Source organism: Manihot esculenta, chromosome 18 (assembly GCF_001659605.2).
Source record: "Manihot esculenta cultivar AM560-2 chromosome 18, M.esculenta_v8, whole genome shotgun sequence".
Taxonomy (NCBI): Eukaryota; Viridiplantae; Streptophyta; class Magnoliopsida; order Malpighiales; family Euphorbiaceae; genus Manihot; species Manihot esculenta.
The window spans coordinates 874,760-980,425 of record NC_035178.2 but is presented as its reverse complement, the minus strand read 5'-3'; the positions used below and the strand labels follow the sequence as shown (position 1 = coordinate 980,425).

The window sequence follows — 105,666 nt, the reverse complement described above, 5'->3', positions numbered from 1 at the left end:
TTCATGCTTAAAACATAAAATACATTAAAACATTTCATAAAAACATGGTTTTACCCTACTAGAGGCTTCCGACATCCGAGATTCCACCGGACGGTAGGAATTCCGATACCGGAGTCTAGCCGGGTATTACATAAGTTGCACGAATGTGCTAGGTGCATTCATCAAACCAAACGGCATAACCAGCCACTTGTACAAGCCTTCCTTAGTTTTGAAGGTTGTCTTCCATTCATCTCACTCCTTAATCTAAATTTGATGGTAACCACTTTTAAGGTCGATCTTAGAGAAGACTTTAGACCCCTGATAACTGATCCAACATGTCATCCAACCGAGAAATAGAAAATCGATACTGAACCGTAATTTGGTTGATGGCTCTGCTATCCACGCACATTCTCCAAGTTCCATCTTTCTTTGGAACTAATAAGATAGGGACTCTACAGGGGCTAATGCTCTTCTGAATATGCCCCTTCTTCAATAACTCTTCAACCTGTTCTCGGAGAATTTCACTCTCCTTTGGACTCATCTTGTAATGAGGTAGATTCGGTAATTTTGATCTAGGAATGAGATCAATCCAATGTTGAATATTCCATAAAGGTGGAAGCTTTGAGGGTTCCTCCACTACCATAGGAAACTCATTCAACAGCTCTTTAGCGAGTGGTGGTAAATATGGTGCATCCTCCACTACACCTTTTGCTCTCACCAATAAAGCCAGTGTGTGTAATACCCGGCTAGACTTCGGTATCAGAATTCCTACCGTCCGGTGGAAATCTCGGATGTCGGAAACTTCTAGAAGGGTAAAACCATGAAAATGTTTTAATGTATTTTATGGTTTTAAGCAAGAAAGGAATTTGAGTTTTGAATGAAAAGACCAAGGAGGCATTTCCAGGTTCGGTCGCCGAACTTCAAGTTCGGCCGCCGAACATTGGATAGTTTAGAGGGGCAAGTTAGGCTTCCGAAAGTTTCAAAGGTTCGGCCACCGAACCTCATGTTCGGCCACCGAACTTGCATGAGTTTTTGGAGGCACTTTAGGCTGCCGAAAGGTGGTCTGCCAGCCCCTATAAAGGACTCCATGGCCGAATCGGGCGAGTTTTCTCCCCATTTTCGGCCACGGTGAGTCCATGCTCTCCCATGGTTGATCTTTGACGTTTTTCCTCCAACCTTTCATGTTTTAACAAGCTTTATGTTGATTTGAAGATATTTGAACAAAAAGAGCGAGTTTTGGAAGCTTGGAGGCCAAAGAGTTGAGATCTCTCCCATCTCCAAGTTGGATCGTCTCTCCTCTCGTTCTTCAAGAGGTAAGAGTAGATCCATAGTTCCTTTAATGTTTTAAGTAAGTTTTATGAAGTTTCTTGGGGTAGAAATGCATGTGTAGGTTTATGTGGAGTTTATGGGTTTACTGTGCGTTTATGAACAATGTATATTGGATATGCATGTTTGATGTGTTGTAGATGAGGTTTAGGATAGTTTGAAGCCCCTAGGAGCTTGTATGCTTGAGTATGCATGTTGTAGAATGGGAAAATGCTTGATTGAATGTGTTAGGAGGCTTTCATGCATGGAAAGGCTGAGTTTCTGCCCTTTGGGAAGAACTCAGGTTCGGCAGCCGAAGGTTCTTTCGGCCGCCGAACCTGCCTGTGGTAGCATGTATCGGCTGCCGAACCCTGCCCCCGAAAGTGGATTTTCGGCTCTGAAAGGGACTTTCGGCTCTGAAAGGGACTTTCGGCTCTGAAAGGGACTTTCGGCTCTGAAAGGGACTTTCGGCTCTGAAAGGGACTTTCGGCCGCCGAAGGTGCCGCCGAACATGCATGAGTTTCGTCTCTGGAGGGAACCTTCGGCCGCTGAAAGTGCCGCCGAAGGTGCATGACTTTCGACTCTGGAGGGACTTTCGGCCGCCGAACCTGCCGCCGAAAGTGCCCTGTTCAACCCTCCTTTGCATAATTTATGTGATTGTTTTATGGTATTTTAGGGGGTTTTTGGAGAGTATTTTAGAGTCATGTTCATGAATGTTTGGTCCCTCATTTGAGTCCACCTGTGTAAGTTCGGACCCGAGGAACCGAGGACCCCAGCAGTGAGTCAGTCGCTTCAGAGTCATTAGAGCTTCAGCCAGAAGTGAATGGAATAACCCTTATGTTTTAAAGTAAATAATGAATATTTCAGCATGATTCACGCATCATGGATACCATGTGATATGTTAGGGTGTTTGCATTAGAATTCACGAATATGTTGCATTGCATAATATGTTGTTGATGTGGATGGATATTGGATGATCCATAGCCCTCAATCTATAATGTGATGATATGATATGTACGGTACGGAATGAAAGACCAGTGGGACCCATTCTACGTTCGCTGGCACCATGTAAGAGAAAGTCCAGGAAGACCCATTCTACGTCCCTAGCATCTTGGAATGTTATGTTATGTTATGTAAGAGAAAGACCAGGACCCATTCTACGTTCTGGCACTAATGGAAATGTAGAGGGCTATTGGTGACAAGTTCATCCTTTATGTGATATGTTTGTGATGTGATGCATTTCATGGAAGCATGGACTTTAAATTTAATGTTTATCTATTCTACTCACTGGGCTTTATAGCTCACCCCTCTCCCTTAAACCCCAGGTTTGTAGGTACAGGGTAGACCAGGAGGTCAGCAGGAGTAGAGTCATGTTATGTAATAGCTAGATGTGGACATGAATATGATGTAATGTAAAAGTATAGTATAGAAATGAAATGTATGGATGCTTATGGAAGTTAGAGTTGTGCTTGACCATAGCATTGTGTTAATCCCTTTCTAGTACATGATCTCAAATGTTTAATAATGATTATGTATATGAGTTTGTGCATGCACAGGTTAAGAACGAATGAAAGAAAGAATGAATGAATGAAAGAATGAATGAAAGAACGAATGAAAGAACGAATGAATGAGAAAGTTTTAAATTTTGATGTAATTGTTGATCATGTATGGGATTAAACAGGTATACAGGATGTATGGTTGGCTTGCTACGGGTCCCGGCGGCCTTATGTCGATCTGGATCCTAGCGCCGGTAGCGGTCCGAATATCGGGTCGTTATAGTGTGCCTCTAAATTTCTAAACTGCGCCTGATAGCCTTTTGACTGTCGGTTGTCGAAGCCGATCAAAAATAACATTTTCAGTTATCAACAATATTACTACTGCAGATAGTGGTAAAGGATCGGATCCACAGGGAAATGAAAACTTACCTATTCTTTTTATCAAGACCAAGGAAATTAACTGAAAGCAAATAGACTGAAAGCAAAATAAAAATAAAGTGCAAGTAAAGTAAAAAGGGGGGGGGGTTTGAGATTGATTCAGTTAATCTAATGATGAAAGCAATAAAACAAGGCGAATAATAAAAATAAAAGGAAATCAATAATAAGAAAGCTCTAGTTGAAGAATTGGATCCACTTCAGTTGTCGGCATTGATCATTGAAACTTATGTTCTTTTGATTGATTCAATAGATTAGTTATGGAGATGGAAAACGCTTCTTACCACCATGTCTCTCCTTAAGCATAAACCAATTAGAGAACGTCCTCTAATTAATTACTAATCAACAAGTTGCCAAGGAACGTCCTTGGGCTTTAGGCATCAAAATAACTGTCAATTGCATTAAGAGATAGAGAGATCAAATTCTAGCTATCCAAATGCATGAGATGTTGCTAGATCATACAATTTCCTTAGTTTTTACACCAAGTGTTCTTATGTTTGAACAATCCAAGTAATTACGGACATAAAACTATTCAAACTAATAATATTATTACTTTGCAATCAAGAATCAAGTGGTCACATTGATCAAAATAACAAAGCAATAATGGAATCAAGCATGAAATTGTATGAATATTGAATAAACCAAAGACAAACAATGTATGTTCAGATCTCACAATTCATAAAACAACTTAAGTTTCAACCAATCTTCAACTAGAATAAAAGGTTTCAACCACTCATGGCTGAAACAAAAACCAAAAATAAAGAAAGGAAGAAGAAGATGAAGAGAAGAAATGCTTGGAGGCTTGGGGAGCGCCGGCCTTGTGTGGTCCGAAGAGAAGAAGTGCAAGAAGAGATTCGGCCGGCTGGTTTAGGAGAGTTTATATAGAATCAGATGCTGCCCTAGGTCTTACTTGCTGCCCAAGAGGTTGCTTGCTGCCCAAGTTGTGTCTGAAAAGGAAGGAGGCGTGCGGCAAGGCTTTCAGAAGGAAGGATGCGCGCGGCCAAGCTTTTAGAAGGAAGGAGGCGCGCGGCCAGGGTGTGCAGAAGGGAAGAGGTGCTGTCCAAACTTTCCTTTTTAGGTGGAGCCTTCTTTTGAATTTCAAATTTTGAATACTGAATGCATGAGAGGCAAGTGCATCTTCTTGAGATCTTGCTTCATGAATAGGAAGAACTGACTGCTGAAGTGTCTGCACATCTTTAAACAAGGAAAGAAAGATCTGCAATTTGAATTTCAAGTAATCTGCTGACTGCGCTTTCCTTATCTATTTTTGTTTTTGCACTTTTCTTATTTGAAAACGTTTCTTATTTGGCACTTTCCATATTTGGCAGTTTTAAGAGCATTTTCACCAGATTGTCTCTTTACACCTATTTTCTGCAAAATAAGATCAAAACCACAAAATTAGGCAGAAATGGTGTAAATTATCATCAATAAAGTCATGATAAATTGGTCTAAATTATGCTCTATCAAATACCCCCACACCTATTCTTTTGCTTATCCTCAAGCAAATAAACTTAGTCAAACAAGCTCTCTTTGCTACTTGATCCTTATTTCCACTTAAGCTCTTACTCTCAACCCCTATTTTGAATCATTGCAGTGAATAATATATGCATCAAGGTTACTCACCTTTTTTCCTTGTTTTCCTTTACTTACCATGGCTAGGATTTATTTTCATTAAGAGAGAGATTACACATGCACATATTATTTGTTCAATTAAGACTCTTTCTAGCTTTCATAGTGATTTGCCCTTACTTTGAAGTACTTATTCAGCTTTTTGCACTTTAATCTTGCTTGAAAAAGTCACCAACCTTTTGACGTGAAGGTATATATTGGTGATACCCACCCCCAGTTACTCAGTTGGTCACCTGTCCAAGTGGCTACTAGCTCTATTCATAGTCTTTCAACCATTGGAATAGTTTTCAATTTGTACTCTAGGCTTTTGCCGAATTCTTTTAATCAATGCATTGGGCAAATCAATACCAATTGCTAAAACAAGTCATATTAAGTTCATTCACACATCTTTCAATTCATTCTCTCTAATGAGTGTCATCAATATATTTTTCACCATGGCAAGCTCAAAGATTCAATTCAAAAGGCAATTCCCCAAACATGAATACAACTCTCTGCAATTGATTCAACTTAAGTTTAAAGAGTAATCACATCAATGGGGTCATGGAAAGAAAGCTCATCCAACATAGTCTATGAGTTCAAGTAAAGCAAACCAAGGAAAAAAGAAAAACTGTGGCTAAGTGTGTGTGTTATTGAAAGCAAAAATGAAAAAAATGAAAAAAAAAAAAATTTCAAGCTGTGGCTAGCTATTCTCATGCAAAACTGAAAGAAGAAAATGCAAGACTGAAAGACTGAAAGGAAAAATTCGCAAAATTGAAAGACTCAAAGGAAAAATTTGCAAAACAACTGAAAGAAAAATTGATTCAGAGATATGCACTTCCACACCTAATTCATACATTGTCCTCAATGTATAGGAAGAATTAAAAATGCAAAAGAAACTGAGTACTCTCCTGGGGTGGTGTGCATGGTGCGATCCACTAAGCAGAATGAGTGAGATGGTGTAGTGGAATTTCTTCCACTACTTGCACTGCGAATCCTTCATAGAAAGGTTTTAGGCGATGGCCATTTACCTTGAAGATTTTTCCTGTCTCTATACTGCGAATGTCTGCAGCTCCATGGGGATAGGCATGCTCCACAATGAATGGTCCAATCCACCTAGATCGTAGCTTTCCTAGAAACAATTTCAAACGAGAATCAAAGAGTAAGACTTTATCACCAACCTCAAATTGTTTCCTTGAAATCTGACTGTCATGGGAGGCTTTGATTTTGGCTTTGTAGTTCCAAGAAGTCTCATATGCATCTCGTCTTATCTCCTCTAGCTCTTGCAGTTGCAACTTGCGATGGTGTCCAGCTTCCTTAAGGTCCATGTTGCAATTCTTTACAGCCCAATATGCCTTATGTTCAAGTTCAACTGGAAGATGACAGGCTTTTCCATAGACCAATCTGTAAGGAGACATACCTATGGGAGTCTTGTAGGCTGTTCTGTATGCCCATAAGGCATCTTCCAAACGTGCACTTCAGTCCTTTCGGTTGGGAGACACTGTCTTTTCTAGTATGGCCTTGATTTCTCTGTTGGACACTTCAGCTTGCCCATTTGTTTGAGGGTGGTAGGCTGTGGATGTTCTATGAATTACATTGTGCTTTATGAAAAGGCTCTCCACTACCTTATTGCAAAAATGAGTCCCTCTATCGCCGATGATTGCCTTGGGTACTCCATATCTGGCAAAGATGTTGGTCTTCACAAAGTCTATTACTGCTTTTGCATCATCAGTCTTGGTTGCTCTAGCTTCCACCCATTTGGACACATAATCTACTGCAAGGATGCTGTAGTGTATCCAAGGGATGGTGGGGATGAAGTCTATGCCCCACACATCAAATACCTCACAGACCATGATGGGATTCTGTGGCATTTGATTTCTGTTGCTCAGATTTCCAGTCTATTGGCACCTAGCACATGATCTGCAAAACAAAAAGACATCTCGAAAAATAGTGGACCAAAACAGGCCACTTTCAAGTATTTTATGAGCTGTCTTTCTTGGACCAAAGTGTCCACCACAACTGTATGAATGGCAGAATGTAAGTACTGAGGCTATCTCTTGATCTGGAATGCATCTTCTTATTATTTGATCAGAACAATGTTTCCACAAATATGGTTCGTCCCAAACATAGTATTTTGCATCTTTCTTTATTTTGTCTCTTGTGTGTTTGGGCATGTCAGAGGGTAAGTTACCTGTGACTAAGTAGTTCACCATGTCAGCATACCATGGCTCATCAGTTTGGGCATGAAAGATCTATTCATAAAGGCCATTCTCAATTTCTTCAGATTCGGAAAGGTGCTGCAAGGGAGATTCTTGCTGCGCTTGGACTGTCTGCGGATTGAGCTGAGGAGGCGCGGCTGGTTCATGGACTTCCTGCGATTGGCTTTGCGCTCCCAGTTGAAGTGGCACACTCGGTGCCTCAGCTTCATGCGACTGGATCTGCGATCCAAGCTGAAGAGTGGCTTTCAGTTCCTGTTCTTCTTGCGTTTGGATGCAATTCAACTGTTGGATGCTGCAGACTGTTTCTTTCAGTTCTGGTTCTTTCTGATTCTCATTCCTGCAAAGGTCATGGTTTAGTGCATCATCTTGATTCATATCAAAAATTTTCTGGCTCAAACAATCAATGATATCAAGACCGTAAGCAGGAGACACATCATGGGGATATTTCATGGCATCATAAACATTAAATTTAATCACTTCCCCTTCAAATTCTATGGTGAGAGTACCATCATGCACATCTATCTTGGTTCTGGCTATGCTCAAGAAGGGATGTCCAAGTAGGATGTCTGAATAAGTGTTACAATTGTCTTCCTTTGTATCAATCACATAAAAGTCTGCTGGAAAGACAAGTTCATCTACTTGTACTAGAACATCTTCTAAAACTCCTTTTGAATATACCACAGATCTATCAGCCAATTGAATCACAACTTTGGTGTCTTTCAGTGCACCTGCATTCAAAGAATTGTAAATAGCAAGAAGCATAACGTTAATGGATGCACCTAGATCACACATGGCTTTCTTTATCCCAACATTTTCAATTTTGTAAGAAATAGCAAATATTCCTTTATCTTTGCATTTAGTTGGAAGTTCTCTTTTTATCACAGTAGTAACAATCTCACCTACACTTACTTTTTCTCTCTCAGCAAGCTTTCTTCTGTTGGTACATAGTTTTTTCAGAAATTTTGCGTATCTGGGAATCTGTTTCACAGCATCTAGCATAGGTATGTTGATTTTCACTTTCCTGAAGGTCTCAAGGATCTCCTTTTCTTCTTTTTCTTTTTGGTGTCTTTTCAAATCTTTTTGGAAAAGGAGGTGGAATTTGGAAACTTACCTATTGATCAGCCTTGTGCGTTGGAGAGGTTTCAGATGGGGGTCGTCCATTTGGCTTGGAGAGGTGGTGCGCAGGTTGTTCAGCTGAAACACCCGGTTCTTACGTAGATGACTCTCCTTCATCAGTCTTGGCCTCTTAGAGTTCCTTTCCACTTCTTAAAGTGATGGCACTTACATTCTGTCTGGGATTAGTTTCAGTTTGAGAAGGGAGCTTACCTTGGGATTCAATCTTGCTCATGGATGTGACCATCTGTCCCATCTGTTGTTGGAGAGTCTGTACAGAGTTTGCCAGTGTCTCCATTATCTTTTCAAGGTGCTGGATGGAATTTGGAGGTGCTGGTTGGGCTTGATTTCTTTGATAGTTCTAATAGTTCTGGTTGTTGTTAGCCCTTCTAGAGCTGAAATTGGGGTGGTCTCTCCAACCTGGATTGTAGGTGTTAGAATATGGATCATGTCTTACCTGACTGTTGTATCCTCCAATGGCATTCACTTGCTGGCTATCTTCTTGAAGAGTAGGACATTGATCAGTTGGGTGTCCTACATATGCACAAATCTCACATGGCCTAGGTGGCTGGGATGCTTGAGCCTGTTGAGCTTGTCCTATGGCAAAATTTTTCATAAAAGAGGTCAGTTCAGAAAGCTGAGAAGAAATAGTGGATGTACTTACCTCATTGACTCCTCTCTGCAGTTGCTTTTCTTCTCTATATTGCCTAGATGAGGCTGCAAGGGTGGAGATCAACTCTCTCATCTCCCTAGGCATTTTGTCTGCATTGGAACCTCCACAGGCTACATCAATGAATCTTCTTTCTGATGATAGCAAACCTCCATAGAAGAATTCTATGAGTGCCTTATCTGAAATATCATGTTGAGGACAACCTGTACACAATCTTTTAAACCTTTCTCAATAACCATACAAATCCTTGGATGGTTTCTGTCTAATGCTACTGATTTCTCTTCTTATGCCAATGGCTTTCGAAGTTGGGAAGTATTTGTTCAAAAAGGTTATTACCATATCATCCCAAGAAGTGATAGATCTAGGTGGTAAATAAAATAATCAATCCTTAGCATAATCATCAAGTGAAAAAGGAAAAGCTCTCAACTTAACATGATCTTCAGAAATACCTTCAGGTCTCATAGATGAACAGACAATGTTGAACTCTTTCAAGTGCTTGTGTGGATTTTCATTTTCTAAACCTCTAAATTTAGGAAGGAGATGAATCAAACTTGTTTTGAGTTCAAAGGGAACTATCAGAGGTGGATAGGTGATGCAAAGAGGTGCTTGATCACCTATAGGTGCTACCAACTCTCTCATGGTTCTTTCTCTTGGCATTGGGGCCCTCATGGCTGGATTTTCTTATATTATTCCATCATGGACAACATGTCCAGCATGGGCAGCAGGTTGTGCCACGTTTTCAGCCATCTCTGGAGTTGGATAGTGCGATTCAGTGGTTTCAGAAGGTTGTTCTGCGCAGGGGACTCCTTCAGGTGCGATTTCGGCTTCAGCTGTCTCCCAAAGCCGCGATGCTTGTTTACCTAGTCTCCTGATGGTGCGCTCAATTTCTGGATCGTAAGGCAGCGTCTCCTTGTATCCAGATCTAGTCATGAAAGAAAAATAAATCAGTTAAATTAACTCCCCAGCATTGGCGCCAATTTTTGACTGTCGGTTGTCGAAACCAGTAAAAAATATCCTTTTCAGTTATCAACAATATTACTATTGCAGATAGTGGTAAATGATCGAATCCACAGGGAAATGAAAACTTACCTATTCTTCTTATGAAGACCAAGAAAATTAACTGAAAGCAAATAGACTGAAAGCAAGATAAACAGAAAGCAAAATAAAAATAAAGTGCAAGTAAAGTAAAAAAGGGGGGGGTTTGAGATTGATTCAGTTAATCTAATGATGAAAGTAATAAAACAAGGGAATAATAAAAATAAAGGGAAATCAATAATAAGAAAACTTTAGTTGAAGAATTGGATCCACTTCAGTTATCGGGATTGATCATTGAAACTTATGTTATTTTGATTGATTCAATAGATTAGTTATGGAGATGGAAAACGTTTCTCACCACCATGTCTCTCCTTAATCATAAACCAATTAGGGAACGTCCTCTAATTAATTACTAATCAACAAGTTGCCAAGGAACGTCCTTAGGCTTTAGGCATCAAAACAACTGTCAATTGCATTAAGTGATAGAGAGATCCAATCCTAGCTACCCAAAAGCATGAGATGTTGCTAGATTATACAATTTTCTTAGTTTTTACATCAAGTGTTCTTATGTTTGAACAATCCAAGTAATTACGGACATAAAACTATTCAAACTAACAATATTATACCTTGCAATCAAGAATCAAGTGGCCACATTAATCAAAATAACAAAGCAATAATGGAATCAAGCATGAAATTGTATGAATATTGAATAAACCAAAGACAAACAATGTATGTTCAGATCTCACAATCCATAAAACAACTTAAGTTTCAACCAATCTTCAACTAGAATAAAAGGTTTCAGCCACTCATGGCTGAAACAAAAACCAAAAATAAAGAAAGGAAGAAGAAGATAAAGAGAAGAAGTGCTTGGAGGCTTGGGAAGCGCCGGCCTTGTGTGGTCCGAAGAGAAGAAGTGCAAGAAGAGATTCAACCGGCTGGTTTAGGAGAGTTTATATAGGATTAGATGCTGCCCAAGGTCTTACTTGCTGCCCAAGAGGCTGCTTGCTGCCCAAGTTGTGTCTGAAAAGGAAGGAGGCATGCGGCAAGGCTTTCAGAAGGAAGGATGCGCGCGGCCAGGCTTTTAGAAGGAAGAAGGCGCACGGCCAGGGTGTGCAGAAGGGAAGAGGTGATGTCCAAACTTTCTTTTTTAGGTGGAGCCTTCTTTTGAATTTCAAATTTTGAATACTGAATGCATGAGAGGCAAGTGCATCTTCTTGAGATCTTGCTTCATGAATAGGAAGAACTGACTGCTGAGGTGTCTGCACATCTTTAAACAAAGAAAGAAAGATCTGCAATTTGAATTTCAAGTAATCTGCTGACTGCGCTTTCCTTATCTGTTTTTGCTTCTGCACTTTCCTTATTTGAAAACTTTCCTTATTTGGCACTTTCCATATTTGGCAGTTTTAAGAGCATTTTCACCAGATTGTCTCTTTACACCTATTTTCTACAAAATAATATCAAAGCCACAAAATTAGGCATAAATGGTGTAAATTATCATCAATAAAGTCATGATAAATTAGTCTAAATTATGCTCTATCACCTTTGCACCCTGTAGAAACAACAACAATAGTTTTCTCTTCCACTTTAGAATGTTTTGCTGAACCAGAAGGCAAAATGGTAATCTTGTTCTGATTCCATATAAACATGTATGAATTCGCTTTCCCCTTATGCAATAAATCAATATCAAACTGCCAAGGTCGACCTAATAAAAATCCACAGCAATCCATATCCACAACATCGCAATTAATATATTCAGTGTAAGATTTACCGATCGAAATAGGCACGCTGCAGATTCTGTTGAATTCAATTGCGGGACCTTTCTTAATCCACCCAACCTTGTATGGCGATGGGTGATGCTGTGTAGGCAACTGCAGCTTATCCACCAATTGCTTAGCTACCAGATTCTCACAACTGCAACAATCGATAATTAGCATCAAATCGCTTCTCCCACTCCACACTTTGCCTGGAAAATCTTCCTCCTTTGCGTCTCATCCTCCTGTTTCGTCGAGCATAGGATTTTCTTCACCACATAGGTGACCTCTCCATCTTTAGAACCAGCAATTAGACCCATCATTGTCATCCTCTTTCTCCTCAGATTCAACCACCTGCTCAACCACATTAACTTGTCGGAGATCATTCTTAACTCCTTCGCGTTCTGGACAATTATTCGATCGATAACCAGGTTACCTGCAACGATAACTTATGTCTCCCGTTGGTTTCTGATAAGGATTGGTTTTGCCTCCTTTGTCTGTTGTAGTGGCTACTGCTTTTCCCTTACTGTCTCTCCTTTTTTCCACAGTATTATGAGGATTGTCAGAATTTACAACCCTAGAAGAATGTCCGCTGCAATTGCATCTATACTGCTGAGTTCCTATCAAACTAGAATTTATATAATTAAAACTCTAATTAGATTGATGTTGAGGCTGCCAATCAACACGTTCTTCCGCTCTTTTTGCCATCTCAATGGTATCTGCCAAAGTGAAAATCGCAGCTATTTCCATCATATAGCGAATTTCGTGATTCAGGCCTCTCTGATAATAAGCAACCTGTTGGGCTTCGTTCTCACAGTTTTCATACTTCGCCTGTAACCTCAAAAACTCCTCTATATATTCATCCACCCTTCAACTCCCTTGAAGACAATCATGATACCGGTTATACAAAACTTGAGCGTGATCACTAGGCAAGAATCGTTGTTCAATCATCTGCTTCATCAATAGCCAGTTTCGTATAGGTTTCAGCCTTTTGCGTAGCGTTCGTTTTGAACAAAATTCCACCATGCTGCTGCACCGCCTTTAAATTTATAAGCCACAATCGAAACCTTTCAATCCTCTTCCACGTTCATAATTTCAAAGAACTAATCAACCTCTGCAAACCAATCAAGGACAGATTCTACATCCAACGAATCAGAAAAGTTTTGAAAGTCTATTTTTATCTTGTAACCTTCGTGATAATCTTGTTAGGGATTTGCGGCCATAAGATTTGCAACCACAGGATTTGGAACTGGTTATGGGCATTCGGTTGCGGTGGGTTGGTTGTTACTCTATTGTAGGGCTAGTTGTCCAATCATCTCCCTCAATTCTGCCAAGGATGTCTTAATTGCAGCGAGTCGTACCTCTTAGTTGTCGACCATGGATAAACTTCGCTCTGATACCAATATGAAATTGGACTAATTAGACTCCGTCAAGAGTTTTAACCAATAACGTTTCATTAGGACAAAATTTAGAAATGAAAGGGTAGAAGCCAAAAACTTTTATTGAATTCTTGAAAATTAAAAAACGTGTCAAATAGTCAAGAAAATGGTTATTTATAATAACAAAAATCTTAATATGAAAAATTGTGAAAAAATTTTAAAAAATTTATAAAAATGCAAAATTGACCCCTTAAACGATAGAATTTTTGTCTCGAACTTTGTAACAAGCTTACGATTCTAGTCACACTTTTAAAAGTCGTGCATCTCGAAATTCCCTTTCCGAAAAGTTGTAGTGGGCTTTCAACGGACATCGACAGCAAAAATTAGACCCACTCCAAGTCTGCCATAAAATCTAAGATTAAAATGTATTAGACCTATCAGCGCACAAAAGCCCAATATATAAGCTCATTTATAGCCCAATAAAAGCTTTTCAGCCCATTTAGATGCCTAATTAGGGCTGTGCAATCGGTCGGTTCGGTTCCGAACCGAATCGAACCGAAAAAACCGAAAACCGATCCGAACCGAAAAAACCAAAAACCGATTTGTTAAAATTTTTAAAACCGAAAAAATCGATTATGAAAGTATAACCGAACCGAACCTAACCGATAAAAATCGATTCGGTTCGGTTCAAACCGAAATAACCAATCAATTTCATGAAAGCTCGAAATAACCTTAATTAAAAAAAAAAAAAAAAAAAAAAAAAAAAAAAAAAAGAAGAAGAAGAAGAGGCTGGAGTGGAAACTGAACCTACAGAATTCATCATTGCCGCCGAGACAAGCGAAGAGGCTGGAGTCCCACTGAACCCGACCCATGGCCTCACCTACAACGCTACCGTGATTCAATGGTAAGTTGGTAACCCATTAGCAGTCCACTCATATTCAGAGCGGCCCAATTTCAGCACTGCAGATTTCTGTTTTCCATAGGAGAAGATGCGGCAACTTTGGTGCCGGAAATCACTGTGGGTTTCTTGTTATGCTTTACGATGCTATTGTCCAAGAGAGGACTCGACTCCTTGTGATCGCAGCTGTCGCTGAGGTTGTTGGTGGTGATGTTGGCCATTTTGAGAAGAAAGAACGAGGATGAAGTTCACGCGTCGCTCGATGTTTCAATTTTCTAACCTCCACTCTACCTTAAGCTTTCTATAGAAATCTAACAATCATCAGCCTAGCCATCACCCAAAACACTTAACAAAGTAGTGAGCCACACATGATCGTCTATCTTCTCTTCTGGGACTAATGGTTACTGCCCGTTTTTTCTCCGCCTAATGCCTTTTTAATCCCACTCTCATTGCACATTTCTGCTTTTTGCTGATATACCCATTTGGCCCGCCGAAAAGCAAATGTATTCCTGGAAGATAAAGAAGCTCAAGAAAAGCTTGTCTTTATTTTGCTTAGAGGACAGATCTGTAACTTTGGAAACCATTATTTTGAAAGGATGAAGTTCAGCAAATCGACGAGAAAGAAGTTGACAGATCGACGGGAAAGAAATTAATGGGATTCGACGATTCGGATTTTACTTTCGACTGACTGTGAGTGAATAGGGGTTCGGGCTCGGAGGAGAAATCGGGAATGGGGACTGGAGAACGCCTGAATCAGGGTAGGAGAAGAGAAGGGCCGAAAGGGGGAGGGGGAGGGGGAGGGGGAGGGTTCGGCTTGGGTCTAACTAGTAAATTCGGTTATTTCGGTTTGATCGGTTATTTAACACGTTTGAACCGAACCGAACCGAACCGAACCGAACCGAAAACCGAATAATCTTAAATATATTAATCGAACCAAACCGAACATCTAGATTAACCGAACCGATAAACCGAAATCGACCGGTTCGGTTTTTCGGTTCAAACCGATTTATGCTCTCCCCTATGCCCAATGGACTGCTTTTGGGTCAAATGGGCCTTGGGCCCATCTTGAACGCCCAATGAAAAGGTTTTGGCCCTCACGTGCTCCATTTGAAAGGCTGAAGGACCGTTCAAGTATTGCTTACTAGACCGTATCGGCCCATCTTGAAAGCCCAATAAAAAAGTTTTTGGGCCGCCTGCTCCATTTGAAAGCCTGAAGGACCTCTTCATGGACTGTATACTGAGCAACCTCGGCCCATTTTGAAGCCCAATAAAAAGGTTTGGGCCTCACTTGCTCCATTTGAAAGCCCAAACGACTGCTTACTGGGACACATCGGCCCATTTTTAAAACCAAATAAAAGGTTTTTGGCCCTTACTTGCTCCATTTTGAAAGCCCAAAGGACTGCTTACTGACTCATTCGGCCCCATCTTGAAAGGTGTTGGCCCTCGCTTAGCCCACATGAGCCCAATACACTTGGTCAACCCTAAGTCCACTAAAGGGATTATGGGCCCCGTTCTGCCCACTTCCGAGCCCTATATAGTTCGTTTCTCGTTTCCATTAATTCTAGGGTCCAGTTGGCCCACTCAAATGCCTGATGGCACGGGGCTCATCCGCCCATTTTGCAGCCCAATAGTTTTTTCCCCTTAGAACGAGTTTCGGGCCGATTGTTTAATTTTAGGGTTTGATGGCCTAATCGAGAGGCTCTATTCGACCGTAATGGCCGTATCTAAAGAGTTTAAAGCTTCACTTGGCCCACTAGATGCTTCTTGGCCCGAATCGTCCCATTTAGCGGTTTTTGGTTTCTTTTTAGGCCGATAGAATATTGAGGGCGTAATTAGTGGCCTGAGCGGCCTTTGCATTATCTAGGCTGGAAGCTAGGGGTGAGCATTCGGTCGGTTCGGTTTTGAATCGAACCGAACCGAAAAAACCGAAAACCGAATTGTAGTATTTTACACAAACTGAACCGAACCGAATAAGAGGAATAACCGAATTGAATCAAACCGATTTAGTTCGGTTCGGTTTGATCGGTTCAATTGGTCGAACCGATTGAGAACAACCAAGTTGCTTACGGCGCGGAGAGCCGATGGACTGGAGAGCCACGACCGATGCCGACGATTGCGTGGAGGCCGCGAAAAGGCTCTTCTTGCATGCAACGCATCAGAAAGCGAAAAAAATGTCAACTACACAAAGAAGCAAGTACTGGGAGAGAGGATTTGGGTTAGAAGCTAGAGAAATTGAAAAAACCTTGGGAGAAAACTACAAATCCACCAGTGACAGAGACATGTCAACAACACAAAGAAGCAACGGGAGAGAGAATTTGGGTTAGAAGCTAGAGAAATTGAAAAAACCTTGGGAGAAAACTACAAATCCACCAATGACAGAGACTCTCTGAGCGCGACACTGAGATGAGGAGGAGTCGGCGTTGCTAACCAAGTCGCGACTCGCGCATCCGCAATGTAGTGAAGATTGATGATCCAAGTTAGCCGCGATGGTTAATCGATCGATGTCGGGAGGAGAGTGGAGAGAGAGACTAGAGATCGATGACCCGAGGCCGAGTTAGCCGCGATGGTTAATCAGTCGATGTCGGGAGGAGAGTGGAGGTCGGACGGTGGACAGTGGACCTGCTGGAAGTGGTGGAGCTCAATGCTCAGAGAAGAGGCACAGGCATGTGTGATGTGAGGCGACGAGGACTGGATAGCGTGAACTCTCAGCTTTTAGATTTAGGGCAAATATAAAGGTACACTTCAAAACGACGTAGTATAGGTGATTTCGGTTCGGTTCGGTCTAATCGAAATTTTTGAATTTAAAACCGAACCGAACCGAAATCACCGATTTTTTAGAAAATTAAACCCGAACCGAACCGAATTAAAAATAAAACCGAACTAAATTTTTAATTCGGTTCAGTTCGATCGGTTATTTCGGTTTAAACCGAATAGTGCTCACCCCTACTGGAAGCCATGTTTTCTCTGACCCGTGTTGTTTCATCCAGGTTGGGAGGGATAAAAAAAAAGAAAAGAAAAGAAAAAGAAGGCTACAGCTGCAAAACTATTCCTCTCTCCCCTCTCCCTCTGCTACATTTTGAATGGAAACCATATCTCCAATTCTCATTACACTAGCCCCACATTTTTGTTACAACAATTGGACAACTACAAGTACAAAAGAATAATTACAGAGTGAATTCTCAAGAACCTTTCCCTCCACGTTGCCTTTTCTCTTCCAGCGCAGAAGCCTCATTCAACATGTCAGCTGCATCCTTGTGCATGTTCAGCTTGGCAAGGGCCACAGCTTGCATGTAAAATGCGGTGGACCATTCAGGGTATACACATTGTGCTTGCATTGCATCTCGGAGCGCAGCATCTGGTTGATCGCATAGTAGATGGCATAGACTTCGCCGGGCATAAACAGTTGGAGAAATCATCGTTCCCACATCTATAAACTGCACCACCAGGGAATGATGTCCAGTCAATTAAAGCATGTTAATTACCACAAATTCCTGGTTTTTATCTCAGAATTGCAACTTCATTTTTCAGACCTAAGGCCTAAATCAGCCCTACAGCCAGCTTTATTACATATATCAGTGCATCTTCTTGCATAATGACATCCTAGCAAGAAAAATACTCACCTGGGAATAACATTCTATAGCTGTTTTAAAATCTTTGTCACGAAATGCTACATCTCCACGTTTTCTGGCTTCCAACATCTCTCTCATCTGTTGTGTCCACTCTTGGAAGGATAACTGCAAATCCATAAAGTTTTGAGCACAGCAAAAGAAATAGGCATCAAAAACAGTGAATTTATACAGTTCAATTACCTCATTAGTTCCTTCATCATCCTTGTAGTGCGTCATTACCAAGATCTGATGTATAGCTGTCAGATCCATCCGTGAACAAGCATCACCCATTGGAGAAAGAGGGTGTTTTGGAGTAGGTGGTCCTTCCTCGTGCTTTGGAATTCCAAGCATCACATAAGATGGAACCTGAAAAAGCAACGATTATGATCCAGAAGTTGAATCCACTGAAGGAAGACAAACGAACAATTTTATGTGATTAGTTTGAAAGTGGTCTATTATTGTCAATCAACATTTCCCAAGCAATTAGTCAAAAGCCCATCCTTTTTTGAACTTTAGACCTTTAACAGCACTACTTGGAAGACAAACATCCCAATATCATAAACAAAACTTAAAAATGCATGTTTTGGAAGAAAAGTAAATTGTCACCAATGTGAAACCCAACCATGCCTCAAGCAATTAAGTCTGGCTAATTACTTTATTATTGTTCACAGATGAAATCAGGTGTGCAATGATGCCATGCAGCGGTCCGAGAATTTTTAATTGTGCATCCAACTCATTTAACATCAAATTTGCACCATTAATCAGATTTTTGCTATAAGATAATCACTTGAGAAAAAAAGACAAAATACTCACATCAGGTTTATTTTGCAGTTGTGCAAGGGTAGCAACAAGATCCTTCGTATTTGGCCGCTCTCTAGGTTCATACTTTAAACATTCTGAAGCAAGATCAAAGACCATAGTTGCCTCTTCAGTTGAAAAGTTTCCCTCCAGATGTGAATCCATTAAGAGAAGGATATTCTTTCCCCGTATCATATCAAGAGCCTGCAAGAAAAATATAAAAATTGCTACAAAAATTGTTTTAAAAATATCATACTTCCAATCGACAACTATATCAGATTCAGCATATGTCTATGCCCAATAATATCCATTATGTGAGTATACAACTATTTCACTTAAAATAAGAAAAATTGGTCTTTATCAGAAACCACAATTTGCTGTAAATTTCCATTCTGCCATTCTCTGAAGCATTAAGAATCAGTCTTATAACATCAAAAAGCAAGGAGTAAAATGTAAATCAAGAACTAGGTAAGCTAGTTGAAAGTCCAGGTCGCTGGGATATAACAAGCATTAAATGAGATAACCTCTTATCATTCTAGTCAGCTATCATCAGAAAATCTTGTTGACATATCTGACAAGTACACTAGCAAGCCCCATTTAAATAAATCCCTACCTAGATCAGATAAACCAAAGTGGTCCAATGAAAAATAAAGCTATCAACCAGATATCATTTGATGCCATTCTGGATAGATATATGTGAAAAAGCAATGAACTAGGCTTAATGCTCAATTGACTCCTCTGACTTTAGCCCAAATATCAATTCCCCTTACATTTTAATTGTCATCAACCTGAAATTAGATAATTTATTCCTTATAAAAGCACGAGTCACAAGAAAAAAACCACTGTTACCTTGAGATTAAAATTAACACCAGTCTGAACACAAGTCAATTGAAGTACTAAAAGACAGCAAGACTATGATCCACAACACTCGAAAGCCAACCTCAGCTCTTACCAATCACAAGCATCTAAAAGCAGAAATAGGATCAGCAAAGAAAAACCTAAAAAAAAAATAAAATTTTCTTTACTGAAGAAAATCATGAGAAATAAGATCTGAAGTATGATTGCCAAGATCACTGGCATGTTAAGGATGCACGCTAATTTTGATTTTCTGAAAAATGTAAAAGAAGAGAAATTTTGCAAAAAATCAAAGATGGATGAAAAAAAAATCACGCGTTTAGCCATAGAAATTTAAACAAAAAAAGAAACAGAATCAAAATGAAATGAATAACAAAGTCAAAACACCATTCCGTGTTCCACTGAAAGAGCAGGTGATGGTTGGTTGAAAAAGATAAAAGCAAGCAAAACCAAAGAAAAAGGGGGGAAGGAAAAAAAAATATTGATATTTGAAAAATGGCGAATAATAAAAAAGGAAAAAAGAGGAAAAAGAACAAACACGAGATAATTTTTGGTACCCACAAATTTTGGGTGTAAATGGTTGGGGTTTTATCACAACTTATACCAGTTTTGGTACTTCTTGTGTGAACAAGGTTCCCTCTTTTTTTCATGGTAGATACATAAAATTGCAGGATTTTTCATGGGTGGAGTCTGAATTCTTGAAATTGTGAGCAAATAAAGATATAAATTTGGAAGAAATAGTTGATGCCAATTCTGACCTTGTTAAAGAAAAGATGGAAGAAAGAAACAAAGGGTAACTTTGTTAATTTAACAATCAACAAACTCATAAAAATTTGTGATTAATTTTTTGTGTAATAGACGCTCAAACACCGTTTCCAAATAGTGTCAAATGCCATATTTTGAACAATAAAAGAGTTTAATTGCGAAGGTTAAAGCACAAAGGGATTGATCTTTGAATTAAATTTAAAATGCTTAATATAGCGCTAGGACAACAAACTAAATAGAAGCATTAAGCCGACAAACTAAATACACAAACAATAGTTTGGCAGTTTTTACAAACCAATTTATAATTTAATGAACCAAATAAAAGAGACTATCTAATGAGGAATTAAGACACTAGCTTCTTTTAATGAGGAATTAAACATTCAAGTTAACCAAAACATAATCATATAGCAAATTTAATTCCATGGGAAGAATTCAACAACAATTGATTTCAAAGTTGACATTCATATTTGTGACTAAATATTAAAGAGATATTATGCAATTAAATTCTATCATTCAGGATGAATGAAAAAAGAATTAAAACAATTTAATTTTCAATATTACCCTTGCAAGCAAATGAAAGTCATTTTGGTCCTTGATAGTGGGCCCTGCATTTTTTTTTTCCTAATAATACAATTGAATTCTTGAGTAATCAATACACCTTTGGTCAAAATTTTAAATTTTATTGAAGACCTAATTTTCTAAAACATATAAATTAATTCTAAAAATGAAAAAGGCTACAAATATTAGGGAGGGAAATCATATGTCAAGGTACTATATAGGTAAACGCATATAAACATAGAAAGGAAATCACTGCACACATGCATGGAATGACTGATTTATGAATGTGTGGAAAAAGCTATTCTCGTGCAGAAAAGATAAAGTCAAAATTTTGAGTAAGGAGAGCCATCATATGAAATTTCTATTAGAGCTGCTCATAAGGGAAAAGTTCATCTGGTTGAACCACTACAAGTTATCTACAAGTTCACCTATCTTTTCACAGCTTATCACTGACCAGAGTTGGGGTTTGAAATACTTACATGACTAGGAGGGATGTGCTTGCCGCTAAGAAGATCCAAGAGGACAGTCCCAAAGCTGAAGATGACACTTTCAGGAGTGACTCTTCCTACAACAGAAGCATAATTTGGTATATAGCAAAAAATAAAAGTCAAAAAGCAGTCCATCAAACAAGCAAACAAGGAATATGTATTTCAATTAAAATGGGAACTTTTCTGAATGCAAATCAATTATGAAGTGTACATTTCAAGAAACAAAACCGATAAATGGTATACAACAAGATATTTTCACAGTATATAGCCAAGTATAAAAGACTATCTTAGCTCATAATTTCCATGCTTTATAATCTCATCAGATGCAACTTTAGCACAATATACCCTTACCATAGTTTTCGTCAACAACTTAAAATTCCAATATGAAAAAGGTGAATCTTTATCCAACAAAAAAAAATGCCTCAAATTCATGAATTCCATAATATTTGCATTTTTATTCATGATCACTGCATGAGCAAGAGAAAAGTTTGGAGTTGTCCATAGACACAGCACATAACCATTATCATGTTAAGTAGATTCCCATCTTAACAGGTAGTACTGGAATTCAGAAATGTGAATATTATTATGAACTTGCACGTTCACATGCTAAATTCAATGCTCAGACATTTTCCACAACTAGATCTCACGATTTATGTGAAAGCACTCCTTCCCAAAATAATGGTATATATTTTCTCGACTTGTCAAAATGACACAAAATACAAATGCTAGTTGTGGGCTAGCAGCATTTAAAGTAGGATGATTCTATCAAGTCGAAGTATATATAGCCACAGTGTTGACCCCACCAAGGGAAGGCCATTAAATGAAAGGAGACAAATATCTGCACGTCTATAGGATCAGTAACAAAATAAAAGAAATACCATTTCTTAGATATTCAGGGGGTGTATAAGCAAGATTTGTGCTGTAACTTTTTCCATCCCTACTATTTTTCATCAAGCCAAAACAAGAAAGCCGAGGATCTCCATTCTGTCAAAAACCATCCACTAAGTTACCACTTTGCTCTTATAAAAACTAGCAGATCCTCCCAATGACAATAGCTTAACAAAACCAGACATTTTCAGCTAATAAAGACCAGAATGAAAAACTTATATTACAGAATAATCAACTGTCCTATAGACTAAAATGAATCTTAGAGGTCAAGAAAAGGATAGAAGTTACAGTACCTCATCAAAAAGAACCCTATAAGCATTTAAATCGTGGTACACTGGACGACCTTCAGAACTACAATAATCTAATGCTTCAGCAATGTACAAAGCAACTCTTAATCGCAGGGCCCACTCAATGGTTTGATTCTCCCCTGTCAAGGAAGTTGCATGAAATTAATTTTGGAGACAAAATCTGATTGGAATCAAAATAGTAAACAAATTTGCTGACAACTTGGAAATAATTATTCAATTGAACACCAGAAATACAACAATACAGCAGACATCATTATATCCTTGAAGATTCTCCCTCATATGTCACGCTCAATTGCTTCTAAAATCTTAAACATTCTTTCTAAAATTCTTCTATTTGCCCCCTTAAGTAAGAAAGTTGAAGTAGCCAATAAGAATCTTCAACTCTAATTTAGGTAGAAATTTTAAATAAAAAAAAAAATCAGTACCTTGTAACATTAGTCAAGAAAAGCATAGAAATGATACGCAAATAGAAATTATAATTAAATTCCCTAGAACGTAAACGTACAGTGAAATAGATGTTTGGCAAGGGTATCATTGGGCATATATTCCGCCACCAGCAACCTCTCGTCCCCATCACAGCAATACCCAATCAAATTAGCTAGCCTCTGGTGTTTAAACTTCCCAACACCCAGTGCCTCATCCTTGAAGAAATTATTCCGCAAAAGGAGAACATTAAAAATAAAATATATACATACAGGAAAAAAAAAACCCTAAAATTTGATTAAAAATGAAAACCAAAGAAAAAAAGTTTCAAAAAATTGTAATTACAGCGAATTGTTTAGGATCGGGCCAGGCAAGTTTCGCGAATTTCTTAACAGCGATCCAAGTGCGAGTGTCCTGGTTCTGTAGGCGGCCTTTATAGACGACATTGGGAGCCTTTTCACCGCTTTCCGAAACTATGAACTCTGGGCTGAAGTTATTGGTGGCAGCTTTTAGGTCAGCAAGGGAAAACTCGGTGAAACCACGAAAACCTTCGGAAGCGGCGGAGGCAGCGTCGGTACCGTTGGACGGGTTAGAAGCGTGGTGATTCTGCGCCTGATGAAGGGAGTTGTTGTTAGAGGCTTTCTCCTGGGAGACGGATACTCGCAAGAAGGAAGATTGGCAACAACCCATAACTCGTACCGAGTTACGTGAGTCGCCGGCTCCCACCACTGAACACCGTCTCAGGGAGAAACCATAAGGGAGGGGATAGAGAGAAGGAGAAAAGAAAGAGAAAGCGCTTTTAAATTATTATGGTTGGTTTTATTAATCTAGTGTTTCCACACTGACTTAGCGCCCGTGTGGGTGTTATAGGAGAGAGGATATAGGTAGAGAGAGAAAAGAGAGGTCGACTAAGAGAAAAGCAGAGTTGCTGCAGCTTTCTTTTTCCTTCGTTTGCGCGTTTTCAACTTTCCTTTCTCTCTCTCTCTTTTTTCCTTTCCATCTCTTTCTCTCCGTTTCTTTCCTTCCTTTTATTTTTCTCCTATTGAGTTGTCCTTGATGAAGGATTGAAGGGTACTTCATCAACTCACTCAGCATCTTTCTTCCCACTTCTGGGATTATTTTCCCCTTTTTTTAATTTAAATATCTACCCTGATCGTTTCTCTACCACTCTCTCGGTACGCTATCATCTTTTGTATACATTTAAAAATAATAATACAGTAAAAAATATTTTTAACTAATCGAATTTAGCGTTTAATACACTATATAACTGCATTTTTAAGTTAATTTCGTCAAAAATATTGTTCCAAGAGGTGACAATAAGAATGGGTTTTTTTGAAATATAAAAGCAACCAACTTTTTATCAAAAATAATATTTTAGAAACAATTTCTATGCACCCACCTACTCCATGTACTGAAAATTGACGTGTCACCTGTCTCATCAGCATCAGTGAGCTACCGGAAATCATACAAATCACCTGAAAAAAAATCAGCAAAAAGAAATAGAAATCATGTAGTTATTACTAAAAACAAAAAGAGAATATAATATAAATAATTGCTGGATTGGATGGAAACATGGGATGCCCCCAAGGAGCAATAGCGTTGCGTAAGCGCAAATATGATGGTCGTGTAATTGTAATAAAGTGTTAAAAAAGGCCAAGCGACTTACTCCACGTGTGTGAAGTGTTTTGCCGCAGAAAATGTTTCTCTCATCGCTACGCGCAGTGGGTTAAGGGTTTTTGTCTTTTCTTTCTGACTTTCGTTTCGCGATTGGGCTTTTCGCTTTAATGTCAGGGCTCTTCTCCAACAAGCCAAGAGCAATTTTTAAAGGGCAATTAAATTATTTAATCATTTGTGTTCCTACTTATAGTCTAATTTTTTGTTATGAATCTTATAGAACTCTTACATATGACCTTCCCATGAAATTATTGGCCTTGTGCCGGGTCTTTATGGGCCTAGTCGAATTATTTTGGGCATGGATATTGGAAGCAGATGAATGGAGGCAGGAGATTTTCAAGAGTATATTTGAGATAAAGGGCAACGATTTGAACAGTGAGCATTTCTTCAATCCCTTTGATAGCGACCCATTGGTCCAAGGTCAATGAAGCTTAAAATGTGTCCAATAATTTCTTGAGCTAAGCTTGGCAAGTCATAGAGTATTAACAAGTATCTCCTCTTTTTTCATCTTTCTCTATCACAAAGCTAATTAAGTAATTAATTTTGAGTTCACATGAATTGGAGAAATTTTATAATCTGATGTGGACGACATGCAGTTAAAATGAACTTTATATGTTCTTTTGTATTAAAAATTGAAATAACAATGAGAAATCATTCATTTTATACAATCCAATGAGAAAAGCTGAAAATTTCATGGAGTTTGAGAATGATATATCCTGACCTAGAAAAATACGAGCAGTTGACAAATATGCAAAGTATCGAAATATTAAAAAGAAATTGGAATGAAATATATCCCAGTGATCGTGCGCTTGCTTTTAACTTGCAATTCATTTCACGAAACCATAAAACACTTCAAAAAGTAGATTATACGAATTTGAACCAATCGTTTCATTTCTTCTCTCCCAATAACCTTGGCAACTCTAAAATCGCTCCTGATTACCAGGATGTTTCTGCTTCATATTATTATTGTAATGACCCGAAATCGGACCGCTACCGGCGCTAGAATTCAGATCGACTTAAGGTCGCCGGGACCCGTAGCAAGCATAGCATACAACCTGTCATACCTGATAAATCTCATACATGATCATACATTTACATAAAAACTTTAAACTTTTACATCTACCAAGCTTGACCTGTGCATGCACTAAACTGAATACATAAAAACTCTCATACTAGAGCTCTCATCAAATGCTCTAGTTGGGTCAACATTACATTAATCAAGCTTGGTTTACATTTCTCAACACATTAATAAAAACATTGTATAAAGACCATGTATCAAAAGGGATTAACCATAAACTCTAGGGTCAAGCACAATACTAATCCTCAATACAATTCTGTATGATACCTTACATTATATTACATTATTTTTTTTCATGTCCACAACTAACTATTACATACATCAATTTTTACTCTTGCTGACTTCCTGATCTATTCCAAACCTGCAAACCTAGGGGTTAAGGGAAAGGGGTGAGCTACTAGAGGCCAGTGAGCAGAATAGTAAAACAATATATTAAAACACATGCTTTCATGGAATGCATCACATCACAAACAACTCACATCAAGGATGGACTTGTCACCAATAGCCCTCTACATAATCCAACAGTGCCAGGGCGTAGAATGGACATCTGGTCTTTTCCTTAACATAACATAATATTCCAATGTGCCAGGGGCGTAGAATGGGCCTCGACCTTGTCTTTCTCTTACTCTATGCCAGGGGCGTAGAATGGGTCTCGACCTGGACTTCTGTACCATACCATATCATATCATATCAAGGACTAATGGATCATCCAATAACCATCCACATTAACAGTAATTAATGCAATGCATCATATTCATGAATTCTAATGCAAACATCCTAGTATATAACATGGCATTCATGATGCATGAACATACTCAAAATTTATTTACTTTGAAATATAAAGATCCATTCTACTCACCTCAGGCTGACTCTGAAGCAGCTATCTCACTGCTGGGGTCCTCGATTCCTCGGGTCCGAACCTACACAGGTGGACTCAAATGAGGGACCAAACAAACTCTAACATGACTCTAAACATTTCCCCAAAAACTCCCTAAAACATTATAAAACAATCATAGAAAACATGCAAAGGAAGGCTGAACAGGGCACTTTCAGCGGCAGGTTCGGCGGGCGAAAGTCCCTCTAGAGCCGAAAGTTATGCACCTTCGGCGGCCGAAAGTGCTTCCAGAGCCGAAAGTCCAAACTTTCGGGGGCAGGATTCGGCAGCCAGAACTGCCTCCCCAGGCAGGTTCGACAGCCGAATCTGAGTTCTTCCAGAATGGGAGAATTCAAGCCTCTCATGCACATTTTGCCTCCCAAACCATGTAAACATGCATAAACACATTCTTAAGCATTTAGAGGCATAAAACTAGCCTATACCTCAACCACATCAACACATAGCATATAATAAACATACATTTCATCATTTAACTCACATAAACCCTAACCTTTAACAACTACTCTAATCAAGTATAAAACCCCCTTAAAACCTCTCAAAACTTACACAAAACATAAAAGGAGGTAAGGATCTACTCTTACCTCTTGAAGATCGAGAGGAGAGGCGATCCAAACTTGGAGTTGTGGGGGAAATGGGCTCCGGGGTCTCCAAGTTTCCAAACTTCGATTTTTGCTCAAAAATCTTCAAAACCAAGTTAAAACTCATCAAAAACATGAATGATTTGAAGGAAAGCATCAAAACTAACCATGGAAGGGCATTGACTCACCTTTGCCCGAAAATGGAGAAGAAAACTCGGCCATTTTCGGACATGGGGCCTTTTATAGGTGGCTGGCCAGACCACCTTCGGGGGCCAAAGGTGCTCCCTAAACTCCACCATGTTCGGCAGCCGAACATGAGGTTCGGCGGCCGAACCTGACTTTCCTTCCTTGGTGCTTTTCTTTCAAAAACTCAATTTCTTTCTTACTTAAAAACATAAAAACATATAAAACATTTATAAAAAACATGATTTTACCCTTCTAGAGGGTTCCGACATCCGAGATTCCGCCGGAAGGCAGGGATTCCAATGCCGGAGTCTAGCAGGGTATTACAATTACAGATAGTAAACTTACAAAAGAGATGGGGACTACTAATGAACAAAAAAACTCAGCCTCCCATTGCTGCATTAGCTAATAATTGTTTCAGGAATTTCTTCTAGGAAATTCCTTGTTAATTAATCAAGTTAATATGAGTACCCAAATGTACAGTGTTTAAGGATCTTCTGGTTTCCCTCCTCGAGTGAGGCTGCATTCTTCAACCCGCACATGAAGTTCCTGGTAAACTTGCACACTGTTGGCTGAGCATCTCTCTATAGCTGTGAACATTTTTTTCAGACAAGATTGAATACTATTATTGTTGGTCATTTTACTCTGATGCAAAGCCCCTCCAGGGGTGCCCCTTGTATTCCTACTGGCTAGAAGCATCTTCTTCCCTTGAGCTTGCAGTACCTTTTGCATCCTTCTCTCCTCTCTCTGTAAGATCTTTATTCTGTTCTTCAAATCCTTGTCTGCAGTCAGTCTTTGCTGTAAGTGTTTATAATGCCTTTCTACTAATTGATTTATACTCATGAAAAGTCCATACATGGAGTTGATCACTTCCATCTCTGAGACTGCACCTATGGCATGTGACCACTGGTTAAAGAACGCAAACACAGGGGGCACCCCTGCCTTACCAGAAGAAAATGGTTCTGTTTCATCTGGCATTTCTTCAGGTTCATATGGAAGACATTTTAGAATCCAATCATTCAAGGCCTTGACATAGCCTTTTTGGGCACTGATCCAATTGGAGAAGCTCAGATTACAATTTTGAAGTTCAATTTTGAGTTGTATTCCCGCTTCCAAATGAATCTCACTGAATTTCCCATTGGATAAAATGGCATCTAAACCTCTAGCTTCCAGAACTGCCTGGGATTGATGTCTGTGGCATTCTAGCATGGCTTTCCACATTTCAAGTAATCTATAACAACACAGATTAAGGTTAACCGCTCAAATTATAACTTCATAAGATTGAGTTAGCCAGAAAATAAACTTAATCTAAGCGGCTGTTGCTAAAAAGCAATCCCAGGAATCTTCCTCTGTTAAATATTACTGGCATCTTCTACCAGTTCTTATTGGTCACAGCTGTGACCAGTTTGAGTTTTACAATTTGCAAACCTTCATTTTCCTCATTCATATGTCTAAACTAAAAATAACAATACATCTATTTGATCTTCTATTATGCTTAGTTTCGGTACTACCTGCAGTCATATAAAACACAAGAAAAGTAAATGCAAGTGTAGCATTCTCTACCTGTAATCATATAAAACACAAAAAATAAATGCAAGTGTATCATTCTCCATCATTTCATAAATGGGACCCACCTGTAGAAATGGAAAAAGGGTAATGTATAAATGTGATAGAAGGGAGCCATTATTTGTGAATATGGTGCAACATATCTCCACGAGTGGAATAAACATGCAGCAAAAAGTAAATTCTGTAATATTAATTTTTGTTGTATGAACGTGAACAAGACGTACTTTTGAATCAGTTCACTCATTAATGGCCACATTTCTTCATCCCTTAGCTTACTGATAGTAATCGAAGTTCTGTCAATAACTTGAATTGCAACTTTGATTTTAGTAGATAATGCCCTGACTAAAGTTTGAGCAGAATCAACTTCATTGGCATCTGCACCTTTCTTGCCAATATTTTTTATCTGCCTATAGTTCCTTGCAATCATAATACGCAATTTTTCTTCAGCCTACATTAATATAATGAAATGAACATACCATTATCACCAGTAAAAATAACAGAATGAATCACTTCTTGATATGTTCAAAAATAAAGCACAGCAAACAATTGCAGGAGACAATCAGAATAATGAAGTCTACCAGCCATCCCAGAATCCTCATAATTGAATTGAAATTTTTCTAGCTACTATTTAAAATCATGTTGCATATTATGGTTAAGCCAAAAAGAAAGTGAACATAACAGGAAATGAGGAAAATTATCGATTGCTTTAATTATAAAACCAAAGGAAATTTGAATTTGCATCTGCAAAGCAGTTGCTTGTTACTACCAATGAACTAGCATGCAGTCCAAGAAAGAGAAGGGAAAGAAAAGGTAAAGCAATCAACGCATTAAGAGCTACAGAGATCAATGCTTCTTGGAAAAGAGTAAAGCATACCTTGACTTCATCATAGTTTTCTTCTCCCACATGCATAGCTTCTTGAGAGTGGAAGACAAATTCAACGAAATCACAGCCAAATCTTCATCAAAACCCAGACCAACAGAACCAATCTTCTCTGTAGATGAGGACTCAGTATTTGTAGAATGTATGACCAAAAGGGATGGGGGAAACGCGCGCAACATCTTGGAAGAAACTCCTATACGAACAAAGAGCAGTCAAATTTACTTTGACCAACATCTGGAAACATAGAAAACAAGAAAATCCAAGCTAAAAAAAAATTGAAAAATTCACCTTGATAGATAGAAGTCTTGTGATAGCAGCGGAATTTTCCTGTATCAAGGATCTTTAATAATTGATTTCCTGAATCTGAAGCTCTCTCAAATAGAGCCTCCAGTTCTCTCATAACCTCAGTGGTATTTTGTTTCTTAGACTCGACAAAATCAATCTTCTCTTTCTCCGAAACAACATTTGTGTGCACCACATGAACCTCATACAGCTTCACATCACTTTCTACCTTCAATATGGTCTTTCGCTGTTTCTCATCTCCCGCCAAATTCACGGAATCCTCGCGAACTTTATTCTCTAGCTCACCTTTAAGCTCATGAAGCCCTTGTTTATCCTTAACCGATAATTCGTATCTCTCATATGTATCGAACAAATTCAAGAACTCCCAAGTGGAACCGCTGGGAGGAGGCGAGGGGGTTTTCCAAGAAGAACCACCGTCTGGAGAAGACGCTGCGTAAGGAGACTCACGAGAACGAAACAAACCCACACTATTTGTGTAGTATTCGTACTTATTATGGTCACTATAAGAGTACGAATATAACCTAGATGGAGTCGGGGTTTGGCGATCAAAATCATTGGGGTGGATTCGGTGAAGAAGATCAAAATCTGTGTCCTTAAATTCTTCATCCTCTGAATCAGAAGGAAAATCGAGGTGCGGCTCAGAGTTTGAACTCGAGGGATAGTGACCAGGTGAAAGAGAAGACTTGGAGGGATCAGGTTTAGCGACAGCGGAGTCAGCATTCGAATGATTATTATTATTATAAAGGTTTTGACCAAAGAAACGACAGAGGGAGGGGCCAAGAGCCTTGAGGGAGTGCATGTAGGCGACGTGAGCATCGGCAAGGGCATAACTTTGGTATAGCGCTTCTTCGAGGAACTTGCAGCGGGCTTGACAAAGGGAAACCGCTGGGAGATGGTCAATTCTGGAGGGGGAGCAGCCCATCAAGTAACCGCTAGCTGAAGAAACGCCGAACCAGGCAAACACAATCTAGTCAGAATAGATAGTAGGGAAGAAAGAATTAAAGGAGAAGTGAATGTATTGTGCATTAATTTAATTTGGCATAATATGTGCAGAATTTTGAGAATTAAGGGAGGGATAGAGAGAGACAAAAAGCGAACTGAACTGTAAGCTTTCACGGACTCTCACTCAATCGAAAAGATAGGTTGGCGGGATCGGCGATGCATAATATATAACGTCTCTCTAGTATTTTGTGCGGTTTTTTTTGCCGTTTATTTTTACTGTCTTGACAGCCCAGCCAGCATAAGTACACTTTTGTTATTTAGGCTGCTTTTTTTTTTTTTTCTTATTGTTTTTAATTTTTGACATCTTAAGTTAAATGGGTATTCGACTTTCTTAAAATAAAAAATTGATTATTGAAAAAAAAAATCCAAATCTATAAAGGATAGAAAGAAAACACTGGAAAATGGTTATTCACTTAGACCTCATCATCAGGACAATTTTATATTGACATCGTATGGATTCAAAATTGATCAAATATGACCCTATATTTTGATGTATGGAAAAGAGACGGGAAACAGGAAGGAAAGTAAATAATAAGAAGAAGATAAGTTTTTTTTTTTTTTCAATTCGTGAAAAAATAAAAAGAGAAATATTTTTTCACCTATATTTCTATGTCCGTCGATTATTAATCAAAATATATGAGATTATACTTATAATGATAAAAATATCAAAATTTCATTTCCCTTAAATGTTTTTTCAAATAATAGAAAATAAATATACTTTTAGAAAAAATTAAAAAAAAAAAAAGAAAATGAAACTTTATTTTCCACCATCGATCTATTTTGCTTCCTATCTACAAAATTTCCGGAACAAAGGGTGTTGATTTCAAATTTATCTAAGAGTGTAAATTCAATTTAATTTAAATTTAAATTTATCCTGATTAATTATAATTCATCGTCTAAAATTATATATATAAATGTATAATAAACAAGTTGGATAAATTAAAAAGAAATTTCTAAATAGTAATAATGATAATTTCATAAACTTGAGATAAGTTTGGATGCAGGGTTAGGGTATTTTAAATTAAAACATGAAAAGTGGAGGGAAATGTTAATTATATTGTTTATTATTGTTGCATATCTGTGTGTGCATATGCATTAATCCTATATTACTGCCGTTATAGTTGTTGATTGATGTTATGATATGATATAGCTGTTTAATTTTAAATTAAATGTCTTTTCCCCTTTCAATTATTTGGGAACTGCAAAAACCTTAATCTCTATTGTTATTCTTTCCCTTTCTTTTCTCTTGGCATTCATTAGCTAAAAATGGCTGTCAATGCGATGGAGAATATGTAGTTTAGATTCTTTCCCTATATAATTGAAAATATATACATGCTTCTCTTAATCCCTAAGGGCTGCATACCAAAAGGAATTAGCAATTAATGAATTTTTATGTAATTTAATTTACTTTTGTTTTTTAAGATATACTATTATAGTAATTAGCGTCAAATTCCTCATCCAGTTGGCTTTGAAATATGTGATTCACTCTATATATATGCATACTTTTTGGTAATAACCAGCTCATTCCTCACTATTTATTCTAGTGATGATTAACAAAGCGATCAAATTAAGCACGTGAAATTTATTATATTCTATTATTTTTAATTTTGAATAATTAAATTCATCCTTTAAATTTTGTTGGGATCGATCGCTAAAATAATTTAGTCAATTAAAAATGTAAAGCTAGTTATTTACTATTATAATGAAATTTTAAATTTTGCATACCTAATTTTTTATAGAGTGTTTTTTTATTTAAATAATTTCTTATAGAGTTAATGGTTAAAAAAAGTAAACTTTTAATTTTATTTTAATTACATCATATATTTTTTTTATCAGTTAAAATTTAATCTTTTAAAATTATTTCAATCGTATTTGTCATTATTTATCTTATTGAAAAATTAATATTTTTTTTTATCATTTAAAATTTAATTTTTTAAAATTATTTCAATTATATTTATCATTTTTTATGCTATTGAAAAATTAATGAAATTTAATCTTTTAAAATTATTTCAATTATATTTATTATGTTATTGAAAAATTAATGAATTTTTTTTTTTTGAAATAGGGGTTTGGGGAGTCGAATCTTAGACCTTTCAAGACTATAAGGATGCATTGTCACTTGCTATTTTATATCTACTTTATATCAACGGCATTTAATAGAATTGTGACTTGCTACATTATATCAACGGCATTTAATAGAATTTTAATTAGTTTTAAATCAATAGGACTATAATGTGAAGTGCTATTTTATTTACATTTTTAATATTATTTAAAAATCCATATAAGTGTACTATTAAATTTAGTTGACTTTAGAATTTTATATCTGGTTAAATTATTTTAAGAGTCGGCGAAAACTAAAAATTTAGTCTACACTTTTACATCCAATAATTTTTACAATATCATAGATGTTGTTAGCATTAGCATTTGTCCATAGTGATTATTTAAAAAATTAAAAGCTAAATGAATAATTTATTCTCACATTTTTCATAAAGTTGTCTCATTTTGATTATTGAATAACTTACTTATGAAAATGAGTTAAATATTAATTCAAATTAAAAGGGATTAAGTTACTTTATAATTTAAAAATTAAAATAATAAATAAAATGAAGTAAAGTTGATGGTAAAATGAGTTTAAATGAAAATGTGTGGGATATATTTGGGTAGCTGAAATTTTATAACCAAATACTACTCAACAATGATTAAATTTTGTGCACTCTGTGAATTTATTCATCAAAACTAAAATTTCTCTAAAATCAAAGAAATCAAAACAGCGGCCGATCATATATTAAACGGACGGCTGTTATTAAAATTGACCTTCTACTTTCATCTAGATTATTGACTGACTTAGCGCATAGCAATTATGTAGAATTATAAACAAGGTAGTGATTTCAAAATATTGGAGGAGACGGTGAAACTTCAAACATGAACTCTATACAGTAGCATGGCCATTGACTATGTGTTTGATTTTGTGGAAACTTGATTAATATAAATAAAATAATTATGATTTTTCATGGGAGAAACCCAATGCTACTGCGTGAGACTGTTGAGTAGTGAAACTCTAGTGTTAATCAAACTCCGGAACACTTGCTCCCCTCCACTTTCGATGCCACCAATACAGCCTTCCAAATCTTGCATCCTCTTCAGAACCATTCTCACCTCTTCATCTCCTTTCTTTCTCAACCCCCACAAGCTCTCTGGATTTACCTGTTGCAATTCTTCAATTCCTTCCTCAATCTTCACTTTCTTCTCCCTTTTAGGCAATTTCATCATCCAACAAGATTTTCTCCTACCAAATGACAAAGAAATTCCACTGAAAAGGGCAACTGAAACTGATACTGTCACTTCAATAACGTCTCCAATTAGATTGACCAATTCAGCATCAGTAATAGACAATTTATTGATTTCAGGAACCGAGCCTCTTGAGATATCTCGAATTGTGTTGGCGAGTTTAGACATCTCTTTAGCCATTTTCTTTCGGGATTTAATGTACAAAGCAACCTTGGAATCGTCTCTCTTTCTTGTAGCCACCTGAGCAGCAAGCTCCTCTTCTTTGAGAGCCAAAACCGACGTTTGGAAGATCCCATACACATCAACAAAACGAAGAAAATCTTCAAGAAGTTTCTCTACCCATGTGGGCTGGAGACGAAGAGATTCTTGGGTTTGAGGGAGCTGGAGGATATCATCAAGAGAATCATGAATGTCTTTAAGACGGGTCAAGCCATCGCAAAGCCAAGAGGAGGTTCGGTTTTCAGATTTGGAAGACCAAATTCTGAGCTCGCAGATCCCGTCCCTGAGCTGGGAGATTAAAGGGTGTGATCTGGAGGGAAGACTAATGGATCTGATGTGGTGGGAGAGGGGTGGTTTTGGCGGACGATTGGGAATTTTATTGGGAAATGAAAGAGAACGCTTGAATACTCCTACCATTGTTGGTCTAAGAGAGTGTTTTGAGGATTTGAAGGTAAAATAACAAGTTATTGGCGAAGAGGAGAGGAACAGAGGAGAAGGTATATAAAGGAGAGAAGAGGATCCAGCTAATCAAACCAACCGTTCTCAACTGGAAGGGGGACACGACGCAGTGTATGCACGCAGCACGCGCATAGCAATTAATTGGTAGAAGATGTTAATTAGGACAAGATTTCATTGGAGGATAATGAATATTTAAGCTACAATAATAGGAGAGTATGCACCGCCTCATGTTCATTGAGAACCAAAGTCATGCATCATGATATGCTTGGATGGCCATGTGAGGGTTAAAAGAATAAAAATGCCATAGCATTTATACGAACGAGCCTACCTAACTAATCACAGAAACGAGTTTTTGGCTGTCACAAGCTCAGGTTTCGCTACCATTCTCCGGTTTTCAGTTGCCAAGGCATGTGGGTCGACCTCACGTGCATCATTAATTTTCAAAATCTTCTCTTCTTTTCACTGCAAACTTGAAATTGTGTTTGGAAATCGATGAAGATGCAATTATGTTTCGGGGAAATTGGAGCTTGGGGAAGATAACAACAACTTGTAAGAATCTTTCCTAATAAATTCAGATCTTTACAGGTCACACTAATACATTGATTCATATTTCGTTCTTTTGGCCTCCCTTCCCCTTCAAGGCTTGGAAAAGGTGCCCTTTCAATACCTGGAATAATGTGATTTGCCGTATCTAACCCTGTTAGTTTAATTACTAAGAATAGAAATATCAGTATATTGGAGTATGATTTGATTTAAAATTTCTGAGATTCAATTGGGTCCATTGCTGTTAAATTTTAAGCTTAAACTTAAATATTCCTTCAAAAAAAAAAGCAATCATGAGTTTTGAGGGAAGAGAAGATATAATGGGTAATGGTGTGAGTAAGTGAATGATGGGTTTCATATATGAGCTCCAAAAGTTTTGGATATAAGAAGCAATATAATAAGATGTTAAATCACAATGAGGAGTATAAAAGAGTAGCATTCAATGCATTGAGCTTTCCATGGCTGATATTGTTTCTGTGCCTTCAAGGTCATTCTCATTCAAGTAAACTTCTCTTTGCTTTTGTGTTCTAACTGCTATAACGCCCAGACATGACAGATTGGCTTTCAGGAACTTGTCCTCCACATCCTATCGGCTTGTGTGTTCAGCGACGAGATTCCAAAACTAAAGGCACAATATTCCTGCACAACTCCAGGTTTTAGCATTTATAATATCATGTATTGGTGTTGAGTCATCCCATGTTTGTATTTGACCAGCTGATCTAGTTCTTCAATCAAAAATCTTTTCGACCAAATGAAAACAATAAAAAAAAGCCATCCCATGTGGACACCACTAAAAGGCATCTTGACATAAGTTTTCAATATTAAATTATTTTGCCAAAAATTGATATTAAGGTTGTTTACTTTGTTGGAGTTGAAATAGGAAATTTCAAATTATCCTTTAACGATTAACAAATCCACCATATGAATTCCACATGAGGAGTTAGATCGCCTCGTTCTTGTTTTTAGCCTCATTTTTCTCTCTTTAATCAAACTGCAATTTTTACCAATCCCTCATTGGATTTCGACGACAAGATTTAAAGAGTTGGAGTAATTTTGATTAAAAATAAGCAACAAAGAAAATTCATCTTAGCCAATGCAATGACAGAATTGTAACAATCACAAAGAAAATATCAAAGTTATTCACCTGAAGCTGAAGACTCCACCAAAACTTTATGGAATGAGATGTTTTCTGTTAGTCAAGATCTCCCTTTGAAATTTTTGCTTTTATTTCTTTCTCCAACAGCAAAATGCGCAAAGAAGAAAATCATGTGACTGAAATTTTCTTCATGTTTATACATCATATTCCAATAATATAAATGCTATCAAAGTTGTTCTATCAAAGAAAATGATAGAGTTATATTGAGCTATCATGGTAAGTTAATAAACTATTTGAGATAAAAGTTTCAATAAAAATTCAGCTTAACTTGAATTTTTTTTTAATAAAACTTAAATTTCATTCAACTTAAGAACAATCAACTCAAAAATACAATTAGGAGATGAGAAAAAAATCTCAACTAGGATCGAAATATCATGGATAGTTCAAGTAGCGCATGACTACACCATTAACAGACCAACGAACAAAATTAATAAAAATAGAAATCATTTCCGAGATAAGAGACTTATTATAAAAAATAAAACTAGCAAATGATGACAAATTTTAATAATTGAGATCAATTATAACTCGAACCAAAAGTTGAGCGTCTGACTCCACAATAACTGGGGACCAATCACCATTCTTTAAGCCAGCTTAAAACCTTTTTAAAAGACACGGTCTCAACCATAAAAACATCAAAATTACTAAGAATTCGTTGTTGACGTGCTGCAATGAACTCACCATTTCCTCCTCTTAAGAAACAACTCACTCCTATAACCTGACGTAGGAATAATACAACATCAACATTTAACTTAAAACATAAGCATTACATTAAAATTTGAAAATTTTATTTGTTTATGAATTCGCAAGCAACTAGTAAATATATTTAACTTAAAATTAGTTAATCCCAAACTTATTGCTTTTAAAATGAAAATTATTATCATCATAAATTTATTATAAATAAACTACTAAAAAATAATTTGAAATTTAATTTAATAAAAGTTGATTTTAATTTTTTTTTACTTGCAATATAAGACTGCATTAAATAAATGATACCGAAAATAAAATATAACTGCAACAAAACTATTAGATCGTTTATAACCGCCAACCTAGCGAAAATAAATCTCTAAGATAAAATTTAGAGATTACATATGCAAAAGTATTAAAATGACGTAGATTAGAGGAGATCTAATAGAGACAAGAGGAGATCTCTAAAATTATTATTATTCTGATTGTAACATCACATAATAAATCAGATCTTGAACAACACAAAATATTATATACATATCAATTTAATCGCTACTAACACAGCTCGTACCTCTTCTGTTATAGTAGATAAACACTAAACCTTTGTAGCAATACTATGCATAATTATCTCTTCACCATTAAAAGCAATTACAACAATAGCAGTGAATCAAAACTGATTTTTCTTTGTAATATCGCAGTTAAGTCTAATACTCCCTCTTAAGGGAAGACTCCACGCAACATGAGCGCAACTACAATATTGAAAATGAGAATAATCAGCAAAATATTATTTTGTTGTAACTGTCTAAAATTAACAAAGATACGTTCTGACGTAGTAATAGGTCTGGATATTACTGAATCGAAAATACCTCTATTTTCATTCTTCCATATATGCCATAAAGTGAGTGTGACCAGAGTCAAAAGTAATGGATTATCCATCTCAGAATTGAAGAAGTTGAATGAATGTTCCTCCATTTTAGCTAATTTTCAATTCTACTATATCGATTATTTTCACACTTTCCTCAATTGATTATGTCAAAACTGAGAACAAAAAATTTACTTTTATTCCAATTTCTGATTCAATAATGTTCCTATTGTTCTTGTAATTTCTCCACCATGTCTTATCAAATTAATAGAGACTGACGAATTATGAAAAAGTCGCCAAAAAAAAAATTTCTATTTAGGAGAGACTTGAAGAGAACATATACCCTTCCAAATATTCGGATTGACAGTAACAGAAGGAGGTTGAAAAACAATATGCTGATTGGTTGAATGATGGATTAAAAATTTATAACCGGAATGTACACTATATTGATCATTACGTACATAATATCATACAAGAGAATCTGACATATCAAAAAAAGCCACTGAAACAGAGAGAATAGTCGTTGTCTATTGACGAGGAAAAAAAGTATTTCACCGGCTGATGATTCTAATCCCAGACACTATAATCAATTAAGTTTGCGAGCACGATAATACCAACCGAATAAGCTACTGGACTGGCAATAGCTACTGGACTAGGCAATTTAGGATCAGTTGATCTTGATCGTATTATGTATTTGTTAATATTTAGATAGAAAAAGCTTCAACTAATCAATTTTTTTTTTTTTGGCGAAATTCAACTTATCAATTCAATCTAGCAAAATTTGGCCGTGTATCAAAAGTAGCGGACAAAGAAGATAAAGTTGCGGCAGTTCTGTACGGCAGCAAATACATCGTTGACGAGCTGCGGTGGCACGGGAGGTGGCCTTTCTCCCCTGGAACTGAGAAAAAGGGTAAAAGTGAAAGACAGAAAAATGACTAGGCACGAGATGAGGGGTATCAAAATTCAAAATTCAACAAAATTCATGCAGGTGTTTTTTCTGCCCAATGCGTGGTTGGGCCAACAAACAAGCCTGTTAGTCTTTTGCCACTATGCCCGACTGGCCGCTGAAATTTTAAACATTTATATTAAACCCCTCTCAGTTTTTCTTAATCATAAATCGAGATCAAAAAAATATTTTTCTAACAAATATTATTTTAACCTTGTTAAAAATTTATAAAATCATTTTATTATTTTAAGTTCATTTTAAAAAATAAAATATATTAATTAATATATTCTAGAAAATATTTAATTTGAATGATATCTTCAATTGCACTCCTCACAGTTCAGAATAATCACAGAGGTACACAATTTGCAGAAGTTGAGTTTTAAGAAATAAATGGAATGGCTAAAAAAATAAAGAGGCACACATGACAAAAATATGCATTATGCCTTAGTTTATTTTACTTTAATTCATTATTATTAAAAGTATCTTATTAAAATATATCAATTATAATATTAAAAATTAATTTTAAAATAATTTAATATATCTTTATTAATACTTTAAAATTTACTGCTTATCAATATGATTTAAAATAATAATTTTTTTTAAACCATTTTTACTTTCGTATTTTTTGTGTATATAAATTTTTGTTTTAGAGGAGTACAATCTACATGCATAAAGAAAAGCACCTACCATATAACCCAAAAAAAAATAACCTCCTAGTTTCTTTCTATGTTTTTACAGCCTACCTCTAACAACAATCCAAGACCAACCCCTTAATTCTCTCCAATGCCCAACTTACATATCTCCTCCGGCGGAGGAGACTCCCACTTGGAACTCCGCCTCTTCATTTCATTGAAATCATTCACGCATTGCTTCAGCTTCAGACCCGAGATCCGCTTCCTCACGGCGGCGCGTTTCTTCCCCGCAACCTTGTCAAAAATCTTCTCCCACCCCTTTTCCCATTCACCACGAGCATCACACAGCTTCAGTGTCCCATTTTCCCAATTAGTCCAGCTCCAACCCTTATCAAGCAATGGCATTACGCCTGCAACGCAGCTCCCTTCACAGAAAGGCGTGCACGGCCTGCACTTGGCGCCACTCAGCGGACCCGGACTCGACAATGCTGCCACAGGAACACCAAACCGGTACGGGGGGAACCCGTACTTGCGGTCCGTCACAATGCAGAAAGGCAGGCGCTTGGTGACGAAGGGAACGCCTTGGGTGGTGAGTTGAGCCTTGAAGGAGGTTTCCGAGTTGAGCATGCGTAACCCGGCGGAGTCAAGTTCCGGGATGAGAGAGAGACGCGAGAGGGCGACCTTGGAGGAGTTTAAATCGCCAACACCGAGGCGGTCGTTGAGGCCTCCGTAGGTGGATCCCGGTGGGATCAGGTAGTGACCTGCGATGAAGTTCTGTGGGCCAAGTGGGGCGTTCCAGTAGCCATCAACTCGGGTACGGACTATCCAGTCGTATTTGAAGTTGTGTTGGGCTTGGTACTCCTCTATCATTGTTAGACATCCCTCTACGAGATTGAAGTACTGCAATAGCCCCTGCACATTTTACGCCTCACTGTTTTAGTCATTTGATTTCTGGGTGTAAATTTTCAAATTCGAGTTAGAATCCAACCGAAATGGGAAGGCGAAAAAAAAAAAAAAACAAAAACAAAACTAGGGGAACCACTGATTTGCAATTTCGGTTGGGTTAACGGGCCTGAAGGATTTTATTCAGAAAAGGAAAAGAGAAAATTGGAGAAACTATGAATCAGTGTTTGCGTATTGCACGAAACCCACACAAAACCCGATTTCGAAAGGTAAGGTATGTAACGGTCTCACTCTCTAGTCTCTACGTTCTTAACCAGAAAACAAATAAAAAGAGAAAATAGAATGAAATTTCACATGCAATTCTTTTTTCTTTTAAATCATTTGAAGAGAGAAAACCTGGATGCCATTTGGGGAATTTGCAGCGGTGAGAACTCGGACCTCAGCGTCGGTTTCCGGTATGGGTTTCGGCTGAAAAAGGCGGACGGTAGCTATTCTGGGGGCGACCTTCAATAGCGAGAACTTGAATGAATTTTCGTCTAGAGGACTGTGCAAAAATAGGTCTGAGTTTGTATAGACATTTAGAATATTCTCCACAATTGATGGTCCAGTAAGCTCGAATCTCCGAGCCCCGCCTACCAAACAAACCGCCATTCTTGACCGGTATAATTCATCCTTCCACGACCTCACCCCCACCGCCCGACTTCGATTCAGCGGCAACAGACATGGATCATCAGCTGAAGTGCGAGAATTCAAGGTCCCGTTGAAGAAAAAGGAAGCAAGAGGGGCGAAAGTGGAAAAAGGACTGATGGGTGTAGCAGATACATAGAGAAAAACGATTAAAGAAAGAGGAGGAACGATTAAAAAGAGAAGTCTCCAATCGAGATCTGAGAACCATCTGGCAACATGCATGGCGGATTGTCGAGTGCTCTTCACCATCTGGTTCTCTTCCTGGTGTTATATTTGAATAAGCTTCGTCGTAGTTGGTGTTTTGAATCCTACTCATGAGAAGAGAAACCGTAAAGCCAGAAGAGAATTAGGGAAGGGATGTGATGGGGAGCAACGGAAACTGACACCTCCTTTTGGGCGTGAGCGATGAAGTCAGGTGAACTGTGAGGCATTTTAGCGATTCTGAGTTTTTTCTTTTCCAACATGTTTTAAACTTCATTATCAAAGCTGGCATGATGTATGTTAGCCAACCAGGTCAATTGGATTTTTGGTTGCGGCTTAGTTACGTTACATTACACCCTCTTAGATGTAACTTTTGAGCCCAATCCTGAAGTGCTAGGGCACTGGATTTTTAATAATTTTTATTCTTAAAAATAATTTATATTTAAAAAATATTTTTTATTTTTTATATAAGATATTTTTTAATAAAATGCTTTATTTTTTTATTATTTATTTTTAAGTAAGTGTAATTCAAAAAAAATATTTTCAATTAATTAAATTTTTTAGTGTTTTAAATATAAAAAAATATAAAAAATATTTTTTATAAACTAAACTGAGTCTTATAATCAACGGCAACCATGTCAGGGATATATTTGGTATGAATTAAGAAAATAAAGTTAATGATAAATTTTTACGGACTAATAGTTAGCTATTAAAAATATTTTTTTATATTTAGTTTAATATTAAAAATAAAATTAACTATTTTTTTTCAATATAATGTCATTTTCGAATGTTGTGCTATAGAAAAATGGTATGTTGCACTATTAAAAAACATTATAATGAATATACACTCAAAATTTTAATTCAAAATCAAATATAAATAAATAAACTTCATTATTGTTTCTTATAATATATAATCCTTCTTCGTATTAAACCATTCGGCCAGTATTCGTTAGCCACGTGCAGTTTCAAAGAGATTATCATAATTATCAACACTTTAATGCGTATGCGCCCACGTCAAATTCAACTTATTGCTTTCTCTTATCATTATCATTATTATTGTTGAGAAAAAAAATGAAGAGAAACAATTTTAAATTAAATATTTATATCAATAATTAAAATAATAAATACTTCATTGTTTTAAATCCTTAACGCTAACAATTGAGTTCTTTGTAATTGGCCGTGGTTCATCATCGGTGAAAATACCACATTTTTATTTTATTTTTTTTAGAGAAGTAATTTTCTATGCAAATAAAATTGAAGTTATAGATCAGCTTTAAATTAGTGAATTTCAGTGTATATATTCAATTAATTTATAAACATTATCTTAGGTCAAATTAGGATAAAATCTATCTAAAATTATAGTAATGTCCACTAAAATTTTAATGTATTAATTTTTGTTGTGGGTGCACATATACTTACAAGAAAGTTTCTCCCAATCACAAGCATCCATTCTTATTTCTTTTAACCTTTAATATAATTTTTTTCAAATTAATAGTCACTTTTAATTACCGATATTACTTTATGTAGAAAAACCATGAAGAAAAATCATCACTTGTTCAGCTAGGAAATTTCTAAGGAAAAGGCAAATACCCTGCTGTCAAATCCAGGAAAGTTCTTTCACAAACGAAAACGAAGGTATTTAAATAAAAATACTAGAAAATGAAATGGCCAACCATCTTCTGATGAATTGTTCAATTTTCTTTTCTTTTCTTTTCTTCTTTCCTTTTTTTTTTTTTTTTTTTTTTTTGATAGAACTGTATACCTACCTCCAACTTTCCACATAAAGGACATAAGAAGAAGTTTAAAATTCAACGAGGAACTAGTCATACCACAAACTCCAATAGCAGCCAGAAACTTAATAAAAAGATGAGGTAATGTCCAATATTTATCACAACCCCATCCAAAGAATGAACAAATGGAAAGCAATCGCAAAATTCAGTTATAAGACAACCTAAAAAATTAAAATGAAATTGGACTTTCATCAGATATGGAATCACCTAAAGCAAAATAGAACCTGAAAATCAGGCCTTCATTGCGGAAGAGGAGGCAAGTCTGAGGAGTCATCATCGGCTGAAGATGAACCAAAATCAAGACTTGTGTAGACTCCTGGTGGTTTCTCCCGAGGTTTAATAGATAGCAACTGGGTTGAATCACCTACAACGTCAGCCCATCCATAGTGAGGTTCAGCCCTTCATTAAGTACAGACCTGTCAGTTAAATTAATCTAACTGTGTATCCGAAAGAAATACAGACTCTTACGGTAAGCATATTCTTACTCATAATAGGTTTCCTCGTCCACAACAATATCCCAGCTTTCACCTGTTGTGCTCTTTCCATATTTGTGGACTTTACTGAGGCACAGAAAGAACTCATATTAATACAGCATGTAAAATTTCATATAGTCATACCCGTACCAAACTTTGATGTCACATTTATACAGGATAGGGAAAAAAAATGTCATCAATATGGAACGTATTCTATTTATGGATAAAGTTCCATACCCATTTCCAAAATGTTCTTCTCCCCATGTCCTTGTCCAACCTAGAAGCGACATAATCATGAGACTTTAGTACATAAATTTCATAAAGAACAAGTAAAGCCAAACATGAACATCTCAAAGAACAGAACACCAAGGTCACTTGTCTACTCAGAATGTAAGAATCTTCACCTTGAGTCATGTACTTCAAAGAATAAGTTAAACGCCAAACTACATCTTGTACATGACAGTCACACTAACGAAGTTAAGAAAGCAACTACTGAAGCTGATGTATGGGGATATTGTTGACAGTTAACCATGCAAGTTCAGTATCCCATCAGTGACCCTCGCAACTATCAAGAAAAATCTAGCAGATTACAAGAGTAGGGAAGTCAATTGATGAATAATTTTGCAAACAAATTTCTCATAATGGATAAATACATCTTGTTTGAGTATTTTGTCTGACTTAAAAGATGGCAACAAATGGCTGAATGCAGTAAGCAAAACAAGGTGTAGAACAAAAACATAATAATCAGTCCCAAACCTAACATGTTTATACAGACAAGCAAGCATATCATAACACTAAAAACGAAACTGATTAGGAAAAAAAACAATTAGTTTTGTTCTTTACACATCAGCCCCAATTTGAATATATCAAGTTTCCAGTAGGTCTACCACCAGAAACTGTACTCTATTTGCAACAAGAAACCGGAAAAATGAAAGCCAATGCAAGTAACAATGACCATTACAATAACATACCTCAAAATCATGTATAAAGATATGCAAAGAACAAACTAAACAGATCTTACAAATGAAAATGGTAGCCCAAATTTTAACTAAGAACTGATGTATGGACAAAATCAAGAGAATGTTCAATTACATACAGCATATAGTTTAAAGATAAGATTTTGTGGCTGAATAAAATACTGTTATACTTACGTTCACCAACTGGAGAAACATGCCATGTCTCACCCTGGCGAGAACCTATACCAGCAAAGAACCTCTCTTCCCACTTGTCACCCCATTTGGTTCCCAATTCAGTCTCAGCCCATTTATCTGTCCTGAGAAGTGAAAAGTAAAGAAAATAACTCAAATGAAACTCCTTCCATTGTTAAGTTCTGACTACTTTTAGAAAAATGAAAATGAAGCAGAACTTGCTGTAATTCTAAAATTATTGCAAAAGAAGACTAATAGATAAAATAGCAACACTATTGAAAATTCAGAGACATTATCATTTCCCAGAATTCCACATATTTTACCAAATCATTGTTGTGGATATTGTGCAGGTTTTCTATTTTCAGAAGCTCAGTTCCTATGTCAACTGGTTCATAGTTCAGATTCTATTTGATACTTAAGGTAGTCAATATATTGCACATTGTTATTAACAATGAACCAGACACTTTTCAACATGAGATCCCAATTTCTGAAGATATGTGCAGATTATATGACGATATGGTGATAAGTAGAGAAAACCATTTGAGAACAGATCCTCTCCCATTGTAATGCTCTCCCCACTTCTCCCACCATGACTGCTCATTCAGTCTACCATACTTATGAGCCCCCTTTTCGGTCCAGCCTTTAGCATCATATTTCTCCCACCTAAGTCCAAAATGAATGAATGATAATTAATACAGTAATCGCTAGGTAAGTAATTTCTGTGAACTGCATATATAACACAGTATATATATCATACTACCTGCAGTTTACTAATGGCTTACCATTTCTCATACCATCCAGCATTTTCAGTCCCTGACTTCGCTTGTTTTTGTGCACTTCTCTCTATCCTTGCTAGATTGCTACAACAACAAAGTAAAGCAGCAATTTCCAAATGAAAGTGAAATCCATGGTTTAATGGGATTTTATTTCAACCAAAGCTTTCTATTTTATTGAAAATTTGAAACAGATAAACATTAGCACATAGCAGTAGACCTCCATTCATCTTGATGGAGCACCTCTTGCCATGTCTCCCACCATGAATCCCCTTCAGCATTCCTTCCAGATTTCTCCACACCTATAAAACATAAAATAAGCTATAAATGAGCACTTCACATATTGAAAGAGGTCAAAATATCCAACTGAAATGGAATAGAAAAGATGATCATGTCTAGTGAAAACAAGGCAAGCAGTACCTAGCTCTTTGTATCCAGTCCAGTCACTTTTCTCCCACCACTGTCAAGGAGATAAAAAAATCCAATTAAATGCATCCACCTTGTATGATACTCAATATGGTTATAAAAATACTACCAATGTAGCATACTTTAATAACAAATTGTGAAATCTGACTGTAGGACCATGACGTCATTTTCCAAAAGTTTCCATGCTCAGCTTATAGTCACTCATACTGGCTACACAATTTTTTTTCCTGTATTAACTTTCAATTTCTGGAAGTGGCTCCTTCCCAGCCCCAAGTCTTCAGAAATATGTTAGTATGGATCTAAGGGTTGCATATATCATATCAAAATATTGAATCAGAGTCCAAATCTTTCAGAATTCTATAGTTTACTACTGATAGAGGGATAAAAAGGGATGGCCAGCAAAGTTATATCCTAAGTTGATGATTAATCACAAATCTACAACCTTAATTGTAAAATAAAAAATAAAAAAAAATAAAAAAACTATTTTTTGAAATTGTCACCATTTGGATATCGGTTATATCACAACAGACGTAAATTTAGTAAATTATTAGAATTGGAGACTCGGCCACAGTATACAGACTATCTTGAATTTACAGTAATTTGCTTCATCAATCATCAAAATAATGAATACTGCTACTTGTTTAGAGTTTTTTGTTATGTACATCAATTCACAAAAAATTCTTCCAGTTTGCTTCAATCCAACATCAATAATACTCATACATACGTAACATGACCAGAATGATTTTGTACCGTTTCTTTCCATTCTGAAGTATCATCATGTGATCGTCCGCCCATTATTGTCCATCTACATCTGTACCCATCTTCACCCAGGTCTTCTCCACTTTCTCGGTACCAAGTACTACCATCATCATTAGTGCCAGATTCATTAACATTTTCATTCAACAAGTTGATGTCCCACTCCTTTTCATTTGCGATACCAGTGTCTGCATTGGCGGAACAAACATCGTCACTTATCAAGCATGATATTGAAATGTCCATTAAGATCTAAATTTTCTAAAAAATAATAATAAAAGAAAGCGCTGGCATGTCAGGCTTTCATTAGCAGTAGCATACATAATTGAATAAAAAGTTAACCTGGCCAAGCAATAGAAATTACCTCTTTTTGGTGGAGTGTCTCGGGATTGTGGACCAGAGTTTCTTGGGCTGCAACGAGGAGAAAACTTTTCTTGTTTTGAAGCAAAACGAGACCTACAACGGTTATATGCAACATCACAAACTTTATGCTGCTCGAGTAATAGAAAGAAGTTGAAAATTTGATAAAAGTTTTTCTAGTCCCACGAGACGAAGGAAAATTAATACATGTTAAATGTTAAAATAATTTATTTATAGAATACTTGTATCTCCATCACGGTGTAAAAGAATAATCACACAAATCCACCAATACATAATCCTCTTGAAACTTGCGGAATGTTCTTAGTCTTAGTAGTTCCTGAACATCCATTAGAAACTTGAATCCTTGGGTTCAAGATAACTTTTATTCACTCTAAAATTCGATTAGCAGTCTGGTTTCGTCATGATTCTAGTATAAAGCTAAGAACTGAACCCGATATTCTATACACCCTACAAGAATTGAAAATATCTAACCCAGGGCCTCTAAGTTAACGATTTAGCTCACATTATGAGCAGAACCAGCAAGCATGTGAAATTTGGAACAAAATTCCATCTATATAAAATACAATTTCCAGAAAATCCTCATTTATCTTTGAAAGTTTAAACGAAGTTAATATTTGTTCTCTCTCTCTTTGCATTAATAAAAGCCGGTGATAAGTTTGCAATTGAATAGATATCACAGCGACAGCGTCAATGGAAGATGAACAAGGAACAGGAAGAAGTATGAGAAACGACGACGTACTGAGAAGAAGCAAAAGGCAATGTGGGAGTGGCTTGAACACGGAGCCTATGAGAGGACCTGCCTTCATTTTTGTCGACACTCCGAATGGAAACCACAGAATCGGAGCAGCAGCAAATGATTGAACTGACACCGATGGCGGCCCTCCCCTTCTTCCTGCTGAGTTGCAATCCATAAAAAGAGGAATGCAGCGGAGAAATGGGGAGACGAGTGATCTTGAAATGGAGATGAGAAGTGGCCGCCATTGAGGAGGGAAAATTAAAAAAATGCCATAGGAGAGAAAACCTAGGCAAGGGAAGGTTTTAAAAAGAGAATGGAGGATGAAGAAGTAGAGAGAGATTTGAATTGTGGAGAAGGGATTGGGCATTGAAGGCGGAGGAAACTCGGAGAGAGTATCGGGAGACGGTGGATTGACAGTGAGGGACTTGCAGTGGAAATGAACTGAGAGAGTGAGTGAGAAGGGGTGTGTGGTGTAGATCAGATCGGCGTGAGATTTCGCATTACGGCAATGGCTGCGATGCGAATCCCGGGATTTAATCATATACACGTGAGCAGAGAGGACCCCACATTTTACGTTTTTGCACCCGTTATGCTTTTGTGGTTTTGCCATGTGTCAAGAACTCTGCCCTCTTTTCATTCCCTTTTTTAGTGGGAAATGGAGGATTAAATCGTTAAACCACAACTAAGAAATTTTATAATAAAATATAATTTTTTTAAAAAAAAAACATAATGTTTCTGATGACGAAAGGAAATTTTTTTTATTTTTTTAAATAAAGTATTCTCAAGTTTAAATTATAATTTTATATTTAATGCTATAATACTTAATTATGTATTATTAACTTTAATAATAATTCAAAAAGTTTTCCCACAAATAACACTTTGGAATATCTTAAAATCTTAATAATTCAGACTGAAATGAACATCAAAGAATGAAATTGCTAATTTTTAGGGTATGCTTTGATTCCGGATGGTCCAAGACTCACGTCTACATACATTTAAAACCTTAGTACTGTTCCAAGTAAATTTGAAAATTTATAATTTATTGATCTTTTCTTTACTTAAATTTCTCAGAATGTATATTTATTAATTATACAGAATTTTTTTATATTTTAAGTAAAAAGTAAAATGTATTATTTTTTTAATGCATTAAAAATATTTTTATAATTTATTTTTGTGGATGGTTTAGATAATTAGCTTGCATGTTCCATAACTGAAATAGTCCGCAACAGAAGGATAAAGGGGAGGCAATAGGTGGTGCGATTAGAAGGGGATTCGAAGATCATCTCTTGAGACGCAGAGTTCCCAAAGAAACAGAACCCAAATCTTTGGTGGTGACGACTGGCGATAACGTGGGAGTCAAACTAAAATTAACCCAAAAAAACTACGGTTTCTAGTTTTCTATTCTCCCCCTTCCACTTTTTTTCTAAATACAATTTCTAGTTCTCTACTTTAAATATTTTTTTTTCTAGTTTTCGAGAAAAAGAAAAAAACTTTTTCTGACTACTAGTGTAATTTTGCGCCACGTGTTGTCAAGTGTGGGTTGATGACATGGCCGAATAAGCTGGAAACGTAGTGGTTTGCGTGTTATTGAATTCGCGGCAAAATTTTCATACACGTGTCATTACGTCAAGAAGAGGGATAAAAAATGAGAAATTATATTGTATTCCAGGTAGGGTGTAAATGAACCAAACCGTTCGTAAGCTATTCGAGGTTCGATTCGATAAAAGCTCGACCGAGCTCGATTCGATTTCTAAACGAGCCAAGCTCGAGTTTAATTTTTAGGCTCATTTGGTAAACGAGCCAAGCTTGAGCTCCATAGTATTCGGCTCGTTAAGGCTCGTGAGTTCGGCTCGTTTCTGAATTCATGAGCAGGCTCGCGAATAGGCTCATAAACGGTCTCGTTAAGCAAACTGAAATTACTATCATAAGAGAAATAAACTCAAACCCTGCATATACTTTAACGAGCCAAATCTAAATTTTTTAAAATTCAGCTCTATATAGTTTAGTTACACTCTTAAACTTGCATATATTTAGATCATTAAGATTTAAAAACTCATCTTTATAAATTTACATGCTAATTTGTAAATATACTAATTTAACTAAAATTATTTTAATTTTAAACTTATTAGTTTTAAACTAAAACTCATTATACATGTAAATAAATTAAATTACTCAGCTCGATAAAAGCTCAACTCAGTTCGATAAAAGTTTGACTCGTCAAAGCTCGATAAAAGCTTGACTCGTCAAAGCTCGTTTGCTAAACGAGCCAAGCTTGAGTTTCTTAATACTCGGCTCGAGTTTGATATGAGTAAAGCTCGAATTCGGCTCGACCTCGAAAAAATTTTAACGAACCAAATTTGAGCTCTTCAAAACTCGGCTCGGCTCGGTTCGTTTACACCCCTAATTCCAGGAATTATATGTATGATACTAGATATGATAATCTAGATGAAAAAATAGTTATAATTTTTTAAAAGAAATAGTTATAATTTATAAAAAAAAAACTATTTGAAATATATTTTCAAAATTGAATTTAGTAAAACTCATTTGTAGACATATATGTAAAAATTCACGCAGATGATCTTATTTGTATTATTGAATATTCTATAATTATTCGTAAAATTATGCATATTTGCCACTGGACCAGAAAACTAAAATGGCAAAATACAGAAGTTTATGATAAAATAAAAAGCAGTACCATACTCTTTAAAGTTTAAAAACATTTTATAACACTTAATTAATTTATTTTAAAATAATATTAAAATAACCGAGAAACAGAGTATTTTTAATTTCAAAATTTGTAAACAGTGTATAACTATAATTCTTTATTTATTGACTACTAATGAAACATAAGCAATATTTTAGTTCGTGAAAAAATATGCCAGTTTGTAATTCACACTATCTTAGTCCAAGATAATAAGATTCTTCTGATTATACTTCTAAATAATTGAATCGTATCATCAAATTTTTTTTTAAATTTACAATTTTTTTAATAAACTTCAGAAATATGAATATATATTTGACAAAAAGAAAAACATTATTTCAGCTGATTCATTTCCATGCGTGTTTGTATAAGCTTAATGTTACTTCAAATTATACTTCCGAAAACATGAACGATTTGTTATGGTAACAAATTTCTGCAAAAGGCAAAGAAGATTCATAGTACACTCGAGTTTAAAATCTTATATGTACCTTATTCTATTCCTCGTACATATATACACAAAAACTGCTATTACAAGAGAAGCAAGAGTCTGCGATCCTTGAAGAGGAAAACTTATGATTAAAAAAGAAAGGAACACGCCCGCAGAAAAAGAGAGGCAACTTCTCAGTGAAGTTATCTCATTAGCTTTGAAATAAATTCCATCGCATCTTTTATATTTAATAGAAACGGTCATATTTCATCTATTACACACTCTACATGAAACAAGAAGAAAGAATATGTCTAGCAGATCTTGTGCACACCAACAGACTACAGAACTCTGTTCTTAGAGTAGCATAGAAAAAGTTTCATATTAGACACAGAAACCAAAAAGGGATGGTATACAATAAAAAAGAATATGGTTGATGCAGCTACTCATTAACGTCCTTACAATGGAAGTCCAACATAACAACAAAGCTTGAAATGCAAGGAAAAAGACCGTCGGTCATCTTCAGTTCAATGGCCACTTGCATCAACTCTGTCCTTGTTGCGCCGCAATAGGTTCTCTGCGGTACCTACCCAAAATCATGCTTTAGGCGTGGTTCTTCTTTGTGGTCCTCTCTTAACAATTTACATTAGGCAGTGGAAAACCAGATGAGTTAGACAAGGACAAACTTCATTGAGTCCACTTTTTGGAGAGAAAAGGCTTTACTGATTCTACAACTACCTGCCACAAATGAGCAGAAAAATTTTTTTTGATGAGATTGTTAGTCAGTTATCAACAAAGTCCTACATTATGGCTGAGAACATGACAATATGAACTAGTGTTTGGAAAGTTTCTTGAGTAAATCAGCTCCCAGTCACAAGGGTTAAACAACTTCAACAATATAAGAATAGTTACTCCCACAAGGCAATAAAATTTTGCTTCTACTGTTTCTCTCTACAATAAATGTTTGTAGTGTCTTACTCTTCCATCATAAGATAAAGAAGCAAAAATCCAAGGCTCACGAGAACTCCAAGCAAGATCTACAGTCGGTTAAAATTTGTCAGATATAGTTCAAAACTCTGCTCATAAGATACAAGCTGACTAGGCTGGTTACCATAAACACTGTCTTCATAATCACTGTATGAATTAAGCAACGGATCAACTAGATGTGTTGGTGACTCAACCATGCTGCCAAAAGCAAAAGCTACTTATAAATCATAAATGAAATAGGAAGTCACAATAAATTTCAAGTATACAGACAAGAAAATGACCTCTCAGATGTCATCCCATCACCAGTTGATGTAGGAGCCAGCCACAAGTTAACTGTTGAATCTGTGCCACCACTCTGCAAAGCTTACTCTGGTCACTAACATGCATATATATTGACAAAGCACATTATCTCAGGAAAATGCAAAAGATTCTTTCAGAACCATTTATTATCAACAAGCATTCTAACTTTTTCCTCAATTCTACTTGACATTAAAGAGCAAAGACTTAAGATTCTCCTTAAAACAAGATGAATATTAAGTGGAAATATCAAAGGAAAAATGTAAGTGTATTCTTGTCTTTTATGCATGTTTTTGTGTCTGCCCATGCATTTGTATGAATGTCAGAGGGAGGGATAGAGATACCAGAATCAGTCCATCATACTCAGGGTTACATGCAATAGCCCACGTCCTGCCAAGAAATGCAAACTTAATGACACAAATATAATATAACATAACATGAACATTTACAATTATACACCAGAAAAGTACCATCTGAGCACTAAACTTAAGCAAATAAGAATGGCAAAAAAAGACAACGAAGAAAATGATAATATCAGTTCATCAATTTGGAACATGGCCAAAAGAGATCTGAGTTTCAAAGTCCTAATTAGGCCAAAATTTATTACCAGTGTGCATGTCCAGGGAGTTCTTTGATAGGAACCATTGGCATTCTAAGGTCCCATACATGTATCCCAGATTCATCCTCTGCAGTAACCTGCAGTAATTAATTCCACAAAGCTAAGAGGTTAAACAGTAGTGCTATTACTGCCAAAGTCAAAGAATATAAATCTAAAGAGAGTTATTATGAAGGATAGAAATCCTAGAAGTTTTACTTGAGAATTTGAGGAGGAATTTTGAAATATATCATTATCTCATTTGCATACAAATGTTCCCATTTGCAAGAGGTAAGTACCCAGCCATATTTTATTGATAGTTTCATTCTAATTCAAACTCAAATGGCTCCCACTAAAACTTTCTGATATATTGAATTGAGGTAAGAAAATAGACTGTTAAAAGAACCACAAATATATATGTTTTCTCATCCATTGCATAAAACTTCATAATTCCATCAGTGAGTTTGCATATGCAAAGACATAATATGGAAAAATAAAGAATTAAAAGAAAACACCCTCATTAGCTAAGTTTGAGATAGAGAAAAGGGAAAAAAAAATCCATTCAGCAACAGTACATATGGATAAAAAGAACTAAACCCTTACAAGTATGTGCTTCTTCTTGGTGTCATAGTCCACATTGCGCACATGGGCACACTCAATTGAATTTGTCTTACTGTAAGTACATAAGCAATGTTGTTAGCCACAACGGACAAGTAAATTAATTAAAAAACTTGAACTTAGAAGTTCGAGAAAGAGTACTCAACATTTGGCAAATATGAAACTTATTTTAGGAAGTTGCAAAACATACGTGAAAGATTTGTAAACACAAAGTTGTTATTCCCAAAAAAAGAAAAAGGATGTGTGTCCTTTAAACTCAATTGTCCATGATGCATAATAAAAAATGGACTATTTTCCAACTCGGGATGAAAACACATCAACAAAAAAGAACTCTGGTAAAAACAATAACCCTCCCACCCAAAGCAGAGAAATAAGTTATCCAAAAACATTATACTTCATTGTTCGTAGATCCCAAAACTGGATTGAGGATTCACAAGTTGCTGCAACAGCATTCACATCATGTGGGTCCCAGGCTCCACCAGATAAGTAATGCAACATACCAGCTGACTCCTTAGATTGTACCTAGAGTTTGCAACAACTGAATAAGTACATACATAAGAATCAAGGTAGTGATAAATGTATAAGCATTTTCTTAACAAGTGAAATTCATTTAGGGTCACAAATTGGAAACTTGTAGTGTCTTCCAAGATTGGGCTTCTAGCAACATGACCAACAAAATTATTCATTTGATGGCATGACACAGCATTTACATATTGGACTGCAAATATAAACACCAGAACCATCATGCCAGAATCTCATCACAAACTATACCTGGGCTGCTTTCCTAGAGCAGTCTAAACTCCACAGGAAAAGATTTTCCTCATCAATGCTGATCAGCTTATCATTTCTCCCAGATGGCCACCACAAAATGCTGTTTGAGAACAAATAATGTGAGCCGAAGGAAAATATACAAGAATTAAACCCCACTAATTAAGCATTAACTTAAATTTCATATGGCTAGAAAGAGCTTTAAATGAACAATGGAATACAATAAAACTGCAGAATTACAAGACGACATTGCATGAGAAGTATAAGACCAAATAGCCATATGTTATCTTATAGGAGTAAGATACAGTTCCGACAACTTCTCTAAACTCGCCTAAATCTTTTGGACTATTTTTTCTGTGAAGTCAGACCTTTATTTTACAGCATAAGTATGATAACCATAAAATAAGAGAAGAATTTATAAGCTAACCAATTAATCTTGCCAGAGTGTGCATCAAGAGAAGCAATTTTTTCTAATTGAGGTGAATTTAGCTGGCCATATAACTCAGGAATCTGCCACACAGCTGCTCCATATGATTCACCTTCAATGGTAACAAGAAAACTCAATTATCACGCTAAGAAAACTATCATACTGCAAAACAAGCAAGTTAATCCTGAAAACTAAAATTACAAACAAATTTCATAGTGCATTAAAAACTATTAATAATAAACATAGAAAAGAACAAACACAAGCAGATCGAGATAAATAAGACACCAGTAGAGAAGACAGTGGAGAAGATGCGTTGATCAAAGGGACACGAAGAGAGGTCCCATATCTCATTCGGATGCGAAAACAAGCCCTCGCATATGAGTTCAGTTCCACCAGATGAGAGACGAATCAAATGCACCTAGGATCACATTTTCAGGATAGATCAAACGGTCAATAAATTAAGCACTGACTACCATTCTAACTAATCAAGGAAGAGAAAGCAGACCTCATTTTCCTCTCTGAGGCTGAGAGTACCAGTGATGAAGCTAGTGTGATCGGTGTCTGCTTTCACATCTGATATGCATCTAGCCTGGATAGGATTAAGAGAATACAAATGAGGGATTAGAATGGCAGATGTGAATTAGGGTTTTGCATTTGAACCTGATATTTGAGACCATATCCTATGCCTGAAGATGCTCCCTGCATTTTCTTTTCCTTTATTGAGCAATCGGCGGTCGACACCACTACAAAAGCATAAAACTAGCTAACTCTCCATGCTAAGTCTAATAAGTAGAGATGTTTTTCTTCCGATTTCGTTTCTGGTGAACCTTATTTTAGTTAATTTATTTTTATCATCAACATGATTATGGGCTTTTTGACGCGAGCTGTGCATTGGTTTGAGAGGCCCACATCAGCGTGAGAGCCCATGTTCCGCGACACTGCTGAATATTGGAAACGAAGTACATGCCAGCTGCTCATTGAATTTAACAACCAGTACGATGAGGATCAAGTATGCTGTATCACTGAATGCTTATGCCACAACTGCACAACATGATCTCTCTTTTATATTGGATCTAACGATCTAGCAACCAACTTAACGTATCTTTTACATTCATATAAATAAATCGTTGAGAAAAAATTTCAGATTTTTGCATTATTCAGTAAATTTCACCAACTTCTACAACTTATCTGATATCTCGCATAAAATGAGTCCTAAAGCATATAGATTGATGTTCACGAGAAGAGTCCTGCTTCGCAGCAATGTTCTTTCACTCAGAAGACAAAGACGAAAGCTTGATTCATCACCTCTCCTTCTTCCTATCAAAAATAAATATCAAAATAAAAGAGAAAGATAGTAGTAAGCAAGATAGAAAATTAGTTAAACTACAAGAATCCCTTTTCTTTTTCCTCTCTCTTTTCCTCTCTTTCATTTTCATCTACCCTTTTCGTCTTTTTCTATCCTACAAAGAAATAGGCTTAACGACATGTCATTCAGCAGCTCAACGAGCAGTTTGACATAATGCTCTGTTCTATAACCATTTCTGCATTTCACAGCAAAAGCGGCATAAGGCTCAATGAAAAGGCTATCAACTGAGGATCCATACCTTGCTGATTAAGAAGTATGATGTTCCCCTGAGGGTGCTTTTCCCCATCTATCCTACCACTGATAAGTACTGAGTCAATGGTGGGAGGAGTATCTATTCAATATAGAATTTAATACTCCCTAACATAATATATATCAAATTTGGATCAAGCTGAAGGGAAGAGAAGCTAACTGGGAAGAGAGTGGGTAAAACTCTTCCCATGCCATATTACCTTATCTAAACTTGACTACCGTGGTACTCAAAATTATATTGGAATGGAATGCGATATCTATATAATTTATGAAAAGCACCCACCTTATACCGGAATGAAATGTGATATATTTATAATTTATGAAAGACACAACATGTAAAGATTATAATATCAATATAATTTATTATGATATATATTAAATTTGAGTAAAGTTTAATTTAATTAAAAATTAGCTAAAGGGCCTTGTAAGAACACATTACCTTACACTAAATGGATGTGAAATTCAACGTATAGTATCATGTTGAATTTGAGTGAAATTTAACTTGTCAAAAAGTTAGCTAAAATATCTTGTACCCTTCTTACGTTTATAATTATATTAAAATATGACAGCTGTGGGATTTGAACCCACGCCCTTTCGGACCAGAGCCTAAATCTGGCGCCTTAGACCACTCGGCCAAACTGTCTTGCTTTCTTTAAGTGGCTTCAAAAATGTTTGAAACTGTCCACAGCAGATTAAGCAATCTCAGCCATCCAATCACGTAAATAGCGAATCCTCTGTAAAGCCCCCCACAGTCATATGGTGGAACTGAACTCCTCATTTTTCCCCAAAGGAGCCATCGTTTCCGAGGGAGGAACAAGAGAAAACCCTGTACCTAATTACTTTGTGTGAGTGAATGGCAAGAATTTAAAATAATATTAGGGTTATTCAACTTCATTATCTGTTCTAAAAAGGTTACTACAGAGAACTGGTCATTAGCTCAGATGGATTCCTCGACTCTGAAACCCTCCCTTTTTTTATCTAAATTATCTTCTTCTTCTGCTTCTGCTTCTACGATTCTTGTTTCTGCTCCACCTTCAGCCACTTTCCCAAGAAAGGTCAGAGACGGTATTAAAGGAAGGTTGGCCCTGAGAATTAGAGCTTATGATTCTTCCAAGGATAACTCTGCAAGTAACTCTGGTGATGCCAAGCCCCCCAATGGGACTCTGGTAATCCTTTTTTTTTTTTTTTCCTTATCTTGTATTTCTCACTTCTCTCAGTATTTGTATGCATATATGTAATTTAGTTGATGATTTGCTTTTTAAGCATGTTTATGCTTGTTGGGTAATGTAGTGGCTTTTGTGTGAATTATTTGTTTTGGTTGTTAATTATATAGGGAGTCTGCAATGCTGGTAATCGCGATATTCATTAATACGTGTAATTTATGCAAGATGGTTTATTTAAAAATGGAATGCAAGTATGCGACTTGATGTCATCTAGACATCCAAGATGGTTAATTAAACAAATCTATTCTTAAGTTTGCAAATTTCTAAGAAACTAGTTTCTGTTTTCCTCCAAAATTCAAGTGAATCAAATATTAAAAGTTCATAAAACTTTGGGATATTTATGAAATACTCAAGAACTTGCCTTCTATTTCTAGTTCCAAAATTAACCAACAGGCTATTAGGTTAAGTGGAGTGTAATTTAAATGCATTGGAGAAAATTTACACTTCTCTTCAATATAATTGTTATGTTTGCTTTCCATGGATATGTTTGAATTCAGATTTTGAATCTCTTTTGTGAAATGCAGTCAAAGACTAGGAAAGAAATTCTATTGGAGTATGTTAAAAACGTGCAGCCAGAGTTTATGGAGCTATTTGTGAAAAGAGCACCACAGCAGGTTTTGAAACTTTTCCTTCCTGGCATCATTCTTACATAATATCTATCTTGGTTATTTTAAAATTTCTGTTGGTTGAAACATCTATGCTTGAAATCACTTGTTCAGGTAGTTGAAGCAATGCGACAAACAGTGACGAATATGGTTGGGACACTACCCAATCAATTTTTTGCTGTAACAGTTACCACTGTAAGTGTATTTTAAATTTCTGTGAAATTGTTGATTTGCAAGACAGAAGTTTGCTACTTTTTTTTTTTCTCTTTTCCTTTCTAATCAAGAATCAGTTCGATTCTTTGTTTTAGGTAGCTGAGAACCTTGCACAGCTCATGTACAGTGTTATGATGACTGGTTATATGTTTAAGAATGCACAATACCGCATGGAATTGCAACAAAGCTTGGAACAAGTTGCTCTACCTGATTTGCAAGATAAAAAGGTAATTTCTTTTTATGTTGTCAGTGGATAAAAATTGTTATTTCTTTAAAGGCCAATTGACCTAAGAAATTCAGACCTTCATGTGAATTGCAGTTCTTACATAATTTGGCCTTCTTGAAAATTTCACTGCAAATGTGATTAGTGTATATACTATACAATCAGTGGGTAGATTGTTCGTTTTGTTCATTTGTTTGCATGTTTTTAGTTGCATTTACCTAAAGTGCTACCTTTTAGTATACAATTTTCGCAGGAGTAAAAAATCCTTTTTTTCCAATTTATCTCCAAGTTTATAATTAGACATTGTGACTGTTACAGGACTTGCCAGATTATGCACCAGGTACACAGAAGAATGTGTCTGGTGAAGTTATCAGATGGAATAACGTTTCTGGTCCTGAGAAAATAGATGCTAAAAAGTACATTGAGATACTTGAAGCAGAAATTGAAGAACTCAATCGTCAAGTTGGTAGAAAATCTTCAAATGGACAGAATGAGTTGTTGGAATATCTCAGATCTCTTGAGCCACAAAATCTGAAGGTAAAGGTTCATTGTGGCCTATTATTGCCAGATGGGTTTATATGCAGTTGAAGATAGTTTTAAGTAAAATTTAATCATTCTGAGATACTGTTTAGATTGTTGTGATCGCCTTATGCTTAAGACGTTTAAATGTAATTTGTGTGACTAAGTCAAAATTTGAAATATCACTTTCAGTTACCTCCGTCCTTGCTGCTTTGTTTTGTCAGGTTAAATGGATTAACGCTAGCTTTATTTTGTCATTCTTACATCAGATTACATGTTTATGGCTCTGTAGGAGTTGACAAGTAGTGCTGGAGAGGATGCTGTGCTTGCAATGAACACCTTTATTAAGCGACTTTTAGCTGTTGCAGATCCAGAACAAATGAAGGTGTGCCTCGCACTGAACCATCTTTGCTTACTCTGTTTGATGGATTATTGACATTAAGATTTTGCATTCAGCCTATTATATATAATGCAAATTGATTGGACATGTTTAATTCAGCTGGAGTTTTGTAGTTCTCATTCTTGTCTGTTTTACATTATTATGATCATTACGTGGTTTATCTTTGAGAAGTCAAAATGTCAGCTAAAAATGGTTTAGGTAAATTATGTAATGTTGGTTCGTCAAGGAAATCCATATCTTTTGGTTTGATAACTGTTTTTCAGTCTTAACTTTTGTGTGGATATTTTTCTTGATGTCGATGAAGAGTAGTAATAAACTTATTTGCATTTCATTAACCTTCTCAGCAATCTTAGTTGAGAACTTAGCATACTTTTTGGCCCTCTTTTACTGCTCCCTCCTTTTTCTTCCCTGTATGAATATAATAACAATTGAATTAATCATTTGAAAAATTCTGCTGCACCTGATTGTTTACTGGGGAAGTTATATGCTTTGCACCTTTGAATAGAATTCTAGTGAAAGTACTAGCTTCTCTGATGCTGGTCTTGGGAAATATTATAATTTCCCCTGATTTACTTCAAAATTGATCAAATTCAAATTTCCATGTATGCTTACAGACAAGTGTAACGGAGACTAGTGCAACAGAACTTGCCAAACTACTTTATTGGCTGATGGTGGTTGGGTACAGCATCCGCAACATTGAAGTTCGTTTTGACATGGAACGGGTACTTGGGAAGCCTCCCAAACTTGCGGAATTGCCTCCAGGAGAGAACATTTGATCACTTGCACTGGAATAACCAACAATTGATATCAGGGCAAGAGTGGAGTGCAATAATTTAGTGCTGGATTTACTATGCAACTAAGCTGGTGGCTTTATTGCAGGGTACGTATTCTTGGAGGCTGCCCTTCAAAAATATTTTGCATAAACTATCAAGAAATTGTTGGTAGAAAAGCTAATTGTATTCTTTTGATACGTCAAGATCCTTGATATATCGTCTCAAAATTTTCAATGACGAGATCAACGTGATGGACTTTTATTCTTTTTTATCTGAGATGGAAGACATTATGAATTCTAGAGCTAATTGTTCACTATGTTCTTCTAAGGTGACGTAATTGAGAATAACGTCATGTGAGTTTGCTCGAGCTCCAAGAAACGACTGAAACTTGACCTTTTTAGTAGTTGAGAAAAATACCTATATCATATAGTGCTGTTGAAAGAGGCAAAATTTTATAACCGCGGTTGAACTTATAGTAATGTACGAGGATTGGATTTGAATTTTAATTTTATATAATAATTTTATTATTCTTTTTTATATATATAAAATAAAGCTCAACTTAACTTCGCTAGCCTGCTTTTCATTTCCATTTAAGAAGGAGCGGACCAAGTGTAAAGGGATCATTAAACCTTAAATAACATGGAGGAGAATGAGGAAATTGATCTCTCAACACATTGTCAATTCCATGTCAGATAAGACCCAAAAAAATGCTAGCACAGATAAAAAAAATTGGTTTTATGATATTAATTAAAGTTTAGTATCGGTATATTTACAAACTTGCAATACTGTAAGTTCAAAGATGTCGAGTAAAATTTAGTCCAATAAAAAAAAAAAGACTGCTCATATAGTTCTATGTATGAAAATGCCAATGTAGAACATGACAAAGACACAGTTTGAACGTGTTTCACAAAGTATTACTTTTATTTTCTTCTCTTGATGTCTCCTAAGTAAACATTGGACTTGATATGTCCGGTGTCAATGGCTGGATTCATAGTCATCAACCAAGAAAAGATGTAAAATGCCTTTAATCCTCCTAGTTAGCAACGTAGTGCTTTAATGATTTCTGGTTTTATAAAGTAACCATCTACCGGCTGAAAAATAACAAGCTTTTCTATATTTGAAAAGTTTTTCGCTCAAGCAAACAATGGAGATAACGATCATTTCCAGGGAAAGTGTCAAGCCATCTTCGCCAACCCCATGTCACTTGAGGACCTACATGCTTTCCCTTCTGGACCAACTTATGCCTTCCGCACATGTTCCGATCATCTTTTTCTACAGGCCCATTGATCAACGTGAGATTTCTGCAACATTACAACGGCTGAAGCAGTCTCTATCTGATGCCTTAACTTTCTTTTACCCATTTGCCGGGAAGGTCAAGGAAGAACTTTACATAGATTGCAATGATGATGGCGTTTATTACACTGAGACCAAGGTCAGCTGTTGTCTCTCAGAAATTATTGGACAGCCTAAGAGTGAAAAGATACTTAAATTACTTCCTGAAGATTTCTACTTGGAATCATCAGGTAATCCGGGAATTGGAATTCCTGTGGCAATGATTCAAGTTAGTGTTTTGAAGTGTGGTGGTATTGTCATTGGAACTAAAACTTCACACAAGATTATTGATGGTCCAACATCAACTGCCTTTCTCAAAGCATGGGCCGCCATAGCTCGTGGATCAGGTGAAGCAGTTGTGAGGCCTAGTTTCACTGCACCATCTATATTCCCACAAAACCTTGCGCTGCCTAAAGATAAAATGTTGGCTATATGGCCTTCATTGATAAAATTTGGCAAGGGAGTTATGAAAAGATTTGTGTTTGATGCTTCAGCTGTAGCCACCCTCAAGGCCAGAGCAGCTAGCTCCACATGCGTGCAGCACCCAACTCGAGTGGAGGCTGTTTCAGCTTTTATCTGGCAGTGCACGATGCTTGCTTCTAAAGCAAGAATCGGTTCCCAGAGACCTTCTGTTCTGTCCCATATTGTGAACTTGAGGGGAAAAAAGTCCACGCACTTGCCCGAATATTCAGTTGGCAATCTTCTCTGGATGTCAATTGCAAAATGCAGTGAGGAGACTGAGACAGAATTGCATCTTCTGTTGGGTCTCCTAAGGGAATCAATTTTGCAAATTGATGGTAATTTTGTGCAGTCATTAAGTGGTGAAGAAGGGTTTTCTAAGGTCTGTGAGTGTCTACAGGAGTTTAGTGAAGTGTACTCTAATGCAGGAACTGATTACTTAACATGTAGCAGTCTATGCAAGGTTGGGATCTACGAAACTGATTTTGGATGGGGAAAACCTATTTGGGTGAGTCCTGGCGGGATAAATGGACCAGTGTTTCAAAATCTAGTGTTTTTGAATGAAACAAGTGCTGGTGATGGAATTGAAGCATGGGTAACCTTGGATGAACAAGACATGGTTATTTTGGAACGTGAGACACAGATCCTAAAGTTTGCTTCGTTGGACCCAAGTCCCCTTCTATTATGTGATTAGTAATGTGTTCTTGTTCAATCTACGTAGTCCTGAATTTGTTTCGCATTTCCTTCCAATAATATTTCTTTTGCAACATTTCTTTGATTGTGTCGATTCTGGCAAAACTTAAAAAGTAGACTTGGTGGTGATTGACCAGACTGAATTCTCTAGTTGAATATTCCACCTGGAATTGTCCATTAATGGTGCTCATTGCGGGTCATAAATGGGTCTTTACCCAACGAGTCGCGAAGATAGGTACGGGACTCGAAAATTGCTCTTTGATCAATCAAAATATTTTTACTTATTTCAGCACAAGTCCCTGGAAGAAGGAACGTGCTAATCACTGGACCAGAAGAATAACACTTGCAACCATGTGCACCGAAGATCCCATAATCGACAAGACAATGGTTTGCGCACAGGAAAGAATCAGAACATGGCAGAAACAAACTCCGGAAATTATACTGCAGGAAATGATGCGACGCCTCTAATAAACAAGTTCCGGAACAATCATAATTTAATCAACTCAAAATGTTGCTTTAAGAATTGGCAGACACAATTCACATACATGTTCTCAAAAGATTAAACTTGCGATAAAGAATTGCTTACACAAGACTCGTGCACAATCCATACCATAAACCGATGAAAGAGAATTCTTGCTTTGAAAATTTCATGTCAACCACTTACAATTCTTGCTTTGAATCTGGTAGGCAAAATAAATTTTCCTGTATAGCATGGAAATAGGGGAGGGGAAGGGGAAAAAAATTGGCAGAACTACAATGGAGAAGGTAATAATCCACAGAACTCTAAACGTTTCTAACTTCCTAGTAAAACACAAAACTCAAATCTGACTATCTGAACCAAAGCTTCATTCCCACAAATAACCAAGGTTATCTTGTGTTTTCAGGATCAATAAAAGGTGGAGGATCAGCTACTGTCTGATCACGCATCAAGAATTGGGAACCGATGTTCTGGCCACTTGGGATATGCACGTTTGAACAGGCTCATGCAAACAGTATCATGCTGTTGAAGAACTCCATTAAAGACGCACTTCATTGCCCCTGAATAGCAAGCAGAAAGATTTATATAGAAAGAAGTGGTAGGTAGAATCCAAATTTTTATCAAAACAAATGTTCTTGAACAAAGGTCATGATCTGTTTGAGGTTTACAATTTCATCAAACTTTTAAGTCGGGAGCTAAATAAAATGCACACTTGCAGAAAGCTACATAATATCAGAAAAAGGAAAAATACAAAATGTTTCAACTTGTGAATTTTTTAGATCTTTCTACCACGAAGAGTTAAAAGAACAGTCATAGTGACAAATTTTGAAGGATACTACTCGTCGATCTAGTAAAGCATAAATTGAGGCCACGTGATTTTCCCAATCTAGTAAAGCATAAATTGTACGCTATCATGGCAAATTGAGCAGTGAAGATAAATGCCAACCTCATATCATCCATATATTTGCTCTATATGATAGAAATTGGATGTAATTTCTTTCAAGATCAGTTTAGATAGAGTAAATATCATACCATGTGTACCAACAGGTTCCTTGATGCGACCACGACGACCACATTTTGTCCACACTTCTACAGGCTGCAAGCACCAGTGACATCAAGAATTTCCATCACTTGAGGGAAAATAACTCTATAACAAACATTAATCATTTACATAAGAGAAAAAAAACTGAAAATACTATTGCTATGGAGGGAATGTCTTACCTTGAACCATCTTACATCCTCTGGATTATGGAACATATATCGCACTGTTGCCTTCAATTTAGACACTCGTTGGGGGTAACTGCATCAGATAGTTCCATAAATGAGAACATCCAACATATTCAACTATAAATCCTCATTCACCTGGGACATTATTAGTTTCCTGAATAGCTCATAAAGCCCTTACAAATACAAATAAAGGAATGGATAGTGTTTGAAGAAGACAAACTAATCTTTGTTTCAAATGCTTAAAAAATAATGACGTCTTGAATTTGGTCCTTGTTTAAAGGAAATTGAAGTTTCTAGTTTTTTTTCCCCCCTTTATTCTCCCCTCCCCCTATTTTCATTACTAAATAAGCCTAAAATTAAGTATTGAGCATTTTAATACAGAATTCAAAACAATATACCATCCTTCCATGGATTTGAAGAAAATAGAATATAAGCAACTATCACACAACACTTTCATGCATACAGTAGTGAAAAAGTGTTAATATAAAGGAATTACTTCCAAATTTCGCATTTATAAGTCATAACTAACATGGAATTGTAAGAAGTCCATGATCAATCAAACTCAATAACCATGACCAACTCCAGATACAACCTCAAATGGTTGCATGACATTAAACAAAAGTTGCGGATTTCAGAGTCATAAGTGGAAATAACAAAAGTATGTTGCACGATATGATTGGACAAGTATTGTCAGGAAGCTCATACCCAGTTAATATAATCTTCTTCAGTATAATCCTGTCAGGGTCAATGCTCCTCAAGGAACCAACAGCAGCAACAGTGGGGGCAGCAACTCCTCCTAAATGCTTCAGGGCTATCAAAGGAAGAGGAGGAAAACAAATTGGAGCATAAATGGATGCTATGGAGAATCTCCCAGCATGAAGGAACCTCTCCATCTTGTTCTTGTCGGAATTAATATTGTCAGTGGAAAATATTGGCCTGAAAAGCAAAGGATGATGACAAAATTTCTAGAATGTTAAGGATTCTATACTTGTGTCACTGCTCAATATCTTACCTTGCAACAAATTGCCGAAAACCAACATGAAATACTAGTTCTTCTTTCGCTTTGATAGGGGCATCATATGTATCATGCTTTTTAATGCTGCAGAGAAGTTAAAAAGCTCATCTTATGAAACAAATGTGGTCAAGTAAATCTCTTTTTAAGAACCAAAAAGAGCAACTAGCAGCAGTGAAAGAAGAAAATCATGGCAAAGGATACCTAAAATGAAGAACAGACATCTTAGACTCATGTTGCAAGAGGCCACACGTAATTATGGGCAGTGTCTTTGCATCTGCGCATAATTTGGAAGCAACAGCAGTGGGTACCTCCTTGATGTGAAGTCTGGCATACTGGCCTGCTGATATACACTCATCCCGGTTGTCTTGGTCCATTTCTAATGCCTTTGCAAAAACATGTTTCTGGGTTTTTGCAAAATTATCAAACGCAAAAATTCTGGCATATTCTGGAGGTAGAGACTCCTGAAATTCAAGAACAGCATGAAGGGCATTCTCTACAATCTAAGACAACAAATACAATACCAAGTTCATAATTATATTACTTTAGGGTCCCATGAAGAAGTCCTAAAAGACTTGAGACCTCTGAACTTGGCAAAACGCTTTCTAGCAGGAACATCCAATGGAGTTTCCACTTCATCTGGAAATTCTGAAAATTGGGAAAAGGAATATCATTAAAAACTAACCAATTTCTTTTATCACCTCAAAAAACTTTGGCTTCAACTATACAGTATCTTATCATTACAGCTGGCAAATTTGAGAGGCAGAGACTATAAAACCTCCAGTGGCCATTAGGCCGCTTAATATTGTGAGAAAGGGAACAGAGAGGAGGGGACCGGGTGAAGACCCTCTTACAGAAAAACACCATGTAAAACAAAGGATGGACAGTTTGCTATGAGATATTAATGCAACTCCAAAACAAAAATAAACCAATGGTAACACCCCCAAAATTAGAAAAGCATACCCTCATCTTCAGCATGTGCTTCTTTAATTTCTTTAATCTCCTCCTCTATCTGTTCTCTTGTTAAGTTTTCGCTTTCCTGCATGACAGGAATGCCAATTAGATTTGGAATATATCACTTCATCTGTCAGAAAATTTCAGACCTACCATCATCACTGAATCATTTTCAGTTTCTTCATCAGAATATCTAAGATCCAGGGAAGCTTGATCATCATCAAGTTCAGAGTTATCACTGCCCTCTGCAGCAGGCCCATAACTTTCTGTTTCATCCAGTACCATACCATCATCATCACTGCCACTATCTGAATCTTCCTCATCAGTATCATCCACAATCCAAGCAGCCTGAAAGAATTTAAGTTGGTGAATTAATGATACTAAATTTAAGCAAGGAAAGAATGCAACAGAAAATTAGGAATACTACATAACCAGGAGAAATTTGAATATATGAACACACACCTGATATTCTGAAGTACCTCGAGGAATCCTTTTCTTTGGCCTTCTTTGTTTCCGATTCTTATCAGCCTCAGCCATCTCCGCCTCTGTTGGCCATGTCTGATAAGGAATAACAACATTGTCAATACCAATGCTTTGGCAATGAAATCAAGAATTTCCACAGAATCCTAATCACCAAAAGGATGATGTGCCCTAAAATAAAATCTAAGGAGATGAATGCTTGAAATAGCACTGCGTAGGAATTCTTAATGCAAGACAAACTGAATCATAAGGCAGAATTTGGCAATCTCAAAAAGTAATTATATATTAACCCAAAGTATCACTCATCCAGTCATTCAATCCTAACACCAGCACACTAACTGTAATGAATGGTATGAGCCCATGATTAAATGCTCTGTATTACCTGTTCTCCTGCAAGAGGATCTGGAACATTCTCTACAAGCAGGGGCTCCTGTGTCAGAGAATCAGGATGTATGGAATGGACAACCTGCAAAATCGAGAGAAAAATGATTAATGCAAAATCAACTATGTCAAATACGAAAATATCAGAGGATGACAAAAAAAATGTTTTAAATTTTAAGGTTGTTAAACCTCGGACTTGTCACACATCTATATCTCAGACACATAAACATAGCTAGGAAATCCAATAAAAATAGGCTATAACATGATACAGTAAGAAAAATGATGGAGAATGTTGTTTAATGAATATCTAACATAAGACAAATGTGATGATCACATCATCGGAGAAAAAGTGCACCACATCTTTATAATTTTTGGAAAGAGAACGCATGTAAGGATACATGGTGGTTTTCCAGAAGGAATAGAGAAGCTGAGGAAATCAAGAAAATTTCAGTGATGAAGAAATTAAATCATAATCATTCCCAACATGAATCCTTATTTGCTTATTGTTTAAATGAACAAACATTACCTCCACAACAAGCAGGTCATCTGAATCCATTGCATCCACTTCTTTTCTTGGATTCAAAGGAAATGGATCCCTTAAAATTTCTATCTTATGCAGTTGGAAATCCCCCGCACCAGAAACATGGACCTGATATTAAGGAATATCAGATATAACACCAAATAAAACTACTAAGGGCGAGCAAATATCAGCCTCCAAAAGCAGGCTAAAGCTGAATTTACTACCAGCTGATTTACTGAAAGGCTGCGACCATGAAGATAACCAGTGAGAAGAAGGGTACAATTTCCTGAATTCACCTCATCTGCTACCATATCAACCTATAATCATCAATGGATCAAGCATTAAATAATTGATGTTGAAGTTTCTGTATCGGGATGTTAGAAAAAACTGAAAATCCATATAGTATCCTCAGAAAGCATCAATATGGAAATTTATGTCAAACCAGAAATAGGCAACATGAGAAGAGATCTTTTCAAGTCCTTGTAAATAGATTATATAGAGATAATTAAGACACACCAAAAGGCTAGATTATCTTCTAATCAATATATTTCCAAGGACAGAAAATGCTCTAAGGTGGATGCAATCAACCATACAGCATTCTATTATCATTTTGTTTCCACTTGGTCTGAGAGATATGGTGATAGACTGTAACATATGTAAGGATTCATCATGAGGAAAACCACTAATTTTGATCATTACTCTCCTATGTTGAGTTTTTTCTTATTGGTGCTACCTCAAAGCGACCTAGACATTTAACCGAAAACTAATCATAAATGAGTTCACCTTTTGGGACATGAGATAAGGACGTTGGTTTCTCCAGTGAGGCAAAGTTAGCCTTTGCTCCTTAAATAGCCACAAGAACTGTAACAAAAAGATAAAATGACAATGTGAGGAGTGTCAGGATATGTTTTACATATAGTAAATGGCATCATACACATTGCATCAAATGGAATTTTGTTTCTAATAATCATAAACTTCATTGGTGAATATGGTGATAGAAAAATATATACATATATGTCTAAAAGGTAAGCACAGTACCTTGTGCAACTCATCTTTTGCATCTGCTGGATAGAACTTACAATCCTCAGGAAATTCACTAGCAAGTCTGGAAATGCACATCTTCTTTGAGTCATTTTTTCTTTTCAGCTCAATAGGTAGATCCTGCAAATAGAGCACAATATTTTCCAACCTTACATCCAACTTTTTTTTTTCTGGAAATTTCATCAGAATGCAAAGAAAAGCGAAAGGATCAAGAACTTACACGAATGAAGACAGCAGTGCTTGGCAAACCAAGAGACCTAAACACAGACAAGCATTGACTTCCAAATGAATCAATGTAGTCAGAATCATTTTCTTCACTGGCTGATGCCACAAAAGCAATCAGATCAGCAACCTAAAATCCAGAAAATGTTCAAATAGTCAAAAAAATTAAAAAGCATGCAGTAAACTCAAAGAATCAGCAAACCACCAAAACTTGGAAAATAAACACAGTTTCCACAAGGCATACCTTAACCATCTCCATACAAGATAACAAATCCCCATGTGGTGCTTTCAATACCTATGGTGCATGTATCATGGATGAAATCAGCAAGATATTCACAAATTTCACAATAGAATAACAAATTTTAAGTCCATAGCCATATCCACAATCTCAGATGGCATAGCTTAAGTACCAAACCAAAATATCTTTTTAAAATTTAGTGCTGTTTATTTTGGAATATGACAGGAGAAAATGAAAGGAAGTTCATGCCAAAAATCTGCCTTCTGGAATCTAAATTCCAATCACAAAGATAACTAACTTGCCAAAATTCTATGAGGTGAAAGTGCAATTAAACAAATCTATTTTTTCTTAATGGTATAGTGATCAAGAACAAATTCAGCTGTGTATTAAAAAATGAGCAATCTTTGGTGCCGCTACACAATTCAGCTCTCCCAAAAACACAGTAACGTTGTTAGAAAAATTTTTCACCCAGTAAATGCAAGGTTTGAACCTACAGTTGCCCTCAATTTGTACTCGGACGATGCAACTGTCGAAGACACGTGTCCACCGCCTTCAGGAGACAATAATTTCAAAAGATCTTCAGCAAGTGAATCTAGGTTTACGGAGGCAGAGAGGCCAAACAGAACCTATCATTGAGTCGAACAAAAGAATGACACCAAAATTAAGTTTATCATAGCAGGCTAAGGCTTTGCCAGTACAATACTACATAGGAAAGATACTCACTATTACACGGGGAGGACTTGATGATCCGCTAGAAGCCCTTTTCTCTTTTAAGAGCGCAGCTCGTTTCTGCTCCCGCAACTACGAAATTGGAATATTGGAAATAATATAACGGAAAAAGTTATAGCTTTGAAAGTCGTCAAACAAAAAAGCTTCTAAAAGAGAGAGATTTGAGTTTCAAAATACCATCTTATTACGCTGAATTCGAACAGCTCGAGCTCCCTTGGCGACATTGCGGTCTGATTTTGCAATCCGACTCTTGTCTAATTCGACAAAACCAAAAGATTTACATTGTATTGCTTGAAAAAATGAAAGGATAAATTAAGATTTGGAAGCGACAAACCTTTCAGAGATGTTTTGTGAAGGTTACGAGTCGATTTGGATGAAAAACGGGATTTGTGAGTTTTATTGACTTGAACTCGTGATCCTCCCATAGCTACTGAGACGATCGTACGCGACCAGCTAGCTCGTGAACCCTAGAAACTCATCGGAAAATGGAGTATTCCACTTCTGCAAAACCCTACTTTGTTTCGCCGGCTTGTGAGGTTTAAGTAGCGGCAAGGGTTTGAAGAAGCTTTCCAGTGTGTTTTCAGTCTCACATGACATAAAACGGCAGCCTTTCTGCCCCCATCTTATTTTACAATGGGTTAAATAATCAATTTTACATTTTTATTGGAACATTTAATTTACTTTATTTTAATTTTTTAAGTAAATTAATTAAGAGTTTTAGTTAATGCTCAATTTAACTCCAAAACTAAAATTTTAAGACGACACTTTAACTCTTGGAATTTTTTTTTTTCTATTTTGGCCATAAAACAAAAAAAAAAAACAAATTTTTTTATTTTTTGTCGAAATACTGAATTTTTTAATTGTTTATTTTTGAACTAAATTGATTCTAAATTAAAACTTTTACTAATCTGAATGAAAAATTAAAAATAAGCTAAATTGAACACATGCTGTAGTGGGACAATTTATTTGGCTGCTGAGATGATTTCATGCTTGGATTGCTCATGTCTTGACAAGTGAGAAATTAATGGTCCGTCAAAACATCATTATCTCAAGAAGACAATGATCATTGTAGGGGAACCGGACAGGTACAGAAAATGTAACTCCTTCAATATCGTTGCAATTCATTCAAGATGTGTTGGAAAATGGGAAAAAAAATCCTATATGAAGTTTAATTACACAAATCAAAATCCCTTCTCTAAAGAATGCAATACATATCTGTCTCTCTCACTCATAAAACAAACTACTGCCTGTCAATATACAAGGTCAGAGGGCAATGGCTGAGACAATAGGTCTACCAGACTTGCCCTTTGAAATTCTAGAACAAAACATGATAAACAACAGGACTGAGGATAGCAAGAAGAGCCTAAAGTATGTTCTTATCTCCTGCATCCCAAGATCTAGCACCTCCATCTTCTTACCATATCTGTTTCTCCTCTCCATTAAGTACCCATCAAGATATTCATCTATGGATACCCACTTGTCCAAATTGGCTGTGGAAGCCTTTGATCCAACCTCATCCAGTTGGAGGGGTCCCAATTTAAATATAGTGAAAAAGGCAGCAGACCAATCGTTGAGAACTCTCTGGATCCAAAAAGATGGTTGGGTCGTTACGCATAGATAAATTACATCCCATTTGCATCAGTTTTAGTAAAAAATAATACTAAAGCAAAGAGAAAAAAAAAGGAAAAAAGGAAGAATATGTAGTAATATACTATATGAAAGCAAAGATGATGGAGCAACAAATTTCAAGAGTGATGCAACTTGCAACATACATTGAAGGCAGCGAGGTCAACCGGATTGAACATTTTAAAGCAGTCTTTTGACGATGCCGTTGGATCCCCGTATATCTGCCAGTTACCAAATACAATATAAACAGAAAGGTAAAAAACAACTAACTTTGAGCAATTTCACTGCACTTCACGTTTCACTAACCTCAAAGGTGAAAGCCATAGGAACTTTTACAATGTCATACATGTAATCTGTTGCTGTCCCATGTGCAAGATACCTGAATTTAATCACGGAATACAACGATATGCATGTCGATAATATTTTCCAACTGGCATAGCCATATTAATGAATATAGGACCATGATTCAGCATTTTCCAGCAAATTATACACCCAGGAGCCAGGACACTGAAGTTGTTAAAAGATATGCATAAACAATCATATGAAGCAGAGGTGAGTGTCATCTCCTCCAGGCTACAGCCCTATAAACTCTGTAAGAACTTGAATTAAATATTAGAACTGACAGCCACCTAACCTTCGGGTCCTGCTATTAACTGTAATCTACTACATAAACCAATAATACATATGAATTATATGACGTTATAACCCAACTATGTTATTCTGAGTTCTAGGAGACCCATAACCAGACATTTTGGTCTATATATGCTAAAAGTGGATGAGATATATTCATAACCAAACACAAAAGAAACCATAAATGTATGTGCACGAGTGCCTGTGTACTGGAATGTGGTTATACTAGTCAAGCAATAAAGAACATATTTGTGTCACTTAGGTTGTAAGGCTCACAGATAAATAGACTAACCCAACAGAGCCTCCCCCAGAACCAATCATGCAATGCTTGTGACAATGAACTTGATTCAGTTCACTAAGCAATGTCTTCATCCGCTGTGAGGGTGACCCATCAGGGGTTGTGTTCCTGTGATCATACGGCATAAATAAAGCCTGAACCAACAGAACAAAGTATGAAATGTTAATAAACTAAAATGGATGTCTTCAGCCATAAGTATTTTATTGGGATAAATAAACAATATTGTCTTTATTCAGAACATTCACCGAAGCTACTTAATGGAAGACAGTATAGTTTACAGAATAACTTATTTAAACAGAAAAAGGGCTCATGAGCAAACAATTAAACAAGTGATATTTACTAGTCCATTATAGTTCTTACACACAACATCAGCTTAGCACCAAGAGAAAAGGAATATTGGTAAGGAAGCTGGTACCACTTACCTCCATTCCAGAGTGCACATTAACCCATATGTGAGGATCAAATGATAGGGCAAGTTTCCGCATTATTTGAGTTTCAGGCTCACTGAAAGGTGCAATCCCAGGGTTTTCTTCATTTGGATCAAAATCCTATAATCGGATAAGCAACTAATGTGAGACAAAGACATCATATCGCATAACAGCATAATGTTAATTTGAAATTATGGCATTTAAAATGGTGAAGACAAATAAGACTTAGACCTCACTGATTTAGTGTATAGCTTTGTCAGACAGCCAATATAGGTCTTTCAACAAAATAAATTTCATATTTCGCTTATTTAAAAATTAAACTCAAGATTAGGAAAGACATTATATCTCGAGTAGGAAGCTTAAAAGATGCAACTAGTAAGAAATACAGAGTAGAATTCAAAGGAAATAGAGTGAATAAGCATAGTAAACCTTCTCCTTTTTGCCCCAGTCAACACTCCAATTCCGATTGAGATCAACTCCTCTTCCTGCCATTGAGATGAAGTTAAGTATTACAGTGTCCTTCCCAGTAGTCATATTAAATTACAAAAATCAATTTTACAACCATTTCTCCTCTCACACAGATCTCCTCCTTCAACGAGTTTGCGGCCATTCAAATTTTCCAGAGGTACCACCTGTATATCATTGGAAATTAGCATTCATGAAAAAAAAAAAAAATCTAAGTTCTATAAGGAAGTCCAGAGAACATTGACATGCAGCACACATGCTTTCCCTTTGACAATGCATACATTTTACATAGGTTTGGTATTGCTTCAAAGCTTCTTCCCGCACAATAAATTTAAGGAAACAGAAAATAAAACAAAACAAAACTTCCAAACGAAAAAACAAATTAATTATCACTGACAAAAAAAAATGTGACCAGTAGAGATGGAAAGCCGACTAAGAATAATCAGCATGCTACATCCAAACTTGTATATTGAAGCTGTTATTAGCAGCAGAGCCCACCAACACCAATGATTAAGATATACATCGGGTTTTGGAAAAAGTGAAGTAATAAAAGGAAAGATAGAAACAAAAACTATTCTGATTCATCAGTATGTAAGATAATTTCAGATATTAGAGTGGTTTACAGTACACTAATATTTCAGTCCACTCAGAAGTGCAGCTAAATTAGCACAGCTAGGGGAGGACATGTTCAGGCAACTGATCAGGTAAGACGTTACCTTTATGACAAGCTTGTCTAGAGTACTGTTTAAGGAGGTTGGATTTGTATTGGGCAGAAACTGTTCCTCACTTAGGATTGACAAGATCCGCAATGCAAGTTCAGATGTAATGAGCTCCCTACCATGCTGCCCGAAACTCTGGAAGACAAGGAATTATCTGTCAAGAAAACCAGCAATTACCGATCTGAGATAATCTAATCCACTACAAGTGGAATTCAAAGTAGGGGTTAGAAAATATATTGGCCTTATACACCCGATCCCTCCCCCACTTTTTTAATGGGAAAAATTATGGCCTAAGAAGTAACATGCTGATGGGCTCTACATAAAATTCAAAGCATACAATATGAGCTGAAAACTTACAATTAGGATTCGAAATTTTGACCTGTCATCACTCCCTCTACTACTACTGCAAAAAGTAGCTACTGTAATTTCTGCGCGGTAACCTTTGTTTTCGGTTTTAATCGTCTCTACCTGTAAAAAGCCATGCAAATTACAAATTACGAGCTTCACAAAAGAAGACAACAAACAGAGTGTAAACGGTACATACAGTGAGTTTGTCTGGGTGACGATGAGCCAATGCCTTTATCTGCTCTAACAACGCGGTACTGCAAAATCAAAATTTTTAAGGAAATTGTAGCTTATTAAATTTAACAAACACATCAAAAGATCCATATTTACAAATGTTACCCATGATCCAGCTAAAATCTTCAAATCAAAAAAAAAAAAAAAAAAAAAAAAAAGAGGAATAAGTAACTGTTGATAGTTAACAAATTATCACATATTTGGGAAGAATCAACACAAAAAAACAAGAAATTGATGCATGGGAAAGGGAAGAAGCGGGAAGTAATAAGCACACCTTGAATGGTAGAGATCGCGATTGATGGGGGTAAAAGTTGAATTAAATTCAGCGTTGGCAGGTGAGAAACCAGCAAAAACGAAGAAGAGGAAGAAACAGAGGAGAGAAGCCATAAATGTGAGAAGAAAGCAGAGAATATTTGCTTTCTTTACATGATATCTCATTACAGTTCCATTTTCCAGGCAAGAGCGATTCAGCGTAAGACTTTTGCTCCGATTGAGTGACGATGAGAGAGAGTGACTTTTTCAGTTGGTCCATTGGATTTTTTTTTTTTTTCTCTCTCTTTTAAATCAACGGCCACTCTCCATTTATTGGAATTATTTTTGTCAACTAACATTATATCGGACGGTCAGGAAAAATTAACTCCCGAAATAAATGAAGCTGTCTTCCATCATCCAAACGTGGATAGGGTCCACCAATCAATCAGCATCGAACGCCTATTCCAGTTGGAGGTTGGACCTGAGCTGGGCTCTAATTGCTTTAAGCCCATATAATTATTTATTTATTCAAGTGATTCACGATTTACGCGCGTCTTGCCTGATCATGTACTGAACAAACATACAGCGAAATGAATCGAATGATCATAGCATGCTATCATAATCTAACCTTAGTTCTAATCAATTATAGACTCCGACTTTAAGCTTGCTTTTTTATGCAAAATAATATATTTTAATTTTAAAATATCATAAATATAATATCAATTAGATGTTATGTTTTTGCATAAACACGGTTGAATTAATAACTATTTTTATTTTACATATGCTAATATATAGAATAAATATTTTTCTTACAAACAGTCGATCATGTTTTTAATAATAAAGATATATTTCACGATAATATTGTTATTTGATTATTTATTTGTAGAGTTTGTTGCCAAATACATGTAAAACACACAAAAATTATTTATTTGTATAAAACCAAAAACTAATTAAGTAATTATCTGTACTTAGCGACAAATATTGTAAAGAAAAATTTAAAAAAAAAAAGAGGTTTGAATTGGATAACTATCAATTGAATATCAATTTTGATTGAATAAAAAAAAATCCTACCAAAATTATTCTATCCTCATATTTAAAATAAAGAAATATGTATATGTGTTATTGTTGAAGTAAATTAATGGGAGGCTTCTATATGACTGCTTCCAAACCGACCTAATTAAGACTTCAAAATGTTTAATCCCTTGAAAATGAACTCCTGCATCTCAATCAAAACTGCCAAAAGCGAGAAACGGAAGGCTGAAAACTATCCTCTTCACACATTTCTTCTTCTCCATAACAGTTTGGTGGCTCTCTTTGTTTTCCAGTTTCTTTCATCAATGTCCAACATGAAGTTCGATCGCAAGCCTCCACTAGCTAAATCGCCGATCCGGATCCAACCCCGCAGTCTCCTCCGACCCAACACAAGCTCTGTACAAACTCCTCCAGGTGGGTCGATTATCAAGAGTTCACCATCGATGATATTGATTTCTTTTGGATTGTAGTTGACATGTTTTACATTTGTTAGGTTCATTAACTAAATCCCAAAAGCCAAATCCTACAAGGGACATGGAAGAATCGAATCTCCGTCCTGAGTACCATAATATATCATGGGAGTTACGTGCTCTAGCGAGAATGGTTAACGACGAATTTGGAAATGAAAATTTAACTGGTGCTAGGATGAATAACAGAATGAGTGGTAACTCGAGTCCCTTGTTTGAGAGAGGAAGGTTTTACGAGTTATACTCAGCGCGGAGAAATGAAAGACTGAAGAGAAAAAAAGGGGAGACAGGGGAAGAGGAAAATATTACATATGGTCTTGGGGTCACAGTTGAGTCATCAAAGAAAAGAGATTCAAAGAAGTTGGAAAATTTGAGGAAATCGGTTTCTGCTGCTTACTATGTGGAGAGGAGTGAGAATCCCAGGTACTCATTGAGAAGCTTGAGCAAAGAGAACAAGAAGCCTCCTCTAGCTGTCAACTATGAGAAATCTGTGCGTGCAAGTGGAAGGAAAATAGGAGGTCAAAGGGTCAGGAAAATCTGATTTTTTATTTTTCTTTGGGATTAGGAAAAACTAGATTCAATTTGCACTTGTGGGTTAAGTCGTTAATGCTCTTTATATTTCAAGTTATAATGAATGCTGAAACTCTAATGATCTCCAGTAACTAGGTTGCATCCCGCTCGTGGTTTGTCACTTATGAGATCATCAACTGAATATTGTATTGATTTTATCCTGTTAACTTGGTTAGAAAAAATGGAGTTTAGAAATTGTAATCTCCCAAATCAAACATATAATATCCATTGCAGACAGGTTTCAAATTCCCTGAGATTCTCACCCTTATTTAACCCTCCATTAATTGCCCTTCCTTCACCCCATCCAAATAGCCCTAAAAGAAAAAAACATTTTGAATTTATGTATTTTAGCTTTTTCTTTTTGATGAAATCTTACTGCAGTCTAGAATATTAATATATTATTTTATTGTGGTTAAGCCTCCTGTCTAAACCTTAAAAGTTGGGTTTATCAGTTTCTTTCCAAATCCTATAACTGCATTGCAATGGATCTACTGCTTAAGTTATGACCGACACCTTCTTCAAAATAGCACAATTTTACCACTAAAACATCAAAACTTTGAATGATGAATACAAATATTGATGAAATTCAACTCACAACATATGCACAAGTTGGTTTGAGTGGTCAATCACCATACAACTAATACTTAAAATTACATATTGTAGCTTATTTAAGATTTTGGGAGGCCATGTGGGTTGGCAGTAAGGTTGCTAGTCTTGACGATGGTTGTTTTCGTTGAAACTTTATGATCTTTAGTGGTGCCACTTCATCTTTACTGTCCCTATATTTGATTTGATTTTTGATTCTTGGATATGGTCTCAAAGGGGCTGAATTGGATGATTTATATTTTTTTACTGGATTCAAATTCTGTTTTGTACTATTTGCCTTCAGACATTGTTAAATATAATTCTTTACACACCTGTGGGAGTTTAGACATTTCTTTCAATATAAGAGAAAAAAAATGCCTATCGTGTATGATATATTATTTAACTAATTTAACAATAAATTTTAATTATTTTTGTCTAAAATAAAATAAAATAAAATAATTCGTTTTATATAATTTATAAATTTTATATCAATTGATATACATTTCTGCAAAGTTTTTATTTTTATAACATTTTATTAAATTAATGTATATATTTTTGTAAATAATATAATAAAAGTTTATTTAGGTTAATAATATTAATTATATTTTCTATCGTCAAGTATAAAATTTAATATATTAGTATTAATGTGGTGTAGTACTCATCATATTATTAAATTTTATTAATTATCAAAAACAAGGTTGGCTCTTCCTATCCAACGGTAGCAATTCGAACAAAACCTAATTGCAAGTATATTAATATTATTATATTAAATTATATTGTATATTATACTTATCGATAAATTAATTATTTATTAACTCTATGTTCTTACAGATAAATTACAAAATATATTATCTGTACTGAAAAAATAAAGTATGAGATGCTCAAATATTAGTATTGAATTCTCATTATATATAAAGAAAGTGTACATACACCAAAGATAGGCCTCTCCTCATCATGTCCACATACACCAGGTACTATAGGCCTACAATAGCTGCAAGGAATTTTTGCCCCCAATGCTATTTCATAAATATAAAGTTGAATTTCTCGGTCTCGCTGTGCTTTATCGCTCCCGGCGCACACACCCCAATCCTCCCCCAAAAAGAAAACAAGCGTCTCATGGTTATGCTATTTTGCTGGTTAAATTTCATTTACTTTTTTTGAAATAAAAAATTTCACAAAATTTTAATTTAATTTAATTTTTTTCTGTCAATTTATTTTTATTTGAAATAAAAAAAAATTATTTTTTTAATTTATAAAATTTTAATTTTTTTAAAAGAAAAATATTATAATTTTATAAAAATTCACTTAAATTTTATTCTTTCAAAATGAATAATGTGAAATAGATAGTGAACACATTTTGTTCCTTCCATCATTTCAAAGGCTTTTTTTCCACAATTTCTGCTTAGAAATTTTATCAAGCCATCTACTTTACTCGAGAGTTGCTCCCTAGAGATTACGTTTAAAATGCCTATTGAATTTTGTGTTTGATTGCCCACCCTTTCCTGACTCCTCTCCTCTAGAATTCTTTGACAAATGCCCATCCTATAAACATGATTTTGTAGTACGAGATGTTGTGAGGATCCTTATCGAATGAGTCAATTTAAGTTTTTTCCTTTAAATTTCATTTTTATTAATATTGCACGGTAATAATATATAAAATATAAGGTTTAATGAGATAACACATGTTCTCATACCTTTAATTACTATTCAGAATAATTCATTTTAATTGATCGGGTTTTATCATTCTGAACCTAATAAGAGTTAAATTGTATGATACTACTCATTATCTTATTTTTCATATAAGAAACATAGTTCAGTCACTCTCATCTCATGTCCGTATAATATTTTTAATACGTATTTGGAAACAGTTTTGATATAACGTGTAGGTCAGAAAAACTCATTTTTATTAATATCGCAGGGTGATAATATATAAAATATAAGATTTAATGAAATAATACGTGTTCTCATACTTTTAATCACTATTCAAAAGAACTCATTTTAATTAATCGGGTTTTATTATTCTGGATCTAACAAAAGTTAGATGGTATGATACTAACCATTATCTTATTCTTCATATAAGGAACATAGTTCAGTCACTCCCACCTCATGTTCGTACGATATTTTTAATACATATGTGGAAACAATTTAGACATAACGTGTAGATCAGAAGAAACATAGATTTAACCAACTCAATATTAATGAGTTAACTGCTTGTCATTAATAAATCGTCCTAAAATTTTGTCAAAAATACAATTATCAAAAGGAACATGTTATAAGCGTACTATATATGACCACGGGTACATATACTCAAGTAGGACTGCTTGCTGTAATTGTGATTCGCTGGAACATGCAATTAATATCATTACGCACTGTATTAAACATTTTCCATTCATTTATTATGAAAAGCATCTCCAAAAAATAAAAATGAAAAAGAAAAAGAATCACCTTAGATAAAACAGGATTAACCCATTTGTGTTGCCCATAAAATGTACCGGCAAAATACAGAACTCCATTGCTGTCCCCATCACATATGTACTGGAATTCTTTATAACTTGAACGCTTATGTTGAAACCGTATGCTGAAAATAACAGAATATATTAGTTACGACTTCTTCGAGACATGGATCACCCAGAAACATAAGTGAAAAATATAATGGAAATAACAAATAAGTCAAATACACTTATAACAGCTAGGAATGTAATAGTGGTACAATTTCCCTCTTTATATTAGTCAAAATTAGTCAAATCACTCCAACAGACTTAAATTTCTCTCAACTATGTCTATTCCTGTATGCAATGTATTTATAATATTTCTAGTAAAAAAAAAAAAAGGCTCCAAGAAGAATTTGGGTACATCTTTCATCCATTTATAAAATTACAAAGATGACCCCCAGATGCATGTTCAAATGGAATTTCTTGAGGTGCAATTTCACTCTTAGCTCTTCATCTATCATATTTCCAACGGCAGGTGATAGAAAATAAAAAGGCACGAATGCTTTGATTCAGATTTTGAAGGCCAGGCGATTATTGCATCAACATGAGAACAAATGTATAAAAAATGACAATTGTTATGGATATGCATAAAATGACAATAATTACAGATACTTACTTTCGGTCACCTTCTGCCCTCTCTAATCCAAATTCTACATAACTGATACCCTCCCTCACCTGCAACATTAAGAGAATTAATGGACATAAATTATCCATATAGACCTGTTCCCAACTGCTATATTCTCCAATGAGATGCATAACTTACAAGATTATCAAAAACGTGAATGTGCTTGCTAACATTGCTCTTCCCCAACTGCAAAACAATGATGCAAGCTTATAACCATATTCTTAATAGACCGGTCAAATGTTCTCCCCATATCCAGCTCCTACATACCTTCTTCAGCAAGTGATATGGCAGCAATGGAAATCGCACAAATGGCAGTAACTCATTAAGGGATTGAAACCTCTCTCGAAAAATGAGGTCAGGAGTTGAATTTGCCAATAGCTCATCCACCATCTCCCACCCATACCACTCCTTAGCTCCCATGCACCACCTCAAAATTGCATTAAGAACTCTTTCTTCTGATGTTACTGTTAGATCTTGATGCTGCAAAACCCACAATTTGTTTTATGAATGTTTACGGTTAATTTGTCATATATACTGATATCCACAAACCATTAGGAGGTATTTTCCACATAACATCAAATTAAACAACTAAAGGGAAGAAGTCGCAGTTCAAGAAGGTTTTAGAAATGGAACACCAAAGTGGTGAGTCAAATTTTCATCTCAAATGCACTGTATGTCCAACTTGAGTGCTTAAGCCAACCCAAGTAGATGTTACGGTTTATGGCCCTAACAGATCTGATACAGAGAAATTAAGTAGAAATAGAGAAAGATAGAAGAGAATTAGAAAGGAATTGAAGTACAGAAAAGATCTGCATTAATTATTTCTTTTTGGTAGTTATTCCAGCTACATAAGCTGTTACTTATGCAGCTCTCCCTTCCTGCCATTCTCAACTGCTACTTAACTAATCCAACTCACTTCAGCCACATTCTAATAATCTACTACCTTTCGTATAGAATTACAGCCTCATCCCTCTTAATTCTCTTCTTGAACCTAATCAACAACAGAGCAGTAAGTCGTTTCTCCCCATTGGTCCAGCTCTTTAAGCAAGTAATGGTAGAGACTGGAGAAAGCATACAACTTCAATGCATTCTTAATCTCAGTTCAACCCTCAATCTCAAAGTAATGCTTTGACAAGTGAGAACCCACCTGAATGATACTGCAAAAAGTTGTCTCATCTAACAAGATGAAGTCAAGGCTTGCAGTTGTACAATAATCGAAGTGCGTTGCAAATTTCCTCTTACAGGTTTCTTCAATGAGTTTACATGATGGAAATGATGAAACAGCAAGCAGGATTGGACACACTGATTCCTGCAACAAAGTTTAACAGTTAGTTTCTAAACAAAATCCCAATTAACTTCCGAAATTTGTCTGCTTCGTCTTCCATTAAACTTGTGCATAATATAAAAACTGTTGTTGTGTGACCTTCTTCCACTAGGAGAACTCCAACCCTGCATATAATATGTACATGAAAGGTATCAATATCTTATGATTCGATACTAGAAAAGGGATCTCTTCTTTTCTTTTCAGAAGTCCGAAACAGCAGTCACTTCTCCATTCTTTTAATTCTAGTCAGACAAGAAGCATATCATAACAGCAAGTTTAATTATTATTCAAACAAGTATTGCTGGATTAAATTCTGTAAATAACTACCTCCGAGAGGCATTCTAAAAGTGTTTTGCAGCATTCCTGATAAAGAAGAGTGACCCCGAACTTGTCAGCCAATAAAAGAAGCTGAAGTAACAAGTTTCCAAAATCCTTGCTATCTTCCAAACTGATTTCTCCACTGTACATGAAGTCGAGCATAATCTTGAATGCTTCTAGTGAGACATCAGTTAAAGAGACATCTGAGGAACTACTCTCACTCATTCCATTTGTGAACATCTGCATTGCAACTATTTTCCTTAGTAATGATCGATTTTATTTGGATTTTCTTAAAATAAGAAAATGCATGCACAAACACACACCAAATTGATTGCCAATTCAGAAAAACAACTTAGCAGCAGAGATACCTGTATAGATGGCAGATAATCACATGCATACAATGTTGTATTTAGTCAGTCAATAAAGAATTATTATATTCTTAAAGTACTTTTGAGGTTTCTATTTCCTGACTTCAGTGCTAGAAGTTTCAGACTGATAATGACATGAACTTTAAAATATTACCTGCAACATATTATAAACTCAGCATGTTGAAAAAAAAAAGTAATATTGATATTGTGTTATATATTGCATGTCTTTTCATACCAAAATAGATATACAAATAAAATAAGAAAAAGAAAATGAAAAATATATTGGAGTTTGATATCCAGGAGACTTGATTTGTACTAAAATCATCAATAACAATCGTAAGAAAAGCCATCCGAATTGCTAAATCGATATTATATATTGGATATGGTTGCAAACAAGCAGTCAAACTCATGCAATAAAATAAGCTGAACAGTCCAATTCATTTTATGAAATAATACTTCTTTTAGCCGTTCATATGTATTAACTTGTGTAACCATGAAAATATTTGCATTTTGAAGTTTCATTCTAAAATTTCCTAAAACATGCCACTTAAAGAATTAAGGATGTGGAGGAGACACATAGCAGAAAATTGACTAAGATTATTCACCTTTGCAAATGGGACACTCCATAAACTTAGTATGACCCTATGAGGCTGTGCAACAAGACCATGACCCTCGATATACATGTTCACATCACTGTACTCTCCAGCTGAATACAATTGTTTGAGCTTTATCACATTGATGGGAAGTCCAAAGGGGAAGGCTGTATAACAATGCGGCCGAGAGTTTGGATTTGATAATTCCACATTGCTACCAGGTCCAAACAACTTTTTATTAAGTTTAAAACGTTCTACAATTTCCTCACATTGATAGATTGCCTTCCCCGAAAGGAAAAAAAATTAAGGAGATAAGAAGAGGTCACAAGTCACTATTTGGGCAGTGATCCCACTAAGTAAAGCCACAATGCAGTTTCCGCTAGGTCAAGTCACAAAGCTGTTCTCGCTAGACTATTCAGTCATTGGTCCCGCTAAATAAGATCACAAGGCAATTTTCGCCAGGTCAGGTTACAAGGCAGTTCCTACCAAATTATTTGGGCATTGGTCCTACTAAACAAGGCTACAAAAGAGTGTCCACCAGGCGATTCTTGCCAGACCATTCCGGCATTGGTCCCGCTAAGTAAGACCACAAGGTCGCTATGCCATAAGCGAGGCGTTGGTCCCTATAAATAGATTATATGCATCAGACAACCACGAGGGTGTATACTAATCCCCAAAAAGATGAAGGTGGTGCCAATCAAAGGATAACATCAATAAAATGAGCTTTATAACCAAGAGTCAAGATGAATAATTGGGTAAAAGCCGATAAATAATTGAGTGAAAATCCCTTGTTATAAAAATGCCTAAGGTGTCTTATGGTGCAACCCGGGTACCCGTCAGGCCACATGTTCCGGTATTCATTCTATTTTACTAAAATTCTATAAGGTATATTTGTTAAATTGGGCGTTAAAATCCACATATGAATATGTTTTTGCTGTCGAATAAGATATGCAAAATATGCATTTTTATTACAAAAGTTTATAAGGGGATAAAAGGGAATTAGGCGAAGTCTCTATTACAATAAAATCTTCTTAAAATCTATTGGCATAAACTCAAACTCATCCTCTGAGTTGACACCATTTGAAAAGCCGTACGAAAGACTGTCTCTCCAACCTAAAAGGCGTTATAGTCGGGCTGATTGCAACCTCCGCAGTATGCTTGCACTTTCATGAAAACCCACTTTCAGCTGCTCTTTGCAGATCGTGATGATATCATCCGCATAAATCTGATTATCCTCAAAAAGAATAAAGAAAGCATCCTATTTCATGCCTCCTGCAGACGATAGTCGCAAACACAAAAATACAGTGGCATAACCGACAAAATCTTTAATATGACTCGAAAAACTAGGCTACCATCATGACTAAGGAAAGACAAAATAACGCAAACAGTAAAATCGTGCCACGTAATAAAAAAGATAAACCGTCACCTTCGAATATGAAGAATCAAAGACAAACGGGGAATCTTTGATGCTACATAACAATTGCTCAAAGCAAGTATGAGCTGTCACTTTGGGACTAGGATACATGGCAAAGACATGATAATTAGGAAATACAGTCCAGTATAAGGAGAGATAGACTTGGACACTCTAATACCCGAGTTATCATCAAAAACCCGCCGCTCTCTCGACGAAGCGAGTCTCGATACGAAGTTATTGTTATCATGCACAACTTAGCATATTCCCATTATGCCTATAATCGTAGGATTACCAGTCCATTAGCCGGTCCCATCACTGCCAAGTTATTGGAAAATGTCATATTTATCTTCACGTTATTACAGTATAAAAAGAGAAAGATCACATATGAAAAGGTAAGCTATTATCTAATACTAAAATTTTAAACAATTCATTGTATTCTCTGTACTATTCGACGGAGTGGCTGCTGTTAGCACCCACTATCACCTCACATTCTCTTCCTTGCAGGTTCTAGCCAACCACAGCACAGTTCCATTTTATCCACGTCATCAATCTAATTTCTGCAATATTATTTTAGCTAATCACAACGTAGTTTAATTTCGGCCACATAATCAATCTAATATCTAATATATGCGATATCAATATATAAACTAAACTAATATTATATTTAAATAAAAATGATATTTTTATAAGTAAAAAAAACTGGAACCAACTTAAATTTTATTATTTAATATATATTTTGCACATGTATCAAATTTAAATACACAATTTTATTAAATGATTTATTTGAAAAAAATCAAAATCAAATTAAATCGCTAATTCAAACCAGCTAGTTTTGATTTAGAGAATTGGTCTCTTGGTAAATGTTTCGGTCCGATTTTGAATTTGATAGGTCCAATGCTAATGAATTGGACTGTGATCTAACCATTAGTGCTAAATGGCAAGCCAGACTGTCTAAATTTATTTTTTTTTTCTTAACATCATGTAAAAAGTTGTTAGCTAAATAAATTAATTTAAAAAGTTTGAAAAAAAAAAATTAAAGCGCCCCTGTCCCCCTGTCCCTAACACCTATTTCGCACTCACTCAGTCTCTCCTAAGACAAAAGAAAACGTAGCACAACGTTGTGCAGTGCAACTCCTCATCGTCTTGGCCTTTGTCTGAACTACACCTGTTCATCATCGCCGCTGCAACTCCTCATCGCACGTCGCTGTCCGTCATCGCTGCTGCAGCTCCTCATAGGCACGTTATTGTGCATCACCGCCGGTCCAAACTCCAGCGGCTCCTCATTATTGCTGGTCCAGACTCCAGGCGCTCCAGCTTCTCCGTTACTCACTGCAACTCCTCCATTGCTGCTCCTCCTCCACCGGACCACCATAGGTATATTTGAATAGTTCGTGCACGACTTTCTGCGGATAGTTCTTTTGATTTAAAATTTGTGGATGGATTAAGTGAGAACTTGATGCTAAATATTATTTATGGATGGACTAAGTGAGATCTTGATGGTAAATATTGTTTTAAGTATAGGCGCGCAAATATGATTTCTTATTTGTTAACATGGTTGTTAAATTCGAGTCGTATTTTCTTATTTATTAATAATGGGTGTTCAGTTCGAGTTGTATCTGGAGACATGGGTAGAGTAGTCGCAAAAATTAAATTATTCGGATTTCAATTTGATTTATATTAATAATATTAGAATTCGTCTCGAATTTGATTAAAAATTAATTTAATTATTTGAATTTGTTTCAAATCCAATTTTTATTATCCGAATAAAATCCGAACTCCTTTATTTTTATTTTTGTATATTTTAATTAATAATTTATATAAAAAATTTTTCATTAATAATTTTATTTAAAAAATTTAATATTTTTAAAAAAATTTTAAATTTAAATTTTTAAATAAAAAAATATAAAAAAATATAAATATTTTGTAAAATATATTTTTATATTAAATTAATTATTTATATAAACAAATTTGGACGGTGAATATTCTATACATAAAATTCAAACTCAACTAATATTATTTTTTAAATTTGAGTACGTCACAAACTCGATTATAACTATCTAAATTCATATTATTAGAATTCGATCGGATCGGATATCCAAAAATATTCCCTCCGTTTGCCATCCTAGTAGGGATAGCAGACGGGTGGATTTTCACGAGCGTCCAATTCACCCAAACCCTATTAAAATTGATTTAGATTTTTATAAAAATCAATTTAAACGAATTCAGATTTGAAATATTTTACTCATATTAAATTCGGATAGGGTTCGGATTAGGTGACCCGTTACCGAAACTAATTAACTATACGAACAAAACTAACCCTAATCCTTCCTAATTACTTTTTTTTCATTTTACTCAAGTCATACACCGCTTCCCTCTCTCCCCGGCTTCCCTTCCCATAATTCCCAATCGACACCTCTCTTCCCACTTCTCTCCCCAGCGACGATAAATCTTCTCTCTCCCCAATTAACGATATCTCCTTCATCTCCGCCTCTCTCCCCCACTTCATTGACGAGTGCTGGCACCGCCGAAGTCTCATTTCTCTCCCCAGTCGACCAGTCAGCCATATCTCATTCTCTCTCTCCCACTTTCCAGTCGGAGACAACTCTTCCCTCTTCCCAATCGACATCGGCGACATCTCCTCTCTCCCAAGTCAGTGACATCTACTCTTTTCAGTTGACGCGTCTATCCCCTACTTTACTGACGACTGTCGAGATAACCCTTGCCTCTCCCCAATCGGCTTTGGCGACATCTGCTTTGACTGGAACTCTCTTCAGGTTTGTAATCAAATATTTTGATAATTAAGATCTTTTATGTGAATTTTTAGTTGTTATTAAAGATTTTTAGAATTTATGGACTATTAATCTGATTATTTGAATACTGTAAACAAAAATCTGATTATTTGCTATTTGGTTACTATAATACTGTTGATTTTTAGAAATTTTATATATAATCGGGTTTGGATTTGGATACTCTCAACCTCAATTCTGTGGGTGCCTACCCGTTGCCATCCCTAATCCCGTCACATTTAGAGTTTGATATTTTAATCTGCTTAAAATCACAAATTTTCTTTAAAAAAAAAAAATGTGGATGGGCTTTACGTTAGATTTGAAGTGTGTTTACATTTATGTAACCTATGCGGGTGGGTCTGCCGAAATTTATTGAAATTTTCAGCCCATCAATATAAAGCATTCGTTTAAAATAAAATGACGTCGTTCTAACGGTCTTTATTAATGGTTGCGAAGCCAGGGTGGTGATAGAAGCTGAGGCGGTGATGCAGCCTGGAGGAAATAAGAATGGAGGTTTAGCGTTTCCTTGAGTGGAGATTATTCGGCTGCTGTAGGTGCTCTGTTACGTTTGCTGTGTTTCTGTGCTACTGCTTTTGTTTCAGGTATAGCACAATCTTTTCATGCTGTAGTTTTTTTTTAATAATTTAAATCTAAACTCTAGAATTGCTGAACTTAGGGTTTTAATTTTAATAAAATAAATAATGATTTATTTTTTTTTGACTTTAGGGTTTTGATTTGAGAGCTGTTAATGGCGCACCTTGGCGGTGGTGCAGAAGCACACGCCCGATTTAAGCAGTATGAGTATCGAGCAAACTCTAGTTTGGTCCTTACCACTGACTCTCGCCCGCGTGACACCCATGAGCCCACTGGTGAGCCCGAGTCGCTTTGGGGCAAGATTGATCCTAAAAGCTTCGGTGACCGTGCTTATAGAGGCAGACCTCCTGAGCTAGACGAGAAGATTAAGAAATCTAAGAAGAAGAAGGAGCGTGACTCACTCTCAGAGCCTGTTCCCAGTCGCCAAGCTAAAAAGCGTCGCCTCCGAGAAGAGAGTGTACTCAGTTCTACGGAGGAAGGCGTTTACCAGCCCAAAACCAAGGAGACTAGAGCTGCATATGAGGCCATGCTCAGCATCATTCAACAGCAGTTGGGTGGTCAGCCTCTCAATATTGTTAGCGCAGCTGCTGATGAGATTTTGGCTGTCCTCAAGAATGAATCCGTTAAGACCCCTGACAAGAAGAAGGAGATTGAAAAGTTGTTGAATCCTATTCCCAATCATGTGTTCGATCAGCTTGTTTCGATTGGCAGGCTTATCACTGATTTCCAAGACGGGGGTGATGCTGCAGGGCCTGCTGTGGCCAACGGTGATGATGCCCTTGATGATGATGTGGGTGTGGCTGTTGAGTTTGATGAAGACAACGAGGATGATGAAGAAGAGAGTGATCTTGATGCTGTTCCCGACGAGGAAGAAGAAGAAGATGATGTGGCAGAGCCTAATGGTTCAGGGGCAATGCAGATGGGTGGTGGAATTGATGATGAAGACATGCAGGATGCAAATGAGGGCATGGGCCTTAATGTGCAGGATATTGATGCTTATTGGCTTCAAAGGAAGATCTCACAAGCTTATGAACAACAGATTGACCCTCAACAGTGCCAAAAATTGGCGGAGGAGGTGCTTAAAATACTTGCCGAGGGAGATGACAGGGAAGTTGAAACCAAGTTGCTCTTGCATCTCCAGTTTGAAAAGTTCAGCCTCATTAAATTTCTTTTGCGTAACAGGCTGAAGATTGTATGGTGTACCCGATTGGCAAGGGCGAAAGATCAACAGGAGAGAAAACTGATCGAGGAGGAAATGATGAATTCAGGTCCAGATTTGGCAGCAATTTTGGAGCAGTTGCACGCTACAAGGGCAACAGCAAAAGAGAGACAAAAAAACCTGGAGAAGAGTATAAGAGAAGAGGCTCGCCGGCTCAAGGATGAGAGTGGTGAAGATGGTGATAGGGATAGGAGGGGGCTTGTTGATAGAGATATGGACAATGGTTGGGTGAAAGGTCAGCCCCAGTTGCTTGATCTAGATAGCATTGCTTTTGAGCAAGGTGGTCTTTTGATGGCAAATAAAAAATGTGATCTTCCCGTTGGTTCCTACAGACACCAAAGCAAGGGTTATGAAGAAGTTCATGTGCCAGCCTTGAAGCCTAAACCAATAGCACCTGATGAGAAGCTGGTGAAGATATCTGACATGCCAGACTGGGCACAACCGGCTTTCAAAGGGATGCAACAGTTGAACAGGGTGCAGAGTAGAGTGTATGAGACTGCCCTTTTTAAGGCAGATAATGTCCTTCTTTGTGCCCCTACTGGGGCAGGGAAGACTAATGTTGCTGTACTCACCATACTTCAGCAAATTGCATTGAATAGGAATCCAGATGGTTCATTTAACCATGGCAACTATAAGATAGTCTATGTTGCACCTATGAAAGCTCTTGTGGCTGAAGTTGTTGGTAATTTGTCAAATCGATTGCAGGAGTATGGTGTCAAGGTTAGGGAGCTAAGTGGAGACCAGACATTGACACGTCAGCAAATTGAAGAAACTCAAATTATTGTGACTACCCCTGAGAAATGGGACATTATTACCCGAAAGTCTGGGGATCGCACTTACACACAGCTTGTGAAACTTCTTATTATTGATGAAATTCATCTCCTCCATGATAACAGAGGACCTGTGCTCGAGAGTATCGTTGCTAGAACTGTGAGGCAAATTGAAACAACAAAAGAACACATCCGGCTGGTGGGATTATCTGCTACACTGCCTAATTTTGAAGACGTGGCTCTCTTTTTACGGGTTGATATTGAAAGAGGACTCTTCCATTTTGATAATAGCTATAGACCTGTTCCTCTTTCTCAACAGTACATTGGAATCACAGTGAAGAAGCCACTGCAGAGGTTTCAGTTGATGAATGATATCTGTTATGAGAAGGTAATGACCGTAGCAGGAAAGCATCAAGTTCTTATTTTTGTCCATTCTAGAAAGGAAACAGCAAAGACAGCTCGTGCAATTCGGGATGCTGCACTTGCTAATGATACTCTTGGTAGATTCTTAAGGGAAGATAGTGCAAGCCGGGAGATTCTGCAAAGTCATACAGATATGGTCAAAAGCAATGATCTGAAAGATCTGTTGCCCTATGGTTTTGCAGTTCATCATGCTGGAATGACGAGGGCTGACCGTCAACTTGTTGAAGATCTTTTTGCAGATGGGCATGTACAAGTGCTGGTTTCCACTGCAACTCTTGCTTGGGGTGTTAACTTGCCTGCTCATACTGTGATTATCAAAGGGACTCAGATTTACAATCCAGAAAAAGGAGCGTGGACTGAGCTAAGTCCTTTGGATGTTATGCAGATGCTGGGTCGTGCAGGAAGGCCTCAGTATGATTCTTACGGAGAAGGAATTATCATCACTGGCCACAGTGAACTTCAGTACTACCTGTCTTTAATGAATCAACAGCTTCCTATTGAAAGTCAGTTTGTATCCAAACTGGCCGATCAATTGAATGCAGAAATTGTTCTTGGAACCGTTCAAAATGCTAGAGAGGCCTGCAATTGGCTTGGCTATACTTACTTGTATGTCCGTATGCTGCGAAATCCTACTCTATATGGCTTAGCACCAGATGTTCTAACCAGAGACATTACATTGGAGGAGAGGAGGGCTGATTTGGTAAGCAGCAACCGTTCAATTAGTTTGTCCTTTGATTTTTCTCATTAATTTTGTTCCTTTTTATTGCCTGCTATTTTTCATTGTCGAAATGTTTATTTATTGCTTGTGCATCTGGACATTCAGTTGGGCTGTTGGTAGAGCAGATTTAATTTATTGCATATTTCTAATCCTTCTTCTGTTGCATGAACAAATATCCTTTCCTTCTACTGTTTGAAGGCACTTTATTTTTACATTTTTCTTGTGGCATATGTGCTTATATTTTATCAGCTGTGGTCAAGTCTAGTTGAGTAAATTGGTCCTTGATCTCTATATACTCCTGAAGTGCAAGTATGCACTTGCTAAATGCATATAGCACTCTCTGCTCTGGGGAAAGAAAGAAAAAACTAATTTCTTATTTCATGCATTCAACCTTGTCCAGTGACGCAGTTCTAAATAGGATTAGCCAATGCCAATTGTTTTACTATTGAGAAACCTGTCTGGTGTTTTAACACAAACTATCTTGTATTCTTTTTCTCATATTCGTATGAGTGGGGCTCTTTATCTTTTATTTCTTAATTTAGACTCTTTTCAGCTTATTTCTTTTGCTCATATGTGTGTATTTATCTAATTCTAAGTATGTAATCCTATTCTAACGTTTTTCTCAGATTCATTCTGCTGCAACTATCGTGGACAAAAATAATCTAGTCAAGTATGACAGGAAAAGTGGATATTTCCAGGTCACTGACTTGGGTCGCATTGCTAGCTATTACTATATAACTCATGGGACCATATCCACATATAATGAGCATCTGAAGCCAACAATGGGGGACATAGAGCTATGCCGTCTGTTCTCACTAAGTGAAGAATTTAAATATGTAACAGTGAGACAAGATGAGAAGATGGAACTGGCAAAGCTTTTAGACCGTGTTCCAATTCCAATCAAGGAAAGTCTGGAAGAGCCTAGTGCTAAGATTAATGTCTTGCTTCAAGCCTATATTTCACAGCTTAAGCTTGAAGGGCTTTCCCTTACATCAGACATGGTGTTCATAACTCAGGTTTGTTCTCAAATCTCAGCCTTTTCTTTTCAAAAAGATTTAAAAATATATATATATATTTATATTTTTTAAATTTTATTTCAGTTAAATGCTGACCATTCCGTTTTTGCTATTTTTTAAACCTTTTTTGTGGTCAGAGTGCTGGCCGTCTTATGCGAGCTCTTTTTGAGATTGTCTTGAAAAGGGGATGGGCACAATTAGCTGAGAAGGCTCTGAATTTGTGTAAAATGGTGAACAAGAGGATGTGGAGTGTCCAAACACCCCTGCGTCAATTCAGTGGGATCCCAAATGAAATTCTGATGAAGTTGGAGAAGAAAGATTTGGCTTGGGAAAGATATTATGACCTTTCATCACAGGAAATTGGTGAGCTCATTCGTTTCCCAAAGATGGGAAGAACATTGCACAAGTTCATTCACCAATTCCCAAAGGTCAACCTGGCAGCACATGTTCAACCAATCACCCGTACAGTGTTGAGGGTTGAACTTATTGTAACACCAGACTTTCAGTGGGAGGACAAAGTCCATGGATATGTGGAGCCATTTTGGGTCATTGTGGAAGATAATGATGGTGAATGCATTCTGCATCATGAGTACTTTATGTTGAAGAAGCAGTACATTGATGAGGACCACACATTGAACTTCACAGTGCCAATTTATGAGCCATTGCCACCTCAATATTTCATCCGTGTTGTGTCAGATAAATGGCTCGGGTCACAAACTGTTTTACCTGTTTCTTTTAGGCATCTTATTTTACCAGAAAAGTATCCTCCACCCACAGAGTTACTGGATTTGCAACCTCTGCCTGTGACTGCATTGAGGAATCCGTCATATGAAGCTCTTTATCAGGATTTTAAACATTTTAATCCTGTCCAAACTCAAGTCTTTACTGTTCTATATAATACAGATGACAATGTATTGGTTGCTGCACCAACAGGGAGTGGAAAAACCATATGTGCTGAATTTGCTCTATTGAGGAATTATCAGAAGGGACCTGATAGTGCAATGCGTGCTGCTTATATTGCACCTCTTGAAGCAATTGCTAAGGAACGGTATCGTGATTGGGAGAGAAAGTTTGGTCGAGGTCTTGGCATGCGGGTTGTTGAACTGACTGGAGAAACAGCGACAGATTTAAAACTTCTTGAAAAGGGTCAAATAATTATCAGCACTCCAGAAAAATGGGATGCTTTGTCTCGTCGCTGGAAACAGCGGAAGTATGTGCAGCAGGTTAGTCTGTTTATCATTGATGAGCTCCACCTAATTGGTGGTCAAGGAGGTCCTGTCTTGGAGGTTATTGTTTCTAGAATGAGATATATTGCTAGTCAGATAGAGAACAAGATTCGAATTGTGGCATTGTCATCTTCTCTTGCAAATGCCAAGGATCTCGGAGAATGGATAGGAGCCACTTCCCATGGCCTTTTCAATTTCCCTCCTGGGGTGCGTCCTGTCCCCTTAGAAATACACATTCAGGGAGTAGATATTGCCAATTTTGAAGCAAGGATACAGGCCATGACAAAACCAACATACACTGCAATAGTCCAACATGCCAAAAATGAAAAGCCTGCTATTGTGTTTGTTCCAACGAGGAAGCATGTGCGACTCACTGCAGTGGATCTGATGACATACTCAAGTGTGGACAGTGGAGAGAAACCTGCCTTTTTGTTGCGGTCCTCAGAAGAGCTGGAACCATTTGTTGGCAAGATTCAGGATGAAATGTTGAGGGCCACTTTGCTTCATGGGGTTGGTTACTTGCACGAGGGCTTGGGTAGTTTGGATCAAGAAGTTGTGTCACAGCTGTTTGAAGCTGGGTGGATTCAGGTTTGTGTCATGAGCAGCTCAATGTGTTGGGGAGTGCCATTGTCAGCGCATTTGGTGGTTGTGATGGGAACTCAATATTATGATGGGCGTGAAAATGCTCATACTGATTACCCTGTTACAGATCTCTTGCAGATGATGGGTCATGCCAGTCGACCTCTACTAGATAACTCTGGGAAGTGTGTCATCCTCTGCCATGCACCTCGTAAAGAGTATTACAAGAAATTCTTATATGAAGCTTTCCCTGTGGAAAGCCATTTGCATCATTTCCTGCATGACAATTTTAATGCAGAAATAGTTGCTGGAGTTATTGAAAACAAGCAAGATGCAGTAGATTATCTTACTTGGACATTTATGTATAGGCGGCTCACTCAGAATCCTAATTACTACAATCTCCAGGGAGTTAGTCATAGACATCTTTCCGATCACCTTTCAGAGCTTGTTGAGAACACATTAAGTGATCTAGAAGCAGGTAAATGTGTTGCTATTGAGGACGACACGGACCTCTCTCCACTGAATCTTGGCATGATAGCATCATACTACTACATCAGTTATACTACTATTGAGCGTTTTAGTAGTTCTTTGACTCCCAAGACAAAGATGAAGGGTCTTCTGGAAATTCTGGCTTCAGCTTCGGAGTATGCCCTTCTTCCCATACGACCTGGAGAGGAAGAGGTGCTTCGGCGGCTGATCAATCACCAGAGGTTCTCATTTGAGAATCCCCGTTATGCTGATCCGCATGTGAAGGCAAATGTACTGCTACAAGCCCATTTCTCAAGGCAATCTGTGGGTGGAAACCTTGCACTGGACCAACGAGAGGTGCTTCTTTCAGCCAGTAGATTGCTCCAAGCAATGGTTGATGTCATTTCAAGCAATGGCTGGTTAAGCCTTGCTCTTCTTGCAATGGAAGTTAGCCAGATGGTGACTCAGGGGATGTGGGAGCGTGATTCGATGCTTTTACAGCTTCCACACTTCACAAAGGAATTGGCGAAAAAATGCCAAGAGAATCCTGAAAAGAGTATAGAGACAGTATTTGATTTGGTAGAGATGGAAGATGATGAAAGGCGGGAGCTTCTCCAGATGTCAGATTCACAGTTGCTGGATATTGTGAGGTTCTGCAACCGCTTCCCCAACATTGATATGTCATATGAGGTGATGGATGGTGAGCATGTGAAGGCGGGAGAAGATATTACTTTGCTGGTTACTCTGGAACGGGATCTAGAAGGGAGGACAGACGTTGGAACCGTTGATGCTCCCAGGTATCCTAAAGCCAAAGAAGAAGGCTGGTGGCTTGTTGTTGGTGATACCAAGAGCAACCAGTTGCTTGCCATCAAGAGGGTTTCTCTCCAAAGGAAGTCAAAGGTGAAGCTTGAGTTCGCTGCCCCCTCAGAAGCTGGAAGGAAATCATACACACTATATTTCATGTGTGATTCTTATCTGGGCTGTGACCAAGAATATGGCTTCAGCGTTGATGTCAAAGAAGCAGGTGGTTCAGATGAGGACAGTGCGAGAGAGTAATTCCATTGTCTGATTTTCTGTGTGTGGACTTCTTTTAGCATCATAATTCGACATTAAGTAATAACTGATTTTTGAGGAGGTATTTGCTCATGATCTAGAGTCTGATTCTGTTATGTTTATTTGCTTGATAACCTTTTGCTGCTATTACCTATATCGATGAAGATGAAATATCATTCTGGGCAGGCTGACCCCTGCACGCATGAAAAATCTTTGTTGTGGACAATTTTTTTTTTATCATGCAACTGAAGAATTGCGTTAGAACCCAGTGGGCTACAACACGAAGGAACACAACACAAGAAAACTAAAACATATCCCAGCTCATGTTTTATGAGAGGAAAGCCCAACTCGGAACAGAACCAATCCAGAATTCACAACATATCCAAAACAAGACCCAAACCAAAAGAAGTATCTAGAACATCAGGACAAAACAACGTCTGTCACTGCCCGCCAGCACGGCCAAGGAAACAATGCCGAAGACGACCGTCCACTAAGCCGGAGTTTTGGGCTGGCGTGCCCTGCGCGTTTGAAAAAATTTCTGATTATTTATGGAATATTTCTAAATTTCATGATTTCAATCTCGAAAATATTTTACCATGCGGAAGACGACTGTCCAGTAAGCTTTTAGAAATATGTATATATTTTACCTCGAAAATATTTTTATGGAATATTTCTAACAAAGTATTTTTTATGATTTAAATGTGATGTTAAAAATAAATAAAAATATATATTAGTTTATATACAGTAATAATGATATTAATAAGATTTTTAAATTTTATTTTATTTTTTATTAAGAAAATATTTTTATTGAATTAAATTTTTTTATATTAAGATTAAGTCTGCATTTAATCTTACACAACTTTTTTTTTTTTTGAAAAAAAGGAATCTGAAGAAGTGGGATCTGAGCTGCGTTGATTGACATTAATAAAGTCAGACACAAGGTAATATACATCTCATTTTACTTGAAAAAAAGAAAAATTTTATAAGTTATGTATGATTTTAATTTTTTTAAAATAAAAATTTTTCCAATTAAAAAAAATTAAAAATATTTTATTTTATATAAAAATGTTAGATCGAGATCTGCTGGATAAATGAGCCGGTTGTCTTTTCTCCTACTAGGCTTCAAAATCGAGTTAGGTGTGGGGAGATTGAGACTCAAGGAAGGCCCGACTTCAAGATCGGGTAGTTTAAGTCAACTCATTGAAAATGTTTTTTTATTTTTGGACGAGAGTTATCATCATGGATTTATTTTGATATTGGGTGGTGAAATTCAGCTGTCATCAATTTTATATAAAAAAAAGTTATAAAATAAAAAATTAATTAAATTTAATTTTGTGAAATTAGAGATTTCAAATTGGAAGAAAATGGAAATCACATGCACAAAATGTGAAAATGTAATCAAAATTATCTCAAAAGATTCCATTTTCTATTTTATTTATAAAGACTCAAATAATGATACCAAGCTGGGACAGATTACAATCCTTAGAGCTCAAGGTGAAAGAAAACAATCCCAAGTGCCCTTTCCTCTAAAACATACTCTCATTGGAACCAAAATTTTTCATATCATAATGTAAAATCCTATTCTTAATTGGGCTTCAGATCCCACAAAGACTTGGAAGAATTTGTTGATGAGGCGTGTGCGGAGCTGTTATCTACCAATTTCTTGTCAGACAACATGGATCACACAGCACAATTATGCTGGTAAAATTAAGGACTACAGTCTGCAGCTTAATAATATTGCCAAGTTCACTGGCTAGATAGAAACATAAATTGATTACATATCTGGAGATACATGGTATGTGAATTTTAATGTTGCGATAGTAATTTAATAGCTTTAACAGTTGTGCGATTTCCCAGACAAGTAAATGCTATTAGATTAGCAGACAATAGGCATCTGTAAATTAGGTAAATTGCATGAACTCTCATTTAAAATCAGAGAGTTGTTTCATTTACCCCCAAATTTCAATTTATTACAATACAATTTATGAATTTTAATTTAATTTTAAAAAGTCTCTCTTACTTGCAGTTATTGGTTCAACTGTTCTTCAAACTATGTTTAGAAAAATAAGGAAAAAATTTAAACGAAAACACAAGTGAATAAAAATTTTATTTTTTTAGTAAAAGTGAAAAATAACTTCTTAAATAGAAACACATTTATTTTATTATTTTTATTTATAATTAGACAAGATTGTTAAAAACTAGAAATATAATTATTTCATTATTTTTTTTACCAATTTAAACAGAAATTGATAATATTATTTCTCTAGCTTATTTTTTTAATAAGTGAGAAATGGAAAATTTTTAATTTTCATTTTTTTCTCCTGTTCTTCACAATTCAAAATAGTTGTAAGATAAACGATAAAAGTAAAATTAAAACTACTAATTAGTTTTTCAGTTTCTACGTGTCATTCCACCGCCTCTTAGAGTCCACCGTGAGTGTTTCTATTGGTTGGATGATGGCATGCTTGGGGCTTTATGATTCACACCCTCTCCTTTTCCTTGAACCCAAAGGAACCGAGGGAGGAAGAATTGTCGCTGTGCTGTTATATACAAGTCAGCTGTGGAGAAGAAGAGGACCAAAACCAATTTGGTACATTGCGTTTGTTTCTGTGAATAACAAGTTTTTCTCTCATCTTATCTTTGCATCACTTCATTATGGAGGATCCGGAATTTCAAGAAGATGACATTCTCCTGAAACTCGATTTCGATGACCTCGGCCGTCTTGATTGGGACAATCTCTTTACTGGCTTACCTGAAGCCTCACCTCCTTCGCTCCAGGCATCATCTTCTCCGGCTAATTTCTGCAATTCCTCCCCTGATTCTGTATCTTCTTGGATCGGCGAACTCGAGAACATCTTGATGAAAGACGACGATGATTCTGTTGCTGTAGAGCCTACCCAGCAGTTGTCCAACGATTTTTTGGCTGATATTCTTGTTGATTCTCCTCCCGCTGTTTCCGCTGAAGTTGTCGATGCTGCCATCAACAGGGACTCTAGTGCTTCCGATAATGGAATTGGTAGTGCTTCGGAGACGGAAAAGGATAGGAAGAAGGAGGTTGCTGATGGAGCTGAGGTGAGAAGCGATGGTCAAGATCCCGAGGATCCGAGCTCTAAGAAACGGAGAAGGTACCTGTAATTTATTTGGATTAGTTTCTCCTAATTATTAGGTTCTTAATTGCTATTGATGAAATGGCTCTTTCTGTGTGTATGATTGATGTTAAATTTTCCGATTCCGCTTATTAGTTCGATTGTTTGCTCTTTGTAGAAAAGGTGTCTAATTTAATCTTTGTGGACATTTTTCTATGGCGATTCTAACTATTGAGTATTGACGATGCCATACGATTTTATGGTGTGTATATCTTTTGGTGCACTGTCCTGGTTCCTTCGCTTTCCATTCCCACACGAAGTACAAATCAGTTCCTGGAGAATGTTTCTGATTGTTTTGTTTATATAATGTTTTTGGGGGTTGATTTCATTCTCTTATGGGTTTCAATAGGATGCAACATGTGCATGGTGCTGTTTGTCGTTGGATCTCTGAGAATTTTGATGATGAATACTTGATCTCTGTTCCTTAAAATTGAAGACAGAACTTTGTAGAAGAAAAAAATTGTCAAGTTATGAGAAAATTATTTTCTCTAAGCATCTTCTAATGGCTGTATGTAAAAATTTGTCTAAATTTTCCAGGCAGTTGAGAAATAAGGATGCAGCTTTTAGATCAAGAGAAAGGAAGAAGATGCATGTGAGGGATCTGGAAATCAAGAGTAGGTATTTGGAAGGGGAATGCAGAAGACTGGGGCGGTTGCTTCAGTGTGTTATTGCAGAGAATCAAGCTCTACATCTTAGTCTGCAGAAGGGCAATGCATTTGGTGTTACCTCGGCCAAGCAGGAGTCTGCTGTGCTCTTGTTGGGTATGTGTCATAAATTTAATATCTTGCCACACGTAGCTTATATGATCATCCTAGTTCCCAAATCAGGAGATAGAAGGAGAGAGATGTTATTTTAACAAGTAAATTGGATAATCCCAAATTCGCGTTCTTTTGGCAACTGAACTTGGAGTACCAAACTGAGCAGGGTTCAATAAATAGAGCACCTTTTATACATCATTAACCTATTAAGCAACAAAGCCCTTTATTTTAGATATCCTATTTAATTTTCATTAAAGCGTAAAGTGCAGTTTGTGGCAAATTGCGTTTTTCCTCATGATTCAGAATTCACCACTCTGCTATTTATAAGCGGCTAACATGTTAGATGAATCTGTTTATTACTAACTATATGTTGTTGGGCAATGCTTGCACATCTTGATTTTTATTGCATTGGGTTACTTCGCAGAATCCCTGCTGTTGGGTTCCCTGCTTTGGTTCCTGGGCATCATGTGCCTGTTCACTCAGCTCAGACTTCCACATTCAACTCCAGTGCCAGTTTCACTGGAAAACCGGGAAAAGGAAGTACCAGAAGGAGGGGAAGGAAGTAAGATGTTCACACCCTTGCTGATACTATCTTTTGTGAGTAGTAGGAGGTGCAAAGCATCAAGGACAAGGATGAAACCAAGATTCATTTTCATTGGAGACTTGACTTATTGAGGGTATCGATTATCTTTCCGTCTTTTTTTTTTTTTTTTTTTTTTTTTTTTTTTTTCTGTTTTATTAAGCCTTGTATCATGTATTTTGATGGAATGGGAACGACGCTAGGTGGTTGTTTGATGAATAAACGCAACAATATTATCTCAGCACACAACAATATTGTCTCAGCACACGAGTAGAAATGTTAGTTGTTAATTTTATTTGTCTTGTAATGTAACCCCTCCTCTCTCCTCTCTCCTCTCTCCCATCTCCCTTGATTTATAGGGGGAGTTACTAATTTATTAGTTTTTTTATATTTGAAAATCACTTAATTAATATGTGTATCTTATAAAATTGTAGTTCTTTATTTTTCCTGAAAAAAAATGTTAGTCTATTTATTTTAATTTTAAGCAGATTAATTAAATGGTAGAAAGATTTAAAATTACAGATCTATACAAAATCTATAATTAAAATTACAGAAATTAACTGATATAAATATTGAAGTTTTTAGTTTTTCTAACGAAGACTTTACACAAGATATAAAGTAGTTTTAAATGAATAAGTGGAGTTTTTTAAAACATATGAAAGTATGAAATTTGTATTTTTGTTTTTTAAGATAAAATATTTAATATTTATTACATATATTTTTTAAGTATTTATTTTTCAAAAAGATATTATGTATGGCTAATTTTGGCTAATTTTAGAATAGGACGCAATTAGGGGAGTAGTGAGTAGTATTCGTTTAAATTGATTTTTTTCAATTTTTTTAATGGTGAGGTGAGTAGTATTCGTTTAAATTGATTTTTTTAATGGTGAGATGAGTAGTATTCGGTTTAAATTAAAAAAATTGATTGAATTGAATTAATTAAAAAAAATATTGAATTGAATTAATTTTTAAATTAAAAAAATCGATTAAATTGGATTAATTTAAAAATTAAAAATTTTAATTATTTCGATTTAATTTTAATAAAAATATTAAAAAAATTAAACTGAATTGTAATAATAATATATTATTTTCAATAATATAGAGATTATTAAATTATATTAAGATTAAAATATTTTAATTAAATTTTAAAATATTAAAAATAAAGTATAAAATATAAAAATTTCATTAAAAATTTAAAATAATTAAATTAAATTGAATCGAATTAATTCAATTTGAATTTTATAAATATTAAAATTTTAATTTTTAATTTATTTAATTTGATTTTAAATCAAAACTATCGTATGAACACCATTTTTGAAGGGCTCTCTATATACGTTTTATTTTTTTGTTGGTGTGACCGTATGATGTCACTTATTTACTTGCCACGTAGAACTACGAAATGTATTATTGGCCATCTCCAACACTGCGCTAAATTCTATTTTAGCGTTGGAGATGGCCCTCCAATGCAACGAAATCCAACAAGATTTGGCGGGACACTGTAACAGCGTCATTTTTTTTTTTTTTTTTTTTTAAAATTTATAATATAATTCAAATTTTATATCTTTTTCAATTTTTTTAATTTATAATATAATTCAAAATTTATATATATTTTCAATTAAGTTTAATTTTTTTTTTCATTCTCATAATTTATTATATTTTTAATTTATTTTATATTTTTATAATTATTAAAATTTAATTTAAATTAATATATTCACAATTATAAATAATATTTATAATAAATTAATTTATTAATGTATATTTATAATTAATATTTAATATATTCACAATTATAAATAATATTTATAATAAATTAATTTATTAATGTTTAATGTATATTTATAATTAATATTTAAGTAATGTTTTTTTATAATTATTATTTAATTAATATATTTTTATAATTAATATATTTTTATTTGTTTATTTATAAAATAATTAAATATTTGAATATTAGATGAAAATATAAAATATATAAGTATTTGGAGTGAATATATAAAATTATATAAATTTTTTAAGTGAAATATATAAATACAGTTAAAGTAAAATAAATAATATAATATTAAAATGAGAGAAGAATATAAATAAAATATTTTTTTAATATTAAAAATAATACAAAAAGTTAGAGATAATATTTTACTATTTTAATGCAAAGCACTAAAATAATGTAAAACATGTGCATAAAATAGGATGAGAGATGGCCTAATTAGAAACCCCCAGCATGTAACCTTATTTGCTATTTAATTTTTTTTTAAAAAAATTAAATTCTATTAATAAAATTCAATTTGTTTCTATTCATAAAACCATTCAATTATTTAAAATTAATTTAAATATAATAAAATTTAATTAAATTTTTTTATATTTAATAAATTAAAAATAAAATTTATATTAATTTAATTTATTTTATTCATTATTTTTATTATTTTTAAATATATAAATAATAATCATTTTTATTACATTAAATTTTATTTTTTTAATATTTAAAATTTAAATTTTACATAATTTTTTATCATTAAAAATATAAAAATTATTTTTTTAAATTAATAAAATAATATAATAATTTTTTAATATTAATTATAAATATATTAAATATTAATAGTTATTATTAAATTAAAATATTTTTTATAAAGAGCAATTATTAATTAAAAATAAAAAATAAATTAAAAATTAAAAATAAATTTTTTTTAATAATTAATTAAGTAATTTTAATATAAATAAATTTTAATAAAATTATTTTTTTAAAATTTTAATAATTTTAATAAAATTATTTTTAATTTAAAATTAATTCTCGTAAGAATTTAAATAAATTAATTTTTTATATTATTAATTTGTTAAACATAAAAATTTTTAAAAAAATTATTATTTTTTAATTTTTCAAAATTTAACATTTCAAACAAACAATGAAAAGACAAAATTATCCGAAAATTAATACGACCGCGCTCTTCTTCAAAATTAAAAAAGTGAGGTTTGGGGTTAATTAGGGTTTTGCTGGTAGACACTCGCACAGAGGAGCAAGGAGCCATGAGCAGGAGCTTAGGTATACCAGTGAAGCTGCTACATGAGGCTTCGGGCCACATCGTGACGGTGGAGCTGAAGAGCGGAGAGCTTTACAGAGGGAGCATGGTAGAGTGCGAAGACAACTGGAATTGTCAACTTGAGAATATCACTTACACTGCTAAGGTACTGATCTTCTTCTTCTTCTCATGCAATTTTATCTACATATTCTTATACTCTGGATTGTGGCTATAGAGTGAAATTGTAGTTTCAATACTTCTCCTTTTGCGTTAATGGGTCTGGTGTATTTTTTTGTTGGACCTATTGGCCCAAAAATAAGTTTTTACATTTATAGACTAAATTTATAATTTTAGATAAAAAAAAACCATTGTAATTGTAATAATTTTTAAATTAATGTTGATTAAATTAGCTCACACATATTTTACCATATATTTAATTTGATTAAATTGAATTAAAATTTGGCTAAGACTAAACTCTAATTACCAAGATTCTTATTTATGTATGGGATAATTAAATATTTTAATTATATAATTTAGAAATTTCATATAGTTAAGAGTTTAGTATCTTAATTAAGATTTAATTTCAGTTAATCAAGTTGCTTATATGATAAAAATAAGGATATATAGCATGTATTGTAAATTAATTTAAAAAGTTGTTACTATTATAACAAATTTAAAATTTTGGGCTTTTTTATTCAAAATTAAAAGTTTAGGCTATAACTGTGAAAAACTGCAAGGTTGTTATCTTTTTTAGTCAATAAGCCTTTTTTGTTATTTGTTTGGTGAAATTTATCATAAACATGGCTGATTTTGAACCCTAGCATTTGGTTAGCGAAAGTAGAAGATAAAAATGAAAGCTAGATCCTAAAACCCTGATCGAAAATCTCTCTACTTAAATTATTCATTTCATAGCACAATGAGGGTTCCATAGACCATGCATATTCAAGACCTTCAACAATTTCGTTTTATAACTGGAAGGCTGTTGAATCTATGTGTTGTGTTTCTCCATCCTTCTAGGTATGTACCTGATTAGAGGTAAATAGTATACATGGTGAATTAGGTGATTTTGCTTTTGAGCTTGTAAACATAAGCCACCACAGTATGGTAGGTAATCTATAACTCAGATTAAGCATCAGAATTTTTTACTTAGCTGTTTGTTTGTGAGTAATGTCCCAAGATCCAACAGAGGGTAGACTCTCAAGGAATATTTTGGTAAGTTTGTTTTGATTGGCTCATGACTTCCTTCTTTTATTTTTTTCCCTTTTGTCCTATAGCGATGTATAATTGCCGTCTTGCGTATGTACGCTCTGTCATTGTCATGCGGGGCCGTACGGGCATACTGTGTCCTTTTCCATCGTCAGATGACCGTATAATTCCCTCCAGCGCCATGTGGACATGATCTCGGATGTCTAGCTGTCTGCTGCTCCGTGGATCCATCAAGTCGATTGGACCGGACCTCCTTCACTTGGGCCTGAGCCTTGGCCCGTTCGGCCTGTCCGAGCGAGACCTGGGTTGCGTACGGGGGACAGACCTGTGTGTTGGGTTTTGATGGATTACGGCTTGACCTTCTAGTGTGGGCTTAGTTATAGCCTGGGTGTCTAAGGTCTAGTAGTCATCAGTGAAGAAATTGAATGGAGAGTGGAAATAGGAGAAATAATTGGTATTTTCTAGTGATGGTCTACCAACTTGTAATGCTATTCTGTGTGCAGCAGAATGTTTATTGAATTCTGTTATCAAACAACCAGAAACATGCTGCATGCTTGCTCTTACCTCTCTTTGTCAATTATACTATCTGCTGCTGATCATAGCTGGCTCTTCAGCATCAACTTTGTTGTCACTTGTCATCTTTCTTTGTTATAATTTTTCTTTATTTGATCATTGTTTATTTTGCCCACTGGTTTCATATTATCTGTCCATTTAGACCTGAATTGTACTGGGTTGGAGGCTTGAGTTCCCAATTTTCTTGTTGACTGAAATCTCTCATGATGATTTATGCATCTAACTTTGGTTATTAACTTTAGACCTGGGAATTTCTGTAGCAGCTATGCTTTCAAGTGATTTAGTTGGTAACTAAGGTAAAAATGACAATGCCTATTTTGATATGGATGGATATATTAAATACATGCTTGAAGGAGGTAGATATGTTTTCTGACTTAGCTACCTGCTTATGCTCAGTGCAATATTGTCGTTAAATTAATCTTTTCTCTTTGAACATCTGTTTTTGTTTTTTGGCTCTGACTGGGACATTCATTATTTACAGATGTTCAGATAAAAGAAAGTTGTTCCTACATTTGCCTTTGAATGCTTTTGGATTGAGCCTGATTTATTGGTTTATCTTTATTTCATCTTAATCATATTCCAGTTGCTGTTCTTTTCCACAGGATGGAAAGGTGTCACAGCTTGAGCATGTTTTTATTAGAGGCAGCAAAGTCAGGTATCTAACCATGTCTTTTATTAGAATACCTTACTGTGCATTTTTGTTGAATATTTGCGGCCTATTGGTTGATATTTGAAATTGATGCGAAATTTTATAGGTTCATGGTAATACCAGATATGCTAAAGAATGCTCCTATGTTCAAGCGCCTGGA

At 35.9% G+C, this 105,666-nt stretch overlaps 14 protein-coding genes and 2 non-coding genes across 21 annotated transcripts in view; 6 read left to right on the top strand and 10 right to left on the bottom strand.

The window, feature by feature from the left end:
- Nucleotides 1-11,238: 11,238 nt before the first annotated feature.
- On the bottom strand, nt 11,239-13,737 carry LOC122722478. Its single transcript, XM_043953203.1, has 2 exons — nt 11,398-13,737; nt 11,239-11,301 (listed from the first exon to the last, which is right to left on the bottom strand). The coding sequence occupies exons 1-2, from the start codon at nt 11,789-11,791 to the stop codon at nt 11,273-11,275; spliced, it is 423 nt and encodes a 140-aa protein (XP_043809138.1). The 5' UTR covers nt 11,792-13,737; the 3' UTR covers nt 11,239-11,272.
- A 3,184-nt stretch (nt 13,738-16,921) lies between these two features.
- On the bottom strand, nt 16,922-23,650 carry LOC110606580 (serine/threonine-protein kinase BSK1). The gene is made up of 9 exons (XM_021745446.2): nt 22,922-23,650; nt 22,659-22,794; nt 22,139-22,272; nt 21,836-21,941; nt 20,949-21,034; nt 18,307-18,495; nt 17,695-17,859; nt 17,506-17,619; nt 16,922-17,319 (listed from the first exon to the last, which is right to left on the bottom strand). Exons 1-9 carry the CDS (start codon nt 23,264-23,266, stop codon nt 17,065-17,067), a joined length of 1,530 nt encoding a protein of 509 aa, XP_021601138.1. The 5' UTR covers nt 23,267-23,650; the 3' UTR covers nt 16,922-17,064.
- Nucleotides 23,651-27,353: 3,703 nt separating this feature from the next.
- LOC110606581 lies at nt 27,354-30,916 on the bottom strand. Its single transcript, XR_006349381.1, has 4 exons — nt 29,719-30,916; nt 29,425-29,623; nt 28,775-28,998; nt 27,354-28,215 (listed from the first exon to the last, which is right to left on the bottom strand). It is a non-coding gene; the product is annotated as a nitrate regulatory gene2 protein (transcript).
- Nucleotides 30,917-33,762: 2,846 nt separating this feature from the next.
- On the bottom strand, nt 33,763-34,659 carry LOC110606784. The gene has a single exon (XM_021745773.2). It carries the CDS (start codon nt 34,657-34,659, stop codon nt 33,763-33,765), a length of 897 nt encoding a protein of 298 aa, XP_021601465.2.
- A 4,924-nt stretch (nt 34,660-39,583) lies between these two features.
- Nucleotides 39,584-41,637, bottom strand: LOC110606977. Its single transcript, XM_021746011.2, has 2 exons — nt 40,824-41,637; nt 39,584-40,436 (listed from the first exon to the last, which is right to left on the bottom strand). The coding sequence occupies exons 1-2, from the start codon at nt 41,361-41,363 to the stop codon at nt 39,663-39,665; spliced, it is 1,314 nt and encodes a 437-aa protein (XP_021601703.1). The 5' UTR covers nt 41,364-41,637; the 3' UTR covers nt 39,584-39,662.
- A 1,478-nt stretch (nt 41,638-43,115) lies between these two features.
- On the bottom strand, nt 43,116-48,314 carry LOC110606328. Of its 3 annotated transcripts, XR_002486502.2 has the most exons (12): nt 47,799-48,314; nt 47,043-47,134; nt 46,676-46,869; nt 45,920-45,959; nt 45,720-45,801; nt 45,509-45,586; nt 45,264-45,389; nt 44,730-44,851; nt 43,983-44,157; nt 43,816-43,855; nt 43,591-43,665; nt 43,116-43,504 (listed from the first exon to the last, which is right to left on the bottom strand). XR_002486502.2 is itself a non-coding variant. In XM_021745080.2 (11 exons), exons 1-11 carry the CDS (start codon nt 48,038-48,040, stop codon nt 43,345-43,347), a joined length of 1,251 nt encoding a protein of 416 aa, XP_021600772.2. In that variant the 5' UTR covers nt 48,041-48,314; the 3' UTR covers nt 43,116-43,344. The 3 variants fall into 3 exon arrangements, 2 of the variants coding, with proteins under 2 accessions (XP_021600772.2, XP_021600775.2); XM_021745080.2 differs by lacking the exon at nt 43,983-44,157; XM_021745083.2 differs by lacking the exon at nt 43,983-44,157 and having other exon boundaries at nt 43,116-43,469.
- A 2,820-nt stretch (nt 48,315-51,134) lies between these two features.
- Nucleotides 51,135-55,441, bottom strand: LOC110606782 (WD repeat-containing protein DWA2). Of its 2 annotated transcripts, none has more exons than XM_043953621.1 (13): nt 55,273-55,440; nt 55,118-55,201; nt 54,898-55,030; nt 54,613-54,724; nt 54,189-54,288; nt 53,812-53,939; nt 53,403-53,472; nt 52,812-52,900; nt 52,549-52,594; nt 52,189-52,262; nt 52,032-52,105; nt 51,899-51,957; nt 51,135-51,658 (listed from the first exon to the last, which is right to left on the bottom strand). In XM_043953621.1, the coding sequence occupies exons 1-13, from the start codon at nt 55,315-55,317 to the stop codon at nt 51,608-51,610; spliced, it is 1,065 nt and encodes a 354-aa protein (XP_043809556.1). In that variant the 5' UTR covers nt 55,318-55,440; the 3' UTR covers nt 51,135-51,607. The 2 variants fall into 2 exon arrangements, with proteins under 2 accessions (XP_043809556.1, XP_043809557.1); XM_043953622.1 differs by having other exon boundaries at nt 51,529-51,658; nt 51,857-51,957; nt 55,273-55,441.
- Nucleotides 55,442-56,790: 1,349 nt separating this feature from the next.
- Nucleotides 56,791-56,870, bottom strand: TRNAL-UAG. The gene has a single exon. It is a non-coding gene; the product is annotated as a tRNA-Leu (tRNA).
- Nucleotides 56,871-56,980: 110 nt separating this feature from the next.
- LOC110605847 lies at nt 56,981-60,489 on the top strand. Its single transcript, XM_021744510.2, has 7 exons — nt 56,981-57,393; nt 57,975-58,064; nt 58,170-58,250; nt 58,364-58,495; nt 58,810-59,028; nt 59,303-59,395; nt 60,025-60,489. The coding sequence occupies exons 1-7, from the start codon at nt 57,169-57,171 to the stop codon at nt 60,184-60,186; spliced, it is 1,002 nt and encodes a 333-aa protein (XP_021600202.1). The 5' UTR covers nt 56,981-57,168; the 3' UTR covers nt 60,187-60,489.
- Nucleotides 60,490-60,642: 153 nt separating this feature from the next.
- LOC110607167 (vinorine synthase) lies at nt 60,643-62,743 on the top strand. Its single transcript, XM_021746256.2, has one exon. The coding sequence runs from the start codon at nt 61,328-61,330 to the stop codon at nt 62,666-62,668; it is 1,341 nt and encodes a 446-aa protein (XP_021601948.1). The 5' UTR covers nt 60,643-61,327; the 3' UTR covers nt 62,669-62,743.
- A 531-nt stretch (nt 62,744-63,274) lies between these two features.
- On the bottom strand, nt 63,275-70,572 carry LOC110606643 (pre-rRNA-processing protein TSR1 homolog). The gene is made up of 21 exons (XM_021745546.2): nt 70,284-70,572; nt 70,127-70,203; nt 69,944-70,021; nt 69,715-69,846; nt 69,227-69,277; nt 68,981-69,112; nt 68,758-68,880; nt 68,503-68,580; nt 67,944-68,036; nt 67,726-67,848; nt 67,201-67,284; nt 66,801-66,896; nt 66,492-66,686; nt 66,348-66,423; nt 65,929-66,032; nt 65,589-65,848; nt 65,385-65,471; nt 65,078-65,308; nt 64,367-64,445; nt 64,178-64,241; nt 63,275-63,705 (listed from the first exon to the last, which is right to left on the bottom strand). The coding sequence occupies exons 1-21, from the start codon at nt 70,372-70,374 to the stop codon at nt 63,587-63,589; spliced, it is 2,373 nt and encodes a 790-aa protein (XP_021601238.1). The 5' UTR covers nt 70,375-70,572; the 3' UTR covers nt 63,275-63,586.
- A 474-nt stretch (nt 70,573-71,046) lies between these two features.
- On the bottom strand, nt 71,047-75,239 carry LOC110606976 (metallocarboxypeptidase A-like protein TRV_02598). Its single transcript, XM_043953575.1, has 11 exons — nt 74,969-75,239; nt 74,660-74,717; nt 74,473-74,583; nt 74,113-74,250; nt 73,494-73,563; nt 73,361-73,416; nt 72,926-73,051; nt 72,498-72,637; nt 71,882-71,954; nt 71,722-71,796; nt 71,047-71,530 (listed from the first exon to the last, which is right to left on the bottom strand). The coding sequence occupies exons 1-11, from the start codon at nt 75,130-75,132 to the stop codon at nt 71,213-71,215; spliced, it is 1,329 nt and encodes a 442-aa protein (XP_043809510.1). The 5' UTR covers nt 75,133-75,239; the 3' UTR covers nt 71,047-71,212.
- An 861-nt stretch (nt 75,240-76,100) lies between these two features.
- LOC122722475 lies at nt 76,101-77,878 on the top strand. The gene is made up of 2 exons (XM_043953184.1): nt 76,101-76,392; nt 76,472-77,878. The coding sequence occupies exons 1-2, from the start codon at nt 76,137-76,139 to the stop codon at nt 76,984-76,986; spliced, it is 771 nt and encodes a 256-aa protein (XP_043809119.1). The 5' UTR covers nt 76,101-76,136; the 3' UTR covers nt 76,987-77,878.
- A 9,552-nt stretch (nt 77,879-87,430) lies between these two features.
- Nucleotides 87,431-95,679, top strand: LOC110605949 (DExH-box ATP-dependent RNA helicase DExH12). 2 transcript variants are annotated; one of them, XM_021744640.2, is made up of 5 exons: nt 87,431-87,508; nt 87,981-88,122; nt 88,247-91,226; nt 91,871-92,260; nt 92,398-95,679. In XM_021744640.2, the coding sequence occupies exons 3-5, from the start codon at nt 88,269-88,271 to the stop codon at nt 95,587-95,589; spliced, it is 6,540 nt and encodes a 2,179-aa protein (XP_021600332.2). In that variant the 5' UTR covers nt 87,431-87,508; nt 87,981-88,122; nt 88,247-88,268; the 3' UTR covers nt 95,590-95,679. The 2 variants fall into 2 exon arrangements, with proteins under 2 accessions (XP_021600332.2, XP_021600334.2); XM_021744642.2 differs by lacking the exon at nt 87,431-87,508 and having other exon boundaries at nt 87,977-88,122.
- Nucleotides 95,680-98,084: 2,405 nt separating this feature from the next.
- LOC110605798 (bZIP transcription factor 60) lies at nt 98,085-100,332 on the top strand. Its single transcript, XM_021744436.2, has 3 exons — nt 98,085-98,711; nt 99,270-99,493; nt 99,915-100,332. Exons 1-3 carry the CDS (start codon nt 98,242-98,244, stop codon nt 100,163-100,165), a joined length of 945 nt encoding a protein of 314 aa, XP_021600128.1. The 5' UTR covers nt 98,085-98,241; the 3' UTR covers nt 100,166-100,332.
- Nucleotides 100,333-103,013: 2,681 nt separating this feature from the next.
- Nucleotides 103,014-105,666, top strand: part of LOC110605768 (small nuclear ribonucleoprotein SmD3b) — a 3,292-nt gene continuing 639 nt past the window's right edge. The window contains exons 1-3 of one of the 2 annotated variants that reach the window (XM_021744400.2): nt 103,014-103,244; nt 105,460-105,512; nt 105,613-105,666. The exon at nt 105,613-105,666 is cut by the window's right edge and continues 13 nt beyond it. In XM_021744400.2, the coding sequence (XP_021600092.1) occupies nt 103,086-103,244; nt 105,460-105,512; nt 105,613-105,666 (266 nt within the window). In that variant the 5' untranslated portion in view covers nt 103,014-103,085. Of the gene's footprint in view, nt 103,245-103,757; nt 104,096-105,440; nt 105,513-105,612 lie in introns of those variants that run through there. The other variant, XM_043952926.1, reaches the window with a different exon arrangement.

Bases quoted from the DNA above. Each gene is read 5' to 3' on its own strand.
- LOC110606328 (XM_021745080.2), bottom strand. From the start codon at position 48,040: ATGGCGGCCACTTCTCATCTCCATTTCAAGATCACTCGTCTCCCCATT. The intron at 45,587-45,719 runs GTCTACTGCTAT...TTGTTGTTGTAG, and splicing joins CTCCATCAAGATGAATGGAG to CAATCTAGCAAGGATAGAGA. The intron at 43,856-44,729 runs GTAAGTATAACA...TGTCGCTTCTAG, and splicing joins TGTTTCTCCAGTTGGTGAAC to GTTGGACAAGGACATGGGGA.
- LOC110606643 (XM_021745546.2), bottom strand. From the start codon at position 70,374: ATGGGAGGATCACGAGTTCAAGTCAATAAAACTCACAAATCCCGTTTT. The intron at 70,022-70,126 runs GTATTTTGAAAC...CCAATTTCGTAG, and splicing joins GAATTCAGCGTAATAAGATG to TTGCGGGAGCAGAAACGAGC. The intron at 67,285-67,725 runs GTAATGTTTGTT...TCGATTTTGCAG, and splicing joins ATGACCTGCTTGTTGTGGAG to GTTGTCCATTCCATACATCC.
- LOC110605847 (XM_021744510.2), top strand. From the start codon at position 57,169: ATGGATTCCTCGACTCTGAAACCCTCCCTTTTTTTATCTAAATTATCT. The intron at 58,065-58,169 runs GTTTTGAAACTT...TCACTTGTTCAG, and splicing joins TGAAAAGAGCACCACAGCAG to GTAGTTGAAGCAATGCGACA. The intron at 58,496-58,809 runs GTAATTTCTTTT...TGACTGTTACAG, and splicing joins CTGATTTGCAAGATAAAAAG to GACTTGCCAGATTATGCACC.
- LOC110605949 (XM_021744640.2), top strand. From the start codon at position 88,269: ATGGCGCACCTTGGCGGTGGTGCAGAAGCACACGCCCGATTTAAGCAG. The intron at 91,227-91,870 runs GTAAGCAGCAAC...CGTTTTTCTCAG, and splicing joins AGGAGAGGAGGGCTGATTTG to ATTCATTCTGCTGCAACTAT. The intron at 92,261-92,397 runs GTTTGTTCTCAA...TTTTGTGGTCAG, and splicing joins ACATGGTGTTCATAACTCAG to AGTGCTGGCCGTCTTATGCG.
- LOC122722475 (XM_043953184.1), top strand. From the start codon at position 76,137: ATGTTTAATCCCTTGAAAATGAACTCCTGCATCTCAATCAAAACTGCC. The intron at 76,393-76,471 runs GTGGGTCGATTA...TACATTTGTTAG, and splicing joins CTCTGTACAAACTCCTCCAG to GTTCATTAACTAAATCCCAA.
- LOC110607167 (XM_021746256.2), top strand. From the start codon at position 61,328: ATGGAGATAACGATCATTTCCAGGGAAAGTGTCAAGCCATCTTCGCCA.
- LOC110606580 (XM_021745446.2), bottom strand. From the start codon at position 23,266: ATGGGTTGTTGCCAATCTTCCTTCTTGCGAGTATCCGTCTCCCAGGAG. The intron at 22,273-22,658 runs GTACGTTTACGT...CTTCCTTGACAG, and splicing joins TGCCAAACATCTATTTCACT to GGGAGAATCAAACCATTGAG. The intron at 17,620-17,694 runs GTAATTGAACTG...ATGGATTTGCAG, and splicing joins ATGATGAAGGAACTAATGAG to TTATCCTTCCAAGAGTGGAC.
- LOC110606784 (XM_021745773.2), bottom strand. From the start codon at position 34,659: ATGGTAGGAGTATTCAAGCGTTCTCTTTCATTTCCCAATAAAATTCCC.
- LOC110606977 (XM_021746011.2), bottom strand. From the start codon at position 41,363: ATGGTGAAGAGCACTCGACAATCCGCCATGCATGTTGCCAGATGGTTC. The intron at 40,437-40,823 runs GTTTTCTCTCTT...TAAAATGTGCAG, and splicing joins ATTCCCCAAATGGCATCCAG to GGGCTATTGCAGTACTTCAA.
- LOC110605798 (XM_021744436.2), top strand. From the start codon at position 98,242: ATGGAGGATCCGGAATTTCAAGAAGATGACATTCTCCTGAAACTCGAT. The intron at 98,712-99,269 runs GTACCTGTAATT...TAAATTTTCCAG, and splicing joins AGCTCTAAGAAACGGAGAAG to GCAGTTGAGAAATAAGGATG. The intron at 99,494-99,914 runs GTATGTGTCATA...GTTACTTCGCAG, and splicing joins GTCTGCTGTGCTCTTGTTGG to AATCCCTGCTGTTGGGTTCC.
- LOC122722478 (XM_043953203.1), bottom strand. From the start codon at position 11,791: ATGCTAATTATCGATTGTTGCAGTTGTGAGAATCTGGTAGCTAAGCAA. The intron at 11,302-11,397 runs GTGATAGAGCAT...ATTATTTTGTAG, and splicing joins TGTTTCTACAGGGTGCAAAG to AAAATAGGTGTAAAGAGACA.
- LOC110606782 (XM_043953621.1), bottom strand. From the start codon at position 55,317: ATGCAGGGAGCATCTTCAGGCATAGGATATGGTCTCAAATATCAG. The intron at 53,473-53,811 runs GTATAATGTTTT...ATGTACTTACAG, and splicing joins TGGGATCTACGAACAATGAA to TAAGACAAATTCAATTGAGT. The intron at 52,106-52,188 runs GTCATTTTCTTG...TGCTTTTGGCAG, and splicing joins GATGGGATGACATCTGAGAG to CATGGTTGAGTCACCAACAC.
- LOC110606976 (XM_043953575.1), bottom strand. From the start codon at position 75,132: ATGAGATATCATGTAAAGAAAGCAAATATTCTCTGCTTTCTTCTCACA. The intron at 74,251-74,472 runs GTAAGTTTTCAG...CTTGTCTTCCAG, and splicing joins CAAAATTTCGAATCCTAATT to AGTTTCGGGCAGCATGGTAG. The intron at 73,052-73,360 runs GTTTACTATGCT...ATCCGATTATAG, and splicing joins ACTGGGGCAAAAAGGAGAAG to GATTTTGATCCAAATGAAGA.